Below are 108,872 nucleotides of genomic sequence, written 5' to 3'. Positions count from 1 at the left end.
TCTTTTGCCCCAGTGGGGTATGACATCGTGTTGCTGCCGAGTGTGCCTAGCACCATGCTGGGAGTATGAGCTTTCTGATAAACTGTTGTTTCAGGTGGCAAGAAAAGAGCCCAGAGCAATTAAAGACATGAGAATCACCAAGCAAACAATGATCATTTGTTGATATAGACAAATTATATTTTAAAAAACATATGCATTCAGCAGCAATTATGGCTTATCATCCCATTTCTAAATGAAAGTAATGGAAAGCAAACTTCCAATAATTCATATTTGCCTGGAATTATCTTGAAAAACTGGCCTCCAAACCTGACTAGAAATGCGAGTCTTCTGCTGGGGAGTTTCAGTAGTGCTGACCACAGATGGCATTTGGATTTTTTATTCTTCTTTCTATCTTTTATGTGTCCTACAGGGAGAAAAAATGAAAACTCTGGCCCTACACCTATGCAAATGCTGGGGAAATCAAGTCCTTCTCCCTACACTGTATAGACCATATGTTAACTGCGACTAACATGAGCTTGTGAAAATAGTTCCATAGGTAAGGGAAAACTTGGAGCTTGACCTCCGTGGTTTCACCTTGCTTGAGGAGTTCTATACAAATTCCAGGTGTCTGTCTTCTGGGATGTTATATTTAGCTTTATGCTCCTCAAAGAGCTTGTGCAATTCATTTAGGTATTTCTGATGGACTTGATCAACCTCTTCCTCAGAGGGTCTGTGCTTCCTCTGCACTGGAATTGGCTTCCCAACTGGAAAACAAGCACAGGCATTAGGAGAAGGCAGTGTCAGGTCCCTCTGAACACTCTGCACAGCTTAGTACAGAGCTGGGCTCCACCTCTCTAAGGATGTGGCAGACAGATCAATATGACCAGTCATGTCCTGGAGTTCAGGAGGCAGCACAGACAAAGAGGTAGGGAGATGGAGGTTCAGATTCTGCCTCTGCTGTTGGTCTCCAAGGTCACATCTGCCCTTGCCTCAGTTTCCCCATCTGCAAAGTTCATTAATGCCAAAGACTCTCTGTGTAACTCTTTGAAGTAATAAGTACTGCATCCCAAAGCAGTCCCTACAGCAGCTCCTAACATCTCAGATGTGCTGCAGATAAAGGTAACATCATCCTAATATTTGGGTTGGGCTTTACACGCTGTTCCCGCATGGCCCTGGGAATCTGCATTGCAAATGGGGATACAGAGGCACAGCAGAGCCCAAGACTATCTAAATACACTAGCAATTGTGGTGGTCCCACTTTGCTCAGGTTACATCTTCTGTGAAACATCTGATTTTTATTAAGAATCCAGTACACACTCATCTTTAGAAAATCATGCTTTTTTTTCAAGGACAAATCTAATTAATTTGATTCCTAGCATTAGAAGAAGCCCCTTCCCAACTCCCAGAGCCACCAGCAGCAGGACCAGGTGCTTGCAGGGGACAGAGGAGTCCATGAGACACCTCTCTTGCTCTGGTCTTTTACTCAAATTGTGTTTGTCAAGTGATGGAGGGTTTCATCATTGTGTAATGCTGTTCCTCATCAGACTAATGAAGAGCCCTTGTGATACTGCACAGCTCATAAAACCATTGAGACAATCCAAACACGTTGTAAAACAATTAGAAGTAATTACTGGCTGTCAAACCTAATCAGTGGGGCAAGCTCTGACCTTTCCAAACAGCCTCTTTAATTAAACTAATTCACAGAGCATCAGCTGTGCTGGTGGGCCAAGCATGGAATTGTTGAAACCAAGCAAAACTTCCTCAAAATCAAAGACTTTCTTGAAATATGGTCTCCCATGGGCATGGTTTCTGGTACACACAGCTTGCCTTGTTCACATGCAAATAGGTTGGGGTTTCCAGCTGTGTCTGCATGAGACACTGAGCAAACCTGCAAACTGCTTAGGTGTTGTCCTACCTGTATTTGGAAAATTGTCTTGGAAGTTGTTTATTCCCAGTGCTACTTCAGTGGTTCATACTACTGGATTGTGCTGGGGTTAGGGTTGGCTGCATCCCACAGGGGTGATAGGGTGGCCGTGCTTGCTCTGGGGCCTTCCCAGCACAGCCCAGATGACCTGGGCTCTGTCATAAGACCAAGCCAGAGTCCCAAATGAGTGTGGCACGTGAACAGTTGAGGATGCCCCTTTGCCAGCGCATTTCTAGCCCACCACAGCTCATGCATTCTGGCATGATGCTCCAGCCCAGCGGAAGGATGACACAACCCGGGGGCTGTCCCCAGTCTCTGCTTTGACCAGGCTGAGCATGGCCAGCATCATGCCGATGTGCCAAGGAAGGACTTACCCACGGTGCAGATGGGCCGTCGGTAGGGTACCAGCCCGAAACTGTACTGGAAGATGCCTCGCGCGTGGAAAAGAGGAAGGGAGATGCCCATGATCTGCTGGAGCCGGTGCTGGAGCTGCCGCAGCCAGGAGCCCTTGGGGTTTCTCACCTGCTCGAAGAGGTCATTCTCCCCAAAGGAAAAGATGGGCACCAGTGGGGTGCTGTGGGGAGTCAAACCCAATGTAGAGGCATGAAGATGAGCAAAGCCCACCCCAAAACACCACCACCCCCTCTCCAAAACAAGCAGGAACACCCCATTAACCAGCCACAGACCAGAGCATCCCTCCCCAAGCACGCCTTGACCCCATCCCCTGCGTCACCCGTGCTCAATGGCAAGTCGGACAAATCCCTTCCTATTCTTCAGCAGCAAGGTACAGGACCCCGGCCGGGCATCCAGCGCCTCCTGTGCTCCACCGACAATGATGGCCAGCATGTTTCCACCCTCTGGCTTCTGCAGCACATACGATGCACTCTCCTTGTCAGAGGAGACAAGGCCTGTGGGCAGAGAGGGGAAAAAAAATGAGCATCTTTAAAACCCACATGACTGTGGTGTGCTCTGTACCTTTTTTTTCCCCTATTATCCAGCTCCAGAGGGGTGCTAGGCCCTTTATTTTCAGAGTTTTCCTACCCTTTGGCAATCTCAGCCCAGCAACCCTGAAAGGTACTGGATTCATGCACAGTTCTGCTGTGTGAATGTACAATTATCCCTTTGCTGTCTGGCCCAGAAATGAGAACTGGGAAAAAAATCAGGAAAAAAGTAAACTGAGAACTAGCTTCACTTAAGCCCCAGGGAAAATCTGTTTCAGTTTGCTGTCAAATGAAACCGTGTCCAATCCCGAATAATTTTAAAGTTGGTGAAACATTCACTTGAGGTCAAAACACAGATGAATTTCACTGGATGCTGCTAATTTAAAGTGGAATTTAATGCAGAATTTGGTCCATTGATGTAATTTACTTGCAAAAGTTATAAATCTTTAGTTCAGAAACATTCTTTAATTCAGAAACATTCAGAAAGCAATGTTCTTTTGATATTTTTTAAAAAATCCTTGTTTCAGGGGCTGAAATAATTTGCAAATTAAACCCTCTTTGTCAAATTGACCTGAAAATAAGCAATGCACCAAACTCCCACATTACAGTGATTGAACCTTCTTTTGCCTGGGTCATAAGTCTCTCATATCTCACTGTTATGATTCCTCGCTCTCCGTGTAAATATTTTTCCAGCAGCAGGAGCCAGAGTTTATGTGGAAAACAGGGTGATGTATGCCCTGGGGTATCTCAGATGGAACTGGATGCCTATGTTTAGACTGTTGAATCCTGCCCATGACATAGGCCCATTTGGCTGGAGAAGTGGGCATTCCCCAAGCCCACCAGTTAGAGATGGAGGTCATCTCCTGCCGGTCTCCAAAAATCTCTCCAGACTCCCTTTCCCTTCTCTCCATTTAATTTTTACCTATTCCTTTCCATTTCTTCTTCCTCTCTTGCCATGTGGTTTTGCAACAGTGTGAGCTGCTGTTTGCATCCTCTCTCCCTAGATGCTGCTTCCTGCAAGCAGCAGCAGCCTCAGAAAAATAGGTTTTCTCCTTCTTTCAGTGGAAACCACAATTTCAAGCCTGAATGTTATTTGCATGGAAAGAAAGAAATGCAGGACCACCCCACGCTGCTGGTCTCAACATTTCTGTTTACAATTTGCTCTGCATTTTGTTTTTACTCAGCACCTGACACAGCAATGCCCAGTGCTCAGAGGCAATATACGAAGTTGAACAACAGAGATAACAGCTAGGAGGGAAATTTTTAACTTCAGAGAGTTTTGGGTGCCACTTCCAGTAGCTGCATCCATGCATGGGATCTGACTGGCCACCAATGGGGACAAGCAGACCCTTGATTCCTCTTCCCCTGGTGTCTTCACTTTCTGGTCCTCAGAAAAGCACTGACTCATCCCGCCAGTTGCCATGCTGCTGCCCTGCTTACCTCCACTCATCAAGTAGTCCCTGAAGAATGGGATGCGAAACCACAGGGAGAGCATCATCAGGTGTGGGGTGATGCCTGGGAAGAGCGTGGAAAAGCCTGACGCCTCTGTGCAGAAATTGAGAAAGGCTCCTGCTGCCAGGACCCCATGGGGATGAAATCCCATCAGGTAGTTCTGCCTAGGGTCCAGCTCTGCCGTCTTCACCAGCTGGACACAGGGATGGAGCCAAAAAGAGACTGTGAGTATAGTGCTGTCACCCTGGGGGAAGGGAGCTTTGGCTATGGAGTGTAGGTGAAGGATGCCTGGAGTGGGGTCCCTAGCACCTGCTGTGCCTCTTGTTGGAAAAGGTCAACTGGAACAACCAATCATTTTTAACTGAGATGCATTTCATTGCCTGTATTTCCATCTCCTCCCACCCCTTGGTCCAGAATGACATCTCCAATGACACAGTTCCACATGTTGCCTTGATCTGGCCTAGATGCTGTTGGGATCCTACTTTCTTTAAAATGTCCTCCAATATATTTTCTAATATGGGGAAAAAAAGTTGAAAAGTGAGAAAAGGGTGATTATTTCTACTTCCCCCTCCACCCCACAAGCAGAATAGCAAAAGGAGTGCAGAGTCACTCTGGCAATGATCCATGTAAAGCTGCTACCTGATCAACAACATGGTATGGACCCAAGGTTTATCCTGTCCTGAAATATGTGTCAGGTGGTTCGAGGATGCTTCTGCCCATGGTAAGGTGAGATCCAGCTCCCAGACATCTAACAGAGAACAGGATGATGGTTTTCTTGCCATCGGGGAAAGACTGCAAGAACCCAGCCACTGGTGCCCGTGTTACGTACCCAAGCAATCCCTGAGTCCACCAAAAAGCAATAGATTTCTACCCAAGGTTGCTGCGGTTTTACTGGGAGGAGGGAATGGGGAACGCCCATGTCTAGCCTTTAGAGATGGACAGTTGGCTAAGGTGAAATCCTCAGCCAATCTGAAAGTGGGTTTGGAGCCTGGGAGATACTACATGGGAAAGCAGGCACTACAGCAGAAGAGGAGATGATTAAAGGGAGATAAGGAACAACCAGCGTGTGGACTCCCTGTGTTATACTTGCTATAGGCTGCTGAGAGGAGAGGGGCTGGTGTGACAAACCCACCCTGCAGCTATGCCACCGAGAAGACTCTGCCATGCCAGCATCAGCCAGCATGTGCATAAACCCAGGCAGAAGCAGTCAAAACTGAATGCTGATGCCTCTGCATGCTTCCTGTGGGTGCCAAAGATGCTCACAGCACCGGAGAAGGATGAATCTTTCCAAGGTTAGCCATCACAGAGCCACCATGCATTTCCAGACAACTCAAAGACATTTCTGCTCAAGAAGAAACAAAGTGTTTTAGTGCGTCGCCCCTCCAGGTACCGCAGTCCCATCTGAACTTGGGGAGCAACTGATGGTGCATGTGTTTTCTTAGAAGCAGCCAGAAGCGCAGGTTAATCATGAGGGTGTATTTTACTTCCTTACATCATGGCTAATTTCCCATCTGAGCTAAGGCACTGTTGACTGTGCACATGTGTTCACTCAAGCGCCTGCTCCTAATGAGGGGAATGGACAAACAAGAGTCCCACTGCTGCCTGGGTGCCGAGGTGCCTAGGCAGGAAGAGGGGCAGATGGCTGAATTGCTAAGTGCCCAGGGCCCCTTCCACCATTTGCTTATTTTTGAGTAATCTCAGCTTGCATCAATGTTTCCTGCATTCATCTTCAGCTTCCAAACAGCCTTTCATCTCTGCAGTGATTTATAAGCAGAGAGGTGAGACACTGCCGTGTGTTGAAAACCACTAGATTTCTGGCTGTGTGTGTGCAGGTAACAAGAAGGGTGTTGACAGCAGGCTCAATGTCTCGTTGCACCCTAAGATCACATCACCCTCCTCGCTAATGAAGAGCTGAACTCAGGGTATGCACTGAGCTGTGCGAACTGCTTAATGGGAGAGTTCACCTGTGCTAAGGCACCACACATCCTCAAAAGCGTCCCTAGGAGACACCCAGCTGCTGTCTTGGTGCTCATCCCAATAAAAGGGAAGGGAGGAGAGGAAAGAATGAAGAATAGGGCTTGTAGCGATAGGACAGGGGGGAATGGTTTTAAACTAAAAGAGGGGAGATTCAGACTAGACACAAGAAAGAAATTTTGTACAATGAGGGTAATGAAACACTGGTACAGGTTGCCCAGGGAGTTGGTTGATGCCTCTTCTCTGAAAATATTCAAGGCCAACATGATCTAGTTGAAGATGTCCCTGCCCATGGCAGGGAGGTTGGACTAGATGACCTTTAAAGGTCCCTTCCAACCCCAACCATTCTGTGATTCTATGATAAGAGGTGAGGGAAGAGAACAAGGGGGTTATGACCCCTTACAAGGGACTGGACACCCACCAGCCAGCAGCCTTTCCAGCTCTACTTCTGGTTGATCACATTTGCTCTAGTTGTTTTCCATTGAGATCACCTTGTGATTTATTTTATTTATTGTGGTGTGCACTTGTTTTCAGGTACTGCATTTTTCATCGTGCTTTTCATTACCATATTATTTGCTGGGCTTTTTTTTTTAATGTTAATTCTGGCCACAAACAAAGCTAAATGCAACCCTCGGTGTTTTACAGTGCCACTGGGTGGCAAGTCTGTCTCTGATAAATGATTCCTTATCTCCCTAGTGGCCTCAGTGCCACTAAAGTCTGGAGTCCTACCAGCCGCTGTTGGTTCTGGACCGGGTCTTTTAAAACACATGCATTTTGGAGCTTAACCATGATCTGTATATCTATTGCTATGTATCCTATGCATCCAGCTGACAGGAGCCTCATTAAGTTCAACAAGGAAAAGGACAAAGTCTTGTACCTGGGGAGGATTAGCCCCAAGCACCAATACATGCTGGGGGGCACCCTGCTAGAAAGCAGTTGGCAGAAAAGGACATGGGGGTCCTGGTGGACACCAATTTGAACATGAGACAGCAATGGGACCTTGCAGCAAAGAAAGAAAATGGTGTCCTCAGCTGTGTTAGATAATATTGCCAGCAGGTGCTGGAGGTCATTCTTTGCCCTCTTCTCAGCACAGACGAGGCAGCTCTGGAGGGCTGTGTCCAGTTCTGGGCTCCTCAGTACAACGGGGACATGGACATCCTGGAGAGTATCCAGCAAAGAGCCATGAAAATGACGAATGGACCAGAACACATCTGCTGTGAGGAAAAGCTGGGAGAGCTGGGACAGTTCAGCCTGGAGAAGAGAAGGCTCAGGTGGATGTCATCAGTGTACATAAATACCTCAGGGTAGGGTGTGAAGAGGACAGAGGCAGGCTCTTGTCAGTGCTGCTCAGTGCCAGCACCAGAAGCAATGGGCACAGAAGGAAACACAGGAGGTGTGAACATGAGGAAATATTTTTTCACTGTGCGAGTGACCAAGTACTGGCACAGAGAGCTTGTGGAGTCTCCATCCTTGGAGGTATTCAAAAGCCATCTGGGTGCTGTCCTGGGCAATCAGCTCTCAGTGGTCCTGCTTGAACAGGGCATTGAACCAGAAGACCTCTGGAGGTCCCTTCCAGCCTCAACCAGTCAGTGATTCTGTGATTTTTGACTCCCTGCTTTAAGCCATGGGCAGCTAGAGGGTAGGAGTCTAGTCACGCACGAGTTGGTGGAGCTGGTTAATGTTTCTGCAAGAGCTGTCCCCCGCAGTAGCACTGACCGCATCTTAGTGACTTAGTTGAATTATGTGCCTTTCAGCTTTGTAGACAGGGCTCCTTCCAGGGCATAAGACAAGGAGGGGAGAGAAGGCGCTCGTTTTGTCACAGTGCCTGCTCACAGTTGGATGATTTGGCCAGAATTTGGAGAGAAACCAAAGAGCTTGTACAAGACTGAGAAGGAAATTTGCAGCAGAGGAGAGACTTGGGCAAAGTCTTTTACACCATAGGCAGGCCCCTGGACTCTAAACAACCCTTCTCCTCCTGGAAACTTTAACGCAAAACCTCGATCCTCCCATCTGGACTGTTCCCAGTGTTTATTCGTTTCTTCCCTCTCCTCCTGCCAAAGGTTAATGTCTGTTCCCAAACTGCCAGGAAAGTCACTGGGTGACACCACACAGCCCAACTCTCCTGCACTCCAGCCACGAAGTGCTTAGCGGGGCTGGGGTAGGGGTGCAGAGGGGTGGGACTCTCCTCCCTCTGCCGTAGCAGAGTTGTCATTTCCACACCCACCGGATGGCATTTGCTGTTCTGGTCTTTCTGGGTGAGTTGAACTTTTAATAATTGTTAAAGCACTTAAGGGTCCAGCCAAGCCGGTCTGTGCGTAAACATCTAAATGAGACAAGTGCCTGACCCAAAGTTTTCTTGGTGAGACAAGGCCAGTTTCTCATCTCAGAGGTGTCTGAGGGATGCCAGATTAATGTGTATGACCTGTGGTCCAAAGGCAAGGAGCTGTTAGCAGCTCAGGGTTGTGCTCTCCACACTGAGCCATGGGTTTGCTGGCTTCCCCTGAGCTTTCCCTTGTCATGGTCAGAGTGCTCGCTGGTGTCTTGGCTGATGACAGCAGGAATGACCCCTTCTCAAAGGTATTATGAGGCCTTGAGATCCCAAAACTGGGGTCATCTTGCCCTTCCCAACAAATGAACTTGTTTGTGTTTTGAAGGATGTGGTCTACTTTATGCTTCTCCTTCATGAGGAAATATCTTGATAGCTACAGTTTTTCAGTGCTCACAGTGATTACCCTGTAGCAGAAACTCCCCTTTTACACTGTCTACTCAAATGTGGGTCCAAGACATGGGTGAAACCCTTCCCCAGTTCCCCCAGCTCCCGCAGAGATGTGGTGAGACCTGTTCCATGCACTGCCAGCCATGTTGGGGAAATGCATACACAGATTTTCAGGAGCTCTGATAAAAGCCCACGTACTGGTGAGTTTCTCAAGCAAATTAATCCAAATTAATTTTAAACTGGATTAGTTAAACCACATTAACATCCCAAGTAGATGCTCTTAGCTGGAATTAAAGTGGCCTTTGTTTGGTATCTGTTTTGTTTTGGTTTGGTTGGGTTTTTTTAATTAATTTTGGAGTGGAATTAAGCTAATTGGAATTAGGGCTTCTGAGTGACTGTGTCAGCCCAGGAGTTCAGCACTGGTTTAACGAGGCTGCTTCCATTCACCCCTTGAGCTGCGGCTGGATTTTCCTGGTTGTCCCCATGGCAAGAGGGAGGACAGGCAGTTCCCTGGGTAAGGTTGGTGCGCTAACGCTTGAGGGAAGTAACATTCTCCCTGAGCCCGAAGGGAGCTGCACTGGAGGTGAAGCAATACCCAGGCCCCCAACCAGCATTGTTTGCAGGGCTGAAGGGATTAAAAAGTCATTAAGTGAGGAATTAATGAAGTCAAGTTGAGACGAGTATGGGCCCTTGTCCTGGTTTCGGCTGGGATAGAGTTAATTTTCTTCTTAGTAGCAGGTGCAGTGCTGTGTGTTGGATTTACGATGAGAATAATGTTGATAACACACTGATGGTTTTCGTTGTTGCCAAGTCATGTTTATGCTAAATCAAGGACTTCTCAGTTTCTTGGGCTCAACCAGCAAGGGGGCTGGAGGGGCACAGGAAACTGGGAGGGGACACAGCCAGGACAGCTGACCCGAACTGGCCAAAGGGATGTTCCATACTATACGGTGTCATGCTCAGTATATAAACTGGGGGGAGTTGGCCAGGGCTACTGGTCGCTGCTCAGGGATTGGCTGGCCATCAGTCAGCAGGTGGTGAGCAATTGTATTGTGCCTCACTTGGGTTTTTTTCCTCTTGTAATTTATTACTCTCTCCCTCTCTCTCTCCTTCCCGTTGCAATTGTTGTTATCAGTATCATTATTATTGTATTTAATTTTATTTTATTTCAGTTATTAAATAGTTCTTATCTCAGACCACAGGTTGTACATTTTTTCTGAATCTCCTCCCCATCCTGCTGGCCAGGAGGAGCAAGCAAGCAGCTGTGTGGTACTTAGTTGCCAGCTGGGCTTAAACCAGGACAGCACTGCATGGTGCTTGCCATGCCAAGGGACACATACTCAGGGAGGGCACTGGCATGCCATGACATTGCATCCTTAGGGATAGATGAACATATGGTGGGAAACGGGGAGCAGCATGGCATGACCCCCCCCTAGCTGTTCACAGAGCAGAGGAGGATGTGGTCAGGAAGGCTGGTCAGTAAGCTTCTGCCTTCTGAGTGAAGTCGTCTCCCAAAACTGAATTGCTGTTGTATTTCTATCCTTCTCTGGCTCCAAACTCTGTTTCCAAGGATGTTATGTTCATTAATCTGCTCTTAAGTAGGATACACCTCCTTTCAACTTTGACCTAAGCAAATCCTCATGTCCCTCGCTGTCCATGGGCAACTCCAAAGAGCACTTCTTGGAGGATGAAACATGCAGCCAGTTTCTATGTAGGATGAAACCCAGCAGAGAAATCCAGAAACCCAGCTAGATCCAAAGGACAAATTGTGCCAAGGCAAAGAGAATGAGGAATCCCATGCAAGGGTGGCTAGATGGGAGACCAAAGGGCAAATATGTGAATACTGCCAGCCACTGCTGAGGAAGATGGGTTTCAGGTCCCAGCAAGGATGAGGGTCTGAGAGGGACTAGTTGGAGAAAGAGGGTTTTGAGTACTGAGGTTTTCTCCAGATGCCACAAAGCCAGGTCAGAGCTGTGTTTGCAGCAAGTATCAGGGAGTCTGATCAGCCAGGTGGGTTTAAATTGAGTTTGGATGGGACTTCACTACCCTCACTCCCAAAGCTGGATAAGGACGGCAGCTCCAAAATACCCAGGTCCTCCCTTGCTCTTGTGTGATGCTGCTTTTGGTGGTCTTGTAGGACCTCCTTTATGCAGTGGCTTATCACGTTGCTTGGAAGTGCAGATGGTGGAACACAGTCCTGCAGTGGACATGACCTTGGCCATGGCCTCTCTCTTACTTAGGGTCACCTGAGGGCAAAGAAGAGAGAGCCAAGACATGCGAGAGAAAAGTTCCTGAAGAAAGTACAGAGAGGTGGCTTTAGGCCATTTGGCCATGTCTTGCTTGTGCCCTAACAATCCCTCATCTTTCATCCAGCCAACAGAAGGAAACAAAGCAAACAACCAAGACTGCTGGAAATCAGAAATGGTATTTAACATCATGGGCCATGACACAAAATCCTCATTTACAAATAACACCACTCTTCATGAAAAGAAAGAAAACATTCCTGTCAGGGCTTGGTTCACACAAACTGGACCTGTCACCCCTCTGCAACACCTTGTACTTCTCCAGAACCAAAACACACTCAAATAACCCCCGTCATGCTTTATGCCATTATGAGAATGAATGAGCTATGGGATGGAGCCATCCCAAATCACGTCTCCTAGGGTTCAACTAATTCTCCAATAACTCATTTTAGTTATGCCAACAAAGAAACAATAATGCCAGCAAGTCCCCAAGCATAATGACAAAGGCCGGGACTCTGCCAGGTGCTGTAGATAATAAGGTCCAACTGGCACTTGGATAACCCCAAGGCTAGTAAGAAATACCCTGTGGCTCTTCACAAGGTACTGCCCCTGGTAGCAGCACAGACCTTTACTTTCTAAAATGTATAATGTATTGCAGGATATTGAGAACCCCTTGTCTGTCAACAGCAGAGGCAACACATTAGTCTGGACTTGAGTAATGTCTACTTGATTGTGACAATGTGGTGTCGTAAGGAAGCGTTCCACTGAGACGGGTTCATGTTTGCAAAGGAGACTTCAGTGCAGTGAAGACCAGGGACCATCCCCACGCAGCAGGCACTTTTCAGGCTGCCCTGAATAAAGCTGGTAAGATGGTGCCAGCTGGGTTGCTCTGAATAATGACAACACCTGAAGACAAATTTTTTTCCCTTTAAGAGCTTAATTTAACTTCCTGCTGCCAGATTTAACTTGTAACCCAAGTTCTGTGATCTAAAGGTGAAATGATTGGTCTAAGCTAAGCATCCAGCGCCAATTTATAGTCAAGAAAGACAGTGACTTTCTTTTGAAAACTATGGTAGAGAGAGATCTTGTCAAGCTTATGCTTTCACCATTTCTGCCCCACCCCCACCTTCTGCACATCTATGGTGCTCCTCAGCTGAGCCTGCTGAAGCACATTGGCTGTATGAGGGAGGCTGGTGACAGCAGTCTTAGAGCAGCAGGAGAGGCTGGGGAGAAGTAGCAGTGAAGATGTGCATTCGCTTAGCCATGTGACGGAGAAATTTGTTTTTACTGTAATGCTGGGTGTATCCTTCATAATAAAGATTCACTGATAAATGATGTGGAATCACAGAATTATTTAGGTTGGAAAACACCTTTAAGATCACGTCCAACCATTAACCCAGGACCGCCAGGTGCACCACTAAATCGTGCCCCTAAGTGCCACATTTACATGTTTTTTGAACACCTCCAGGGATGGTGACACCACCACTTCCCTGTGCAGCCCATTCCAGTGCTTGACAACCCTTTCAGTAAATAAATTTTTCCCAATACCCAATCTAAACCTCCCCTGGTGCAACTTGAGGCCGTTTCCTCTTGTCCTATTGCTTGTTACCTGGGAGAACAGACCAACCCCCACCTCACTACAGCCTCCTGTCAGGTAGTTGTAGAGAGCAACAAGGTCTCCCTTGAGCATCCTTTTCTCCAGGTTAAACACCCCCAGTGCTCCCAGCTGCTCCCCATCAGAGCTGTGCCCCAGCTCCATTGCCCTTCTCCAGACAGGACCGTGCCAACAGAGATAAGGGTTTGGGCAGGGACCTGCCAGCAGCAGACAGATTACTGATGGCTTATTGAACATAGCATAGGTAGAGCAGTTCACAATATCCAAAATCTCTCTGGAGGTAGCATCAACCCACAGCAGGTATCACCAAATATCTGTTCACACATAGTCAGCCCCAAACAGATTAATTTTGCAATTTTTCATATATTTTCCACAATTTTAAGACACAGCTGAGCTCAGCCGTGTATTGCAGGCCTACCATGAGGATGTATAAAAAAGGATTAGGAGAGGGTTAAAACACAGGGAGAAATAACTTTCCTGGGCAATGCACTGGACCCCACCTTGAATTCTCACTGCTTTTTTCTCATCATCCTTTTTAAAATCACCCAAACTCATGCAGGTCCTTCCTGATCCTGTAACTCCCAAACCCCAAATTAAAATACAGTCTGCTCCATGGGGAATAAAGCTAGCAGCAAAGTGGTACTTGTGCAAGGGTGGTATCGGCAGAGGGTGCTCCTTGCATGCACTGCACAGTCCAGCTCAGAGCCTGCACGCTCCCAGGTGCTGCTTGCTGCAGCAAAGCACAAATTCACACTGCCCAGATCCCTGGAAAACAGAGGCTCATCCCAATCTTTCTTGGCTTTCACGACAGTAAACATGATCAGAGATCTCTTAAAGGCAGCATTTAAAGCCGCTTCTTAAAATAAAAGAGCAGGCAGCTCTTAATGCCTCCAAACACTGGCACTTGGCCATGCTAAGTTTGCTGCTGGGATCTGGGAGGATTAGGAGCCACCTTTAATCTTCCCAGAATGACTAATTCTCCAGGGCTCAACAAACTCAATCTACACACAAACACGGCCTGGGGTGCTGGGTGCCCAACTGGTCCATGTCCCAAAATCCTACTCCCCTGGGGGTTTGGACAAGTGGGGCTGATCAGCTTGAGGAAGAAAAGGCTCCAGGGAGACCTTCTAGCATCCTTCCAGTACTTAAAGGGCCCAACAAGGAAGCTGGAGAGGGGCTTTTTACGAGGCTATGTGTGTGACAGGACAAGGGGGAATGGCTTTAAACTGGAAGAGGGGAGATTTAGGTTGGACATGAGGAAGAAACCCTTCCCCGTGAGGGCGGCGAGGCGCTGGCCCAGGCTGCCCAGAGCAGCTGTGGGTGCCCCATCCCTGGCAGGGCTCAAGGCCAGGCTGGACGGGGCTGGGAGCAGCCTGGGCTGGGGGGAGGGGGCCCTGCCCCTGGCAGGGGGTCTGGAACTAGATGGTCTTGAAGGTCCCTTCCAGCCCAAACCATGCTGTGATTCTAAGTGAGAGGTCCACTGCAGCATCCAGCTGCATGTGTTCAAACCAAAAGCCCAGCTTCGTTCATCCTGAGAGCAGTGTGCTGGATGGTTAAAGCAATATTTGCAATGCTTAACGCCCACTCTGCTAGGCACAGGTCAGCTTGTGCTCAGCGGTATGAAATGAAGTGCCTTCTCTGCAAGGAAGAAAATGCATTTGGGGTTTATAGGCGGGGAAGCAAGGCTGGCAGATGGGGGATATAACAGAGTATAAACCCAGGAGTGGTGTGGCCACGTGGGACAGGGTTTGCGTGGGCTACCCAGAAGGTTTCTAGTGCAATGAGCAGGGAGCAGGGAGGTCTTCACACTGTGTGGTTCACTGGGGAGCTCCTTGCTGCGGGATGCCGGGGTTGCCGAACGTTTTTTCCGTGCTTTTGTAGTGACAAATGGCAGAAGATGCATTCAGCGAGGACTGCTAAATCCTATACCCTGGCTTAGAAAACCCTTGAACAAAGAAAGTCCAGAAGACTGAGAAAATGTTTGGGGAAATACTATTATGTGGTTTCTTGGTTCTAATACTCTTTTTGTTTTATTTTTGTTTTCTGCTGTCCTTTTGTGGAGCCTCCTCTGATTTCCCCCAGACCCGCAGGGAGAAAGGCTCCACTGAACCCTCCCCGCCTTCACCCAGCAAGCTGCAGCCAAACCCAGTAGCCACGCTCCCTCTACTGGTCACTGCTGGTCCTCCCCGCCTGGCAGTGGCACCCAGGGAGGGAAGGACAGACAGGCAGCGCAATGCGGAGTTAAGGAGGGGGGTCAGAGGGCTGGAATTAGATGAGCTTTAAGGCCCCTTCCCACCCAAACCATTCTGTGATTTTGCGAAATAATTTGCAGAATATGTATCGCATATAATCGTTGCAGCCACATGAATAGCTCATAGCAATTCTAGCACTTTCCAAGGCAACCCTGAGAATAATCTGTTGGGTGTTTCCTATCAAATGTCATCAGATAGTCTCTGTTCCTTATGGTAAAACTCACCACAAGCTTTCCTGGGCTGTGTTCCTATTCCTGCCCAGAAGATTATGATGCATCTTTTGGGGGCCTTGCTTTGAACCTCATCCAGAAGCCGTTAAATCACAAGTTAAGCTCCGAGATCAGCCATAAAATAACTCACTGCAGGTCCTCAGCATCACTTTCTGCCATGTTTTTGAACAAAGAAACTCAATGGCAGTAGGATGCATGCAAAGCAGACTTTGATGGATGGTCTTGCAGAGAGGCAGCTGGGAGATGCAGTTCACCCAGCTGAGACATGTGAAGTTTGGCTAGCGTATGGCAGCTTCCAGCACAAAATCAAGTGAATTCATTTGAATTGTCCACAGCAGTGGAAAGGGGCAGTGATAGCCTGGTTCAGCCCAGCACACCAGTTGCACCCAGGTCCTGTGAGAGGCAATCCCAGCTTGCACAGTACTGTATGCTACCAACCAAACGTGGTCACGGACAACACTTTGCTCCTTTACCTCCTCCAACCCAAGAGGCATATTGGGGATGAGATGAAAACTGAAATGAGAGGAGGGCTAATCAGGGGAAATCAAAAAGCACCAATTTTCCTGGTGCAGCTTTTGTTTTTGGAGTATCCTGGAGGTGGTGCCTTTACACACAGGTCTAAGTATATTCGTGGTGTTGCTCTTCTGGAATGACACAGTTTGCCTTGCTATCAAGCAATGTTTCCACACTGATAAAAAGAAACAACATCTGCTGGGACAAACTGTAACAAGGTTGTGTCTTGGCAAAGACACCATTTTACCTGCAGCATTAGGGTCAATATTGTACTGAGTTGTGGCCTGCAAAAGGGGATGATGTGACATCAAAAGATACATTTTAGGCATCATCATTTTAGGGAAAGATGTTGTTATAACACAATTGTGTGTAAGATCCACTCAGAAATGGTAGGAGAGATCCAGGCAGACCCTATCTTCTCATTTTTTTGCCCAGCCTTGACTTCTGCCCTAAATTAATCTCCTTGCACACCAATCTTGCAGTCTGCACACCAGGACCTTAAAAAATTCAGGTGTGTTTATTGGGGATGTGTGGATTTTTCTTCCTGCTGAACTGAAGAGAGAAACCTTGTGTTTCACCATTGAAGTGCAGGGCTGGGATTTGAAAGAGTTGGCTCTTATTTCTGACTGAGCAGCAAACCTGATGGGTGACCTTGGGCAGTCCTCACTTTCCTCCAGCTCCCCCTAATCCTTATCCCAGGCCCTACTCTCTGCAGGATGGACTCCCAGGCCAGGCTTTTTTTTCTGCTTTGGGCTGATGAGTCCTTTGGCTATTTGGGCTCCCCACTTCATTTTACCTGGACTGCAGCACCCAGCTCCTCACTCCAGGCTCTCTCTAACCAGCTGTGGGCATCCTACCTGAGTTCCCTCAACAGGCAACATTTCACTGAAGGAACTATCTTACATCCCACAGCTTGGTCAGCCTTGGAACTTATTCCCTTGCATGGCCCATGAATGCTTCTGCTGCATTGCTCAGATTTGTACCGACTTGTGATGACTCTGAGGCAAGACTTTGTGCTGGTCCACTCATTCATGCCATGCCAAGGGGATACCAGATGAAAAGTAAGATCAAAGGCCAGCCATATGCATTAAAATAAATCAGAAAATGTCACAAAAGTCCCTCTCAGGGGAACAGCAACACTGTGAGACTGCCTAGTGCGCATCCAGCTTTATCCATCCAGCCTCTTCCCCAGCAGAAGGGGATGCTGACCTTCCAGGGCACCAAGACCTCTTGGATTTTGGTGAAAAGTTGGCCCTGTGTCCACTGGGTAAATGCTAAGCAACCTGAAGAGCAGCAGTGTTGCAATATAGACATGAAAACCAGTTAATGGGAGATTTCCTTAACTGCTGGAATGCAGTGAGGTTAAACAGGTGAGTAAAAGCCAGATGATTAAAGGATGCAGTTGATGAAAATGGTGGTCTACATTTTTTCTGGGTCTTGCAGTAATCTGTGAATTGGAAAGACAATCCTTCAACACTGACCTCCCAGCACCCCATGGCATGACTGCTGGCCCCAGACTACCTCCAAGCATCGAGGATAAAGTTGGTCTGTGAATGTCCTAAGAGCCGATGGATCAGTGGCACTTACCGTAATGGGAAAATAGTCCTTCATGTACCTCCATACGATGCTGTTCCGGATGGCATGGATCCGTCTCCCACCCTTCCTGGGTTTTTCCCAGTCTATCAACCACCATGCAGTGTAGAGGGCACTGACCAGCCAAAAACGTGTGAAGAAGAGGATGATGAAGGCAGCTGTGCAGCACTGTGCTGAGAGAAAAGCCAGCAGTGAGTTGGCAGCTGCATTAGGTGGACTTTGTGAGAAGAGTGATCCACTTGAAAGGTCTGTGTTTGGACCTCGGATGGAGCCCACGCCTTCACTAGGCTTGCTGCTGAACTGTTCTATCAGTGTGAAGGCATTTTTGATGCAGAAGTGATTTCTTTCCTATCTGCCCCAGGCCGCTGGAGAAGAACCAAAGCACCATCCTTGCGGAAACTACCTTTCTCCAAAGGCCACCATGTCCCCCTCTTCCCACACAATAGATACACCTCACTGCATCCAGAGGGTTCTTGTGGATCAGATCTCTATCTCTTTGCTGTCTGGCTTTTCTCTGGAGTTAGTCTGATCTCTGCAACAATAATGCCTCTGTTTTACCCCAAATCTCCTGTTAATACCCCCTGATGACACCTGGTATTTTGCAGTGGCAGCAAAGCAGGGCACTATGCCTTATTTGTACAGTCCCCAATAGCTTTGTCCTGAGCTAACAATTCCCCATTTTAATTGCATCCTTGATTTTTAATTTTTTATCTTCCCATATATAAGACTTTACTCTTTATTGAGTTTTTTCTTATTGATTTTGGACCTTTTCCTCTACTTCTCAGGTTCACTCTCAGCTCTAATCCTGTCCTCCAGAGGATTTTCAGTTCCTCCAACTCGGTGTCATCACAGATTGTAAAAGGATGCTGCATTTCATTCCCTAAGACATTAATGACTTGGGACTTTCCCAAGTCATTAAAGGCTTCTCTGACCTGCTTCCAGTCAGTGCTCAGCTTTGCTCTCTACCTCCCCCCTCCCTCATGGTCTGTGTTTTGGCATGGGAACAAGAGAAGAAAATTTTCTGTGCAAATAAGCACCACTCGGTACATCAAATCCCACCCAAGCTCAACACTGTCTGTCTGTAGAGACTGGGAAGTGCTGATGGCCACAGAGCTGCCACCTGCTAAAGCAAATGCCCTAAAATGTGTCTGGGAAGAGCTGTGTCCTCACCTTCTGTGCCTCTGGAAGCCTTGGTGGAGGCTGGGGGAGCTCAGGGGCAAACTGAGCCAAAGAGAACCCCATTCATCCAAGCCCTGTGCCTTCCCCAGCTCATGGATTACACCATGTGTGGTGGGTTATGTATTTTGTCCTTCACTGGATCTTCATCACAGATCTAGCACGCAGGGCTGAAAGATGTGAGGATGGAGATGCCCTGTTCAGCTTCAGCTGTGAGACAGACGCATCCATGCCCTCATCCTCTGAGACCTGGATTTTTATATTTGGTTGGAGTCATCTGACATCTCCCTCCTCTAGCTCATCTCAGCTAAGGCCTATTAGAGAGGAGGTATATGATGCTTTCGTTTAAGATCTCCTTATAGCTCCTGTTCGCTTTTACTTAGGATAAATAAGTAGGTCTGGGGTGGGGGTGGGGGGGTGGGGTGCGGGGCGCTGCAGAGGGGGCGTTGGTGATAAATCACCCTGATCCCAGAGATCTGCATGTGAAAAAGAATCCCTTATCTATTGTAAAACACGGGCATGATGGTACTGATAATTCCTATGGGGAAAAAAAAAAAAAAGCAATAATCTAGCAGGATCCTAAAAAGCAATAATCTAGCAGGATCCTACATGTCCTTAAAGCTGAAATGGGATTTTATGTCCTCGTATAGAGACACTGTGGCAGGCACCTGGGTAGGCACTAACACAGCGCACGGGGAAACGCTGCAGCTTTCTGCAGAGCAACAGGTCTAACCCGCAATGCATCCTCCAAGTCAGAACAACCCACTGCTCCTACCTGGTGCTACTCCTTTCAAGCGCTGCAGACACCGTCTTTGTAACTCTTTGAGGAAAACAGTGTACAGCACGAAACCAAGTTCCAGGGTCCACAGGAGACGTAAACACTACTTGAGGACCGACGTGGGGGTTGCAATTTCGCTGCACCTGGGAGCCATGTCACCAGGTCTGTCACAAAACTGCAATGCCTAATTCTTTTTTTATCTTACCGTGCAAAGTTCAAAGTACATTCTGCAAAAGGAAGGAGTTGTTCTGGTCCAAATCCATGTACATATCATCCAAGTGAGGCTTTATCTTGCGATTATATAATTATTAATTTCTCCCTTGATCAGTTTGCAATTCAACTTCCATTTTCTCAGGGCAGAATTTGCACACAGTGACTTTTACTCAATCTTAAGGTTATCTTTTTTGTGTGCTTGTAAAATTTTATGGTGTCCTGGTTGCTGTGGGAAAGAAGCCCATTCCTGTCCCAGAATGGACCCTCAATCTGAAAGTTGCTTGGACCAAAGAGACAGGAAAGTTCCAGAAAACGTACAGTTAAATCCTACTGTCTGCATCTAAACGAATCCCAGCCTTAGGCAGATACATGATTATTTATGGGCTGTATTTTGGCGAGAAGGGGGCACTCTGTACAGCTGCTTGGTGTGGAAGGGGGAGTCACTGTAGCTGCTTGGATCAAGGGAGACTGCTATCCCTCTTCCAACTTTCTTGTAGACATCTGTGTGTCATGTCCTCAGACTCTTCAATGACAACATAGCAGAGGCAGTGTGGTCCCACTGATTAGACCCCGAGACTTTCTGGACCACCAGTGGCAAGATGTTTGCCACAGAGCTGCATTGCTTCTTCCTGAAACCCATGTCAGGTCCCCAGGCTGGGTTCACCACCAGCCCTGCTGCCCAGGACCTCACGCTCCTCAGCCTGGTTTCAGGGTCCCTTCACCAACACTGAGCCACCCTCTTATAGCTTATGCCGGTGATTCGCCACATTTTAGTCTCCTGGTTCTCCAAGCTGCTGCAAAATAACATCCTAGCCAAGAGAGGGCCAAATCCTGCATCCATTTGAGCTAAGGACTAGAAGGAAGGACTGTGCACTGGGATCCAAGATCTAGTTCTATTACTACAAATCCCAAGACTTTCCTGAATCCACACAGGAGGGGAACACACACTCCCCTTCCTCCATGGGTCATGTCCCAGAGGCAGAGCAGCAAGGACATCCTAAAGCCACCTCCTTGCCCCTTCTGCTTCTTTTCTACAGAACAGGGCAGAAGGGGTGGGTGGCAAACAGGAATATTTGCTTGTTATGAGGCTGTTCTCCATAATCCCCATAACTGCTTTCTTCCCTCCAGGGGAGTCCCAAGACAAAAATGAGGAATGATGAGGGTTTCTTGCCTGTCCCTCCCTGTACTGTGGACTGCTTCAAAGCTGCCCAGATGAGAACCATATTTTCCTCAACATATGCTTTCCTACAAACAACTGTTGTTTTCTGGGCTACCTGCCAGGCAAACACTTTAAAGGATATCACAAACATGGCATTAGGCTCTAGGCCAGGGAACCTCAGCAGATATGTCCCTCCTGGGGCCAAACTCCAGCCTATGTACAGCTTGCTGTGCTGACAAAGCAACCCACAAAGGGCTGTCAGGTCTTGGAAGAGGTGGGAGTCTGTGTCATGATGGACCTGCAAGTCCCTGGTTCACTAGAAACCCATCTTTGAATCCCATCAGCTGGCAGGGCTGTGCAGAGCCAGACAAGCTTTCCAGCTTAGAATCATAGAAGTTTGGGTTGGAAGGGACCTTAAAGACCATCAACTTCCAACCACCAGTTTCATTATGGTCTCCATGGGTGCAAGCTCTCTGGTGAGGATGGGGACTGCAGGCACACCACACCAGGCACACAAATGGCAATGAGATGTGATTATAACATGGCTCTGCCTCCCTGCTTTTACAGTATTCTTTAGGGCAAAAGAGTGGAGAATCTTCAGTATTCAGCCATAGCATCACTACAGTATCTACCTTCCACATTTCTGCCCCCATAACTCCCATGATTCCCAGCCTCAGGCTGCAATTCTCAAGCCATGGTTGTACACTCAGGAGGAGCAGGCATGTGGTTGCAAACAGACATGATCCTCGTCTCCTCCCTCTGCAGGTCTGGACTCTTGCGACATAGCCCAACTGCACATGCTAAATTACTATAAAATGGCCTAAGCCCTTAGACAGAGCCCTTGCAAAGCAGACATCACCGTGGGCTGCAAGAGATGGTCTAAGGGCATCATGCCTGTCTTTGAAATCATATCAGTTCAGTTATCTGAAAATGGCCAAATAATCCTAGGCAGGGCTGAGGTTAGCTGCTGTACTGTCTAATCTGTCACGGAAAGCGAAGAGACCTCTTCAAACCTAATCCACTGCCAAAGGGGCTTTGACAAGCAGGAAAGATCCATACAGACCCTAAATCTTACACTTTCTGTTCAGGCCAGATGCAAGGAGGTTTGGCTGTGGTTGTCTGTGGTGAGGTGTGGCTTTGGGTGAACCAGTCGCAGGGTGTTCTTGGACTACTGGGCCACCAAAACCTGCACCCAGCCTGTCAACCAGGGGGGCTTCTGAAGCAGCTCTTCATTGTGCAGGACACAACACCTCATGCCTCCATGACCATGCAGGAGTCAGTAAAGAGAGGACGCATCCATGTGGATGTGATGGCTTTCTTGGATTCCCTCACAGACCGAGTGGTTTCCTGGGCTGGGCTCCCTCAAGCTGAGGGCAAAAATTAAGTGTTTGGTGGTGGGTGTCTCCTGTTAAGTAGTTTTGTTGTGAGCTGCAAGTCCCTCCCTGGATGAAAACATGGGCATATCACAGACAACACACAACTATATGCCACAGGCTCCAAGCGAACCACAGGCTACAAAACACACGGTGGGCTTTTCTGGCCAAGTCCAAAGAAGGACCACATCCCATCAAAGTGCCTCTGAGCTCAACATGGCTGCTAACCCAGCATTTTCTCTTTCAACCTGGAACAGGGAAAACAGCAACCTGTGGAAAAAGATTTTTGGCATCACAGCAGCCCCAGAGTGAGTCAGATTCATATTGCAGTTGTCAGGAAGGTTTGCAAGTTGCACATTGCTGAAGTCCCCAGCACCAGCCTAGAGCCCCTGCCAGTGACAGCCTGCAGAGTCCCAGGTGTGGACTACACTCAGCTGTCAAGGCGGCCTGACTGACACTGGCACTGCGTGCCCTTTGAGCCAGCCCTGCTGATTGAAAGGGTTCAAAGGCTGGGTGCTGTGCACTGGATCTGCGGAGGCAGCGTGTGCAGGTCTCCTGCCCTTGCGCTGGGTTTGCTTGCATGGGTTCAGCCCAACACTAATGCTTCTGCAAGGTATGTCTGGATGGATGCCCACGCCCAAGTCCACGGACACCAGGAATGAGAGGTAGTGGGGAGCAGTGCAGCAGGTTTGGGCACCAGCCTGCTGGTTTTGGTGCCCTGCAGAAGTCTGGCTCCACCATATTAGGACAGGGCACTGGTCAGTACTGGGATCCTGAAGCGGGAAGGCAATGGGGTCCCCACTCCATGCCCTGCATCCCACCCTTGCACTCTGCACTCTCCTTCCAGCAGCTGTCAGCATCTGAAGCAAATGGCACCTTTTGTCTCGGTGACCTTGCCAGGAGCATCCTTAAGAAAACCGGCAGCGCAGACCATGCCTGCCTGTTGTGAGGGATGCTGCAGCAGAGCTCCCTGCCAGCACCGGGGTCAAGCTGCTGCACTCATCCCACACCCTGCAGAGAATGAATGAGCCCCTCACCCCGGGCTTGGCTTCTTGGTGGATGCATTTGTACAACCATAGCAACAGCTGCCGGCAACCAGTGCTGCCCAGCCGCGGGTGCTGGGATCTCTGGTCAAAGGGCTGTGCAAATGGCTGGTGGTGGTCGATCCTGTGTTTTTGGGAGCCCTTTTCTGGCAGCAGAAGCACGAGCCTGTCTCAGAGAGAAAGGAGCAGCTGGCAGCCACATCCTGCCCACGGAAACTCTGATCTCTGTGCCTGAGGGTTGTAACTGAGTGCAGCATGGGGTCTTTGACAGCTCCTGGGGTGAAATTAAAGGTATCCTTTAGCTCCAAGCTTTCACAGTTGTTAAACTGGGAGATTTTGAATGGAAAGCTCCAGGCTTAAAGAAACTTTGTAAAATGAATCAAACCAGCTGGAATTGCTCCATGAGCTTTGGCTATCACCTTTTTAATGCCTTTCTTATAGCATTTCTTAACTGCTTTTGGTTTCAGATTGCATCAAAAAAACCTCACCCCAAAATAAAGTAAAACTGTTGCAGGGAAAGACAGTAATCTTTGGAAGGCCAGTCATGCAGGAGGTGTGGGTTTGGGTCTCATCCTCACTCAGAACAAGCTGCATTTCCCTGCAGGAAGCAAAGCCTGTGTTTCCAGAAGCTCCATGTTACCCTCTGACTGTGGAGGATTCCTCCCTCCTGGCCGTTTTCTGGCTTTCTGCTGGCTCCAGAAGTCATCTCTATCACTGAAAAGTCAAGTGCCAACTTGCTCTCAATTCCAAGAAGGGAAAAAACTGAAGTACATGTTGTTTTGCTGGAAAACACTGTTAAGGCTCCATAAGCCCCAGCTATATCCATGCTGGGAACAGGAATGCGTTGTATCCATTGCTAACAGGGCGGCCGCATCTCTACTATGCCCCATCCCACCCAGGCACCATGGAAGCAAATCCAGGCACAAGAGTGGAGAGGGAGTTAGAGCACCCCAGAATGTCCCAGCCTGGATAGTTGGGTCCAAGGCTGCATGGCTTTGGCCATATCTCCCCACCCCTGTGCTGTTAACACCCATGTGTCCTCCTTCAAGCTGGTCTCTGTTGGGCAGGGGAAGGCTGATCACACCTGGGATCTCATATGCACTAGAAAAGCCCCAGGGTTTATAATGCAAGTAGAGGATGGCACCAAGTGCCCTGCACTCAGCCATGCCCTAACTATGCTTTGCAGCAACTCAGCCAGCTGTGCCACCACTGCCACACCATAATCTCCCCTCCATCTGGAGAGGGATGTCCTCTGGCTTGTCCCAGAGCAACCCAAGGAGTCACACTGGTTACACCTCTCCAGAGCACCTCGGCAGAGCCCATTTGCTGAACCAGCAGGTAAACAGTATTGCCTGGTCATGTCCACATTGCTAATTCTCTTCACTTCCAATAACGGGCAGCCTCACCCATCCTGGATACCAGCAATGGTCCCTGGCTTCTGCCATTGCCCGAGCTGCACCAGTGTGTAGTTTGGAAGTGTGTTCCTTAGCATGAGCTAACCTATGCTAAGAAGCAAGCAGCAGCTACACTGTCTGGACCAGTACAGCCCAATGCTCCAGTCCATTAGATACTGATGCAGAGGTGGCCATTCAGCCCCAGGTCCTAGAAGAGTTTGGACAGAGCCATCTCAGAAACTTAATGAGGCTCTGAAGCACTGCCTATGCTTTCTTCCCAGGTATTGTTTTGGAGATGCTTGTGTGCCAGGACCCAAAGTTCTGTTGCCTCTGTGTATTGGGACTAGTCAACAACTATCCTACCACAACAAAGCAGAAGCTTTACACACCGATCCCATCTGAGATGAAGAATTGGCATGACAATGGGAAACTCTGGGATGCCACCTTCCAGCTTGGCTCATGATGGGCTGTAAATCACCCCAATTTGCCCTCTCTAGTAACCTGCCTCTGGGTCTCCCATCTCCTTATTTCCCAGTGCATCCTATCTAAAAATGCATTAATCTAATTTCCATCAGCACCTGCTGCCCACCCCCCCTGCCCGCCCCGCTCCAGTAATGATTTTGCCTGGGTCCCAGTTTGCTAATGTGTCTCTTCCCCAGCCTGCTTGGGTTTTCCAGGAAAAGTGCCCTTTTGCGGTGTGCAGGGGCATCTGTATAAAGTAAACTGTCTGTTCCCAGGGTTGCAAAGCAGAGTCACCTATACTCTTCCCATCTTACCAGCCCTCAAGTATGGGAATGCTATTTCTCATGACTGATGCTGAGTAGGGCACCTTAGACCAGGAAAACACTAAACCTAAAGAGCAGGAGAAGCTGAAACCCCACGCAGGTTTAGCTGCTGCGTAAGACCCATGGATGTTCCCATGCACAGGCACGCAGCCATGCACTTCCTTAGTGCCACCGTGCTCAGATCAGGTGGCGAGAAGAAACAAACAAACAATCAAAAATAAAAAAGGAAAAAAACCACCTGCCTCCCACCCTGCTCTTCATACACTGAGATGGAGACATGCAGCGCAACATCTGCTGCTAATCACTTATCCTAACATGGGCTGGGATTCACTTCAGGATCCCAGAAGACGCTTTTAATGCCACTTCCCTTCAGTCCCAGGTCTTCCTTAGGGTTGAGGAGAGAAGGGGTTGGGGCAAAAGCTGTTCTGGCTTCTCAGAGAAGGAAAATGAGATGTCTCTTACCCAGGCCTAGGAAGCTGAAGACCCACTGAACCACTGAGGCTGTCTGAAGCCTTCTCTGCAGTGGCACGGAGAGTGGAGCAAACTCAACCTTCATCTTGGCCTCTGCTTGCAAGTCTCAAAGGGAGAAGGAAGTGGCGAATGCAAAGTGCAAAGTCGCCCGTCAATATTTACCCAGCCTTACAATACAGGGGATTGTGCAATGTACAGTGGTGGTGGTGACTGTCTGCAGCCACCCTCCTGTATGAGGAGGAGAGGGACGCCGACGGGGGTGTCACCAACTTTATGCCAATGTGACTCATCACGTGGCGAGACAGTGAGGATTTCATGCTTTTACCACCCAAATCTGGGAGATAAACCCCCTTAAGCATGCAATTTTGCCTTCAAGTGTCTGTTTCTTCCAAATTTCACAATTTTTGGATGTTCACAGAGAGGATGAGGCATTTGTGCATCTGAGCCAGGCTTTATTTTCCCTGTTCCCCTACAAAGGAGCCTGTGCACAGCAGGACGGCCAAGCAGAGGGGACAAGCACAGGCAGGTCACTTGTATTTGCAAGTGATGTGCTGCGGATGGGTTTCTGTCTCAGCCAAGGAGGTGGGCAAGCAATGCAAGGATGTTTCGCTCTGAGCACGGGGGTACACAAGCAACCTCACACCTCTGCCAGGACATGGACGGACAGACGGACGGACGGACGGACGGACGGATGGATGGATGGATGGATGGATGGATGGATGGATGGGTGGGTGGATGGATGGGGCAGACAAGTATCCATGTGCATCCTTGCATGTTTATGTGGGTGTACAAGACAGGAAATACTAAAAAAGCCTCGGGGAACTGACAAGCTGCTCAGGTAAACAAAGAAATCATCATGTGAGAGGCCTGAGAAAACCGAGGGTCTCATTGTAACCAGGATACAGAATAATACCGCTAACAGACTGAATTGAACAATAAGCTGACCCACTGCTAAAGTGCCCAGCATGCATACAAAGGCGTCACTCGCTTGTCTAAGGGGCATTTCAAATCCCCAAGCTTACCGCAGCCAAGAATTACAGAACAAAACTAAAGACAGCCCTTGGCAAAAGCAAATCAGAGGTGTTAGCTGAAAAATAATCCCTCCTCTTTGTCAGGCCCTACTAAGACACCAGGCTACAAGGAATTTACATCTGTTACACTCCATTTTCTGAAGTCACTAGAAACAACAGGGCTCTGGTGAAACCCCAAGGGCTCTTTTCCTAAAGACACCGGGTTGCTTTAATTGAGCTGAAACTGGCTTAGATTTCGCCTGAAACTCTCCCCATCCTTTGTCTTCTGCTGCAAACATCAGAATCCTGTCTGCTTGAGAAAGCAAAGGAGGCTTTTAACTCTTTCAGCTCTGTTGCCTGGAGACATGTTCCCTGGTGAGGAATCACCAGCAATTTCCAAAACGCTGTGGAGAGTTCTGCAGGTCCACAGCTCCTGGCCTTCCTGGGCCGTGGGGAAAAATCTTGCACAGACATCCTTGGTCCAGATGATGTTTCAAGGCATTTTCCATTTTGCAATCTTTTCCTTTTTGAAGCCCGGCCATGCCAGGGAGCTCTTTTGGTTTTTGCTAGTGCAAAGGGTCACACCTGAGCCCTGGGGACACCCAGACATGTGGGAAGCTTTCTGCTCCCAGAGATTTCAGGCTAAGCTCACTGGCCCTTAGATGAACCTCTCCATGTCAGGACCTACCCACCAAAAGGCCCATCTAATTTCTCATGGAGCCGCATGCTTCTCTGGTCACTTTTACATTTTCCTTCTTTTTGTTCTCTTTCCTGACTTGGGTTTCAGTTATGGATAGGCTATGGTGGATGCTCTCCTTGGGGGCATCAGAGACAGATCATCACTGAGCTTTGACTGCAGGCATGGCAGGAACCTCTGGGACCACCCAGCAGTGATCACTAGCAATCTCTTAAGTCCCACGTTAGCACCTCCTGATAAATTTTGCTGATGTTTAATTTACCCTTATTCACTTAACTGTCACCTCTATGGCTTTTAAACCTCATTTTTCTCCATTTTTTGCAGGTTTCTCACCATTTCTCCTTATTTCTGACCATACTTATGTACTCATACACATGGCTCACGATGCAGCTCCAACTCCATTCTCCTTGGCTTTTCCCTTCTCAGGTATTTATAGCCATTTATCCAATCTCCTGTGGCTTCCCCTTAGTCTGGGAACAGTAAATTCCTTTAATCCCTCAATAAGTTATCCTCTGTAATCACTTTATCAGCAGCCCTTGCCACTTGATTGATCAATGTCCAGCTTTTGAGTATGAGTAGGAACCCATAAAGACCTGAGTCACCGAGCTGTAGGCTTTGCAAATCAGCATGGTGAGGCATGCCCACAAGACTTCACGAGTGGAGCAGCGTGCACACAGAGATCTGGCCAAGCTCCAGAATCAGGGCTGAGAAAGCCTAACACAGAGGACCTGAAGGGATGCATGCAAGGGGCAATGCAGTAACATGTATGGGAAGCCAGGACACTGCGTAGCTCTCCCACTTTGCCCTGCCAGGAGAAGCAGGTCCCTTGTTGAAGCCACACCACATGTAGACCATGATCTCTCCAGATCACAGCTCCTCTCTTCTAATCATACATAACCCCCTTTTTTTCCCTAAAGCCTCTCAGCCATATGTACACCCAGAGCTTCCTACCAAACTAATTTCCCCTCCAGTGGGCAAAATCATCAGAAGGAAACTGAAGGTATCTTTTTGGTAGTTGTCCAGTGGTTTCTGTAAGTCCTGTTCCTTCCTGACCCATCACCCCACCAACAGTAAGTGCAACCCCTGCAAGGTCCTCTTTGCTGGGGGGTCTTCCCACCACACCAAATCTCTGTGATAGTATTGCACCAAGCTTGATCTTTGTCTGTCCCCAGCTGTGGGCAAGACAATGGCTGTGAGAGAAGTCCACTTCTGCCTGCTGCTATTTTTTTTACATGCAAATGATTTCAAAATACAGTCTTTCAGATTTTACTCCCCCTTCTATCCATTGCAAAATCACTTCTTCTGAAATCTGGCTGTGTTACGCCAGTGATTTTCATTATAGAATTTCATGTCCTTTAGAGCACTTCAATTATCTGTTGAATTCTTCTTTTCATGCACTTCAATTATTCTCTTTATGCAGCACTCTGATATGGATTTTCTTTGGCTCCCATCCCATTTGGCCTTGAAGCACCCTCCCAACACATATGAATCATGAAGTTGACAAGGAAAACAAGAGCACCCCAGGCAGGTCTGCATTCCCAGCAATTGTCTGTGATTATAAAATGATTTAAGATGCGAGAAGCTGCTAACAATCCCCTGTAAGTTGCCACTTGCAGTGTTGTCACATCCTCTTGTCCCTGGTCATATGTGTTGCAGACAGGAGCAATTCAGACAAGCATCACTGGTTCAGAGATAGATCCTGCAAAGCTGCGTGAGTGCCTGGGACAACCCTGCCATGGCAGGGACACAGAGGCAGCAGTGCCATTGAAGATAAATATAGGTAAACAAGCTTCCCTACATCTATCTGGGCAAGTGTGGAGTTGAACACCAACAGGGGGTCTCCAAGTGTGGTCCAGGTCTAGCTTCAGAGCTGGAGTCTCACCTACCTTTAGCCCATGGAGCTGATGTCCAGGGTCCCTCTATAATGGAGGAGAAAGGCTCCTGAGGAGATATGGGCCTTACATCAGCCCCGCCTTGTTATGATTTTTTCCTTCGTTTTCAGTCCATTACAGCTCTTGTTGGTGACCTCCTGAGAGCAATGGGATGAGCTGCTGTCCCCTTCCTCTGACACTTTTGGGGAGGTCAGTGATTAGCCTGGAGCCAGGTGCCTCCCTTTGATATGGCTATGATTGTATATGGGGTTTTTTCCTAAATAAAGCCACTTTTCCCCCCTATAAGGTCTTGCTTGGAGCTTTGCCACACTCTTCCTACAACGCCACAACATTTTTTCCTACAATAATTGGTGGATACATGTGTACAGGGCTGGGTGGGAGAACACATGCAGACAGCATGTGATGAGATGTCAGCTGGTGGTCCAAGAAAACAAGCCGATCCCTTTTCATCATCAGATCCAGCAGAGGAAAACATATCTCTGGGCAAGCTCGTATGATGGCAGTATCCGCTCACGTTGTCTGGCCAGTGAGCATGCTCTTCGTGCCATCATAAAACACAGGAAAGGTTATCCTGTCCCAGAATGGTCTCCAGTAGCTTAAGTTTGACTGAAAGGCATCCCAGCTTCATCTGAGGATGCCAGGAGAAGAAGATTCGCCAGGTCCCCTATTAATCAGCTCCAAACCCATCCTGGTTATCATTGCACAAGGGATGCTTGGAGCTGTTTCCTGCCTCCATGCCAGCAGATCCCAGCATAGGTGGGACAGTGAACCACTGCCTTGGGGTCTAACCAAAGCCAATGATGATTTTGGGTCCTGCAAAATGTCAGGCTTGCTCTGGTTTGCACCCCACCATGGTGCCCATGCATCATGCAAACTTTTGGGGGTGATTGTGCCCCAGACTGGTACAGTCTGATTGCTGAGTGACACCAATGTCCTTGGCCATCCCCAACATCCCACCATGTGGCGTCATGCTCAGCCATGGCCTTTTCCCAGAAGAGGCTGGAGAAGGAGAAAGCTATTCCTGCTTTCTGCCGTGGTGGCTGTAATTTAAACACAGAGACATTTTTATTTATTTAACTCACATCCTCTCTGAGAGAGGTTTACAGCCAGCAAATCAATTCCGCTGATTAGAGCTAATGGATTTTACTTGACTTTACTTTTCCATAGTGGTTTCCTGAAAGTGAATGAGCGGCCATGCTTCAAGATTTATATACAGCTATATATTTCACTGCAGGAGATGCTAAGCAATTTTTTTAATTCTGCAGCTTCTAAATCCATCCAGGTCTGCCTGGTATCTGCAGAGCAGGGAAGAGTCTCCTGATGCTGCAAAACCTCATAGAGCAGTTTCGCCTGTCTCGTTTCCTATTAAAAAAAAAAAAAAAAAAGGGTAGTGCATGACCAAGCGTTTCCGTGTGAGATGAGCCCAGGCTTGTCGCAGATGAGGGAAGCTCAGAGAAATGTTCAAAACCACTTTGTGCCCCTGGAAATCCCCAGTCCCCAAAGGGGTGCAAGGTGCTGTGCAAACCCTGGTGGAAGGCACTGCTGGGTGCAGAGCTGGGACACCCCTTAGCTCCAAAGTGGGAGCTGCAGCGATGCATTCGCATGGGCTTGCACCCACCAGGAAAACATTAATTTATTACTTCCCCGTTATATTAAGGGCAATTGATTACACTAACAGCTCTTAGTGCAGCAAATTCTGAAACAGCGATGCAGATGCAATTCAAAATGTCCTCTGCAGTGAACACCCAAGCATGTGTAGGGCCTCTGTGGGCATCAGATCACAGACCAAGATGGGCTTTACACCCTCAAAAGTCACCGCGGCAGCTTTGAGATAAATGAAACTAAAGAGAATATTTTAAAATAAGCAGATCCTTGAGGTTCACTAGCCGGCAGGCTTGATCCCATTTCAATCCTTCGATTGCACATCTTCCTTACGGACCTTGGGTCACCATTGCAGGATGATGCTTTTCCAGTTTGCCTTGTTGCTGTTCCCAGAGTTGTGTTGTTGGTTTTTTTTTTTAATATCAGAGTCCATCAGATGCAAAAACCTGCTTGTCATCATCCTGTCTGAAAAGCAGAGAGCATGGAAACACAGGGCTGGGGTCTCACAGCACAACTTTGGTATGACTCTCCCACCATTGCTGCAGGACCTGGATGAGCTGAAGGTTTCATCTGCAAAAGGAAAGTGTGGTGCAGCAGAAGCCATGTGCCCTTATATTACCACTTTTAAGTGTAAAAATCAGCCTTAACAGTGATCAGCACATCTAACGTGGGTGCAGAGGAACACACACCATGTGCTGAAAAGCAATGCCCAGTGCACTGAGGCCTCAGAAAACTATGGTTTGGCACAACCTGGGACATACTGATGAGTTCCCTAAGTCTTTAATTATAATCACCCCTTTTAATTCTACTGGATGTAATAGCAGGGACAATAAAATCATCATGGAACCACAGAATGGTTGGGGTTGGAAGGGACCTTCAAGACCAGCCATTCCCACGCCCCGCCAGGGGCAGGGCCCCCTCCCCCCAGCCCAGGCTGCTCCCAGCCCCGTCCAGCCTGGCCTTGAGCCCTGCCAGGGACGGGGCACCCACAGCTGCTCTGGGCAGCCTGGGCCAGCGCCTCGCCGCCCTCACGGGGAAGGGTTTCTTCCTCACGTCCAACCGAAATCTCCCCTCTCTCAGCTTCAAGCCGTTCCCCCCTGTCCCACCGCTCCCTGCCCTTGCCCAAAGCCCCTCCCCAGCTTTCCTGTCGGCCCCTCCAGGCACTGGGAGCTGCTCTAAGGTCTCCCCGGAGCCTTCTCCTCCCCAGGCTGCACAGCCCCAGCTCTCCCAGCCTGTCCCCACAGCAGAGGGGCTCCAGCCCTCTGACCAGCTCCGTGGCCTCCGACGGGCCCGCCCCAACAGGTCCGTGTCCTTCTGATGCTGAGGACCCCCGAGCTGGACGCAGCGCTGTGGGGGGGTCTCAGCAGAGGGGAGCAGAGGGGCAGAGCCCCCTCCCTCGCCCTGCTGGCCACGCTGCTGGGGGTGCAGCCCAGGGCACGGGTAAATGTGTGCATGTGTGGCTGTGACTGTGTGCATGTGTGAACATATTAGTGTGCATGTGTGTGTGCACGTGTGCATTATATGTGTGCAAGAATAAGTGTGTGCTGGTGAATGTCCATGCACATGTGTGCAGGTATGCAGCTCTGCATGCATGTGTGTGTGCTTGTGTGCATATGTTTGTGTGAACGTATGTGCCCACATTTGTGCATACAGATCTGTATATGTGATTGTCCTTGTGTGTACATGTCCATGCATTTGCATGTCTTGTGTGTGGATGTGTGCACATGTGCACATGTGTGCATGCACATGGGAGCATACATGTCTGTGCATGTGTGCGTATGTTTGTGTGTTCACATGCAAGTGTGCAGCATGCATGTGTATGCTTGCAGGTGCATGCACAGGTGTGTGCATGCAGGTGTGTACATATGTTTGTATATGCATGTGTGCATATGCAGTGTGTGCATGTGTACATGCTAGTGTGAACACAGCTATGTGTGTGCATGTGTGTGTGTGCACAGCCATGTTTAGTTGTACATGTGTGCATGTGTGTCCATGTGTTCCTATCTGTATGTGTCCATGCCTGCAGCTGTGTGCATGTGTGCATGCATGGGGGGATCTGTGTGCACATGTGTGCATGTGGGTGCATTTTTATGATTATCCATGTACACACATTTGTGCATGGGTGTACAGGTGTGAGTGTACAATCGTGTTTGTGTGTGCACATATGTGTGTGCATTTGTATGTGTGTATATATATGTGTGCACATCTGTGTGCAGGTGGGTGTGCAAGTGTGAGTGTGCATATGCACATATACTTACATGAGTGCATGACTGTTTGTATATGTGCATGAGTCTGCAAATGTGTGTGCATGCATGTCTGGTGTATGTACCTGTGTGAGTGCACATGTGTTTGCATATATATGTGTGTGTGTGCATGCAGATGTGTGTTGCATGTGTGTTTGCATTCCTGTGTATGTACATGTGTGCAGATGTGTGTGCATATATGTATGCAAAAGTGCATGTGCACATATGTCCATGCATGTATGTCTGCTCAAATATGTCTTTGCATGTGTATTACATATATAATTGCAGGCATGTGTGTGATCATGTGCATGTCTTTGCACAGGTATGTGTGCACAGCCACATGCAGATGTGTGTGCACACTGAGTGTGCATTTGTGTGAATGTGTGTGCATGTACATGTGTGAAGACACGTGTATCCACATCTGCTGGCATGCATTTGTATGCATGTGTATATATCTACATGCATACATATCTGTGTGCATGCTGGTGCATGTATGCAATTGTACATGTGTGTGCATACCTCCATGTGGGCATGTGTGTGACTGTGCATGCCTGTGAATGCATGCATGGGTGTGTCCAGCATGCATGTGCATGCTTGTGTGTGATTGTGCGTGCATGTGCATGCCTGCATGGGTGTGTCTTACATGTCTGTGTACTTATGTGTGTGCCAGTGCATGAGCGGGAATGTGTGCTTGGGTGTGTCTTGCACGCGGGTGCATGCAGGCATGTAACTGTGCATGTATGTGGATGTATTCACAGGCACCCTGCATGCGTGTGTGCAGGTTTGTGCATGCGTGCGTTTGTGCATGCATGTGAATGTATTCATGGGCGTGTCCTGCACGCGTGTGCATGCATGTGTGCGTCCGTGCATGCGTGCGAATGCGTGCGTGGGCGGGTCTTGCACGCCTGTGCGCGCCCGTGTACGTGGGTGTGGCAGGTGTGCGCTCACACGTGCGTGTCCCCCCGCCTCCCCCCGTCCCCCCCGAGGCCCCGCCCCCTCCGGTGCGGCGGGGGGCGGGTCTGTCCCCGCGCCGCCCCGCCCCGTCCCTGCGCGCGGCCGCGGGTGCGGGTGCGGCGCGGAGCGGGTGCGCTCCTTGCGCGGGGCCGCCATGGCGTGGCCCTGCATCACCCGCGCCTGCTGCATCGCTCGGTTCTGGAACCAGCTGGATAAAGCGGACATCGCCGTCCCTCTCGTGTTCACGAAATACTCGGAGGCCACCGAGCAGCCCGCCGCCCCCGCGCCCGCCCCTCGCCCCGCCGCCCCCATCGACACCCAGCCCGGCGGCGAGGCGGCGGGGGGCGGCGGCGCGGCGGGGGAGCCGGCTCCCGGTCCGGCCCGGCCCGGCCCGGCCCCGCACGCTTCTCCCCCGGCCGATTCGGTGATGCGCCACGACTACAAGCCCTGGAAGGTGCAGCGGCCGGAGCCGAGCTGCAAACCCAAGAGCGAGTACCAGCCCTCGGATACCCCCTTCGAGAAGGAGACGCAGTACCAGAAGGATTTCCGTGCCTGGCCCATCCCCAAGCGGGGTGACCATCCCTGGATCCCCAAACCGGGACCTTCCCCCGTCCTCGCCCTGGACCGCGGGTCCCCGGAGAAACCAGCTCAGGAGAAACGAAGGAAGGTGCTGCTCGGTCCCGAGAAGAAGGAGGAGGACCCCGAGGTGGAGGATGAGCATCCCAAAGCGATGCGGGCCGGGGATGGGAGAGAGAAGGGGAGGAAGAAGGCGGAGGAGGCGGGCGGGCAGCCGCTGGACGCGGGCAGGGGCAGGGCGGCCGCCGATGCTCTCAACAGGCAGATCAAGGAGGAGGTGGCGGCGGGGGTCAGCTCGTCCTACAGGTGAGACCCCTCCACCTCATCCCGACCCCCTCGCCAGCCCAGCCCCCGTCCCCTCTTGCCCATCCCCAGGAGCGACATCCCACCCAGGGAGTTGGGTCAATGCGCCTTCCAGACGTTCCCGTGGGGGGTGTGTGTGTGTGTGTGGGGGGGAGGTGTGCGCGTGTGCTGATCTTCTGCTCTGGGGCGGGGTGGGGGTGGTGTCCTTAAAAACCCCCACCTCCTCGATGGGGCGAGGGTAGTTGCAGTGCAAAGTGGTGAAAAGGCGGGTTGTTTTTGTTGGGTAGGTTTGCAGCAGGTTCGAACATCCTGTGTGTGTGTGTGTGTGTGTGTGTCTCGCATCCCAAAATTCAGAGACACCACCACCTTGGCTTTCCGCGTGGGTGGTGTACCCGGGATGTGCAAGTCACCTTTCCCGGTGGTCCTTTCCAAATGCATCCTTGGTTGCCGTGGTGCGGCCAACCCGAAGGACCGGCATCCCAGTCGCCATCACTGCATCCTGAGGACCCCACGTGCCTGCGGGGTGCCCCATGCACAGGAGGGTCCCACGCAGCACCCTGGGCCAGTAGCATCCCTGAGACAAAGCATCCTGGGGATGCAGCGGGATGCGGGTGACAGGCGTCCTAGGCTGCTTGGGTGGGGCAGCCTTTGGATGCTGCCATGTTTAACGCGGTGTGGTGGCGGGTGGCATGTCCTTGTGTCCCCCTCATCATCCTTCCACCCCGGGCTAGAAAGAGGTGCCCTTATTTAACCCCAGGAAGAGACCCTGCTTGGGATTCAGAGTGCAAAACTCCTTCCCACGAGATGCTGCTGTTATTTCTCTCTGGGTAAAGGAGTTGTATGTGTTGGGAATGCAAAACAAAAGTGCCGGGGTGGCTGCCCTGCATGTGCATTTGCAAGGAGGCTTTGCTGTGATTGTGTTTTCCAGAGCTTTCTTTGGCAGAGCCTAGTGCTGTTGAGGCCGGGGTGGAGGTGGCAGAGAGCAAAGCTGGTGTTTGTTGTGACAAAATTGTAATGGCAGCCTTTTTGCTTCTTCCCGTACCACTGTGAATGCCAAGTTGTTCATGCCTGTGAATGATTGATTTTCTTCCCTAGGGAGATTTAGAGGTGACACCCTGCCATCAAACAGGTGGTCAATTCATGCAGATTTAAAATGAAGCTGGGATTTGGCTCCTCTGTCCCCCTGGTGACTGCGTGGCATGGTGGAGCTGGCCGTCATCTCCCTTCCCGTGTCCCTGGGGGGGAAATGGTTCAAGCAGTGAGGTTTTGATTTTTGCTGTAGTTCGGCCTTGGCTCTGGCTCTTGCTGGGGATGTGAACAATGATGTGGGCTGAAGTGCACCCAGATGTGACAGTGGTGATTGGCTGAGATATGAGAAAATGGCCAGGGATTTTCAGGGTCTCTGTTTTTCAGGCGTGGAGGGTGTGAGGAAAGGGTTTTCCAGAAGTGAAACAATCCTTTAATGTGCTCTGGCCAGCCCTGATATTAGACTCAGCTTTTTGGCTGGTCTCTTGCAAGGTCTGGGCTCATGCTGATGATGGCAGGACTAAAGCAGAAAGGTCAGACTAGAGCTGAAGAGCTGTGTTGCTCTCTTCCACTGGTGCAAAGGATAATTAGACTTCTTTTCTTGCATGTTTAAGTGCAGATTGCTCACCTTCCCATCCCTCCAGTCTACTCCAGCAAATTCATGCAGCCAGTGCAGGCTGGGCTGGGTTTCCCCAAGCAAAGGGGTTGGGTCTTCTCAGTTGTTAAATCTAAGAGGAACTAGAAGGATTCAGTCCTCCTTGTGTTGCTCCTTGGCTTTCAGGACATACCTAGGGCTTCTTTTTTCCCCTTGGGTCCTCATCTGCTCTCCCACTTCCATGTGTTTCTTCCTAGCAGCATATTATTGCAAGAGAAGTGTTTGCTCTGACGCTCAGCCCGAGAACAGAAGCACCTCTTCATTAATGCATAAGTGATGTTGTGGCTAATTGTTCTCATTTTCCGTTCAAATTAGGCATCTTTTAAGTGTTGTTTATTGTTGACGTTCTTTTTAAAAGCCACATTCTCCAAATCCTTATTACAATCAGGAACCTTGCTGCTCACAGGAGTCCCGACTCCTCATGCCCTGGGTGAGTTCCAAACATCTCAGAGGATGCAGACTCCATAGCCCATTTGGGCAACATTTTGGGCCACCCAGCAGCCAAGATTATCTCCTAGTGACCTTTCGCATGAGAGGGGCAAGGATGACTCACATGGGGTTTGCCTTTTGTGGCCTTTGCTGGGCTTGTGCATGGATGAAGGCTTGCCAGCAGCACAGAGCAGGGAGAGATTTCCTTACAGTTCTCTGCCACTACTGTAAATCAGCGTAATGTGATGCTCCAAGGCTGGGAAACCATTCCATGGTGAAACCAAAGAGCACAACGGTAAGGTTTTTTAAACTCACTCTGTCCCCCTATTATTGCCAGGTGAGGGAAGAGAGCATGGGATGGAGTAAGCAGCTAGCCCAAGGTCATCAGGGAGAAGTCCATGCTAAAGGAGGGAAATTCCCATTTCTAACCTTTTCACACGAAGACAAATGAATGTTGCAGAGACCATGTGCCTGTGACCTCCTCCCAGGTCTTCCCAGACCTACAGGGCAGAGGTGATACCTGGTGGCGATGGCCATGGAGGATGGGGGCTGCTCCCAGCCCGAGGGATCGATGAGCAGTTCGCATTAGCATTTGAACCAGGAAGCCTTTGAAGATGGCAGGGCTGTGCTGTGGTGTCTGCTGTGCCCAGAGATCCTACAGAATAAATGGGATGTATTTATATTATTCATAGTATTTATGTTACTTACATTTATTTTTATGTATTAATTTATATATTGGATTTATTTACATACCTGTGCCCAAATAAATTCCTTTGGCAAACCAAGGGAATTTGAAGGGGATCAAGTTGTGCATGGATGACATCTGCTTGCCAGTTAGTGCCCTATGACTATATCTCTTTGGCTAGGGGAACTAAGGCAGAGGAGCTGCCTGAGCCCACACAGTGCACCAGGGCTGGGGACTCTGTGGCATTGTTTTCCTGTTTGCTGTTGTTCTTCTGGGGTTGAGGTGGTGGAAGCCACCTCTGTTACCAGGTGTGCTTTGGTGTGACACAGGTTCCAGTACCGAGGTGCTTCTTGCCTCAATTTCTCTCCCCAGAGATGTTCTGCCCAAGCAGGGTTACAGGGGCAGGTTGTATCTCCCTTCATCCCCCTCTTCCCTGCAGTCCTGCTTGTTGTGGGTGCCTGTGGACCTTGAGGGACCATGTAAGGACCAAGGCATCCTTCAGCGGGCAGGAGTACTAAGTTTATGTGACTGACCTGACTTTTAGATAGGGGCCAGAACCCAGCCTGAGGGGCTTCTCATTTTCTTGGAAAACTGTTGCTGCGGGATGGAACCTTGTCTTCAATTTTCAGATGTCCCATAGGAGGATCTGGTGGCATCACTGAGAGCTTTATCTGTATGGAACACAGAGGTGGCCCTGAAGAGCCTGGTACTCGAGTGCTTGGGAGGGCATTTTGCCCCCTGAACTCCTGGAAGGGATGGGCAGAGCTCTTCTCCCTGCTGCACTGAAGGATGGAGGAGGCAGGGATTGGCCCTGGAGGTCTGGGACCAGAGAAAGTAGGTGATAAAATGTGCAGACAGTGGCATTTGCTAGTGGAAATGGAACAATTAGAATCGTAGGATCATTTGGGTTGGAAAAGACCTTTGAGATCATCATGTCCAACCATTTAACCCTGGACTGCCAAGTCCATCACTAAACCATGTCCTTAAGCACTGCATCTACATGTTTTCAGAAGCACATTTGGTAAATAATGCAAGAAGGAATGAATGTTTTCCATTTTTGTTTGAAAATGATGGGAAAATGTTAGAATTAGATGTTCTGGGTGAGTTTTTCCCCCCCTTCTTCCTTCTTGCCTTTCATTCTTCTCTTTTTGTTACCTTTATTCCCTGAAGAAGAGAGTTACAAAAGGGAAAGGGGAAATTCCACTCCCTTTGCAGACTGTCAAAATTAGTAGTAAGGTGATTAATTTTCCCCAGAGAAGTAATATTGCCAACCAAAACAATATCCACCCCCTCACTCCCCCCACCCTCCCTATTTCTTTCCTATCAGAGGAAACAAAACAAGAAAGGCTTCAATGGAAAATTTTGGACTGCCTCTTGTATTAATGAATTGCCTGTTGCTAATGTTCTGTCATTCATTTCAAGCCCTGGAGGTACTAAAGATGTGGAGCATGAGAATTTGTAGTAGCTATAGAGATGAATGAGTCAGTGCTGGAGACTTGCTGTGTATTTTTCTGAGGTACAGAGGAGGTAATTTGAGGAGGGATGCCTACACAAGAGGGCTGGAGCAAGCTATATGACGGCAGAGAATTCATACTCCATCATTATAGTTGTGGAAATGTAGGGCTGGAAGGACCTCCTGAGGTAATCTGGTCCACGTCCTGTTTCTGGGGAAGGGGATGATATATCTAGGTTGATTTTATCTAATGTTTTTCTGAAAATCTCCGGTGGAGGACACATCTCATATTGGTGAGACACTTGGTAACACTGCTTGTGCTGTCTGGTGTGCCAAACTTGGTGGGAGATTTTCCGTTGCCTTCTGAAATTTCTGGTCAGATCCATAGGCTGGGCCTGTATGAGTAAATTAAAAGTTTCAGGACATGTTCCTGGGCATGGGAACATGATTATCTACGCTCTTCAGTTGTTGTAACAGTCCCTAGTCTGCTTTCCGGGCTGGGTTTGGGAGTGAGTGTGAATGAAGAATGGATCCCAACAAGCAGCTTGGGTACAACCACCTTGGTTTGGGGGTTAAGGGGGTTTAACAGTGTGAGTGGGGGCTGTCCCAGACTTCAGTGCTGGAGAGCATTCCTGGGTGGATGCCATGTCCCAGTGTCGTTTCAGCTACGAACTCCCAGTTTGGGTGAGAGTGTCATTGAAGTAACCCATGTCGGCAAATGGATCCAGTTTTGCTCTCAGCTGGGAGGGAAGGGACGAGATCTTTTCTTCCATCCAGAAAAGGCTATTCAAAGAGATGTTTGGCAGCTTTGGCTAAGGCTGAGCTTTGGCTCTTGATATGTACCTTTCACACCAGGAGGAGACACGGTGTCTTCTGGTACCACAAGGACTGGTTGTATGAGTATGTAATAACCGTGCGTGGAGGTAGCCCTTGGGTTGTTGCAGACAGGCAGTTATCCTGTCACACTCTGTGTCTTGATCTCCTCTGGGTACAGTCCATCAGCTGAGAAGGGCTGGTAGTAGCTCCGAATTGGAGATACCTGGTAGTAGCTCCCAGTTGGAGTATTTGCCAACATATTCCCTGTGATCACATTAAGGTGGAAAACATCCAGTCCTAAAAGCCAATTGGGAACTGCTCAGCAGTGTAGGCAATACTGAATTTTTGCTGCTTCAACTGTGTGCAAGCTGGAGCTGGGCTATGCCTGCCCTAGGATGGGGTTGAGCAGGAGGAAGAGATGCAGGTGGCATTCAGGTGATGGAGTCAATGTACCTGAGCAATTTTTCCTTTGTTCTAGCTCAGCTCTGCCACCTCAGCAGGGACCTTTAGGCGTGCTGGACTGGACGGTACCCTCTCAGCTAGTAAGTCCAATTATTTAGTTTGTTGTTTAGTCTTTATGAGTAACACCCGAGGTTCTGCCTCAGAAATAGGGAATTTGTAGTTGCACAATGCCAACTGGAATGGTGTGCCAAGACCTCAGTCTCTGATGGTTTGCAACCATCATCTCCTTCCCAGTCCGAGTCAATTAACAGGTTATGGTTTGCTGTTTTGTTGGCGCTGGGTTACTTGGTGCTTTCCTCCTATCTGGAGGTCACTGCTCAGTGTCTCCAAGTACAGTATCCACATTGTTTGGCTGTGTAGCTAGCAAGGCAGTTTTTTAGTCTCTTGTTTATTCCCCATATCGACCCATCTCTCCCTAGATGAAGTCACTGTTTCTCAAACACCGATGCAGACTCTTGCCCTTTGGAGGTGAGGTCCTGCTTTCTACCGAGACTCACATGTCATGTTTGTAGGCATCACAGGTGGATTATGAATTCCTTGCTTACTCTTTGATAACCAGGACCTCTGTGGCATTCTCCTTCTTAGGCAGTTACAGCCTTGGAACTCCCATCCCATAGCAAAAGATCCTGGTGATTAGTACTCAGCCTAGAATGTAGCGCTAATAATTTTCATCCCATTTTAAACGCAGCAGGCAAGGTCAGGCCCTTTCTTCTTCTTGTGATATCCCAATCCTGCTCCATATTGGTGCTGCCTTCCATGTTGTGTCATTAGGAGGGCTCCTCAGTGGTGCCCTACTTTCTTGTGCCACAGTCAACCTTAAAAATGTTAAACCCTGCTAACCTCCTTCCAACACTCATCATTGTCATTTCCCTTGCCCAGTTTCCTGTTCTGCTGATGTTCATGTTCTCTGGCTTAATTAATAATTTCCCACGTGGCCCTGTATCAAATGCTTTACTGAAGCCAGATAGATTTTCACATTTCTTTTGTCTGCTAAGTCAGTTATCGTATCAGAGGACATGGCAAACATCTCTCCTTCTCCCCTTCCAGTCACTGCTGTGTCTGTTCAGACCACTAGTTTCTCCTGGATGCAGGAGCAGATGCTGTGGAGCAGACCCCCCTTTCACTTGGCAGCTTTGAGCTACTGCTGTAACACAATAAATAAAGAGAAGAGGAGAGAGATCAACTAATTTAGACAGCAGGACTTTCCCTGCCCTTCCTTCGCCAAATCAATCATGAACAGCCATTGTAAATTTGTCTTCTCTCACATTTAGAGCATGACCTTTGCTTTTCCTGTCTCGTACTAGCTGAACAAGCCTTCACTTTCTAAGTACTTCTGCATTCTATCCTGTATCAGTCTTGCTTTTCTTTGCTCTTAGCTGAATGTATTCATAGCCCTAACGCTGATATCTTCAGCTAAGTTTGCCGCGCTGGGGCAAGAGCATGGATGCTCTCCTGCTAGCATGACCATCAGCACCAGCCAGGAGGGGAAAGGCAGTTTTAGGAGAGTTTTATAGGATGGAAATTTTATTTCTCTTGATTTCTAACTCAGTGTTCTGGATATCTTTCTGATGTTCTTTATATTTATGTATATTTTTTTATATAGATATATACATGCACACACACGCAAACTGGGCTGTTCACCCAGTTACCAACTCATCTCTCCTCCCCAGGTCCAATGTTGTGGGTGTTATATAGTGAACACATTTTGCTCTCTGTTAATAATTTCTTTTGCTTAAATGATGCCTGCATCTGAAGGGACCCCGCAGCATTTTGCAGACATGGTGTACATACAGAAAGACTCCTGCTGCTTTGGGAACCAGCTGCAAGCTGTGCTGTTGAGACTAGAAAACAGGGTGTTTTGGTTCTGGGAAGGTGGTAGGGCTGCTTTTTTTATTTTTTAGTGTTTAAAATTTTTAATGTTTTGTTTTGTTTTGGTCGAGCTGTAGTTGGAAAGGAGAATGCATTTGAGGAATGTTCTCAGGTTCATGTGTAGAGTGGGTGATCTTAAATAATGGACTGGTCATGCCAGGAGAGAAGAGGGCTGGCTCCAGTGGTAAAAACCCTGCGACACAAGCAGAATTGCTTGTAGGTGAGGATACAGCCCTTAGGCAGCTGCTCCCGTCTGTGAGGATGCCAGCTGCACAGAAAGGCACCTTGAAGAGGGGAATTTAACAAATGGTCCTAGGGAAGCAGCTTGTTTCAGAAAGCACTTTACCCTGCTGTGCAATGGAGCAGGGAAGCAAATATTCCTGCCTCACAGCCTGCCTGGGATGTGCAGCCAGGGATGATGCTGCGTCATGCAAAACAAGAAGGTGATGAGCAGTGTGTCCCATGCAGAGATGGGCTGGCATTGGGGTGCAGCCCAGGGATCCCAGCATCCCCATCTGCAGGGACTCACCAGGGTCTTTCTTCCAAGCTGCAATTCAGGAGCACAGAAGTAATATCCCTGGTGGGGATTTTTATAATTTTATTATCGTGAAAGCATCTCCCAGCTTGTCCTTTCTGCCAGCAGATTTGTAACGCCTTGCTGTCTGGCTGGTGCGTGGTTGGTTAACACTAGGCTTTACATTCCTCTGGTTTTAACTCTAAAAATACCACCATGGAGCTGTAAATGAACCATTTCAGCATCGGTTACTCCATCTCTGCTGTAAGGGCAAGGAAATCCAGGCTGTTGTGAGCTGCGGGCTGGCTCTCGGCAGCCGTGCATCCATCCATTGGACTCCCATTGACTGCAGTCAGCTTTCTCCTGCACAGCAACATCCTCCCCATCTCAATTAGCTCCTGCACAGTGTTTATCCACCCAACCTTGCAGGTGCCATCTTGGAAAGCGGCCAGAGGTTTCTCGCTGAAATACTTTGCAAGGTTGCTGGTGCCCTGCTAACGTTGCATGGTTGTTGCTTTTCTTTTCTTCTTCTGTGAAAGGGTTGAAGGTATTTGGGGCTGTGCAGGTGCTTTGCTGCTTATCTAGCTCAGAAAGGGGAAAAAAAATAATGAAGGTGTTGGTTAAAGAAAACGGTGGCTGCCTAGAGTGGGGCTATATATTAATTGCGAATGGCAAAGTTATTCTGCTCGTAGAAATCAACAGGGCTATTGAGGGCCAGCATTGGCACCAGGGTCTTAACTTAGCTCAAAGCCCAGATCAGATCTCCTTTCTCTCCCCAAAGCATTGCAGGACCAACACTGTCCCCTTGCAGGATCTCTGCTTTCCTGTAGGGTTAAAAGCTGGTGTTGATATCTCAGATTTCCTTCTCCATACTCATCCCAATCTTGCTTCCCTTGCACAAGGTGTGAACAGTATGCTTCTTGTGGGACTCGTATGGGTAAGGGCTACATGTCAGTTAAATTATGATTATGTGAAATTAATTATTAGGTGAATTAATTAATGTTTTCTCCACTTTTTTCTCCTCATTCCTTCCCATTAAATCAGCTACAGAAGGTATCACGGCTGTACAAGTGGAGGGGAAGATGGGTAGAGAGCTTGTGTTCTAAAGAAGGGGATCTGATCTATTTCTTCCAAAGCAATGATGAGCAGACATCTTAGAAAGCACACAGTTATGGGGAGCTAGACAGCTTGAGTTTTCTAGAAATCCAGTTAGACCAGCTAAGAACTTGGCTTTGGGAAGCTTGGAGCTGGCCAGGCCACTGGGTTGCAGTAAAGAAACCTCAATTTTTGTGTCTAGGTGCTGGGTGAATGGCAAGAGGAGAGGTTATCCAGCCACAGGAGGAAGAGATTCTTCAGGATCACCCCTGACTGCTGAGCTTCAAGCTTCCCTCCCACATTTCACTTTGTCTTTCACCTTGAAGGAGGCTGCGCGTCTGCTCTCGGGCAGGCAGCTTTGCCTAGGAGAAATCCGTGCATTGTGCTCTGATGGGCTGGAAACAGGCAGGGACATGAACCCTGACTGGTCCCATACCCAGATTTGGGCAGCAGTGGGGCTGATGGTTGCTGAGACCTTCAAGGAGAAGCTGTGGGTGCCCTCAGGGTGCCATTTCCCTGCAAAGGCATGTGCCTTTCCCTTCTCACATCCACTTTGGCTGTGGAGGTTCATCAACCTGAGCCCCAACGGGAGGTTGGAAGGATGCTCTGTATCTTGCAAACTCCTTTGCACCCTCAGCCATGCTTTACCAACAGTGCAACAGAGCAAACTATCGGTGAAGTTCCTAAAACTAAGGGGGGAATTGGCTACAAAGGTCTGATTTTTCCACTTTGTTGGATTTGTGGAGGCTGGCGTGCTGGGTTGCAAATCAGGACTTCAGCTGTGCTTTGTGCTTTTGTTATTTGGATATGAAATGAATGTGCAGAAGGTCTGAGGTGGGGGAAGAAAGGGGAGATCAGAGGTTGCCCATGCACAATCTTATGAAGGTGTGGAAAGCCCTGGGTTGGGCTTGCATGGGACTGATGTGCCAGGGCTGGATGACAGCCTCCCACCGGGTACCCCGTGCATCCAGGGGATGAACACACCAGTCTCAGCTGATTGGCAGAGCTTGTTGTGGTGTTGGCCAGTAGCTATAGCAGCTCACGTTGGAGGATTCCCAGAGAGGGATGTAGTGGCAAGTGGTCTGGTGGAGGGAGGACACAAGGAAAACCATGTGTTCCCTCTGGGGAGCTGTGATGGGTTTTGGCAGCAGCATCATGCAGCGAGCGGTGAAGATGCTGATGTTGAAAGTTGTGGTGCTTCTTCCTCCATCAGTGGGGTAAAAGCCTCTGGCAGCAGTACAGCATTGCAGTGGTGTCGGTGCAAAGCTCAGTGCAGGGTGAGGGGAGAGGGGATTTCCTTCTCTCTTATAGAAAGGCTCCCATGGCTCTGTATAACCCACAAGGCTGGTAGAGTCTGCTGCATGCGGCCGATGTGATTTCTGGGATGACATAGAACAGGTTCTTTCAGCCAAGTCAGCTGTGGCATCTCCAGAAAGCTAGACAGCCTTCAAAGGAGGTGCGAAGGTCCATTGTTTGATCCTGCTCCAGAGCATCGGCTGAACTGAGTGTTTTTTGAGGTCCTCCCCAGGCCCCTTAGCCATGATTCCCTTTCTTGCTTGTTCTAGGGCTCCTAACGTGCTGATCCCTGTCCATGGAGGAAAAAAAGGTTTCTGTTTTATGACCAGTTGCAATTTGTCTCTTCCCAGCCACTCCAAGAGCTGGAAACCCTCAGAAAACACAGGCACATCTGTTGGCTTAGAGGGTGGTTTTCTGGTTGGGCTTCTGTGGTACCCCTAGTCACATCTGAAGTCTTGGCAGCACTTTTGGTCAGCATTTGCGAAGCCTAGTTCCTGGAGCTGAGTGGTTACGGGAAGCCCTTAGCTTCACTCTAGCCAAAGGTCTTGCATGGTGGTGGAAATGTGGGAAGCCGGTGGTGAGCAACTGGAAGATGTTCCTTTAAACTCAATGTGCTGTTGAGGTGAGATGCAGCCAGGTGTGTCTGTCCAGCCCTACCTGTCTCAATGTTTGGTCTTCCAGTGGCTCTTCAGGCATGTCTAGTAGTCTTTCAGTGGTGACATATGCACCATCGTCTTTTTTGCACCCTGTTGGGGAGGAGACATGTTCCCAGAAGTTAATGCTGGATTCTGGAAACCAGGCTTTTAACCATGTCATACTCATGTTTGAAATGGAAATTGGGTGGGGAGTCAAACTGGATGATGTGTGAAATTGGAAGAGAGTGTGGGCATAGTGCTTTCACCTGAGGCTTTTGATAGGAAGCAAAATAGCGGTAAACAGGCTTGTATTGTTATTGTGGCATTGAAAGGGCAAGGACAACTTTCATAGCCTCTTTGCTCTACTGTCAGTGGGAGCTATAAACACCGGAATACATAGAGTATGTATTTTATTTTAAGGTCTCAAAATGCTTGCAAACAATTCTTACTTAAACCTAGTCCCTTATTCTGGATTTCAGCAGATGCTGTGTTCCAGCCCATAGGAGTATTGCTCTCTTGGTGTGAGACCAGAGTCCTGTAGTGGCCAGGTTTGGGGCTATGCCCTTGGTATAGAAGCTGTGTTGATGTATTATGCAGAAGGTGAAACGAGGGGAATCACCGTGCCCCGATTGCTGTGCACACACCGTCCCTCTGCTGCACTGGTGGACGTGGAGACAGATATCCTTTGGGAAGCTGCAAAGGTGCTGGAGATGGGTTCAGAGCTTCTGCAGGGACAAATGAACACGCCTCAATGCGCCATGGGGCAAAAGCAGAGCTGTTGCACTGCAACCACGTAGCTTGAAACATGTCTGGGTGATCCTATACCTGTGAAATATGGTATCATAGGAAATAAGTATATAATGTTCAGTGTAAGACCATGTGGAAGGAGAAAATATTTATTTACAAAATACATAAATAACTTGATTTTTTCCTCTTTCTTTCATAGATTTCATTCATTTACATGCACCCCATACTCGCAGGCACAGAGATGTCTGTGTTCAGGTGATCGGGCCAGGATCACTGGTGGGATGATGAGCTAAGGGACACCAGCTTTTGAGTTCTCATTTCACCTCTTGTTTTTTTCTCAGCTGATGACTACAAACTTACTTTTTTTTATTTTTTTATTTTTATTTTTTAAACTCATCTTTTATTTCACTTAGGGGTTACTGATCTCAGCATCATCCTCAATAACCCACTGATGGGACTCCCTAGAGTCCTGGAGACATTTCCCAAGACCTTGATTCAAATCTCAGTGGAGTCAATGGTAAAAAAACCCCAACACTCTATACTCAGCTTGGAGCATAAATCCGTTTCTGCGTGAACATCACAGTTTCAGCTAACAATACTACTCGCTTAGCTCCTGCATCACATGGACCCAGCATGGCCAGGTTGGAGAAGAGCTGAGGTCTGCCCAGGCTTACAGCACAGTGGAGAGAAGGAGCTGTTTCATCCCTTCTGTACAGGATGCAACCTGCCTTCAATATCCCACACGCAATTTAAATTTACAGCACTGCTTTCATCCCATAGTTGTAACTGATACCTTACTGCAGGTAAGAGATTTTTAAAGGCAGAAAGTGGCATTAAGGTCATCCCATCTGAATGCCTGTACATGTATTTCATCCATGTACTCTTGTGCTGAGACCTTCACTTGTGCCTGGCTAAATCATTTTGCATGCTGGAATTAGAGTTCAAAGAGATCTTGACATATTGGAGAAACAGGCTGCAATAAATGAGAAGTAGTTCAAGAGAGGTGAGGGCAGAGCATGACGCAGAGGTAGGAATCAGTGGTGGCACCAGTGCAGATGGGAACAGCTGGTGCAGGAGCAGTTCTACAGTGAATCACAAATCACGTCAGCAATGTTATTTCATTAAAAAAAACCACAAACTAACAAACCCACTCAAAAATAATAAAAAAAACCCCACTTTTGGGCAAGTAATGTACTGAGATGTATGTAGCAGAATTTGACTTCTAAGATGTGACATCTTTCCACTTCGTAAAGCCTCAGGTAGACTCTTTTATTCAGGTTTTGGCTTTGTACTTCAGCATAGCTGTGGACCAGAGAAAGTCCTGAGGACACACATGGTTGTTGCAGAAAGCTGGAAAGTATTGAATGGTTTTGAACAGAGACAGAGTGCCACAGAGAAATGGATAATTGTCTTTCCGTATATGAAATACAATGGTCCGTTGGGATGCTCAGACCTGCTGTAGGAGGAGCCAGACTTGGATGTTGAAAGTCAAAAATGTATCAAGTGCTTTGCTGGAGCAAGTCTGAGGGATATTGTGCATTTCTGGAGATGCTAGCAGGATATCTCCCCAGTCCCTCTCTTTGAAACTAGGAAAAAAAAAAAAAGTAATTACCATTCATTCCCTGCATTGATTTTCTGTCTGCGGTGACCTTGGTGCTGCTTGCTTTTCTTCATGCTCCCTAGGGCACAGGTCAGATCAAGCAATTATAGTTTTAATAAAAGGTGCCTGAGTATATGCATGGTGGCATTTGATTCTTATTATCTTGATGGCTTCTGCTGATCCTCAGTCATTACCCCACTACCCTCTCCTTTTCCCTGCCATGCTCCCAGTCCTTCATTCCATATTGGCATCCAACTGTTTGGAGTCTTAACCCATGTTTGACTTCCTGTGTCTTTGCAACCAAGACCAAATGCAGCATTAGTGGTCTCAAAGCCTGCTAACATGCGTGTAGAGCCAGTGATTTGAAACCAAAAACCTCATTGCTTGACAGCAGAGGTTAATACGGGACCGCTGACCCTGCCCTGCTGAAAACCGCCTGCATGGGGAGAGCAGGCTCCATGTGGATATTGCAGAGATCGATGGAAAAAGCCCTATCATTCCAGGCAGGATCAGGATTTGATCCAACAGAGCTTGAGGGAGCATCGTGTGCAGCCAAGAATTGCTCCTTTTAACTGTTTTAGCTTTGCTCTCAGCAGAGAAAACCCAGAAGAAAACACATCTTCAAGGCAATAATTTTCCCCGCCTTCCTTTTGGTTGATTTTTCTCTTGGCTGGAATGTTAGTTATTTTTTGTAATGCAGTATTTAATTATTACTTAATATAAACAATTTATGAACTGCTACAAGGGATGAATTATTTATGGGAGGGGAAGGAGTGCTTTTTCTGAGCCTTTCTGTTCTGTCAATTGCAATAAATATCAATCTGTGGGTGTGTTTAAAACATGCATGCTCTGCCTGGGAGACAACAGTGCCTTCTTCCCTCGTCTGGTCTCTCAGTTAAGTACCTGCTTAATACATTTGTCCCTAGCATGTTTTTTTTTCTTGATCAAGCTTGGAACAGCTCCAAAGGAAGAAGTATTTGCAGATTGTCTCATTTCCAGATGCATATCATTTACCCAGTAGGTAACAAATGGCTCAGAGAGGCTGCAGACATTTGCTGTGCGCACAGAAGTGCTCAGCAATAACAAATCCTCCTTCCAGTTCTTTGTAGAAGACTTACCAAACTGGTGCTTTTAATTTTTAGTCTCCAAATTTACTGTCTGGGAGCTGCTTTTTTTTTTTTTTTTTAATAAGGAAATGGATTGCAGTGCACACTGTGCTGGCAGCTGGGCTCGGGTTTTGGCAGGTAGGTCTGTGGTTGCAGGTGCTTGCAGAGAGTGTGCAGTGGACTGATATATTTATTCACTCCTACATTAATAGTACCCTTCTTGGGAAGTGGATTTCCATGATCTAGATGTATTTTTAGGGCTATTTATCACCACATTACAATGGCACCATCCTCTAGACTGGGTGTATCTGGACACCCAGCACTGTATTAAAGCAAGTGGCCCATTTGCAACCTCCTCCAGATGCATCAGGCTGGGTCTGGAGGTGCCAGAAGACCCCAGAACATCAGACCCCTGGGTGGTAACAACCCCATCAGCTTCCAAAACCATGTTGGTGCAAGATGCTCCTGAAATGGGAATGGTCTCTTGAGTCTCTTGGGTGCTTCTCGGTTCTTACCTCCTTTTTTTGTTTCCTGCATGCAGCATTTCTAAATCCCCCTTGCTGGCACAGGCAGCTGTATGCATACCCTGGGATTTTCTTTCATCTCGTCTTGGTTTTAGCTCCCCAGTATGTTACATGTAGACTCCTTGCATCTGGAAACAGAAAACCATGTCTCTACTCCACTTTTTCCTCCTAAGGGGAGTAAATCCTACACTTTGCATGCTGCTTATTGCTGTGCTGTGCCTTTAGGTTCCAGACACTCTGATTTTGGGGCTCCTTTCAGCTTCATGCCTCTCCTTTGGAGCAGAGTACCAGCCTTGGTAGCATGGAGCCATGATCATGTGTGTGTGAATGGTGTGTTTCCCTGATCATTTCGGGATGCTCAGAGGGATGCTTCTGATCAAGCACAGTGAGGGGCCTCTGAACATGGGCTACTTTGATGTAAAGGCACAACCCATTGTATCTGCGCTTCACTTTCAGGGCTTTCCAGGCCTTACAAGCACTGGAGAAGCCCTTGAAAACAATGAATTAATTATGGAATAACCAAAGTCCTTCCAGAATCTACTTTCTCACCATTTCCTGTATAAAGCTTTCTGACAGTCCTCCTTACCCTATTTCATTTCGTGATGTATTTCATGTGGACAGCACGGTACCAGCAGTGACCAGTAATTGCTTTGTTCACTCACATTGGTCCTTGTTCTACCTAATTAGGAGGAGATTTCACAATACAGCCATCTGCTCCAGTGCCTTGTGTTGTCTCCCAGACTCTCCTGAGATAGTGTTGATGATCCCAGTATTTACTGATTCGGTATCATGGGACTAATCCAGTTCTTGGAGAGCCAGAGTCTCCCCATTACATCGTTACTGATGCACAAGTGATGCTGGTGGTTTCCCAAACTTGCAGAGGTGGGGTGGGAAAATGACAAGCATTTTCTACACTAGTTTTCTCATTTCCTACAATTCATCTCCTTTTTTACCACCTGCAAGCAGGCAGAGCTTCTAAAAGAATGATGGGTTAACTGGAAGTGGCATGGACTTGAGTATTACACTTTAATGGACCATCTTGCTCCCCATCACATGCATACAGCCCTGGTGTTTGTGGTGGTCTATTTTAGGGTTTCCTAAAAAGATGCACAGGCATATTAAACTTTGGACACTTCCCAAGGAAACCTTGCTACCTCTCAGTTCTCCCACACTGACCCCCTAAACTCTCCCGCCTGTCTGCTCAGCCCAGTTTAGTTCTTTCCATGGTGCTTTTAGAACATCCTTCCCCATAGCTCCTAGGGCAATTTCAGTGTAATTTCTGTGCTTCCTCCCCAGTGATTCTGCATATGTCATGCAAACTCTGGAGCAGGAGCTCTGCACCTTATCATCCACAGCACAAATCAAACTTACCTCTAGATTTTGAAGCCTTCGAAATAAGGCAGTATTAAGGGTAAAGGGGGTGGGGGGTAGGGACCTGACTCAGCTTTTTTTTGCTCTTCCTTAGCTCAGTAATCCTTTATCTTAAGATGCTTGCTCAAGTCTCAGTTCTCTTCTTTCACCTGCTTAGTTCATGCCCAGCTCTGTTAACGGTTCTTCCAGTTAAAAACAATGACAACCTCTTAATTTCAACTGAAGAAACATTGAATGGGTACGTTGCACAGGAAGATGTAAAATGGAAAGCAGAATTAAGCCCTCTGCCAAAGCCAGCAACTGGCTGTCTCCTTTGTATGCTAAAAAAATATTTTAGATTCATTATATATATAAAAATCTTGTAAAGAAATAGCACGAGCTCAAATACATACACAAACACACATGGCAGAGGCAGGTGATCAGACCAAATGTAGGCTCATCTGCCTTCATCCACGTTCTGTATTGCATTATTTGAGGCTGTGTGGTTGTTGCACTGCCTCGTGGGACACAGTAGAAATGCAGCTTATCAAGCTGCAGAGCTTTTTGCTGTGAAATATTCATTGTGTTGGACCTGGTACCCCAGCTGATGGATTCAAGGGATTTCTGCCAGAGTAGTTCTTGCAAAAAATATCTGCACCCATCAGTGGGAAACCACAAGCCTCTGTACGGTGGGGATGGGTGGCCGCTCGCCAGCATGCTTTGCAGATGAATGCTGTATAAAGTGTCATGGATTTGAACTCTCTTTCCTTTTCTGAGAATAAGATGTTATGCATCCAAAGCATATATATGTATATATATGAAAGACATTTGGATGATACGTTATTTCCTATGTTTTACTTTGTAGACTAGAAAAGGATAAAATTGGGTGTCTTTGGAGCTTAAGCATGTGTGTACACTTTGCATTCACAGACGATATTTTAGCTTAGAGGCTCTGAGTTACTGAAGTTTAAGATCAGTTAGGAGATACCTGGTTGTTGCAACACCCAGGTTTCAGTGGTCTCACAGAAAACAAGAGGCCGTCCTGGTTGCTTGGCCTCTAAGCTGAGCTGCAGGCTTCTCTATCCCGTAGGCACGTTGGAGATACATCTTGGTATGAGCAGCAACTGAGGCTGTGACCTTGCATCAGCATCTCCATCAGCTCTGCAGGATCATTGAGGTGGAGGGGGGATGCTGCCAGGAGACGGCAGGGATGGACCATGCGTTTACCTACTATGGGCAGTATGTACAGAAGTAATATGTCGTATTCAAGATTTTCTTTGCATTGGACTTCCGGCAGCATGTTACTGCTCCAGCCCAGTGCAAAGAAAAACCTGAATACAACATATTCTGGGCACTAAATTTGCCATGGGGCTTGGTTTACTGCTCTTGTACTTAGTGGTCAACATCCTTGTTCCTCAGTGCCTCCTCCATGAATGTTCATGGGAATCCTGATCCATGATCTCCCTTTTCCTAGCATTTGCCTTGTTGCCATCTCAGACACGGAAACCTTTTGGAATCAGGTGACTAGGTCTGAACAGAGCAACAGAAAGCAATAGAACTGCTTCCATATTTTAACTGAAATGCAGACTGTGACTTAACAAGTTTCTTCATATTTTATGTGTATGATTCCTAGGATGCCTGGTGCCCAGTCATCTTGTGAAGTCATATAGATACAGTCATATAGTAGCTACTACAATGAGGAGCAAATAGTAATGCTCCGAGTCATCAATGCAGTGGCAAAACAATAGCTGCTATTTAAGTTTCACCATCTTCCTCCTTTACTCCCTTTACTGCTGAATCTACTTCTGCTCATGTGCCAGGGTGAGCGATTACGCTGTCACGCAGACTAGAAATAAAATCAGAGGGCAACGCTAATTTTGAGCTGCATTAGAAATACAGAAAGAAGGGAAGTAATGATTCCCTGAAGGGAGCAGAAAAATACAGCTAGCCAAATAGCATTGCTGTGACAGAAGAGCTATTTCATGTCAGACAGCTATGTCCTGACCTTCCTTTGGAGAGACCCATCCTTCTGCATCTGTGATTTCGATGATAATTGAATAAATTCAGACAAAATCTTACCTGTCATCCCCAGCACCACTCGTCTCCATCTTTTGCCTCAAGGGCAAACCTTGCGGTTCCTATGCAGCTGAACTGCAGCATCACTGAAGCATCCCCAGCCTGGAGAAGGGCCAGGATCTAGGGAACAGGAGCTGGTGATGAGCTCAAGGGCTTCCCACCAGAGCTCCCAAGAAAGATTTCTGCAGAGCTGGGGGGAGGGGGCCCTGCTTGGGGCAGGGGCGGTGGGACTGGGTGGTCTTGAAGGTCCCTTCCAACCCAAACCATGCTGTGATTCTATGATAAGATTCTATGCACCAACCTTCATCTCCCTGGGCAACAGCTCTTCGGTTCTGTAGGTGTCTGGCCTGCCATTGCTGAAGGTGATGGGGTGCCTTTGGGTTCCCTCCCCATCCTGCTGCTGGATCTCTGGTGTGGTCTGATTGTACTATGAGTTTGTGAAACGCAGTTGCTTCATTTGACCTGAAGTGCTTCATTTTCCTCAGCCTTGGCACATCTTGCTGCACCAGATTGCCCCACTGACAAGTCACATCGTGGATTCCCGTACAGCTTCTGCCGCCTGCCCTACCAGTCTCCGACTCAGGCAGTCACTTATGCCCGTATTTACATGGAAGTAGCAGCTAAGAGCCACTGTGCATGTGCTGAAGTGTTTCGCTGAACTGAAATAATACATTTTTAATTCGCCTCTCGTGTCTTCAGACACTAGAAATGAGGTGCTGAAAACATCTCTCTAGCAAGAATCCCACTGGAGCCAAAGGCTCGCGAGGCCACCAGCGGAGCACAGCTTCAGTGTGCCACATTGCGTGGGGATGGGCAGAGGCAGGCTGCCTTTAGCTGGAGACAGACCCAGTGTGCACTGCCTGTTTCTCTGTATCCCATCGGATATTTGAATGAGTTCATCGCACTTCACATGAGTTGCACTGAAAAATCGTTGCGCTTGAAGAAGAGCAGAATTTACCATGCAGTGTTGTCTTTGCAACTTCCTCCACTTTTCCCACTATGATGGTTTCTTCTCAACATTTTTTTCCCCTGGGACCTTGAGGGATGAGCGTAGTTTAGTTAATTCATGTGTCCATACCTTGATGCAGGTGTGCAGTTGTGCCATGTTGTCTTGGAGTCAGGTATATGATGCTCTTTGGCCCAGCAAACTCTTCACAGGAGCACGTTGGCTCTTCTCATGCTGTTGAGGTTTCTCCAGCCTATCCAGATCTGCCTGTTGGCAACACTTTTCCCAATCCTGTTCTTGCTACAGCACCATGTTGATAAAGATGCTTCTACGTCAAAGTGTCCGTGCTATGAGCTGCTTTGTTTGTTTAACCCTGTGGCAAATTTTGCAGTCATCTGCCGGTTTGGAGGACAAGGGGGATGCGACACTGCTCTTACTCCAGCCAGCTGGAGAACAGACATACAGTGCGTTAAATGGGATATTGGCAGAGCTTTGACCTGACCCATTTTCCAGGAGTGAACATGACATTTACAGATGGTTTATTTCTGCAAGCAAGCTCAGAAATGTCAGGCTGTGGTCACGCAGGGAGTGTTCCTAGCAGTCTGCATTGGTTGGCTTCCTTGGTGACACCAACTTTACAGGCTTAAGCATGTATGAAGACAGCACAGAAGCTTCTGTATGGAATGGCCAACATGTGTCGCTTCCTTAGCAGGACCCATGAGCTTATAACGTCGAGGCAGAATCAGAGAGGTATAAATGGGTGAATCTCCATGCAGTTGCGATTTGCACACCAGGAGGGTTCCTGAGGTCTCGGCTATCACTGGGTTTAGCCTCTCTCCAGGTCTCCAGATGGACCTTTCCCTGGTTTCTGGCATTTCTGCAGTGGGATCTCCTGGTGTGATGTTCCCCAGAGTCCATGCTTTTCCCGTTGGTTGGGTTTAGCTATCAGGAGGTAGGGAGGGCCTTGGGCTGCCGGGCTGTAGCAGATGCTGGTGGACATCCTTTGTGTGGCTCAAGCTGTGCTTTCCCCGTGGCTGGCTGAGCACAGGGACTTGAGTGAATGCTGCAGGCTGTAGAGTAGCGTTAATGTGAAGGTAGTGGTGGAAGGAAGGAGATGATCCTGGGGGTGCTGGTGTTTTACTCTGAGGTCCACAAAATGGACATTGCGTGTCAAAGGTGCCCAGATGTGCCACCTAGTCTGAGTGTGGGGGTTTATCTCACCCTTTCCTATCATACATGGACCTCTCCATGCTGCTCAGTGTCCCAGTGGCTGGCTCTTCCTCACGGATGGTCCTCAGTTCTCTGTGCTGAGAGTAGCAACTGTCTGTGCATGGGCAGTGGCAAAGCTGTTACTCTTGGGGTTACTCTCCCACAGTATGTTGCTCTCTCAGCTCTTTGGCCCTCTGCAATGTTCACCATCACCTGCAGTCATGTATTTATGATGTTTTTGACATGACAGCATGCACAATAGTTCTGCTTCCTTGGAAGGCATTGCTCTGTGGCCCTCAGGCAAAGCAATATCCATGATTTGTGGGCAGCTGATTCAATCAGCCTTTATAAATGGATTGCACCATGGTTCTGCTCTGCTAAATGACTTCACTTCATCCTTTTTCAGGACGTAAATTCTATCTTACTCATAGCCTGCTTCAGCCAGTACCGAAGTCGCCTTGTTGAAGGCTTGGCACTTTCCTCCTCTTTTATGCTAGTGCTGTACTTGGTGGGCCCTAACCAAGGATGCCCACAGATACTGGCCTCTCCTGATCCTGCTCACACTTACTCCTTTGTGCATTGTCCAAGTTTCAAATGCATGCATTAATATATCACTGTTTCAGCCTTTGTACACCATTAGATACTGGCTCATCCACACTGACTTGCTCTGTGTACATGTATGGATGTGTGTGTGTGCGCGCATGTCTTAGAGGTTGATTATTAATGTTTGGGAGAAAATAATCTTGGGCACCAGGAGCTTCATTATACCATTCATAGTCTCAGTGCAGCCTTACAGTAAATTATTGTGTACAAGATAATAACATGGGCACTAGAGGATAAAGCTGTCATTAAGCATCCACGTAGGAGTGGGGGACAGGGCACTTGACGCAGCAGACAATGACAGAGGTGGTTCTTGTATTTGTGTCATATTGTGTGTGTTGACAAGACCATTGCAGTAGGAGCTGGTTGGAATTGACCTTTCAACCAAAGGGGGCTGGCGTGAGAGATGGGATGAAATGGTGGAAGCCAGTGTCCTGGGGTGAAGCAACGTGTCGAGCAGCATAGAATCATCCAGGTCCAGGATTTTAGACTTACTTCTCTGGGAGGCAAGAACACACTGTGCCATTTACTATTGCATGAGGGACCTCAGCATGGGTCAGTGTTTCTTTATTGCTGAAAATGTGTTAGGAGTCATGTTTTGGCTCTTGCAGAACAGTAACCATTGATCAGGCTTCTCTTTAAAATTAATTGTGTTTGCAGGAGGATACACAGCCTGTTTATTCTGAGTCTGAATGGAATTTTTCTGTTCACATTAGAGAACAGCTTTAGGATCAAGCTATGTGCATGCTTGTCATGTGAGCAATCCTCTCTGAGCAGAATTTGCTTACAGTCCAGCTACTCCAGTGTCTTCTGGCTGATCGCAGCCAGGACCAGACAACCGGAGGGAGGTTGGAGGAGATTTCTGCAGTGTGGAATAGCTCCTGCTTTGGCCCATAGTTTGTAGAGAACAGCTAAATGCTGAAGAGCAGTGTTAATGAGTATCATCTCAAGGATGTGTTGCTGAAATTTCCTTTGAGAACTCTGAATATTCTCAATATCCATCTAAACAACCATGAACTAATTAAATTTCATTATATACTGAGCTTCAGTGACCTCCTTTGGCATTGTGTTCCAGAGTTTGACCAGCCGTTATCATTGATTTTGGAGTTCCCACTGTTTAATTTCACTGAACATCTCTTTTCCTGCATTAAGACAGAAAAGGGAGCTGGAGAATATTTGAGAGCAAATTCTCTATTTCTCTATTGCAGAAACGCAAAATAATTTGAAAATCCCAAACAAATTTGCTACTTAGTTTGGCCCAAATGTCTATTTTTTCATTGTTGTTTTGTTTAGAGGAATATTAAAGAGAAATGTGATGTTCTGAAATATTCCTTATAAGGCAATTTGATGTGTTGCTTCATAAGGGGATTCATAGTCTTTTTGTATTGTCCTGAGTAGAATAAGGAAAAAAAAGGGATGGAAAATAATTAAAGAAACTGAAAAAGAACTTTTACTTTTAGAATGAATGAAGTGTTTCAGGCCAAACATTCTGTAAAGGATTTTTCCCCCAGTGAAAACTGTGAATATTTTTCATTTTTGATTGAGCCATAGTTTTCTGTATTAAGCTGGAAATATCCCTGTGCAGGACTCCACCATGAAGTTCCTAATCTCCCTTTTCTGCATGTTAAGATGACGGAATTGGGCTGGCTCAGTGCCAGTAAAACTGCTGTCAGCAGAATAGATGAACATCCTGTGCTCGCTCTGAACAAACATAACCTGCCTTCAAAGTCTTTCATAGTAGGTGGAAGCCTTGAAGTGGTTAAACCTGGCCCTGTCTCCCCTTCCTTTTTCCTCTTGGCTTTGCTCTGGCATCAATAGATGAAGGCAATCAATGCCTACACGAGTGTTGGTGAGCATCTCCAGAGACAGCTGCATGCTGTAGCTTGGGGCTCACATCAACCCCGTGTCTCTTGGCTGGGATGCAGGGGGGTGTTCAGGTCACCTTCCCCTGCAACCACCTTTAGCAAGCCTCAGCCAAGGGAAAAATGCAATTAAAATAACATAACCAGAGTGGATGAAGCCCCACACAAGAGCAGCATGGTATCCACTGATACATGTGGAGAGCAACTCTTGGCTTTAATGGGTAAAGATCAGACCACCATGTCCCCAGGCTACTGTCATGAGATCTTCTACCTATTAATTTCTAAAACATCTGCCCCATCCTATGCAGCTCTGTGTTCTCGTCTGGTGGGTAGATGGCTAAACTTTTATCTTCACTGGGAATTTTTTGTGTTGGACTTGGTTTGCAAAAGGTCATCCTAGGCCTCATATACACCTTTTTGTTGAGTTTCAGTTTGATTTCCATTTCAGGTGAGTGCTGGGTTCCTGAATTAATTCTTATTCTTTACAAGGCTGGGACTTGAGCTAGGCAGAAAATTAGGAAACGCATAATTTGCTGCTATTTGAGTTCAACCCGTCCGTTTCATGCCAAGATAGCAAATCTTAAAATCCTCCTCAGCAAAATTAAAAGCAATGAAAATCCCTTATCTAAAGAATTAAAGAGCTGGACTAAGCTGTGCCTTGTTGGCTACATCCACACTGATGCTAGTCAGTGCTCATGACCCATCCTTGCAGTGTGAGCAAAGGCTTTTGTTCACATTTAAGGTGAGCTTTGGGGCTGAGCTCCTTTAGGATGGGGTCTTAGCATGCTCCTGAAGTATTTTCAGAGCTAATTTTGTGCGGAGTGGTCTGTGGTGCTCCGGACATCACTATGACCTCTTGTTCTTAAAATAGGGAAAAATAACATTTTCAGGGCTTATTTAAGATTGCAGACAGAATTTATAACTTTTGGGCACTTTTGCCACAAATTGGCTTTGGGATGTTAAATAGTCATGAGGGCAGTCTCAAAACTGCAGCGGCTTTCTCCAAACCAATGTTAGCTTTAGTTTTACAGGAGCAACCGATATGGTATGAGTCTGGAGGAGGCCACGGAGCTGGTCAGAGGGCTGGAGCCCCTCTGCTGTGGGGACAGGCTGGGAGAGCTGGGGCTGTGCAGCCTGGGGAGGAGAAGGCTCCGGGGAGACCTTAGAGCAGCTCCCAGTGCCTGGAGGGGCCGACAGGAAAGCTGGGGAGGGGCTTTGGGCAAGGGCAGGGAGCGGTGGGACAGGGGGGAATGGCTTGAAGCTGAGAGAGGGGAGATTTCGGTTGGACGTGAGGAAGAAACCCTTCCCCGTGAGGGCGGCGAGGCGCTGGCCCAGGCTGCCCAGAGCAGCTGTGGGTGCCCCATCCCTGGCAGGGCTCAAGGCCAGGCTGGACGGGGCTGGGAGCAGCCTGGGCTGGGGGGAGGGGGCCCTGCCCCTGGCGGGGGGTGGGACTGGCTGGTCTTGAAGGTCCCTTCCAGCCCAGACTGTTCTGTGATTCTACAAAAACTTAGAGAACAGATGTTTACTATTCCCAGAACGAACAATAAATAAATAAATAATATAAACCAGCTCTTAAAGCTGCTGCTTTTCCTCTCACTCCTTTGCTGCATATAAGAAGTATATAAATTTATAAAGCAACATAAATATCCTAGACCATCAGGCCAGTTCCAGATAGCACAGTATGACTGCCCTGAGAGGCTGTAGGAGTGCTGTGTGCTGCTTGGGCAACATGAGCTCGCGGTGACTTAGGGCAGTATCAGACAGACATTTGATGGAGAGTCCCCAGACCTGGAATGGGGATTTAGGTCACCTTCCTGAGACTTCCCCATCATCCCTACTATCAGTAGAGATGCAGACCCCAAGCAGGGCACCTGCCACCTCATTTGTACTTTGCGTGAGTAAACTCAATGTGCCTGCCACTTAAACATGGTGATTCAGGCTGCAAAGTTGCTAGCACACTCCTGCCTACGTGTTTGGCCCAGGGTAACTAGTAAATTGTTGGGCAATTGTTGGGCTGAGTTCAGGAGCTGACATTTTTCAAGGGTAGTTCCCAATAGGCTGTTTTCCTTCACTCATCTGTAGTGGAGTCAGAGAGATACAGAAATTAGTACTTCTGTGCTAATTAACCATGGTAAGTTGAATTTCTGGGCACTGATGCAACCAGCACAGAACAGCCCGTGTCTATTCTAGTAACATTTTTTTTGAGTTTATAAGTTGCCTGAATATCAAAAATAGGCACAGAGATCAGCTCGCTGCGCCAGACGTAGCTGTAGTAAATGATCTGAGTTTCTCTCCTCCTTCTACTGCCTCTGCAAGCTCTGGACAGCAGATCATGCAGAATTGGGCACACTGGGTCCTTCAGCGTGATCACAGCAGGGAGTAGCTGGTCCACCCAAGGTGTAGTAGGACTCCATGCAAACGTCACACATGCTTTCTCACATGCTTGAAAGAAACTGGCTCTAGTGTAATAGCTGGTGATGTGAAATCACAGACATTTGTCTGGAAAGGATTTGGAATAGAATCACAGAATGGTTTGGGTTGAAAAGGACTTTCAAAGGTCATCTAGTCCAACCTCCCTGCCATGGGCAGGGGCATCTTCAACTAGGTCAGAGTTCTATCCAACTTGACCTTGACTGTTTCCAGGGATGGGGCATCTACCACCTCTCTGGGCAACATAATATTTCTAGATGTGCGCTGAATCCATGTGACATACCTGATGTTGACAACTTCTTTGTCAACACTGTAAAATATTTCAAGATGAATACCCTTCTATCCTCCTCTTCCAGAGAAGATTGTGGCTGAGCTGTTTCAGAGCTGGTGGATGTTGCTGGATGCATGCTGATGCTCTAAGAACAGCTGTTGGTCTATCCTTGGCCTGCAATGCCAGGGTCATCTTGGGAGACACAAAGTAGTCTCACGGGTCCTGTTGCCAAGTGTGGCAGAGCTGAGTACTCAGAGAATTGTTACATCTGCTTTAAGACCAGCAAAGCAAGGACGGAGAAGAGCAGAGGAATTTGTGCTCAAATTGAGTCAAATGAGATAGGTTGCTGCATTAAGAGCCCAGCTGTATTGCATGATCTCTTGCTGTAGCATTTCAGCAGCCAGCCCATGGGAGTGCAGAAATGCATTCCCTGCCAGCCCAGAGGTAGCACAAGGCTTTTCTCTCCCTTTTCTTCACCTCATGTGTCTGCCTCTTCTACAAAGATCACAGGCTTTTCAGGGAGCAGTCTGCCTCTTTCTGCATGTTTGCATGATGCAGCACAAAATGAGGTTGCCAGGCACTAGGGTAACAAATACGATCACACTGCTTCAAAACTCACCTCCCTGTATACCAGCATTTTATGAGCAGCAGAATTAATAAATCCTGGTTTGTGTTCCATCTTCGGAGTCCAGCCTCTGTGCACGGTACTACAGCTTCCATCCTTTGTCTCTGGTTCTGTAGGTTTGCTGATTGACCTGGTGGTCCATGTGGGCTGGTTGTCCAGCTGGCCTTAGAATGAGTGAGAAAATGAGTTTTGCCTGTCTTTTGCTCAGCTGAAGAACACAGTTTGGATGTGTCTCCTGTGCCCACTCACTGATTTTGAGAAAAGGTGTTGTGATTATTACCTTGGAGATTCCTACCTCTGACACAAATATGACAGAAAATGGCCAGCGGGCTCAGAAGTTGCTAGGAAGGAATCTGAGTGACAGATAGACATGAAAAGAGAGAATTGGTGCATGATTTAATTCCTTTTGGAAGGCAGTTGAAAATGCATAGCCTACTTTGGAACCAACGTGGATCCTAGGAAGAAACCTCTTATCTTCTGAGCAGCTTAGGGTGAACTCTGAGTTTGTCAGTAATGTGTTTACATCTTTAATCCAGTTCTGTAATCCTGGTTTTTAAAGATGTTTCCTCTTCTTTTCTCTGAACTCTTCATGCGGGAGGGATATTTTAACAATGGACTGCAGAGAAGTGTCTGTGGACAAATGGGTGACGTTCACTGAACGGGAAAGAAGGGGACACAGATGAGCCCATTCACATACTGCTCATTCAGTGCTACAGTTTCATGAAGAATAGCATCCTTCAAACAATCCTAGTAACCCTGAGCCTTTGGCTGTATTATCCAGTCCCAGGGAGGGCTGAATGGTAAAAGAGGGGGAAGGAAACGAAGAAATACGGGGAAATAAAAAGTAGATGTAGGTAAAATCAACACTAAGGGTAAAGAGTTGGAGATGGGATTTGGCTCCTAGATTAAGATACCTACATTTAGGGGTGTACGTGTGAGTGTCTTCACACATGCTAGATGTTTGTATTCCCATTAGTGGAGATCTAGTCAGTTAATGGAGCCCAAAGAGGCGTTCAGCTCATCCTAAGGCAGTCATCTTTGCCATTGCAAAGGTCTTTCCAAGCTCCACCAACTGTGTTGGCCAAGCCATATTGACTGCCGCAAGGCCAGACACAGTCACCCTGCAGATATGGTGAGACCTTAATGTAGGTGTCTTAGGAGGAGAAACACCCAGGGAACTGTTGCAGCCAGCAGTTATCTTGGAAGAGAAAGGTTTGTTCTGTCTTTGCAGTGGGATTATGTGAATGGGAAGTGTAGTACTGGGTGGGCAGGGAGCTGCACTGATCCTGCACATGAAGGGATCATTTGTCACTGGACCCTTGGGACAACAGATGAACTTCTGCAGCCTAGCCTTCCCATCTGAGTGGGTCCTCTGGTGACTGATGAATTGTGTGTGTCCATAGCGAAGCTGAGCCTCTGGACTCAGTCTAACTGCTTACCTTCCTAAAAGTAAAAGCTGAGTATCTCCATGATCATTTGTCAAAGTTGGTTGAAGCTGATTAAGATGTTCAAAGCTATTACGCGAAGGGAATGACTGGCAATACCCTCACACAGAGTTTGTTTCCCTAGTAAACCAGGCTGAAAATGAATTAACACAACCCAAAGGTGGTTGAGTGGAACAGGGCGGGAAGGGACAGAGTCTGCAACTTAAAGGTCCCATTGCCTCAGAGGTCCCAAAATTAAAAGAAGGGCTTTGATTTCCAAGGAAAATTCACCCCTTTGCGGAGGGCACTGTTCGGATAGCTCCTGGCTTGCACTGGATTCTTAAGGTTCTAACCACCTGGGACTATGTCTGGACACAACCTGTTTAAAGTAGCAACACACTTGGGGTTTCTCCATCCCCATCCTGAGATGAATGGCAATTTTTAGAGAGAAAATTTAAATGTTTTTCTTCAAAACTGAAAGATGTTGGTGCACTGTTGGGAAGAACTACAAAAGGCAAGAAAAGGGGTCTGTGGATGGGAACCAGAATGTGTCCAGCAGATGCTAAAAATCTTTTAAATGTGATTGGGTTTTTTTTTTCTCCAAAATGTTGCAGCTCTGTCCAAAAGAAATGAAAGATGGGTGTTATTTTTTCCAGTAACTCGAGAATTCACCATCAGATAATAAAGAGAAGCCATAGATCACAATACTCTACATTTCCTACTCTGCTTGAATTTACATCTAAAACAATTTTGTCTTAAACTGTTCCTTTACAGTCTTAACAAAACTGTTGCATATAATTTGGTGCAATATAAGCAAAATTGTGTTTACAGGCATGTGTAAGGGGTGCCTGTGGGAAATCTTGGCTCCTTACACTTCTGAATCACCCAGCTCACTTGCCTGCAGGGAAGTTTGCTGAGAAGTGTCCGTCCTGTGTTGAGTTAGAGAACTTGAATTTTGGTATTCCTTTCTAAATAGTCTTTTCCACCCTAATTGCAAGAGTCAGGAACTGCTTGCAGGTGTTTTCGGTGTAGAGGTGAAGCTGGAGAGACAAAAAAAGTACCTGTTTTCAAAAAAAAAGCATTGCAGTCACATCTGAGGCCAGATTTGCAGAGGGTACCTGACAATTGCCATGCAACTAGCAGGTTCTCTAGTGCTCAGGACTGGCTGATTTTAATAGAATTAATTTTAATTTGAACTAATCCTAGTGTGTCAATGGGTTTTGGATGAGGTAAATGAGCTGTTGGGAGCCGGTTTCTTTGTAAACCTGACTGGATAGAGGCACAAGCCTTTCCAAATAGACCTTGGTGAGAATGGGGGATTTCCATTCCCACCTTACCACTATTCTTCTGTTGGTTTAATTCCTGAATCCCTTATTTTTTTTTGATTTTCAGAAATGAGTTCAGACCCTGGGTAGACGTCAAGCCTGTGAAAGCTATAAAAGCAAAGGCCCAGTACAAGCCACCAGAGGAGAAGATGATCCATGAAACCAGTTACAGCGCTCAGTTCAAGGGGGAAACCAGTAAGCCTGCTCCAGCTGATAACAAATTCCTGGAACGCAGAAGGATACGCACTCTCTACAGCGAACCCTACAAAGAACCGCCAAAGGTGAGAAAGGTGGCAGAAGTGACTCGGTGCCATCACTGTTCCTGGTGGGACATGTCCAACACAGTAAGGCTGGGCTGAATCCTGCCTGCTGTCATTCCCTTTATGCGGCATCTTCATTTCTGACCACTGGCTGCATCTGGGGATCCACCTTGGATATGGTGGTGGATGAAAAGCTGGTCATGACCCAGCAATGTGCGCTCACACCCAGAAAGCCACCCACACCCTGGGTGCATCCCCAGCAGCGTGGCCGGCAGGGCGAGGGAGGGGGCTCTGCCCCTCTGCTCCCCTCTGCTGAGACCCCCCCACAGCGCTGCGTCCAGCTCGGGGGTCCTCAGCATCAGAAGGACACGGACCTGTTGGGGCGGGCCCGTCGGAGGCCACGGAGCTGGTCAGAGGGCTGGAGCCCCTCTGCTGTGGGGACAGGCTGGGAGAGCTGGGGCTGTGCAGCCTGGGGAGGAGAAGGCTCCGGGGAGACCTTAGAGCAGCTCCCAGTGCCTGGAGGGGCCGACAGGAAAGCTGGGGAGGGGCTTTGGGCAAGGGCAGGGAGCAGTGGGACAGGGGGGAATGGCTTGAAGCTGAGAGAGGGGAGATTTCGGTTGGACGTGAGGAAGAAACCCTTCCCCGTGAGGGCGGCGAGGCGCTGGCCCAGGCTGCCCAGAGCAGCTGTGGGTGCCCCATCCCTGGCAGGGCTCAAGGCCAGGCTGGACGGGGCTGGGAGCAGCCTGGGCTGGGGGGAGGGGGCCCTGCCCGGGGCAGGGAGGGTGGAGGTTGAAACTAGATACCTTGAAGGTCCCTTCCAGCCCAAGCCATTCTGTGATTCTGTGGGCTTTAGTACAGGTTGATGCACTTGAGGCACAATAGTGCCCTACATCAAACCAAAAAAAGTGAGGGCAGGACCCAGATGAAGAGGTTTTTGCATTGTCATTTCCTAGGACAGGTTTCTCTTCCTCCAAAACTGTAGGCACCCCACATTACACTTAATATCAGGAGCAATATGGTAAGAGCCAAATCTTCACCTGCAATTAATTTGGAGCGCTCCACAGATTTTGACAGTAAGCACTTTTGCCTTTGATCGGATCGAGGACGTGTGTCGAGAAAGGCCTGGGCATTTCTTCTAGCCTTGTTTTCTAGGAGCAGCAGAGGATATGCATATAAAAGGAGTCAGTCTGTGCAGTTTTAAACCTAGAACTATTAGTCCTTCCCAGGCTTTATCAGTGCTTAGTTTTGTGAGGTGTCAGAAGGATGGCAGGGCCAGCACGGAGGAGCTGAAGGTTTCTGTTCCTCCTTAATTTCAAAGATGTCCTCCCTATTTTAGGGACTGTAGACACAGGTGGATGCAAGACACTTTTGTGGACTGTGCTCAGGTGCTAGTCGGTGTCCTGCACCCCAGCTATCCCCAAGTAATTTTCCTTCATTGTGGAAATCTGTTAAGGGACAAGTAGACTGAGGAACCAGGTTGTACAAGGGGGGGGGGGGGGGGGGGGGCGGGATTTATAGCAGCCTCTTTGTCCTGAGCACCATTTCTCTGCTTTGAATCCAGAGAGAGACAATCCCCTGTGGGCTTGCAAGGTCCCTCCTGAAGTCAGAGGAAGATGAAGGGATTGATAAAATAAATGACTGATAATACTCCCTCTGCCGTTTACCTTACTGTGTCTTGATGGGGAGACAGTGGGCTTTGCTGGCTGCAGGGGCACGTGACTTGAGGGCATCAACACCATGAAAGGATTTGGCCATTTGCAGCTCAGCATGCACCCAGCTGTTCCCCTCCCTTTGTGGCAGGGCATAGCTGAGTAGATAAGTAACATTCATGCTGTTTCTGATCTAAATCCTGTTTTCCACCTGTCCTTGTGTCTCTTTCTCTCTCTCTCCCCCCGTCTTTGTGGTGTTGTTTTGCACATTGCCCTCCATGCAGGTGGAAAAGCCTAGCGTAAAGCCTCCCAAACCAAAAAAGACCACAACAAGCCATAAACCCCTGAAAAAGGCCAAAGACAAGCAGATTGCATCTGGCCGGGCTGCCAAGAAAAAGAGCGCCGAGACCTCCAACACAGCAAAGCCAGAGGACAAGGAGAAAAGTAAAGAGATGAACAATAAACTGGCTGAGGCAAAAGAGTAAATGTCACTGCACTTTCCTTTCTTTCTCGTTTTTCCCCCCTTTCTTTCTTCTTTTCTTCCTTTTTTTTTTTCTTTCTCCTTTGATTAAATAAAGGCCACAAAATTAATTAGAGGCTTCTAATCTGCTTTTTGTTCTGATTCTATTAGAAGCTTTTCTGTTTTATTTCCAAGGAGGATTAGGGAATCCTTGTTTCTGAGGTCAGATTGTTCTGCTTTGCCTGCACAACACGGCTCTGCACAGAGTAAGGGATGTGGGAATGCACAGGGCGGGTCATAGGAGATGAAGGTGATGGATCAACCATGATTGTGTCCAACAGCCTGTCCCTTCCCTTGGGCTTGGTCTTTAAACACTTCGATGGCATGGAGTGCACGCTGAGCTGTGGAGGGGCTGTGCTCTCATCCCACGAGGCCCTTTTGGGGTTGGCCGTTGTTTGGTCATCTCCCACTGGTGTCAGCAGGTGAAAGGTTTTTGAGGCAGAGAGGATCAGAGGTTCATTCATGGTGCTGTGGATCTGATGTAAATCCACTGGAATCAGTGGTGTGGCCAAGAGCAACTTCCCCTGTTGACACTGGTGGGACTTTTGCTCCAAGAAGCACTGGGAAAGGAGATCCCGTGCAATTGAAGGGCCAAATCCTCCCCCAGGGTAGCTGGGGGATAGATCTAATTGCATCAAGGCAGCTTCACCCATCAACACCACTTGAAGTCCTTGATTTAAAAAAAAGAGTGGGGGAAGACGCAGAGAGCAGTGAAGACTTCCCAAGCATGTGGCAGGTCAGACTAGGTTATCAGCAGGCTGTTCTTCGCTATTGTTTCCCTGAGGTTACGGATCTTTTTAGTTATTCCTGGTTTGTTTTGGATCTTGGTCTACTTTCTTCACTTCTGGGGTGCCAGTAGACAGAGCTAGATTTTGTAAAGGGGTTTAGTTTGCAGACTTGACCTTCCACGGGGTAGAAGGAAGTGAGCCACCAAGGTTGGCTAGAGCTGTCAGCCCCCGTTGTTTTGACTCTGCCAGCTGTTGGAGTTCATGTTGGCTCATAAGCATTCTAAGAGGGCCATAAACCAGTTGCTGGGATCCCTAGACTCCCTCCAGGCAAGATCTCAGGGTTTCAATCCTATGTACTGTGCTCTTACTCTCAGAAATCCCCAAGCCCAGCAAGACCAGTTTGAAAGCTGTAAACACAGTGGGACCATTTGTGAGCAAGTATGAACTGGCCCAACAGACTGGCATTGCATACCCCAGAATCTGAGTCACTAAGTCAATGGGAGCTGGGAGAGGTATGGTCCCGATCCGAATTTATGTGCCTGATTTCTGGATTGGGTCCTAAATACGTAAGGATTAATCTTGATACCACCAAACTGAACTGTTAAAACTCTTCTGTAGCAGAGCAGCTGCAAGTCAAGATGCAGGGTTCTCCTTTATTTTTGCAGTTCACTCTTTCTATCCTAACATGCAGTCAGGCTTGAAACTTTCAGAGAACAGACAGTTGGGAAGAACGAAGAGAGAGCTGGGAAGCATGGTGGTGTAAGAGGAGAGTATCAGAACTGTGTTGCTGTAGAGGTGTTCGAATGAGGGAAGTCTTGCTGCTAGGGTATTTTAGAGATGTGAAACCATCTAACGGAAAAAGGGATGGTGGGCTGGGAGGATGAGGAGTCCTATTTTGGGGGTCTCACCCCAGTAGAATTGGGTCTTTTGGAAACATAAATGAGTGGTGGGCTACAAGGCTGAGAGAAAGTTTCCAAAGAGGAGGAAAGCTCTGTGGTATACATATAGTGACATTTGCTGGCCTTAGTAATGAATAAATGCCAAGTTCAGTGTATTGTGTGATGTGTCCTGTTTGCCTAACAGCCTAAACCTTTGAGTATAAGTAAGTGTAGTGTTCTGAAATCAGTGGTGTATTTCCAAGCTTAGCTGTGTTAGAACTGTGTGCTATGAGCTAGTCAGGTTGTGTATGTGGAAAATACATATTAATATATAGAAATATATATATTTAAACCTCCGATGTTTAGGAGGAAACCAGGGAAATCCTCCAGGAAGTAAAACTGTGGAAATCTTTGCAAATGTAGTGCATTTTTTGATGTGCATGCTCCATGGAGACGCTGACCTGTCCATATTGACCATTGCTTTCCTGAGCACTCAGAAGCCCCTGCAGCACTGCTCAAGTGCAGAGCTCAGCTCTGTCTCCAGAGCAGCTTGCATTGAGCTGGCGGAGCGGAGTGCTGCTCGTGGCTCTTCCCACCCCGTTGCACAAGGGACAACTGGCCAGAGAAGCCTGAGGTTCCAAGACCTGATGTGATTCCTTGGCATTTAGGTGCTTCATGCATCTTCACACTCCTCAGTGATGTCCTTTCCTATGGCTGGATATAGTAACAGCCGTGAAGATAACATGTCACAGCAGGCAGAACATGTCAGGAAGGCATGCAGACAGTTACCAGTAACCCAACACACCGATCTCACTGTACCTAAGGAAAGACCATGCCCTTTCTCCCTATTATTTTTGGCCCTAAGTTCCACATTGAAAGAGACACTACACTTGCCACCATTTCACCTTGAATTCAATGGGAATTTAGCCCTCGACTTCAAGGGTAACCAAATTTTGCCCAAGGAACATCATTGAGGTGCTCAGACCACCTAATCCAAGCATCTCCATGACTCTGGATGAACCGCTCATCACCCAGGGCTTCAGGATTGCTTCTTCTCAATGAAGAGCTTCCATCACAGTGTTTGAATGAGCCATGCTCAGTGAGTGATCAGGATATGGCCTTATTTTTCCTTAATACATGAAGTTTTTGGTGGCATCTAATTCCAAATCTAGGTATGAAGTGCTAGCCCATAGTCTTAAGTTCCCTCTCTAGTGAAGGAACTTTCCAAGGGCCATTGAGCTACCGATTTTGGACACCTCTCTTTGGGTAGGATGAATGATCCTTGGAAGGTTTCGATCTTTGCAGAAAGAGCCTGGGAGACTGGCAGGGCCTGGGGACCTCCCTCTCAGACAGGAGCAAAGTAGGGATATCAGTCCTATCCTGGGCTCCCTGCGCACCATTTCCTCAGCCTACACCCAAGCACACAGTTTAGCATCACACTGAATGCCAGGAACTGCAGCAGAGTCAGGCCTCAGGGTGAAATCCTGCATTGCTCCACCTTCCACAGACTTTATGCCCATCTGACCCACTCAGGTTTATCAGAAAGGAGACCAAATCTCTGCCCTTTCATGTTCACTTTGGATTCTGAGCTTGTCAATCCCACTGGGAAAGAGTGCTCTGCTGTTCTGTGCTTCCAGTTACCACAATGCAGATGCTGTTTCACTGCTAATTTGTAATGTTTGTTTTGCTTTCCTTGTAAAAAGAAAAAAAAATGTTTTGCTTTTTACCCTGTGAAAGTTCCTATGCTGTCTATTGCTTGCTTTCTCATTTTCACTGTATTGTACTGTTACTCCTTTCTGCAAAATGGTGCTAATTGCTGACTGAGCTCCTGTTTTCTGACTGCTTTGCACACCGATCACATGCTTCTTCATTTGCAACGCATCCAGTGTGAAAATATGGCTGCCATGAATTCCACAAACTCTTGCCTCTTGGAGGCAGATAGGAAGTGTCTAATTAATATTTTGTGGCCTGGGTTTGGTTGCATATCACAGATTGTCTCTTGTAATGTGTTAAGCACACCTCCTTGTGGTGCTTTTTAATTCTTGCTGTTCTAATGAGCATCACACACACACACACACACACACGTTAATGTATAGCCAATTGATTGTGACGTGCTTGTGATCTTTGCTTGCTCAAAGGGTTTCTTTTCCAATGATAAATAAATGCTAAAGACGAATACCACCTCCTTGATCTTGTTTTCTCGATAAGAAGCACAGTTGAGTGAAACACCTTTCCAACCATAATCAGATTTGTGTTGCTTAGAGCTGCCACTTCCATGCCTGCCGTAGGGACAACTGAGCTGTCACAGTCTGACTCCCTTTAGATGGCTGCTAACCTCAGACTAGCCTGATGGGAAAGCTAAGCATTTGCAAATGTGAAGATGGACAGTGAAGTCATGTGGACGGAGCAGGTAGTTTGCTTTTCTTTTCTATGTGTACAGTGTCTTGAGCAGAGGGTCCCTGGTGAGTGCCCTGCATGCAGGCTGCTGCTGCACCTTGCTCGTGTCCACGTTGCACTGGATCAGGGAGCAGAAACTGAGCCCCATCAAGAGTTGGAGGGAGGGGAGGGGATGTGTATGAAGTCACTTAATTACAGACCCTTTTCCAACTGCCTATAGCTTTTGCTCTGGCCCAAACCACCTGAAAGGCCCGTGAGAGGGGTTGAGGGGCTATAAATCCTCATTGAAAGAGGTGGCAGATTCTTGGGTCGAGCACTTTTAGTGTGCTGCAAGCCTGGCCACCATTGAACAGGCGCTTGGCAGTGTCCGTGGAAATGCAAAGTGCTCATTTTATATTAATGAAAGCATTGTCTATCTGGAGAAGGTGATGGTTGAGAAGAAAGCAGAGCTAGAGGCACAATTTTATTTTAAATGGTGAACCCTGATCTTAGCTTCACCTCTTTTTTCTTTTAATTAGCCTGTAAGATCCTACCTGCAATTTTTATTTTTAATCATGTTTTCTCTTTTAATGGATATTCCAATAACATCCCCACCAACCTGGAGAGATTTGTCTGTACTGGGGTTTTATTTTGAAATCTCTCCTCCAACACAGCTCTGCTGACTTCCGTGAAGCACCAGCTCTTTCCTGCCTTACAGTTTCTGGGTGCTACTTCTCATCCTTGCCTGGTCTACAGATCACTTCTTGAAGTATTCTATCTGTGACTACGTGCTAATAACATTGCTGCTTTCTGATATCCTGCTGTATCACCCTGCCTTCCCTCTCCCTTCCCCACCAGCTTCATCCATTCATCGATCACACATAACTATATGACCTTTAAAGTGTTTTAGCTGAGCTGTAGGTCCAGGGATTTTTCATTTCACCCTTCCACAGTTGGTATTGGAGAAAATGTTCATTGTTAAAAGACTGGTCATTGATGGGGGCTTACCTATGACAATCCATGTTGGCCAACAAAATGTTTTGCCCATGACACAATGATACAGGGTCTTTTCCGTGCTGCAGCATGGATGGGTCATCCATCTGGTGCCACCCAGCTACCCACACTCAGTGCTGGAAAACATGCCTTTGCTGCCTGTTGCTCTCTGAACTCGCTCAGCGTTGCAAAGCCTAAACACCCAAAGGGGCAGGGTGCATTTTTAAGTGACAGTAGGACCTACTGGCCTGATGACAGGCATGGGGACCTGGACTATTTGGTCTTTAACCATCACTGTCTGAACCCCCTGCTGCTGACTCACTCCTTCATCTTTGCCAAGTCATTACTGACTGGCACTGCCCACCTCTTACCAAGGGCTGTTTTGAGAATGATGTCTGTGCAAAGCACTGGAGGTGGGTTGCTGAAAATTAAATGCTTTGTCTTACAAGAGCATTTAGTGTGGAGGCACTGGCTGGAGTAAAAATAGTCCAAATTGTCAATGTTGGTGTCTGGGTGAGGGGACAAGGAAGTGGGAGAGAATATTGGCATGTTGAATTTAAAGAGTCAAGTCTGCTTCTCAAGTTCTTGATAACAGAGCATCTGAGTGCAGCTTTGCAGAGATGCTGCTTTAACAACTGCACAGTGTGAGCAGCCCCATGAGGAGTGGCCTGTGTGTTTCCGATTTTAATCAGTCACTTTCAAATACATGGCGTGCTGAGGGCTCCAGCACACCTCCCGGGAGCCTTATGCGTGGGTGGATGAAGAGGTTCCTGCCTGATGCTCTCCATCCCGTTCCCTGCATCAGATGGAAGCTTAAGTGGCTTGGACACAGGACTGAGATTTACTAATTAAGCCACTCTGAATCTCTGAGCTTCCTTTGAAAACCTCAGTTACCATTATTACATCCCTGACTGGTAAAGCCAGGTCAAAGGATGAGTACAGATATTTCATCAGCTGACATGTCAGCCCTTATACAAATGCAACCTCTTATGTCACAACATCCTTTGGGTTTGGGATTTATATAGAGATGTGCCAGTGCAGGAGAGAAAGGGACTTCCTAAGAAGATGTATCTGCCATAGCTGGTACCTCCCAGCATCCAAGGAATAACCACCATCCCCAACAGCAACGTCAAATAAAGAAGAGGAGCTGCCTAGTATGAACATGATGACATGGCCATGTTCAGCACTAAGAACAGTATCTTTTGCACAGCTCGAAAATACTGTGATGGTTCAGACATGGGCTTCAGCTCTCCCTGGTTCCAGCTGTCACGGTAAGTTTGATCCAGTTGGGGATTCGACATCCCACTTCCATTTGTCCATATTCACATGAGCTTTCTGGGTTGGGAGCAATTCCAGTAATGCCACTGGGTCTACTTACGAGCTCAGAGATCTGTGATGAGGGATAACACAGCTCTGAGTACTTCAGGACTGGTGGGTTATCATGAACTATGGATTGTTTGTAAACAGTCTTAATTTCTGTTGCAGGGTGCCTTGGAAACAGCTGCCTAATCAGGACTGTCATGTGGCGGGGATGTGAACCCAAGGATAAAAGAGAAGCCTGCTAATGGATTGAAGGCGTCTTTATGCTTTCTAAAGTGCCAGCTTTCCCTGCAGGAAGTCTGCTCCATGGAAACCAATGGCAAGGACCATGTGCCAGAAAAATGATGGATGAAGAGTAGTGACAGATCTTAGCAATACATGAGAGCACTGAGGAATCATAACTGTTCGTTCAATGTTGGCAGTTCAATGGTGTGGAAGATGGAAAGGGGGAAATATTTCTGAACCCCTTCTTGTTGTTACCTGCCCACTTCCCACCCCAACCAGCCTGAGACATGCAGCAACCTCAGGCCCCTGAGCAAAGTTGGGTCTTCCTGTATCTTCTTGTGGAGCCAGAGACCTGTGTGCCCTGCCTGACTCTGAGGGAGATCTGGAGAGCTGGGTCACAGCAAAGGGTGAGGAGCACCTTGCATGGCATGTAATGGAGGGGATCTCACCACATGATGGCTGTGGCAAATAGGTCTGTCTCCTGCAATTAAACAGCACCCAGGAGCACTTGATGGTCAAGATAGGGAAATCCTGAGAGTACTCCCTGGTCACTGGACTGACCTGCTCCTTGGCCTGATTCAGGATTTAGTACCCAACTGAGGACCACTTCAGCAGTGGCCACCTTGCTTGAAGCCAAGAGATTTAACAGCAGGGACACAAGCCAGCAAGGCACCTTTACTGAAATAGTATTTTGGAGTCACAGGACAGTGGATGTCCTTGCTTGCCACCATTGCCACTGCTCCCTCCCCTCTCCCCAAATGTCATTGCTGATCGGACTTCTTTGTCACTGTTGGCTACTTCCCATGCCCTTCCATGTTCTTACCACCCCACCAGACCCCATCTGCCCACAGTGCTGCTATTCCTTCTTGCCTTCAAAATCATTTTCCCTCCATCATCCCTGCCAGCTTTTCTTTGTCTGTCCCACAGCTGCTTCTCCAACCCTTCGTCTTTTCCCACTTCTCCCCCTCCAGCACCTTTCCCTTCCATGTCATCCTAAATAATCAGCTCTGCCAGGAACCTTCTCCTTCCCATCTTCCTCAAGTTACTGTCTCATGTCCTGTCTCTCGGACTGTAAGCCTTTTTCTTTGTCTTTACTATGTGATAACGCTCACTGCTTAGAATAAATAATACTTCACCTACCAATTGCCCTTTCTCCTTTCTTGGTGTGGCTTCAGTAGATGTGTCTGCAAGTGTACTGTGTGTCTGTCCTCATGACCAACTGAGCAGTCAGTCTTGCTGTCCTAGCTCTATCCATGATCTTTTGGGATGACTCTGCTAGTGTTTTTGTTCCCCCGTACCTTCATTCTTTCTTTTTTACAGCCACAGAGACAAGTTTAGTTGTCTGTATAGGAGCCCAGCCTATTCAGAGCTGCATGACCTTCTGTCCTTTGCAATTCTGGTGCGTCTGGTAAAGAGGTTGGCTTTTCTCCAGCTTCATGCAGAGATGTCCTGGGCTGACAGGTGGCTGAACAAATGCAGCCACTGAGGAGAATGAAGGAGAGATCTTGTAGCCCAGAGCAGAAGCAGCCAATGGTAAAGGAGCTGTGTTTCCTGGTGCAATACAGAAAACAGTGTGCAGAAGCGTGTCAGTGGAAATCCAAGCAGATGCACCTCTCAGGGGAAGAAGCAGAAGCTGGCTTAGCAGCAGGACATGTTTCAGAGATGGATGCCCAGGAGCCTTCTTGTAGTCCAGAAGGTGCCCTGAACATCTGCTTCCTTCATCCCAGGCTAGGACTAAATCTGCCCATACTCAGGTCCCTGCAACCTGAGTACAGCAGGGACCCAATTGTGACTAAGTCCCAGGTGGCTCCTTGCTGCCTCCTTGTCCTAATTTATTGCCTGAAAGTGCTAGTTTGGATTGTGCTGGCTGGAGCTATCAGTGCACATGGAGATGATGCTTCTTCCCAGGTGCTCCATACACACAAGGAAAGCTGCAGGAGCATCTCAGTTCCTCTACCCTCACAGTGACCCCCACTGCCAGTGGTGTTACACCACCTTGCCAGAAGCAAAGGAGACTTCTTACCATGCTGAGTGAGCAGCAGAGCTCACGGTACGGCCATCAGTCTGATGTCATGGGCCATCTGCGGAACTTAGGTCTGTAGTCCTAACTCAAGGCCAAACTGAAGCTGGTTGGTGGACATGGGTGGGAGAAGGATCAAGCAGTGCTTAGTCCCCTTGGCTTACTTCAGTGCCTGTTCCTGTCCTTAGGTGTGCAAGAGCAGAAAGAAGAGATGAAGTGTGTGGAGAGCTCCTATCCTCAGTGAGGAATCTGGAGATTTCATCTAGGACAAGCGAGACCTGCCACTCTGTTCTGCTTGGCATCTGCAGGCTCTAAGGATTCCAGTGTAGATGCTGGAAAGAGGCAGTGGGAAAGAGGATCCCTTAGTGTAGGTAATGCCCTCATCCTTTCCTGTGTGCCACCTCACCTGCTCCCACCTGCCATGCTTTCACAGTGCTTCTGCCTCCTCCTCCAAACTCTAGACTCCCAGGAGTGCAAAAGCTCTGGAACAACCTAAACCAGCAGCCAAACATCTCAGCTGCACAGTTTTAGGAACTGAATAGTATTCAGGACAAGGTTCCTGCATGCCACTGAGGTCCATAGCTGACATTGAAGTCTTCTAACATCTACACTTCTGCTAGCAGAGCTTTGGAAGAGCGTGTATATCTGCTGCTTTGTCGGTGGGCATTTGTTTAAACTCTGAAGTGCTGAGCTCCTTGTTGCTTACCTCATACCTACCTCAGGTCAGGTTTCACAACCAGACACTTTCTTCCCCTGCAGCCCTTGCTAGCCCCGGACTGGCGCACATTTCCAGGGGCCACCCAACCTATGCAAGGGATAGCAACACCTCTGCTTGCTTAGGTACAGACACAGGCTGAAATGCTTCATTTCTCTGCTTTATCTTACAGCATTAGCCCCACTATTTGATGCTGTTGCCTTTTCCAAGGAATGTAACTTACCAAGTACAACATTAAGGCCATTTTTCAGGGCAAAGACAACTTGGTTTTTTGTTACTATTATCTCAGACAGCACACTTCAGTGCACAAAGGGCAGTAAAGCATTCAGAAGGGAGAAGTGACTCGCTATATCCTGCAACCTAATTGTTAATTGCATTTGCCCAGGAATTGATGAGTCTGTATCTTCTGAGGAACATGAACCTGCCAGTGTCCTCCTGGGTGAGGGCTGTAACCAGAAGGTCAGGTCCTCCACAGAGGAGAGCCGTCACCTCACCTAAATTCTCTGGGAAAGAAAGGACAGATTTCTTGTGATTCTTTTTTAAAAAATGGCCCTTCAGCACCGAACTTAACAGCTCTGCGTGCCTGGGACTATTTTGCTGTTTCTGAGCCATCAGTAGAGAATTCCTGCTGCTTCTACCTTCTCTTGAAGGCAACTTTTAACTTTCCATGTGCCTGGAGTTGGATCTGTCAATACGGTCTCATAACAGCTCCCCAGTAGTTAAACTGCTTTGAACGAAGATAATTGTGCAGAAGCAGATAAACATCTTGAGGTCTTTTTGATATGAGACCACCAAAGCATTAAGACCTGAATCACAGAAGGACAGGGATGAGCTGCAAGCAGGTCCTCCACATTTGTGAAGAATGGGATAACGTTGCTGGAGCCTGTCACTGTCAGAGGCAAATTTAGACCTCAGGTCACAAGACCCCAGCTCCCTGTTGTTATACCAGGACCAGCGAAGAGGAGACTGTGCTACATGTGCTTATGGTGGTCATCCACTGGTTATTTCCAGACACCATGTGCTGCCTCTGGGATACAAGCCCCTGTTGAATTTCATACTCTTTCTGCATCTCCCTCTCTCAGATGTAATCTGAGTAATGATCTGTCACCTCCAATTAATATCTTCTGCATTTTTTCACCTTGATACATCACATAATTAACCCAACAGTTTGCCACTGGCAGCCCTTGTGAGGGCAAAGATCTCCAAACTCTTTCCTCCTCACTTGGCTATGGCGAAGATAATTTGTAAATGTTGCTGCTTGTGTGTTGGGACTTGTTACGTTTCAGGATTAGGCTTTCCTTTCAACCCTCCAGTTTGCACCCTCCCAGCTCGCTCCTCCCAAGGCTGGTAGCCAGGGCCAGACCTTGCTGTGCAGCCCTGCAGAGAGCAGCCAGGGCCATTCTCCTCCTGGTGGGAGGCTGTGCAATGTGTTGTCCCTGGATACCAGTTCCTGAGGAAAATAATGTAATTACCTCCCCCTCACACTCCTTCCAGTTTAAAACAGGTTTGGAATGAGCTTTACTGGGACGGACAATCACACAATTGCCTGTATGCAATGCAAAGAGGAAGCCAGGGAGTGGGGATGGGACACAGATGCTTTCTCCTCCAGGAGGCTGGGTCATAGCCAGTCTGCAATACATGGCTGAAGGATGCACACACTCAAAAGGAAAGAGCTGACAGATTAAAATGAAGTGTCCACCCATGCACTGCCTGCACCAGCTTTTTTGGTTGCTTTGACAGAGAGGTGCCACATCAAGACTCAAGAATTCAAGGGTTAATTCTTCTGGTGACTCTAGCAGGAGCTAAGGGAAGTGTTGTTGCAGGGTGATTTCAAACAGTTTATGTTGCTCCAGCAAGAGATGACTTTTGGCTTTCGAGCTCTATTCTGAAATGCAGGGCAGCAGCAAGGGCAGGGTTGGACACCAAGGAAGAGGTGTGATTAGTCTGGTGTTGACCCACCTACAACTTGGATCATCACATACATGTTGGCACAGGAAGACCTGAGCTCACAGCCTCTGCCTCCTCCCTTACTAGATCAAATGTGAAGACGTGCTTAGAGGGGTGGCTTGGCAGAGGAGTAGCTGCTAGTAGCCTTCAACCTGCTCAGCCTGCACATGTCAGCTACCTTGGGCATGCTCTCCACTGGCAAGGATGTGCAGGCATCTCCAGCCTTCTCCAGAGACCAGGCAACAGGTCCTGTCCTAGCAGGTGTCTGTACATGAGCAGCATGGACCTGATCTGTCCTCACAGCGGGGCATCTTTTCAAAGAGGACCTGCCTTGCATTTTCCTCTGATCCCTTGATTTACGGTGCTCACCTCATTCCCATAGGAACTGGTAGGTTGGAAGGACTTGGCAGTTTTCCTGCACTGAGGATACCAGCCTCTGCCAACAGCTTCTGGCAGCAAATGTCTCTTCACTGTAAGCACAAAGGGCAGGACAAGGGTGAGTATTTCAGCGAGACCAGTCCTGCCAGGCCTCTCCACGTGGGACTGCCCCGTGAGCCTCTCATACAGAGATGGTTACATTTGTGTCTGCGTTGGGCTGGTTTCATGGAGCAAGGTAACTAGCACCTGTCCTGGCCGTGGTGTCAGCCTCTCCTTCCCTCCTTTAACTTGCAGGCTGGAACCATTCTCTACACAAAGCCAACATGAGGCTGGGGAACGAACAGGGATCTCCACACTCCCCTAATGCAACCACTGTGAAAAGTTGTCCATTTTAAAGCTGAGCAGGTTTCTCCCACCTCTCCATCTGCTTTCTGCAGCCTCACAGATCCCTCCCCATCCATCACACATCTCTCCTCATCCCTGGAGATCCTCCTGCTCTTTCTCTTAACAAAGATTGATTCCCTCATCCCCTACAGATTTTCCCTTCCCATCTCTCCCTCTGCACTTCAAAAAGACCTGACCTTCCCTCCAGCACCTGTCCAGAGCTTCTCCTGGCAGCATCTACCCTAACTCCCAGGTTCTGTTCTCTTACGCTCCCACCCAAGACTACCCCAGGTACAGAGCTGGCCCCAGAGCTGATCCTAGCAGGCATCCAACGCCTTGGTGCCATCATCACCTCCTGCTGTCTCCCGGGGCATTGAAGAGGAGGGGTGCTCTCAAACTGGGGTTACTGTATGTTAGCTGGGTTTGCTGGTTGCTGTCAGTTGTTTTAACAGGCACCTGGTGCTTCCTGAGCAGCACAGGAGCTCGGCTCCCCTGCATTATAGGGCTTTCACCATCTGCCTTGAGGGAAACAAACTGCTTCTTTGTGAGACAATTTTACAGCGAGGTGCTCGTTCGATGCAGGTTATAATCAATTGGCAAGCATTTTTCATAGCTGATGGGTGGGCCTGATCCTGGTCACGGCTCAAAAAGTTAAGAGCTCCAGCCCTCCCAGTGTTGTGGACATCAATGGGTTTCGGACCAGTTACTTGCGGGGACCAGGACCAGGCTCAGCAACCAGCCTGAGAACATACCAAACATGTGCAGGCTGCTTGGGGAGCAGTCTGCAGAGCCACTTGTCACGGGGCAAATTCCAGCTCAGGGGTGGGTGGCATTTTGTTGTCATACACCAGCTGATTGCTCTGACAGCTTTGCAATGATGCTCTTTCTCTGCTTCCAGGACCCCTGAAAAAAACACTGGTGCTACAGACCAAGAACCAAGTACCTTAGTGCAGGACCAATGCACATGAAGTCGAGTACTTTCTTCTGACCGGCTGCTGGAGCAAACGTATAGTCTGCATGAAATGTGTGTCGTCTGACTGGTATACAATAAAGCTGATGATCAGAGCTGAATGACAATTTCTCTTGTCTGTCAAGCACTGAGAAGTTACTGTCACCAGGATCTATGTAATGCAGTTAGCATGTCTGTGCCTTGGTTTATATTCAGTAAAGTCATAGAAAGAAAAATGGGTCCGATTCGCCCTTTCTTCATACCTGTGAAACAGCACTGGTTTCAATGGTCTCTCTAGTTTACATGGGCAACAGAGAGCTCATATTCATGTCCGTAACTCATGGAAGCTTCATACTGGATTTTAGAGATTATCCTGGAAGCCTGGTTGATAGGATCAGCAACTCTTTTTCAGTAATCCTGGGAAGTTGTAACGCACTATACATTCTTAACTGGTGTCAGGAACTTGCATTTGGATGTTGCCAGATGAAGCATGCCTTGTGCAACACCTGGCAGGTCCCCTTGTCATTGTGTGATAGCCAAGATCATCACGGACCTTCTCCTGAGGCTGTTAATGTTCTATTTGTTCAATTTGCCATTTAGGGCAAACGCTGGACCAGACTCCAAAACTTGCTGGCAAATTAGTATTTCTTCTGAGCATATTTACCAAAAATGTTTCATTGAAAAATTGTAAAGTATGAACTGGAAATGTAGGAATAACGGAGCTGGTTCATGGGATTAGCAGGCCTGGTTGTTCTGTATGCCCATCTTTCCTGGGTGAGGCTCCCTATGTCCATAAGACATATGCAGCATATGGTGGGAGATGTAGTCCAGCCCTACAGCCTGTCCTCTATAGGTGGCTAAGTGCACAAAGTACCCAGACAACAGTTCTAGCAAGGCACTGGCCCACCATGCTCCAAAGAATAGTTCTAGGTTTATGTGAAAGTGTTATTACACTTAGAGCTGGGATTTGCTTTACTTTTTGCAGGCGCTAACTTCAAAGCAGAAAGCTGCTCTTCCTTGCCAAATTAATTACGCAAGGCAGCTACTTCATCAGAGGTGGGGAAAGCTGGGCAGCTTCCATGGAGCATGGCAGCTCCGAAGCCCTCTGAAACCAGAGGGTCTGGTTTGCTGGGTCTAGTTCAGAAGGAAACTGCCTTGGGCTTGGAGGAGTCATTCAGGTATTTCAAAGTAAAAATGCAAGTTTATGATATAACTCCTCCTCCATAAGTACTACTCCTATACAGACCCCGGTCCTGTGGAGGAGTAAATCAAGAGTGATTCCAGCCATGGCTGGATCAACTTTAAAATGAGCAAATGTTGTAGGAGATCCAGTCTTCACTTGCAGGGATGGGTGGTCACTGCTGCTGTTTGCTGTTCATATTGTATCACTATGGCGTCCCGTGATGGCCAAAAGCCCAAGGGTGCCAAGAGCTGTACAGACATGGGACAAAAACACAGGGACCCCATCCAAAGAACCCTGAAGGCAAAGCTGGAACCTAAAACTGCCTCAAGCTCCTGATGTTCACCTTGTGGTGGGAACAGGAAGGTTAGAAAGAACCTCCTTGTTAAAGAGATAATATAAAAAGGAGTATTTATCTCAACAGCGTTTGTAGAACCAAAAAGAAACAAGAGTAAATCCAATCAGTGAACCATTGCAAAGCACCTCCGAGAAGATGTGAGTAGTAACTAATGAAATATTCAGCACAAAGGGAAGTAAGATTACATGCCTGCAAGTAATTGCACAGAGCGTGTGCCTTGCTCAGTAGCTGAAGGGTCCTTGTTACACATGATTAAGTAATTGATTTTTTAATATATAATTACCATGATTGCACAATTATTAGAGAGGAGCCCAGTCCAAAGCTCCAGCACCAGACGCTGGTGGCCTGCAGGAGGTTTTGCTCCAGATCCCTGGTGCTGCTGGTGTCCTGGGGAAGCAGGACCTGGCAGGCATCTGGCTGTTGCTCTCAGGTGTCTCAGGGCCCATCACTTGTCTCTGAATCAGAGGCACCCCAGGCAAGAAGGCACCATAGATCCAGCCAGCCAAGGATCTTATCTATATGCAGTTATTGCAGTAACCCAGATATCCATGGTGGAAAACATGAGAAGAAAGGCTTGTTCTCCTGTCAGTATCTGATGTTCAGGGAGCTGGCTTGGAGGGGCAGAAAAGCCAGCCCTCATATTCACCAAAATACAGACATTTTTTTCTGCCTCTTCAGCTCCCTGAAGCAGCTGAGTACAAGGCGAGAGCAGGAACAAGAGGCCACCAACTTTTATTTCACCAGTGGAAACTCCGGGGAAATGTGTCAAAATTAGTGAGGCTGAATTTCACAGGCGTAGGTTTTGAAACAGCAGAGTTGTTCAGTGCTGACCCAAATCAAGGCAGAAGATGCCCACTTCAGGAAACATTTGTGTAACTCATAAATAACATATTTTTCCATCCGACTGGGTACGATATTTCAGACCAACCACGCCCCTCAAAAAAAATGTAAAAAAAAGCTTTGGATTTAATTTCTTAATGAAATACAGTGTTCTGATTTAACTCATCATCTCCCTCTTCTCACCTCAAAATTTTCATTTTGCCACAAGCTGGAATATTTACTTTTAAAAAAAATATGTTTGTTTATTAATAAAAAGTAACAATTTCTGCATCCTGGCAGATTTTGTTCTCCATTGCTAATATTTCCCTCCCCTTCCTCCTGGTGTCAACTGCTATCCTCAGACTCTTGCTTCCTTCCATTTCTCATTCCATTTAGCTTTTCTTCCCCTACATAATATGTCCCTCTTGGATTCCTCCCACTCTCAAAAATAATCAAATCAAGATACTAACTGTCATATTGCTCACCCAGCATATTGTATATAATTTCCTACTATGCTTCTCTTTTTAGATTGCAAAGTATTTGTGGCTGGGAGTTTCATTTTGTGCTCTGCCCATCTTTGTGCTTATCCCAAGGTATTACTGTAACAGGCGTGATTAATAGGAATTATCCTCCCATAAGCAAGCATAATTCAATGCAGCTGAATTTTGCATGACTGCTTTATCTGTAGTGTACTTGGTATATCCTTACAGCCTTGCCTGTGCTTTGTATCAGCAGTGGTACAAATCTGTGAGGCTGACGGAGAGGGGGGAATCCCCCAAGCAAGCAAAGTCAAGGCTAAAATAGGAGCGACACGGGAGATCAGAAATTAGAGCAAGGAAAGAAAAGAAGTATTTTGAGATCAGAAATTAAATGCAACAGAGGGAGACAGAGACAGGAGACAAAGTTTTCTCTTCCCGCCTCCAGGAGCTGGCTGATAAAACTGGTCTGGGGAGGATGTATCCCCTCGAGAAGAGGAGCAGCAGTACTGGAAAAGAAGAGGAAAGGTTCAGGATGGTGTTTCAGACTGGATTTCACCCTCTGTAGATCCTGGGCATCACAGCTCTGAGGACTTCTGCAGATTTTCAGGGGAAAACATTGCCCAGGGCTGAGGAGATGTATAAAATTCACAGGAGATGCTTTGCCCTAGTGGCACTAGCAGCATGAACATGGGCTAATGCTGCAAAACTCCTTATCTGATGGGTTATTTCCATTTAATAAGGCAGTGACTGAATGAGCTCGGTAGCTGGGGGGAGCTCCCAGACAGATCCATTGAAGATGAGGGCAGAACTGAAGGGGATTCAGTTAGCAACTGCTAACAGCATCCATGGTATAAAGTGGCCAAAAGTGATGGAATTGCATTAGTTGGATTTTCCCTTCTGATTTATGGGCCACTTCCTCAGAAGAGTGTAAATGTCTTCAACTGGATTGACTCTTTGCTGTTTTACAGTAGCCAAGGTTTCTCCAAAGGCACAAAACATTCAACAGCTCTTTTTAATGCTGTGAATAACATGTCAGGTTTGCTTGGTTCCCTCACCCCCACCAACGATTCCTAGATGACTTAGGCTCCCTTGTTTCTTCAAGGCTCTTAAAAGTCCTAACCTGAATAATTTAACCTTATTCACACCCGCCTTCCCTCCATTGTCTTTTCTCTTTTGTTTCCTTTACCTAGATTTGTTTTATCTCCTGCTGTGCCATTCCAGTCACTTCATTCCTCCTTCTACCCTCATGCATCTTTCATAGTTTACCCCTCTTTGCTCTGGTGAGGGGTAGGTTTTCCTATTTTCTGGCAATCTGGTTTTGTGACATATCTAGGTTACTGTCAGGACTCCTTCCTGTGTAAAATGTCTTCCATTTTTTATGAATCTGCTTTAATAATTTATCCCCCATCAATGATGTATAATGAAATCCCCATCTGGAAATGGCTTTTTCATGTTGAGGTAATGGAACAGAGATGGGCTGGCAGATACTTTCCCTGGATGATATTTTGGTGCAAGTTAAGCCACAAGTTTCAGGGGAAGGAGAAAGCTGAAATAGCTGAGAAGATGCTGTTGTTTGGTGTGTGGAACAGGAGAGAAAGGAATGATGCTGCCTTTACTTTGCCTATAGTGCAAAACCTCAGGAGTCACATGAACTATTGTGATGCTTTCTCTCACTGGTGGCCTTTGGCTCAGAGCTAACCAGCATGGAGATCAACCACCAAAAATAGCAAGGCTCAAAATACCTTTCCCATAAAGTCATATGCACACATCTTAGGATGCCAAAACCACTCCATTACTTGCCTTCTCTGAACTGCAAATTTCCCCACTGTGGTCCAAAATGGATCACAAGATGTAACTGAGGCTTATGACCCTTACAATATTGTGAATTAACGGTGATAGGAGAGCTGCTCTAGTCCTGGTGGTCTAGGGATCCCTGTGAGGCAAGGTTGATAGTGGTTATCTTTATTGGAAGAAGGACAAGCGTTTGAGAGGATGTTTTCTCAGGATCACAACTGCTGCACCAAATTGAGTTGAGGCTGTTGGTCCAGACCCATGCAGCGTCCTAGAATGGGTTAATTAAGGAGTCAAATGCTCACATGCAGTATTTTAATAGGCACAACCAATTATAAGGCACAACCAAAATCCTCTTAATTTTCAGATGACATGACAGGAAAGTGTGTGGGACAAATTCTGGTGTAAACCAGCATCATTACATTGATTTGAACTTTGGGTTTGGAGCAGTGTGAATGTCTTAACACAGCAGAGGATCTGGGGATGTCAAACCCAGCAGCTTGCTCCTTCCTGACATTCAGCAAAACCAAACTGACAGATCCCAGTGATCCCGACCATAGGATTGGGCATATGGATATGGAATACATAGCCTTGGATCCAGGCTCACAGCTGGAGCCCATCCCTCAGAAGGGCCTCATTCAATGCAGTACCAAATCCCCAAGCATTTAAACATTTTATGTCATGCACTCAGAGTTAACAAGTTATTAAAAAAATTAAAGTTGATATTGAATTATTTTTGTGTTTTCATCCTTTATTCTCCACTCATCTCTTTAAGCTTTTCTCTGTAACTGCATTTTTTTAAACCAATGGAAGCAGAGATACTTACCCATCCAACTGAATCTATCAGCTACAAAAATAAATGTAAATTTAAAAATAATTTCCTGAATTGCCCTGGGAGAAAAACATAAAGGAATATTTTTGCGTGGAAGTAAACAGGAAAGGAATTACTCTATTTGCTTGGTTCCTCAGCATTTATTATGTGAATATATAAATCTTCATAGAAATTAGTAAATAAATCAGCCCAAGAAAACATGATTGATTTTCCTCTGTCCTCTGTGTAGCTCACTTCTGATTAACTAATCCTTGTTTATATTTCCTCAGGAAGAGCAATGAATATATATTTACAAAGCTGCACAATCACAACTCCCAGAACAGCAGGTTTCCAAAGGGTGAGCTGTCCTTGTTTTAAGCATGAATGTGTTGCACAGGGCACTGACAACAGCCAGGGCTGCCCAGTAAAAGTGAGTGTAATGACAGAACAACTCGGTTATTCATTGATGTCTGGCAGAAATATGATAAACCAAGCTATTCAACCCAGGAAAAAAAATCCAAAGCCATAACAAAACAGAAAGTTTCTCAAAATAAGGCAAGCTAATAAAATGCTAATAAAGCTCATGGCAAGGTGTTTAAGATGGGTACATTTTAGGAGGAGAAGGAGGTTTTTCAGAAATCCAGCTTGACTGCAACAGCTCTCAATGGGCTTTCATAGGAGCTGTGTATGACACCTCGAGCATCTCCCTGATGAGGAAAGGCTGAAGGAGCTGGGGCTGTTCAGCCTGGAGAGGAGAAGACTGAGAGGGGACCTCATCAATGCCTACAAATATCTCAAGGGTGACTGTCAGGAGGGTGGGTCCAGGCTCTTTTCAGCAGTGCCCAGCAACAGACAAGGGGCAACGGGCACAAACTGCAACACGGGAACTTCCATCTGAATGTGAGGAAAAACTTCTTTACTTTGAGGGTGGCAGAGCGCTGGGACAGGCTGCCCAGAGAGGCTGTGGGGTCTCCTGCCCTGGAGACATTCAAACCCTCCTGGACACAGCTCTGTGCAACCTGCTCTGGGAGAGCTGCTTCAGCAGGGGGGTGGGCTGGGTGGGCTCCTTAGGTCCCTTCTGACCCTGACCACGCTGTGATTCTGCGACATGGAATTCTTTTCTGAGCCAGTGTCACACAAACAGAGCTATCTCCTCCAATAGTCTTCAGGTATTAATCCCACTATTTTCTGGAGTATGTAAGCTCCTAAATAAGTTTTGAAAATGGTCTTCAGGGAAGCATTTAAATGGCCTTTCCTACTATTTTTCACACTACCCCCTGTACCACATTTCCCAACTTAATGCATGGGCTTTGGTCTCCTTCCCCATGATTGATGCAACCAGGAAGTGAGAGCATCACCAAAAGCCCTATTCTATTCAGATTCTTCTTCTAGGTTTACAACATATGCCTCTATTGAACCTCACTTGGACTTGGTGTGACTGGGGACATCCTGAAAGGGTGACTCATCCAGCCTTCCCCTAGAAGGAGGTGGAAAGAGAGACAGACAGCCCAGCAGAAAGAAGGGCAGAAGGTTGCAAGGATGGATTTATCCAAGCACACAAGCCCTTAGAATCTGAGATGTTCACAAATCTGCTTCATAGCCATAGGAGAGAAATGGGCACTTCCAGGACATAACGTATCTTATCCTAAGGGAAACGGTAAAAATAGCTTGGATGAATTGCGTTCCACAGAAATGAGCCAGGGATGAACATCTCAAATATTTAAATTTGTATGTGTATGTCTGACGTCCAAGGAGATGAACTTCCAATGTTGGCATCCTGTGCCCCAGAGAAGCATGTGTAAAAGCCTGGTAACATCTTACGTGAAGTTTGCATTGCATCAGTGGTTGTAAAAAAATGGAGGAAAACCCCTTGCTATAATAACAAAGTGTGGATTCATTGCATCTAAGTTTAATCTGTGCGCATACCACCCCCAAACGATGCTAGGACTGCAAGTGTTAGCACAATTTTGGATCATCTGCCCTGATACTACAGAAAAGCAATATACTTTTTTTGCTTGTTTGCAAATGGAAAACCAAAGCACGAAGAATTTGTTTTCCCAAGTTGCTGTAGTGCAACTATAGCACATCTCCGAATCTCAGTCCAGCATTAGCCTTATCTCAATAAATAATTTTTGTAAGCACTGTCTTCAGAAATGTGCAGTTTTCTCCCTCCTGAAAGTAACCCAACAGTTCAGAAATGGGTGACTAATGAATTTCCTGCTTATGTCTGCACACATATTATTTGCAATTACTTCCATGACATTTTCATTTGTCTTAATGTACATAGCATAACAGAAATGATGTGCTGGATTTACCAGTGAAAAGAGCAAGGAAAAGGTTAAACTGAAAGAGAGCTACAAAGCATCACTAAAAGATTTGGGAAGAACTTGGTAGTTCTTGTCTATCCACCCTTACCACAGCATCCACCATTTCTCCCAGACAGACTTTGGGGTCAAAACCTTAGAAGACTTCACAGATACCTGTATGAACATGAAAACACGTGTTCTAACTTTAATTAGAACAGTCTTTTTATTTTAAAAGACTGTGTTTCAATGTTTCAGGATGGAATCTGGAAAGCCACTTCCACTACATGATAGGTTGTTCTTGAAATGTTTCTTCTAGACTATTTTCTCCCAAATTCCTCTGAAATCATTCCTAAATCATTAAGTCATCAGTCTTCAAGTCATAATGTACAGCAGGGGCAATACCTTCTCTTCCAGCATAAAAAATCCAGTTCTTCACAGCTGGATTTCTAACTGCCTGAAATCTCTCACACTCTTTACTTAAAAACAACAAAAAAATAGGATGCTAAATTTCCAGTGGGAGAAAAACACCAACATGCCTCTTGTTTGTATGCATATGAATTTTCTTATACTCTGTGTCGCTAGGTGGATTTTGTATTGAAAGGGTAAGGGAAGAAGATCCTTGTCAATACTCCCCTGAATTTCAGCAGAGCCCTGCTCATCTACAACATTTGAGCATCCCACTTGCACGCTTCATATGTTGCAGTTGCTTCATGTTATGCATGGTAGAAGGAGTCCCCCAGCTTTCTCCTGCAGTGAGAATATTTCAGATACAGATGAAAAACAAGCAAAGTCCTTTGAGAAAAATCTGCCTTCTTACAAACATCTCTGCACTGCCATGAATGTCCAGCCTTGTAGATTCATTGATCATTTCTGTGAGGGGACGCTTGTTACCGGCATGGCCACTATCTGCGGTTGAGCTGGCGTCTCCATTATAGAATTTGAACATTGAGGTTCTGGCCTTCTCCAGCTCATTAAAATTGCTCTGCATGGCAACTTGACTCCTAGCTGTGCTGATTCTGAGGCTTAAATATACTAAACCATACTACTTTCTTTATGTCTCCACCATGACCCACACAGATCTGTCCCCTTCTGATCAGATTTCTGCTGCAGGACATGCTGGCTGGAAGTGTAGGAAAATGGACATGCATTCCTTCTTGAAGACAGACTGAGCTTGGCCTTAGGAGAACACAAAACATGGAAGTTTTCAACATGGTTACTCTCTGAAAGAGACTCCAGACCTTCTATGAACCTATGTTGTCACTGTTATTCTTTCAGTCATTTTGCTGCCTCTCCTCTGATACCTCTAGAGCTAGCCCCATTAGCACTAGGACATTAGAGATGACTAATTTTATCCAATACAGCAACTCAGTGGCTACCACTGTCCCTAATGGGACAGTGAGGCACTGGCACTCCATTGCTCAAGATGACAGCCCCAAGATGTAAGTGAAATGGCCACAATGGCAAGAGTATTTTCCCCTTAGAGGGGAACCCCCCTCTAAACAGTCTTGGAGCATTTCTTACCCATCTGGTCATCCAGAAGACCCCAATCCTGCAAGTCCTTATGACCATCTGAGGTCTTTGTGGTCCATACTTTCACACAAACTGGTGCCACCATCCGGCTGATGGGACTGCATGTGACGGTTGTGTCCCAGACCAACCATTAAACATAGAGCAAAGGTCTTGGCTCCTTCATTAAAGCTGAGGTAACACCAGTTTAACTCCTCAGCTCACCTTTCTTGGCTAGTAACAACAAAGCTCCTTCATCCTGCCCAATGCGTAGTACAAGGTGTATCTGACAGGAGAAGAGCAGCCTGCCTTTGCTTTGTGCAATGGAGCTCAGTTTTTGGAACAGTTGCATAAGGAAGAAATGCAGTGTGTGGGTGACTGTGCTAGTAGTTAAGCTTTCCAGTCATGCAGAAATAAAAATAGGTTTGTGGGCTTGCAGAAATAGGAAGATCCTGCAATCCCCGCCACAGCAATGCATGGCCAGATAATTCCTCTCTGGGCAGACTCTGTGGTCAAGGCTTTTCCACCCTTCGCAGTTATCATCCAAACAGAGCTCAGAGTCAATTCTTCTCATCCAGAAGGGCATCTCATCTTGATCTCATGCCCCAGGAGATGGGAAAGCAACCACGCAGCTCACTAAGCTTTTCTCCTTTGACACTTAAATATGCATTGCTTTATTATATCTGATAATAAAATAGCCCCACTGAATCTCTAGGACCTTCTCTTGATGGCAGTGCTTTTCTCTTTTGAAGGGTGGCACTAGCCCCTTTTGCCCAGAAGATCACACTCATTGCCTGTTCTTGGTGATCCCAGAAGCCTATTCAGAGCTGTTCTTTCCAAGAAATCATGTGCAGATCTCAGGCCACAACCTCCTTCAATTTTTCCACATTCTGACTTAGCTTTTGGGTTTATTAACAAACATTTTGGCTGTATGGCCCCAAGCGATGCAGGTTGCTCTGTTGTGGCTCATCATATTTTTTGTGCTGGCTGTCTTTATGTTGTCTATGAGTTATGTCAGCAGTGATTTTATATTTATTTCCAGATCATTGTGGAAAATACTGAAGAGTGCCAAGCCTTGTAGCAGTCTCTGTGGATCTCTGCTCAAAAGCTCCACAGGCCAGCACAGATTTCAAACCAGCCAGGTCATCCAGCTGGTGTCTGCTCATTGAAACCTGTTGATAGCTTGTATAGATTCACAACTCTTTGATGATGACAAAGAAATAGTTGGTGATTGTCATGCAGGAGAAATACAGCATCCAACATGTTTCTAAGAGTCTGACTATCTCTACTTAGTGACAGCTCCAACCCACTGCTAGGATTCCTCTGTTCCCGTTGCAGCACTTTGCTGTCTTCTCCCTAGTCATCATGTATTTTTCCTTGCAGCCTTCAGCTTTTCTTATTCATTTTCTCTCCTTCTTTGCCACTATGCATAATAGAAGATATATACTTTCCTTTTTGGCACTGTTTTTTAGCATTTCTAATTGTGGACACTGAACAGAGAAAGTTTTGACTCTGGGCAGTCGTCTTCTGTGTTACAAACCAAAGTATTTTAGATATCATATTGGCTCTTGCAGGAAAGCTCCTAGATATTATCCACATCTTTTCAGGCTGCATTTTCCCTCTTGGTTCATCTCATTTACCTCGTTCGTCCATGCAGAGGAAGAAGACATACCAAACAATTCATTCCTTAGCCAAAGAGGGAAAAAGGGCAAATTGTCTGAAATCAGAAAGATGAACAGAGTGTTATGAATGTACGTTGAAATACATGAGTTGCAATATATAATTCTGAGTTTTTCAATCACCTGACAAGATGTGGTTTGGATTTCATTTTAGTGGTAAAGTGAAGCAAGCCAAGAGCGCATCTGTGCAGATGAGACTTCATTTTTGGAAAAGCTGATGGGCTCCTTGTGCTCATTGGGAAAACCATTCTGCCACATTTAATCACAACAAGCAAACACAGGACAAGTGAGTACCAGCTGGCACCATCTCCAGTGCCTCTGTGTGTGAAAGGACCTCTTTCAAGGACCTCAGTAAAAATTGCACTTGGAAATCCACTTTTGCCTCAGGCAACATTCAAATAGACAATTTGTGGCCCTACTTATGCCACAAAAAATATTTCCTCTTGGAAACGTGAAACTGTTATAATAATGCTTTAAATCACAAGAAATTTTCACTTGTAGGGTCTCCCTCCCTCTTCTTTCTCTATGGAGAAAGGCAATTTCGCAGCGGAAATTTCTTTTCTGCAAATTTGTGGATTATGAATGGGTAGGAGGGGAAGGCTGGCAAAGAAAAATGAAGTGGAAATGGAGAAGGACTTGGGGATACTGTGGATAAAAACTGGTCATGACCCAGCAATGTGTGCTCACACCCAGAAAGCCGCCCGCGCCCTGGGTGCATCCCCAGCAGCGTGGCCGGCAGGGCGAGGGAGGGGGCTCTGCCCCTCTGCTCCCCTCTGCTGAGACCCCCCCACAGCGCTGCGTCCAGCTCGGGGGTCCTCAGCATCAGAAGGACACGGACCTGTTGGGGCGGGCCCGTCGGAGGCCACGGAGCTGGTCAGAGGGCTGGAGCCCCTCTGCTGTGGGGACAGGCTGGGAGAGCTGGGGCTGTGCAGCCTGGGGAGGAGAAGGCTCCGGGGAGACCTTAGAGCAGCTCCCAGTGCCTGGAGGGGCCGACAGGAAAGCTGGGGAGGGGCTTTGGGCAAGGGCAGGGAGCGGTGGGACAGGGGGGAACGGCTTGAAGCTGAGAGAGGGGAGATTTCGGTTGGACGTGAGGAAGAAACCCTTCCCCGTGAGGGCGGCGAGGCGCTGGCCCAGGCTGCCCAGAGCAGCTGTGGGTGCCCCATCCCTGGCAGGGCTCAAGGCCAGGCTGGACGGGGCTGGGAGCAGCCTGGGCTGGGGGGAGGGGGCCCTGCCCCTGGCGGGGGGTGGGACTGGCTGGTCTTGAAGGTCCCTTCCAACCCCAACCATTCTGTGGTTCCATGAAAAGGTGCTTTTTGCTGCCAATTCGGGGCCAGTGGGATGAAATGGTGTGATGACAGAGTCACTGCCAAGGAATGGTACTGACCACAAGGAACATGTCCTTGCCCCAACATGAGGGACAGGGACAGCCTCTCAGTGTTTGGCTCCTGACAGCCTGTAGATCCCTGCTGTCACCTGGCTTGGGCAGGTCAGACAAGACATGCTCATGCTGGAGTAGGTCTCCATTGTTTCCTCCTTCTTGTGCTGAGGTTGCTGCCCTCCTCCTCATTGCCTCCCCAACAGCTTGTCAGAAACTAAAACTTCACACTCTTGTCCTCTCCGGCTCAAGGGACTGTCTATAAAAACTAGTTTTTGGAGGCTTTTTTGCTCATAAAAGTGTGGGTGGCTGATATGAATATTCGGGGGCCTCCCATGTAATTTTTAAGATTGTTTTGAAAAACAAAAGTGTGCAGGGTGAGATGATCAGAAATGCAAGCTGGGGGTCTGACATGACTCCAGGAACCAGGAATTTTTAAAAAATACCCATATTTGCCTGTAACTGGCAACAGAATCTCTCTCCCTCCATTCAGCACCTCCTTATCAATCCACTCTGTTTTATTCCCTCTGAAAGAAATTTGTCTCCGTTAAGGAACAGAAAATTATGGGGTTTGGCTAAAATGTTTGCTGTCTCATTTGATAACGATTTAGGTTCTTTTCCAAAATCTTCTCTGATCTCAGTCCCTGAGGTGGCAGCAGATTTCTGGAAATGCTGGCACAGCCTGAGCCCACCTGTGATATTTTCAGCACTTCCAGCCTCAAGTCAAACCAGAAACGTAGAAGATGGTCCCTTCCTGGGGCTCCTCTGCATTTCCCAGAATAACATCTATTCTCGCAGTTCTGTTTTCCCATATTAATGTACTTATTTTTCCCTAACTCTTAAGAAACTCAATGCCACAAATATGATGCGAAGTATGACCTGGAAGCCAGAAAACCCATAATTCCGTTCCTCTGCCATTCATTTAATGCCTCATCTTGGACATGTGATTTGATCTTTTTACTTCAATAGTGATACATATACAGCAGAGATGATTCCTTTTTTTCCCTCTGAGATGTTATGAGGATTATGTTTAAGACTGATAATTATTCTGAGTTATTCATGAGAAAAACACAGTGTCAGTCTGCATGGAGTCTGTGACAAGATTTCATTTAAAATGGTGACAACAAATATTGCATGCAGATGCAGCAATTAGCCAGCAGCACCAGTCCCCCCAAGGCTGCTGAGAAACAGCCCTGTTTACCCTGTTTTCCCCTCCATGGATCATAGAATCATAGAATATCTCAAGTTGAAAGGGATCATAAGGATCATTGAGTTCAGCTCCCAGGTATGTATCCTATACCATCTCCCAAAGAGATACAGGTTCCCATGGGAGAAACCAAGTCTGAATGTACTTTAAGGCTTGGTCCCACAACACAAAGGTTTTGGTGTCAATATTGTCCCTGTCGCTCCACTCTGTCCGTTCACAGTCCAGACCTGGTCAGATTAAACAAATAGTCTTCTCAGCTGGGAGAGGAAGGAGGGATGTCCTTAAGCCAATATTACTGCTAGAAACTGGGCCGTGTAAAACCAAAGCTGTGGGAGATTCAAATTTACTTGGAGGAGCCTGTATTTCTCCACCAAGCTTATGAAGTGTAGGCAGTTGCACACATCAGTCTAAGATGCCTGAAAACCCACAGAACTATTCCTCATCCAGTACATCTGGCCAATATTTTCAGCACCAGATTGTAAAGAGGTCATTTTTCAGAAAATCACAGAATCATCAAATCACTGAGGTGGGCAGGGACCTCTGGACATGATCTAGTCCAAACCCTCTGCTCAAAGCAGAGTCAGATGGAGAAGGTCGATCAAGTCCGTTGTCCAGTTGGGTTTCAAATCTCTCTGAGGACGGTGATTCCCGAGCCCCTCTGAGCAAACTGTTCTGGTGTTTGATGCACTGGAAGTTTTTTCTTACATTTAAATGTATATATTTCAGTTGGTGCCCATTGCCTCTTGGCACCACCATCAAGAGACATGGCTAGACAAAACATGTCCACCCTCGTGCAGAGTTGGGATTAATCCTGCTCTGAGCAGGTGCTGGGCTAAAGATATTCAGAGATCCCTTGTCCCATGAGCATTTTGTAGAGTCTGGCCACTTTTTTAGGAAACAAGGTCTCCAAATAACACCTCAGTAATAAGACAAGAATGAGACAGAGATGGACTGTGCAATTATTGATCAAAATTAAAGCATGGGGCAAGCACAAGAGGTAACCCAGCCTGTCTGTGGAGCAGAACAAGCCACTCAGCCTTTCAACTATTGCTGCTGGAGCACGACAGGTACAGGCTTTTCTGGCTGTGATGAATGGAGATGAAGGTTTCACTGAATCACAGCAGGCAGATAATTTACTGCAGAAAGTGACTGGCATTTAACTCTTTCCTCCCCTTCTCATCTAGAAGCAAGACGCAGCCTGTGGCTCTTCCCATGGTGGGCAAGGGGTTGCAGGGCTGGACTATGGCTAGTGGACACGTCCTCCAGAGTTGTTTTTGGGGGACAGCTCAGCTCATCTAGAGCCTGCCTTGTCCCTTTTGCACCTAGGGACGGGGCTTAGTGGTAGACTTGGCAGTGTTAGGTTTATGGTTGGACGTGATGATCTTAAAGGTCTTTTCCAACCTAAACGATTTTGTGATCCCACGCTCATGAGCAGCAGGCACAGTTGGGTGACTGACACAAAGATAATAAGTTGTATCTGGTCCGTGAGGTCATGGTGATGTCACGCTGAGAAAAGGCAGCCTAAGGGGCAATGGAGAGAACACATCGTGTGGAAGATGAGACAGGTCTGGGCGGGTTGAAAATGCCACCATCACACCTTCTGTGGCAATGGTTAGAACAGGCTTTGGGGTCACAGCAACACATCATTCAGGAAAGGGAGCTACCCCAGCATCTAAATCCCTAACTTTACTACCCAAAACAGAATTCAAAGACCCCCAAAATCATTTCTAAAGCCAAAGTGCCTTTATAGAGTCCAGCAGCATGCACCCAGGACCACACAGCCTTGAAGCCTCTCAGACCCATACTGATGGGTGCAATCAGTTCCTGGTTCATGTTACTGAGTCCAGCACAAATTTGAACCCAGTATTTTGGGTATGCTCCCTGTCTAGCAAAAAGTAGCCATTCATGGGGAGGTAAATTATAGAATGAGCTAATCTTCTATTTCTCCTCTCCCTTTCCCTACATGAAAAATCTCAATGGATTTCATTTCCATTTTGCATAAGAATTTTTTCCATTTGGAGAGCTGTTGTTTATTATTCAAAGCCATTAAATATCCTCTAAAATCACACTACTTACAAAATAAAAAAGGAGCTATTATTAGATCATCCAGGCTATTAATTTACAAGATTTATTAACCTCTGGTAGAGGCATCTACCATGCATCCCTTTAGGAAAAATCTTAAGCTTGACTTACCAAATGAGTGCATTCATCTCTCTAGCCCTAATTTGCATGAGTTGTCAGTGCAGATGCATTTGCAAGCCTCCTCTGTGCTCAAAACATGAATGTTTGCACACAGGGTTGTGTGCAATTGATTGTGCACAGTTACTGTTGAAAGCTGGGACCTGTTGCAGGTTGTTTGGAGTAGACATGTCCATGCAGTAGCTGAAGGATGTCTACATCTCAAAATCCCCTCTACCTACTCATCCCTCCCAGCCACTCAGGTGGCCCTAGAGAACAGCTAAAACTCCCTAAAGGAGACACTTCACATGCAGAGACCCCACTGTTGCCATCTGCCACCCTGGTGCCTTTCTCCTTGCGGTTCACTGGACCATACTGTTTTAATTATGGCAGAGCTGCTCTTCTCTTTTAGAGCTTAGTACTGGAGAGGAAGACTGGGAGGGAAGAGACTTAAGGACCCCCAAGGAGCTGCAGAAGCGTGCGGTGGGGTTTGCTCTGGGTTTATTACAACCAATCATCCATCCATCACATCCTGTCCCTCTCATGTTCTCACTGAGCTCTCTGAACCAGGCATGTCTAGCAGGTTTAGTGCCCCTTTAGAAGATTTCCAACATCCTAACTCCTCCTTCCCCAAAAGCCTTATCTCATACATGCAGTAACTGTGCAGGCTTTTTGGATGAGGGAGAGACAGGAGGAATCAATCTGGAGCAGTCTGCTCTGCGTTAGCTCAGCTCCTCCAGGGCATAGTGCAGACACTTTTGTCCATGCCATGGGCAGCAAGATGGGTGGGAAGCACCCAGAGCTCACAGCCATGGCAGCCAGCTCTTCAGCAGGGGCGACCATAGAGTTACTATCACAGATAGGCACCCTGACTGCGAACTGATGAGCCAAATCCTCATTACATCTCACTATGAAGCAGGACATCACTCCTATCCTTGCTCCATTGTATAACATACAGGACTAATATCTCCCCACTGTGGCTGGATACCATTGAGAGCATTTCTGCTGCACTGGATTGCATTTGTGTATTGACGCAGCAGGCTGACATGAATGAAAAAAAATGAAGGATGAAGTTCTCAATCCTTCTGGAGCAGGAGATGACCCAGATGTCCCATGTACTCCAGCTATCAAGCCTGCACCTTCTTGTGGCTCTGGGGACATCTCTTATTTGTGACATTTTGAGGTGGTGTTAGAGCATCTTGCTGCTTGCTAGATTTTAAAGGAGGATGTTCAGGTGCCTCCTAAGATGGACTGTCCGTCAGCCTATGCTCCAGGGCATGCTTCCTTGCTGCACAATTAATGCCGCATTTCCACAGGAGTGAGGACTTGAGTTAAATTTGATCCCAACAGCAGCAATGCTATGGGCTGAAACACAGGTATGGGCTGTAGGAAGACACAGATAAAAGCAGCAGTAAGTTAATTAATTCTCACATGAGATTTCTTTGACAGACTGGTGGCTGAAGGTTGGTATTGCAGCCTCAGTGGAGAGCAGAGCACTGGTGATGGTTTTGCAGAGTTTCTTTACAGCCATGAAGAGGTCACCACAACTTTCTGTGCCTCAGGTCATCCGTTTAAGCAGGGCTTGCCTCAGGCTGTTCCTGTATCTAGTAATACTAAGGGAATCACTGGTCCTACTTCATGTCCCTAGAAAAAATACCTCCTAATGATGTGAAAGAACTTGGTAGTAGTTAAGTAACATCTGGCCACCTGGTTGTTCACTTTCCCCACTGACTTCTGCAGGGCAAAACTGGCCACCCTTGTTCGATCACCTCTGACTCCATTTTCCAACCTGTGGAAATGTGTTTCTCCATGATTTTTCCCAGAAAGCCTCCTGATTTCTGCATCCATAATTTTGGTTAATGGCTTTACTTAAATGGCCCAAAATGCACTGTGTTTCTGCTTGACCAGTCAGCCTGGAGGACCACATGGATCATTACTTCTCTTCCTAGTTTCAGTAATTGTTTTTCCGTACTAATTAGCTTTCATAAAAGCCATTTCCAGAGCAGTGCACAAAGGCACTCAGTAAGACTGCATCTGTGAAGTGCAATTTCCCTGCAACTGGCTTAAGGCTGAAGCACAGGAACCAGTTAAAGGGATTTAAGATCCCAACAATAAACCCTGTGCCCTGGGGAATGTCACAATCACTGCCCATGCCTCAGTTTCCCCATCAGTAAAATTATGGTCCTAACACACATTAGCAACACAGCCATGTTCTGGAAAGCAGATGATGACTGCACAGAGCCAGGTAAATTAAAAATAATTCTAGTATCTTCTGTTTCAAACAGAACAAAGCAAGTCAATGTAGCCCTTTCCCAGTGATCCTAAAAAACAACTTTTATATTGAAACGCAGCAACAGCAAGTTGTCCAGTAACAGGAAACAGAAGGGAATAAAACCAGACCTTGGGAAGAGTCATCCATTCCCATTTTGTCTCTCTGCACCAGTCAATCTGACACCACCATGTGTCGCCCAGCATGAGCTGCCACTAAGAAACCATCAACCTTAACTTTACTGAGCTGAACAACTCGACCTGCAGCCAGTGCCTTTCCAAATGGATGCACCCTCCTCTGGATGCTAATGTGGTGGGGAGGGAAGATGTTGAGGCCAAATCCCATCTCTAGAAGTGCCACAGCTCAAATGGAGATGCCCAGCACACCCTGTATTTAGGGTTTTGTAGGTGAGTGGGTGCTGAGAGGAGCAATCTGAAGGGGCATACCATGGCCAGTGCGTGAGTGGGATGGCCATCCTCATCCCATTAAATACCCTCATGCTCTGGGGAAGGGATGGAGCAGGAGAAGATAGAAGAAAACCCCTCTGCAGACCTGCATCCCAGCCTTTGGGCACAGCAGGTGTCCTGCATCCCAGGCCAAAATCTCCTCCAGCAGCCTACACATCTTTTGTTTAAAGTCTAAGGCATCATTTAAATATTAAGCAATCAATGAGGCTTCACTTCTTTACATTTGCCACAGGGAGATATAAGCACCAAACAAGGAAGGGGAGGTTGTATGGTCATGGTTTGTCTCACTGTCTGCTCCAAGCCCAAGTTCCTCAAGGAGCTCCCTGTTGCTTGCTGCATACCCATGCTGAGAAGGAGCCTTCTGCTGCAGATGGACGCAGCCCAACACCATCACTCCAAGGTGGGAAATGATAATGAACGTATGTTTTGGGGAAGGTGCAAAGCCTTTCATATGAAGATGTTTGGAAAAATCTTTTCCCAGAACACTCGCGGGCTGCTTAGGATCAGCCTTAAGGGATGTTGCATGACCACATGCCTGGCCTCTGTGCATTTCTCACCCCATCTATAACAACAAGCTCAGAGTCAGTCATATTTAACCCATTTATTAAAAGGGACACTTTTAGTGAAAAAACACACCTATAAATCAAATATTTGGTCCTTGAAGATTCTGATTAAACTGTGTCCCGAGAAGGCTGCTTCTTAGAGCATTAGGTTTGTGACTCATTTCCTTTTTATGGATATGATTCACTAATGAATATTTGTAGTCTAATACCTGTCTGGTTTTGTGTTCAGGTTTTGTTTTTGTTTCCTTGCATCACTGTTTTCAGTCTGACTCCAGCTCAGCAGAAAAATCAAATCTGAAATACTGGCAAATGTGTGCAACTCAGTTAAAACCTTGATTTGTATGGTGCTTCTGCTACCTCAAGAAAGGCCATGTATTTTCCTGATATTATGGGGAAATTGTTTTGAAACTACGAGAAAGCCAAGCTGAAATTACAGTTATTGAATCTTTCCATTAGCAAGGCTCTCTGCAGCCATGACATTTTTCTTCTCCTTCTTTGCATAAAGAGAAACTTGGATGAAAACACTGGGATGTTTAGACCTTGACACATGCAAAATTTGGGCCTCCCTGACCCCACAGTGTTTTCACACACTCACCTACATTCAGAACTGCCTGTTGCTCCTCTCCAAAGATGCTGTTTATTTATTGCCTTTAAATCCTTAGCTGAGATTTCCAGAACCTTTAATTGCCTTTATTATTGTTGTGAGTTTCAACCTGTTTTACCTGTTTCTAAGGAAGAGACAAAGAGAAAGATACTGTCTTACAGCTCCAACCACTGTCTCTTGAGCTGCTTTCCTCTCCCTTCCTTGCACATCAAGATTTCAATGTGCAGCTAAAATCTTAGTGCTAAAATCTTGCAACTAAAATTTCTGGTCTTCACAGGGAAAAGCTATCTGAACTCGCATGAGACTGGCTTAGTTTGGGGCAAAACCACAAGATTTGCTTCAGACATTTTGCCCAGCAGGAAAATCTGGCTGCTAAATTCTTCCAAGATGCCATCTTTGAAGGACATGTCCCACTCCCTTCATGAACCCATGTGCACAGCTCATTCCTCCCCAGAGAAGATAACCAATTACCTTGGGCATTTCATGGCACTGACTCCATCTCTCCCCTGTTGACCCCTCTTTTAACTCCTGCCTCTGACATTCAGGCTGGGTGGAAGAATGTGCTTCATTCAAAAAGTCATGTATGAGCAAGGCAGTAGAGCTTTCCCAGATAATTTTCAATCTAAAGAGCATCTAAGCCATTTGAAAATACGTTGTATTTCATATCTGCTGTTTGGCAATCAATGCAGGAGTGTATATGAATGTGGGGGAATAAGCAGAATATTCTGTCCTGCCAGAAATGAGTTGATTGCTCTAGAAAAGCACAGTTTTACAGTGATGACTGTAAAAAAATTAATTAAAATATCAGTCTTAAAGATAATTGGTACAATTCCACATCAGCTTCCAGGTACTGGTGGTAGTCAGGACCAACCCTTGGTGATGTCTCTAGACCTTCAGTAATGGGGTCATATTAGTGCACAATACACTTGCTTTCTTCTCTGTGGCTTTATAGCTTATTTGCAGTCCATGAACCACAGGTCAACACTGGATCAGTACAGCAGAGCCTGTGCTTTAGCACATGAGCCACTTCTGGTCAGATCTGCTTATTTCTGGAGGTAATTTCTTTGCTGATATCTCAGAATAGAGCCATAAATCACATCCAAATGCTATTAAACACAGCTCACACTTTCACGAGGCCTTTTGCAAGCTGATCACTTGCAGCTTTAATGACTGAAATGGTCATCGCTTTTAGAGCCAAGATTTCCCCTCCCTTTGAAGAAAAGTAAAATTCAGTGTATGAACTGCTTCTCCCGACACAACAGAAGGCAGAGGGGAAGCCTTGACCCAGCAGAGGCTTAGTGAAAACCAAGAATCTGATATCCAGATCTTTCTGGAGGAAACATATTTATTATATGACAAAGCACAGCAGCAGAGCAGGGGTACCCAAAAATGAGAGTGGCAACCCCAAGTTGGTGGGAGCTGATGGGAGAAGTTTGTGCATCTAGCATCTTGCCATGCGGACTGTTGAGCAGATGAAAAAGGAATGCAAAAGCATGCCCTGCAAATACCCGACAGCTAGAAAACTAGGGTAAAACTGGATCATGCTGTCTGAGCACCTCCCCAAAGAGCTGATATTTACAAGATTTTTCTCTTTATAGACAGAGCCATGAGTGTCTCTGCCCATTCAGAATGGAAATTCGTATAACGCATCCTCTGTTTTGGTTGTGTACCATATGGCCTTTCCATCTTCATTCCTTAATACAAATCTGTTCAGATTGTCTCAGCTGCTGAAGTATTTGGTCATTTGTGCTGGCATAACTGCTTGATTGTCCTTCTTTGACACTGCTCTTCTGGATGGGATTTGGTCTTGTCAGCAGCGAGTGAATTTATAAATCAGCGCATCTGTCAGAGTCTGGAGGGAGATGAGTGTCAGATGGAGGATGGACAGATGTTTTCTCATCTCTAAACCCATGATTGTCTGCAAAACCAAGTCGCGATTCATTCCCATTACAAAATCCCATCTCCATCCAAGCTGGGAGTATAGGGAGGCAAATAGAAAGATCTGGCCTCTAATAAATCCTGCCACCCCTTGTCAAACAATTTACCTCAATGGCTTTAGCAATTTAAGCTGCAGCTGTTTTATATGTTTTTTAACCAAGAATGATCCTATTTCTTGACTGTGAATTACTGTCTTCTTATTATTTGCACAACTTACTTCAAAGAGCCACTTCTTTCCTACATTTTTCCATACAGTTAATTTAAATCATAACATTTCTATGGAAATTAGCTCTGCAGAAACACTGACTGCAGTTACAGACACGTGCAGGTGAACCCCACACACAGTCTGATACTGGCTGTGACTGCCCTCTATTTACCCAAATGAAATGTGAGTTAACATCCCTCATCCCTAGACAGTCATCAGCTTCCAGTCAGCAATTTATCTCTTTCTGTTCCATAGAGCATAAAAGGGAAATAATATTTGTTGCAGAATGGCTGTGTGATCACGGCCATGACTCCCTTAAAGATCTTTGTGAAACAAATTTAGCGTAAGTTAGCTGAAGCAGGCCTTGCAGCTGTGCTGAGGCACGCTGATAAGGAAGCTGAGAAAAACACTGACCTTGTGCCTAATGTTGTAAATAACTTTGAGGAATTTGCGTAGACAAGAGAGAAAAAAATATATGCAGCTAGCTATCCGCAGAAACCGCAAGTAGGAGGACGTATGAAAATGTAACCCTTTAGAGCTTAGCCAATTAGCAGATGACTAGTAGGCATAATTAACTGGAACTGTATATGAGACATAATCGCGCCTTAATAAATCGAAGCTTGCTTTATCACTCACATTGAGTCGCCTGCTTGCTTTCCCTTGCTCGTCAAATATTAACTCTAATTTCATGAACTCTACTGATGGTTTCTTACCAGGTCTGTAAGAGCTTGCATGGGTATATCTTTCTCTGAGCTTCACACACCTGGCAATTTGCACCGCTTACTGCTTTTTCTCCTCTTTCACACATAGGACTGAGAGGATTTAAGACTCAGCATTAATGAGCCTCTTCCAGTGGACATCATTGCCAGGTGAGAGCTCTTCACTTTTGTGTAGTGCAGTTTTGCTTCAAAAAAAAAAAAAAAAAATCCCACAACATCCCATCCTTGCCAACATACAGTTGAACTCCCTGCCCAGACTTGCCAGTAGAATTGTTTGCCTTTCTTTGCCTTCCTAGGATCATGAATCTCTGCTGATTCTTCGCTTTACGCTACAAAGGTATTTCCCAGCAAGGCATAATTTTTGACTGATTTTTAAGGTGTGTCAGGGCTGATGTGCAATGGGGGAAAAAGCAACATCCATAAAATCAAGCTTGGAACATGCCAAGCACATGGGGGCAATCAATTGCTTTGGAAGGTGGGATATCTTCCTATTTGTTTCTAAAGGCAGCAGACACAGATGAACTTCACCTTCAGCCATCCATTGCTGTCATCACCTGAACAAGACTATTTCAGGCACTGTAATGATAATGCAAACCCATACAAGCTGGCCACAGCATTCACTCTCCCAGGAGGACATGGTTGGATGTTCTCCAGGAGGCGTCTTCCAGCCTGGGTTACCCTGCAATCCCATGAGGGTGCTGGTCTGGTGGTCACAGCAGCTCCCTGCCCAGGAAGAGCCAGCCAGTAAGCAGCAGACTCGCTTTGTGCATTTAGTCCCCCCTCATCAGCTCTCTTCTTTCCAAGTCCAGTGTCCCCAGCAAATCACTCTCCAGATTGCTCTTAGCAGCATCTTCAGCTCTACTGCAGCAAGAGCAACTACTGGCTTGAGAAACCCAAGCCTCCCTTGCTTTTAACTCCAGTATGCTAGCAGAGAATGCAGCCATATCTGAGGAGAGGTCTTTTCCTTCAGCAGAATAAATACACTAGCAACAAAAAGTAGACAAATAGACATAATAGACAAAGTAAAAGCAAGCAGCTTTGAAAACGTGCTGTCAGTAGTCTCTTTTCCCATCTGTCAACACATGTGTCATTCCTCAACATAGCCCTGGTACCAAACAGCTGCCAACAAACATCTCATCCTCAGTGAGATTCCCCCCATAGATGCTTCAGGATTCCTGGATGTATTTGAGACTAACACACTGGTCCCACCATTTATCTGCCCCATCTCAGTAAAACTGAGAGCAGTTTGTACCTGGGATGTAGCTTAAACATTATGAACTTGTGGGTTAAATCAGTATTGAAGGTCATGGCCTGTCCCCTATTTGCTCTCTAAACTCATTTTCACAGAAGATATACCTGTGCTTGTGCCCTGGTAGAATTCAAAGAACCTGTGCGAGCTCCAAGTTCTGTTAAAAAACCGTAATGTAGGGATTTGGTGGCTGAAAAAAAACTCCGCTTGCTTCCATGTAGAGATGGTCCCAAACCACACATGTGCCCATCATGCAAGGAGGAGGCAATATGTTCTTCCATGCATCCTGGACATCCTGGCAACTGGGTGGCTCAATTTTCCCCACTTCTATAGAAAAAAAATAGCTGATAGGTGGCTTGATTTCTACCCAGTGCTTCTGATTTCTGCAGGCACTGCCACAGGAAAACTCTGGAAGCTGAACTTGAAAGCCTACATCTCTGCAGACCCTTGGTGGAACAGAACCACTAATAAGCCATGAGGGACGGGGATGGCCTCCCTGCTGCCTCAGCACTGGGAGCCACCTACCCTGGCCTCCCCCTTGGGCTCTTGCCTCTCCTTTCATCTCTCTCTGGTGTGGCAGCCACAGGGAAGGAGTCTTTTAATCTCTGTTTCATTCTTCCCATTCCAAAAACATGCCTCCAATTTCCCTAGGCCATGTTGAAGTTCTCAGCCATAACCAGGGTGTGTATGGTCCATTGCACATAGCTCACCTTATAACTACCACCCCTTACCATAATCTTCCCCCTCATTCTATGTTTAACTCCCCACAAAAACATAACACACAGGAGAAGGTAGGGAGCTTGGAGGAATTAGGGAGGGAGAACAACCATCTAAATGAAGGGATAGGAATCATATACACCATGATGTAGGTGATAATCTGGACAGAAGAAGAGGCAATGCCTCAGGAAGAGACTGATTAAAGGAAAAAAAGAAAAACCAACCAAAGAAAAGCAGGCCAGGGTTAGGAGAAGGACTGTGGTAGGGGTATCTGAGCTAGCTACATGTGAGATGAAGTCACTGCACAGCCTCCATGTGATGCTTACCTTAGTTGTGCAGGGCAGGATGGTGGCATGTGGTATTGCACCATCCTAAAGCCAGCCCAAACTCTGCCTGGACCACATTAACCCACCAGTAACTAGTGGTCTTCCAAAGTGGAACAAAACCCCCAAGCTTTTCGTATTGCAGGAGCAGGCCTGCTATCCAAAGTACTAGAGCTGGATATCCTGCATCGCCATTGCTGTCCAGATGGGGATTATGGCATAAATTATCTATGAAATTATGGCTTTAACTCGAGGGTGAGATGTGCTGCAACACCTCAGTAGTGGGCACAGAATTAACTATCACTATTTAGAAAATGGCAAGCATTTTTTGCAAGGAAAAAATCCCACTTAATTCAGAAAGAGTTAAATGGTCCTGTTGCTTAAGAAATTGAATTCCCTTCACAGTTCTCAAAAAAAAAAAAAACAAAAAAAAACAACAAAACAAAAAAAGGGGAAAAAAAAGGGGGAGCGGAAATAAGGAGGGAAAAAAAATACTGGCGTGTAGATTTCTTCTCTTTGAAGTAACTGAGACCCAACAGAAAGCCTAACACCAGGGTTGAAGATAGAGTTTCTTCTTCAGGTCAGTAGAAACCCCTTGAAACCAGGGAAGAACATATGCAGCCACTGTATGCTCTGTATGCAAAATCCCCATATGCACTTGGTCCTTTTACTGCTCACCCCAGAAGGGTGAAGCTCAGGCTGCAATCCCCTGTTACCCCACCACATCAACCCATGCAGGTGCAAACACTAATTTGGGTCCTCTATTTGCACCAAGAATCACCTTTTGGGTGCAGGGTCCAATGCAAACAAATCCTCTCCCAAAACCTCAAAACTCAGAGAAACAAAAAAGCCCCAAATACTTTTCTTCTGATTCCCAGCCTGCTCTGTAGCAACCCTGATTGGTACAAACAGGTATTTAAGAACAAGGTATCTTCTCACTCCCTACCCTCCAGCACTTTATCCTTGTTTTTCCCATGGCTAGGAAATCAGCATGCACTGGGCTAATTAGAAAGCAGAGATCTTATTATGTGGTGTGCTCAGCATGGCTAACTGCGCTGATGGAGATGGATGGGTGTCGGTAGATAGCAGGATAGCCAAGAGCACTTGTCGTGAGCAGATGGCAAGGGGAGGAAGGGGGAGAGGGGTCTCTCAGGGGAGTAAATCTAGCTCAGGAAAACGTTCATCTTGCTCTATGGCCCAGCCAACTGAATTAACATGAAGTGCAGTCAGCCTCTCACCCATTAGTGACATGCTTTTGAAAGGAAAGAGAAGAGAGGAGTCAATCAGTCGAGGTGTAATTGAAGGGTAACTGATGGAGAGGCCTAATGCAGGCTCCTTTGATGCATTGCAGTGAAATAATACATGAATGAAATAACTGCCTCCCTTCCTAATGGCTTGGGGGGGCTTTTGAGGACATGAAAAACTCTCCCTGCATCTCTAATGAAGGGGCAGCTCTAGGGGTTGGCGAGAGCTAGGCTGGCACAGGACTTAGCAGGATGGGCTGAGACAGCACAGCAGGTCCCTCCTCAGCATGCTCATGACAAAAGCCACTGGTCAAACAAACACCCTGCCACAAATTTGTGTCCTATATTTGCTCCAGGAATCACCTCTTGTCTGCAAGAGACCAGCATGTGCTTTCTTTCTGTGCCAGCTCCACCATGTCAGGCCAGAGCATGTTAGTTACTGAAGAAAGGACTTGGACATCACCTTAACATTACCTGTGGGTTTGGTGGCTGTTGAGCTTTTGTATGGATGGGGAGGTCAATCAGTGCCCAGATTTGCAGGAGCCTTTGTGAGCCAGAGATCTGCCAGAGTTGACCCATAGCTGCTCAAACATAGTCTTCTGAGCTGGAGCCTGGGCCAACACACAAGGGAAAAACTATGGTACAGCTTTGTCCCCCAACCAGAAAGAATCCGTATCACATTTTCCCCTGTACAAGAACAAGGACCTGCTCTTCCCTCAACCCGGTTGAGGTTGCGTGGTTTAGTGCTTGCGCACAGCGTACTCAGTCATCACTGTGGCTGGAAGGAAGGACTAGGCAGAAATGTCCCGTTGCGGCGGCGGATGAGCACTCAGGCACAACAGGCAAAGGGACAAAGTGCTCAGCCTTTCCACAATGCAAACATCCCCATAAATCATCATTACAAAACCCAGGAGGTCAGGGGTACCAGTTAATGTTACAGAATAACTGAAGGAAAGGGGAGGAAAGCCACAAGTCAAGGAGATTCATTGGTATAAGACTCCTAAACACCCTCAGACTGGTCTAGTGCTTTGCTAGTAATACTTGGAGAGGTGGAGGTGCTTCTTGAAGCACCCAATTTCTTACCAATGTTTCTAGGAAGATGTGCTGTTTAAGGGATGGCGCTGGAGGATCCACAGTATGCTATGGATCAGAGGCCTGTGGGTACTTCTGTGCTCTCCTTGAAAGCCAGAGGGTCAAAGAAGAGTTCAAAACAAAGCTTTCATCATAGATATGATGCTTAATTGCTTGAGGAACAGGAAAGTACTGACACCACTTTCAAGAGTGATCATGGTTTATTCAAGGCTGGCCTTGTGAGCAACAGGTGATTAGAAGCACCAGTATTATACTGTGTCCTGAACCCAGCCCATTTTTTGCAGGAAAAGGAGAAAGGGAAGAATTGCATATGTATTTGGAGATTTCCAACCATGTGGTCATTATCAGAGACAGTAGCCCAACATATGCACACCCCCACCTGCCCAGCAAACTTGGCTTCATTTTCATTTTCAAACCTGGTCAGCCAGGGCTGTGCATGAGCATCATGGTGTCACACACTGCTTAACCTGCCTGCTGCCAGAACTGACTCAGCTGTTTCCATGGCAAGTGACAGTGAGATGTTATTACGGGCTTTCGCTTCCTGAGTCAGGGGATGCTGATAAAACAGAGATGTAGATGCTATGTCCTGAGTTGCCTCTCTGCCTCTCCCTGCCATGCAACCTGTTCCACCGCAACCCTTAAGAGATTTAGCATCATAAAACCTCTCTCCCAAACAAACTTGAGGTTATTGCTGGAAAAGGGCTTTGTTGAGTAGTAGATAGCCTCTCCTTTGCGAGGTGCCTACATGCTGCTGTGGCAGTCTCCATTTTGCAGGTGGGAATCCATCTATAGTGAGGCTGAGGGCTTTGGCCAAGCTGAGGTGGATGGTTTGTAGTGGGGCTGGATGCTGAGCCTCAGTGCTTCTGCTAGGAGCCTATAAACCACCCTGCTTCTTCATGTACCTTTAGATAGTTGTGAACAGAGGTGAACTTGAACTGGTTTTGGGAAGGAATCTGGACCCCTGTTTGATATTTGGTCTGTAACCAACCAGTCCAGCTCTGATTCCTTTTTTCCATAGCACATCCATGCTGTCATTGCACCCACATCTGCTGCAAAACAGGGACATAAGTCTGCTTCAGGCTTGTGTGTTCAAGGTCTTAAAATGGTGTACGGAGCCCAGAGCTCAGCCCGGGCAGCACGGGGCACCCATGGAGGGAAATATTCACACGTTCCTTTTCCAGCACCCGGCAATCTGGGCTAAACCAGCTTCCAGTATCTTGGCCCCTCCACAAGACCTACTCCAGGCAAGCCATCTCTGACCTATGTTTGTTTAAAACAAACCTCATCTGGTATAAAAATGCCCCAAACACTTTTTCCCAGTGGGCACTCCCAGACTTTTGCTGCCATTACTGTGATTTTCATAGAATCACAAAATGGTTTGGGTTGGAAGGGACCTTCAAAGGTCGCCCAGTCCAATCTCTGCCATGGGTAGGGGTATCTTCAACTCAATCAGGTTGCTCACAGCCCTGCCCAGCCTGATCTTGAATGTTTCCAGGGATAGGGCATTAACCACCTCTCCGGGGAACCTGTCCCAGTGCCTCACCACCTTCACCATAAAAAATTTCTTCCTTATATCTAGTCTGAATCTCTCCTCTATTAATTTAAAACCACTCCCATTTGTGCTATCTCAACAGGCTGGACTAAAAAGTCTGCCCCCATCTTTCTGTAAGCCCCCTTTAACTACTGAAAGGCCACAACAAGGTGTCCACAGAGATTTCTCTTCTTGATGTCTTACCTGACTCCTTGCTGCATTTAAATATGCTGGACCTAAAGAATCACCTCTTCTCTTCTTTGTGTACCCAAACCTCACTGGTCTGTGTTTGCAGAGCCACATGGTCCCAGGTCCTTCCCTCTGAAAGCAGCTCCCAGGCCCAGCAGGATCCAGAGCTGCAGGGCAGGGTATTAAAGAGGGGGCTGCAAAGAGAAGATGGGTAAAAACCGGTGTGTGCATGGGTCATGCTGTGTTGTTGTTGACTGCTACTGATCCAAGCACAGCCCCAGACAGTGACAGCTAAGCCAGGATTCGTCCCCATGCTCGGTGCTGTGCATACCCAGGCTGCACTAGCTCTGCCTGCACTTGCAATTTTAAAGATGGACATAGCAGCAGGGAGAAGACGACACCACCCTTTCCAGGTTGAGAAAATCCTACTGGAAAACACAGCAAAAGTGGGCTGAAATACAGCCTGGATAGAGCTACAAAGTCCAGGACTAGTGGTCTTGAGATGACACCCACTGGTGAGGAGCAAGACTGCAAGCAGGCTGAGATGTCTTGGTCACGCTGCCTTGAAAGAGCCGTGGGCTGCGTCTTCAGTTTTCCAGA

At 47.2% G+C, this 108,872-nt stretch overlaps 2 protein-coding genes across 7 annotated transcripts; one reads left to right on the top strand and one right to left on the bottom strand.

The window, feature by feature from the left end:
• Positions 1-385: 385 nt before the first annotated feature.
• Positions 386-33,726, bottom strand: MOGAT2 (monoacylglycerol O-acyltransferase 2). The gene is made up of 6 exons (XM_080376225.1): positions 25,816-33,726; positions 17,427-17,605; positions 4,285-4,489; positions 2,637-2,811; positions 2,278-2,477; positions 386-743 (listed from the first exon to the last, which is right to left on the bottom strand). The coding sequence occupies exons 1-6, from the start codon at positions 25,907-25,909 to the stop codon at positions 589-591; spliced, it is 1,008 nt and encodes a 335-aa protein (XP_080232351.1). The 5' UTR covers positions 25,910-33,726; the 3' UTR covers positions 386-588.
• Positions 33,727-33,736: 10 nt separating this feature from the next.
• MAP6 (microtubule associated protein 6) lies at positions 33,737-90,712 on the top strand. Of its 6 annotated transcripts, XR_013926176.1 has the most exons (5): positions 33,737-35,104; positions 64,199-64,412; positions 66,325-66,521; positions 73,021-75,174; positions 75,289-78,640. XR_013926176.1 is itself a non-coding variant. In XM_080376220.1 (4 exons), exons 1-4 carry the CDS (start codon positions 34,005-34,007, stop codon positions 79,490-79,492), a joined length of 1,581 nt encoding a protein of 526 aa, XP_080232346.1. In that variant the 5' UTR covers positions 33,737-34,004; the 3' UTR covers positions 79,493-90,712. The 6 variants fall into 6 exon arrangements, 4 of the variants coding, with proteins under 4 accessions (XP_080232346.1, XP_080232347.1, XP_080232349.1 ...); XR_013926177.1 differs by having other exon boundaries at positions 66,325-72,806; positions 73,021-78,640; XM_080376220.1 differs by lacking the exons at positions 73,021-75,174; positions 75,289-78,640 and adding an exon at positions 79,423-90,712.
• Positions 90,713-108,872: the final 18,160 nt, after the last annotated feature.

This window comes from Falco punctatus, assembly GCF_963210335.1.
Source record: "Falco punctatus genome assembly, chromosome: 2".
Taxonomy (NCBI): domain Eukaryota; kingdom Metazoa; phylum Chordata; class Aves; order Falconiformes; family Falconidae; genus Falco; species Falco punctatus.
Note: the sequence above shows the minus strand (reverse complement) of the source record. Positions and strands in the feature narration are given on the sequence as shown.

Coding starts and splice junctions, on each gene's coding strand:
- MOGAT2 (XM_080376225.1), bottom strand. CDS start 25,909: ATGAAGGTTGAGTTTGCTCCACTCTCCGTGCCACTGCAGAGAAGGCTT. Junction 2,478..2,636: donor CGACTTGCCATTGAGCACGG/GTGACGCAGGGG, acceptor GACTCCCCACAG/CACCCCACTGGTGCCCATCT. Junction 744..2,277: donor ACGGCCCATCTGCACCGTGG/GTAAGTCCTTCC, acceptor CTTGTTTTCCAG/TTGGGAAGCCAATTCCAGTG.
- MAP6 (XM_080376220.1), top strand. CDS start 34,005: ATGTATGTGGATGTATTCACAGGCACCCTGCATGCGTGTGTGCAGGTT. Junction 64,413..66,324: donor CCTACAAAGAACCGCCAAAG/GTGAGAAAGGTG, acceptor CCCTCCATGCAG/GTGGAAAAGCCTAGCGTAAA. Junction 66,522..79,422: donor AAACTGGCTGAGGCAAAAGA/GTAAATGTCACT, acceptor CTCTGCTTCCAG/GACCCCTGAAAAAAACACTG.